This window comes from Pelodiscus sinensis, chromosome 4 (assembly GCF_049634645.1).
Source record: "Pelodiscus sinensis isolate JC-2024 chromosome 4, ASM4963464v1, whole genome shotgun sequence".
NCBI classification, from domain to species: domain Eukaryota; kingdom Metazoa; phylum Chordata; order Testudines; family Trionychidae; genus Pelodiscus; species Pelodiscus sinensis.
The window spans coordinates 27,103,193-27,228,212 of record NC_134714.1 but is presented as its reverse complement, the minus strand read 5'-3'; the positions used below and the strand labels follow the sequence as shown (position 1 = coordinate 27,228,212).

Genomic DNA, 125,020 nt, shown 5'->3' with positions numbered 1-125,020 from the left:
GGCACAGAACTTTGTCGGAGAAAAGCGCCAGTCTAGACGCTGATCTTTCGAAAAATAATGCCTTTTCTGAAAGATCCCTTATCCCTCTTGAAATAAGGGATCTTTCGGAAAAGGCTTTATTTTTTGAAAGATCAGCGTCTAGACTGGCACTTTTCTCCGACAAAGCTCCGTGCCAAAAAAAAGCGGCAGCCATTTTTATGCTAACGAAGTGCAGGAGATTTAAATCCCTGCTTCATTAGCAATTGCGATACATCTAATTTACATCCCTTTTCCGAAAAAGGAATGTAGTCTAGACGTAGCCCAGGGGTTTTGAGCACCCTACATCAGGCATAGGGAGAAAGAGGTAATTCTGACCTAAGCTTCACTTCTCTGCCTTTTACACAAGAGCAGACAGACAGTGAAGCGCACAAAGTGCTGCCATTCTGTACCACTAAAGTTAATGAGTAAATGCCTGGTGGCCTGATCTTGATCTGCCATTATTTTTCTATGTTGTTTTGATATTATCAATATTTGGTTTAATAGTCAAAATGATAGTCAATAGTTGTGTACCACTAAAGTTTATTAAATTGTTTAAGACTGCTATAGAAAAAGTTATTGAGATAGGATTTAAAGAGATCCTGCGTTGATATAGCTGGAAGGCTTTCTTTGGTTATTTTGATTTTTTAATCAATCTAATGTATTTTATCAAAGGCCAAATAAACCATCTGTCTTTAGGTGATGAGGCTTTAATAGTGTTCATCTTCAAATATATTTCATTAAAGAAAATGTAACATAATATCACCCTGTAACAAGGCATACTCACCTCTCACAAATACCCCCTATCTCAGTGCATGTGCCTGCACTCTTTCTCTGCGGTGTCAGTAACTCAGCCCTCCAGCAGAATCATACAGTCTAGCTACAGTGAAAACTAAAGCAAACCTCTTCTGTCCAACAAGAGTCTCTCTGAGTGCCCTCTTTCAAGTTGCCCTGCTCCAGAATAGAGTGGTGCCACAGGGCTCCTTCCCTGGAAGCAATCTCTTCATCCTCTTGGGGGTTATCTGGCCATAGCTCTCTAGCTGGGCCACTACAATTCAGTTCACTTTCTGAGGTACCTCAAAGTCCAGACCTTTCCTCCACAGTGGCTAATGGGGGTGTGACGTAGTGAGGGAACCTGGCTGGTTTCTATGCTGCTGGCTCTGGGGTAACCCCCACTGCTGCCCTGGGTACCATGACCCAGCAAAACAGGATGAGTCACTATGCAAAGGGATCTCTCAACTGGTATGGCCAGACACCCCCCATGGAGAGGAACAAAGGAAGGTGGAATGCTGCCCTGGCTGGGGGGCAGGGCTGGAAGAGTGTTGGTTAGTTGCTGTCTGGGAGCATGGAGGAGACAGCCTAGGGAAAGGGGCTGGAGTTTAGGGGCCCAGTCTCCCCCATCTCAAGGGGGCCTGAGGCATCCTAGCCCAGCTCTGTGACCAGATTACATCTGTGCTGTACTGTATCCTGGAGAGGCAATAAACTTCCTCTATTCCACCGGCTGGTGCAGTCTGTTTGTGCCATTTCGGGGTGCAGGAGATGGGGGACCCCCAACGCGCCATCACAGGGGGGTTGGGGTAGACTCAGGCCCACCCACTACTCTGGGTCCCAACCTTGTAAACAAGAGTGGTCTGTTGAGCTCATTCATTTAAGTCCCACTGCTGCTCCAATTCTCTGGGCCCTTTCCCCACTGCCCTTACCTCAGGGCTTGGCTAAAGCAGAGGGGCTGGAGTACAGTGGGTCAACGGAGAGGCTGGAGTGCCAGAGTGGGCTCCCCTATACTGGGGAAGGGCCATGAGCTTCAGGGGCCAGATCCAGGCAAGCTGGGGGCCACAGCCGGCCCCCAGGCTTAGGTTCCCCACCCCTGGTCTAAAAAGTCCCCAGCAACCAACCCAGGACACCATCTGCTTTCCTGCAGCTCTAACAATGAACTGCTCTTGCTCTTGGCCCTGCAACTCTTTTTATAGTGACCTGCTGGTCCCTGATTCCCACAGAGCCACTATAGGCAGATTGGAGGACTTCTCGACAACCCTTTTCTGGTGTAGGGTGTGTCAGGACTACAAGGCACCTCAGGTTTACTCCATCCTGTCACATATCCCAGAACAGAAAACATGCCTATGGGGGCTGTTTGAAAAGAAAAAAGAGAAACAAACTAGCATTCCTAAGAAGGCTGGTGACCTATTAATACTATATATAATAAATGGCACATATTTCATCTTTAATATAGTACTTCTTTATTAATTCTCTCTGTGTCCCATTCTAACACACAAAACCCTTCTGCATAATATCTTGCATGAGGTATCTTGCCATGTCAGCATCAGAGCCAAGTTTCTAATTAGACATTTTGTGGATCTAATTATCCTATTAATAGCCAATGATCAATCATCTAGGATTCATTTGGAGACAGTTTAAAAAGTATCTTATATTTAATATTAATTCTTGCATTGTTCACACAGTCTCATAGTGTCAGAGCCCTGTCTTTGACAGGGAACTTGATCAATTGTAAATTTTGGTACTAACTTTACTAAGAATTATTTTCTTTCCAGAAGAAACTACTGCACTCCCTAAATAGACTGACATTTGTTTTGGAGGGACAATAATCTGAGGTTTTTTTCCTTATGCTGTCAACATTAGGATTTGTTTGTGAATAAAATCAAACTTCATAACACACAATACATTTCTCATAAATTGTATTAATCTGACTGCTGAGGAAATATTGGAAATTTAGGAGGGAGATTTGTGAAAAAGGAGAGAACTCAATCCTTCAGTTTTCTGAGGTACAAAAACTAACTATATTTTAGGTGGACCTTTCATGTAGCTCCGTATGGCGGGGTGGGTAACCTTTTTTGAGTCGGAGGCCACCCACCCGCAGAAAAATCAGTCGGGGGCCACACACAAGCGAGAAGTAAAAAACCAAAACAAACCCCTCACTGACATGGCCCATGACATCAGAGCCTAGGGCCATGGTCACCAACCTGTCGATCACAATTGACTGGTCGAATGGGAGGACTCGACCAGTTGATCACGAGGCGTTCGGAGCCCACCTCATTTTCCTCCACCCTCAAGAAGCTCCCATTGATGCTACCTCGAGACAATGGAGGTAGCGCTGGCTTTCTGCAGTGTGTGAGGGGCAGTCCTGCAGCTGCGTGCCACTTCTGGGGTTCCAGGAAGTGCGTAGGCTGCTGCTCTCCCCTCTCACAAACATCCAGCGTGGTACCTGAAAGGCTAGGTCTGTGGCACGCTGGAAACTTCCTTCCACCTATTGCCTTCCTGTGTGGGGAAGGGGGAGTGGGGGAGGGGCTCTGGAGGAAGCACATGCCGTGGACTTCCCCGGCTGCATTCCTGCGTGGGGACTCCTTGTCCACTGCCCCAGCACCACCAACACCCCACCCCAGCACCCTGTCCCCTGCCCCCACCAGCACAGTTGGGACCACATTAGTGAGACTTTGAGGATTTGGGAGGGGTTGTTTTTTTTGCATCTCTCTTGTGTGGCCCCAAGTGACTTTTCTGTGGGTCAGTGACCCTTGATTCAAAACAGATTCCCTACCCCTGTCATAAATAAAGACAATGCTGACACTTTTTGTGTTTGACATATTTTATTTAAAAACTAAGCCTGGCCAATAAGCCTCAAATTGGGGCCAAGACCCCATCTGGCCAGAACATCATAACACTCCTGCACACACACCCAGACCTGAAATCTGAGCCTATCATACACTGAAACCCCCTGTCCTGAGCCTCTCACATCCCCAAACTCCTGCACCCCCACATCCTCAGTGTTCTGCCACAACACTTCTCCACCATCCACACACTGCAAATCTGTGTCCTGAGCACATCATACTCCCAACCTCCCTGCCCTGAGCACCTCACATACCTCAGCCCAAACTCCTGTACCCTCAGAGCCACAAGCCTGTGGCTTGTTCAGCACCCCAACGCTCCCCAGCCTGGAGCTCCCTTCCCAAGCCAGCATCCTCTTCTCCACCTCCTCCTGCATCCAAATTCCCTTCCCAAGCTTGCACCTCTCACCCCTTCCCACACCCAAATCCCTCATTCCCATCCCAGAACCCACACATCCTGTCTCAACCCAGTGAGGGTACAGCTAGATTGCAAGAGTTTCTCTTCTGTGTCCAGGGACGTGTTTGTTCTTCCACTTTTTTTAGCGGAAGAGCAAACATGCTCTTTCGGCAGCCCCTGTATTTCTCGTTCCACAAGTAATAAGGGGCCTTCTGAAATAAGGAGTTTTTCCAACATTTGGCCAAGTCTAGACTGGCCAAATGTCAGAAAAACCTCTTCCAACAGGATTAAAAAAAAGCCGCAGTGTAGCCCGTATTCTGAGAGTGTATAAAGGGCTGGGGATAGCAAGTGATGGAGAGGAGGGGAACAGAGAGGGTGGGGCCTCAAGGAAGCAGTGGGGTCTTGGGGAAGGTAGCTCTTGGCTTGTCCTGACATTTAAAAAGTGATCTTGGGTGTAAAAAGGTTGGAGACCACTGTCCTAGGGTGACCCAGCCTAGCAGATTTTGTGTGCTCCAGCCCTGAGATGGCGGAGCAGAGGGGCTGGAGCACCAGTGTGGGCTCCCCAAAGGCTGGGAGGGCATGAGCCTGGGGAGCCGGATCCAGGCAAGCCGGGAGCTGCATTCGGCCCGCCCCGGGGGCCTGAGATCCCCCAGCCCTGCTGTATGGAGTATAAAAAGAGAAGAAGCGAGTAGACTGGGCACAGGCGTGAGATAAAGGATGGAGCCCGGAGTCGTCGCTCTGATTCAGACTTGAGCCCCGCTCTGGAGCTGTGACTTCGCCTTGTTTACCTCTGTGTAAAACGAGACCCGTCGGACCTACTCACGCCGCAGAGGGTGTAAAGTGCGGGACGCACGGAGCGGTGTGCTTTGGAAATCCCGGCCCGCTGTCGGAGCACTAGACCCAGGTGTCGCTGCGTGCAGCGGCTGGCTTTCCCCTGCCCACCCAGAGCCGGCCCGGCTAGCACCCGGGGCGTGGGAGCGCAATGGTGTACGCTTGCCTGCCACGCGCTGCCTGGAAGGCGGGTGCCCACGACCGCGAGCGCTCGCCTACCCCGCGTTGCGGGCGAAGCTATCGATTCGCAGCCCACCCCAGAGCGCACCGGCTACCGTGACTCTAAGAGGCCGGCCGGCCCAGGGCTCTCGTCCCAGGGGAGAGGTCACCTAGCACTGCACCACAACAGCACAGGCTCCACCCTGAGAGGGCTGCCCTGCCTCTGGGAGACACCATCCTCAGAGGGAGCGGGACGTCAGGCTTCCTTTTGTTGTGCGCGTGCGCAACCCTTTCCTGGCAGCCGTTAGAGCTCTGTTTTCAAAACCCACCGCCGCTCTCACTGTGTAGGACTACAAATCCCGTGATGCTGGCCAGAGACGCGGCTCGTGGGCATGCGCAGATGGCTCTGCGTGTCGTGCGTACGCGAGAGGCGTGTCGTTGCGTAGGCTCCCGTTCTAGAACGTCGCTTGTGGTAGCGCCCGGGCGCCATGTTAGGAGGAGGCCAGAGAGGAAGAGGAAGGAAAAGCGGCGGCGGCAGCAGCTAGGCCTAGTGGAACAGCTCTCCTCTCCCTCTAGGGCCCTACTCCGGCCCGTATCATGCTCACGGCTTCCGCTTCCCAGCGGGGCGAGTGACTGGTCCGGAGGCGGCAGCGGGGGAGGAGGAGGGGGACGAAGAAGAGGCGGTGGCGCCGGAGAGACGATGCCGTTGTAAGTTAGAACCCGGCAGGGTGTCTCGAAGGCTTGGGCCTTATTTCTGTCTAGCCTGCTTCCTCACCACGGGTCCCGTCTCCCCTTCCTTCCCCGGGATTTGCCCCCTGCGTAGCGGGACTGCGCTCTCTCGCCCTCCGCAGCCTCCAGTTTCTTCCGGTGCCGTAGCGTGAGGGGCCGCTGCCTTGCTGTCTCCCGGGCTTCGCTCCCCTTAGCCCATTTCTCTGAGGACGCTGTGATAGGATGGGAGGGATGAAGGGGTCATGCGGTACCTCCTTCCTGCCAGACTCGGGAAGACCCCATACGTCGTGCTACCAGGGCTCCCTGTAGTTGGGCGCTTTCCCACTGTGAGGGGCCGCCCGGCGGGAACCGCACGCTTGTCTCCCTCCCCCGCACGAGGGGTTAAGCGCGGCCTTCAAGGGGCCTCTTCCACAGAAACGATGCACGTGGAAGGGCTGCTCTTTTACTTCTAACGTGTAATGTCTTTGGACTGAGCTGGTGTCTTGCAAATGTTTCCCCCAACCGCCTTACTGCGCTGGAAAGCAGTAGCAGCAGTTCTGTTCAGGTTACTCTGTTAAACCATGCCATTAGCGCCCCCTGCCCTATGGAAGCCACAAGCTAGTAGTCCCTGATACTCGTTTCTCCCGGACTTCCCACCACCATTCCAGCTCTGAAAAGTCGGTGGGGTTTGTGCGTCTCTTGTCTGCAGTTCTTTGAAAAACTAGAACTGGAGCTCAGGGTATTTTTCTCTTTGTGGTGGGTTTGGCAGCCTTGCATCATGTAATGATGGGGCAGTGTAAGAGACAATGACTTTTTGCAATTCCTTTGATTCCTTCTAGTGTTGGAAAGCTCTTATTTGGCATAGCCCCATTCCTGTTTAATTCTAATGTTTAACTATTACTTTCATTGTATTAAGAGGATTTTATATTTTGAGAAAATACAATGAAGATTATTTCTTTGAACTTAATGTTCCATTTGTGGGTCCATTCTAAAATTGCACCATTGCATATGTAGGTTTGAGAATAGATGAGTCCTGAACTCTCATGTGTAAGTTGGAGATTTTATACATTATTAGGTTATTTAATTTAAAATACCATGGTTTAATTGATTTATAGGACTTAAATCTGAAATTGTAAAGTCTTTTCAGGATTAAACTTGCCATACACATTTCAATTCTGAGAACTTTTTAAAATAGAGATTGCATTGGTATATGGTTAGACTGCTGGCATATATTTATAACTTAGGAAATAGTTGTAATTTTACAAATAATTTAACTTCTTTAAAAAATGCACTGTTGATCTCTAAATTTTGTTGGGATCTTTTATAAATGTAAAAACATTAGATGCTTCTGCAGTTCAAATAATATAACAAAATGCTGTTCACAAACATAATTCCTCTGGCTTTTCTGAAATGTAGACATTGTGATAGTAGGAACCTGAAATTAACTATAAGCTACAGAAAGTTTAGCGCTGACCTGCATAGAGATATTGCAGTATAAAAATGCTTTTAAATGTATTTAAATTGGTGCAATCTCTGGGTGTAAAGTTGGCCTCATTTTTATTGTCCTTACTAAGATATACAAAGGGTGAATGGATTGTGAATAATGGCTGACACACTGGATTTGTAGAATTCTTTCACTTTTAATAATATAAATTGGCTGATGAATGCATTCAACTGACACTGTAAGTTGTCAAAGATGTTTTTATTTAATAGTTAAAATCACTAGTAGTAGACAAAAGGACAGAAAAATACATTGAGCTCTCTCTCTGGTCACTTTTAGGGTTTGTCTGCACTGGCAAATGTAAAGCGCTTTGTTACAGCGCACGCTGCTCGCAGAGTGCATCAGTGAAAATGAGGGATGTGGTAGTATACACATTTGAATGGTTAGTTGATGAACCCTTATGGTTACACACTATATTCCCCCCCCTCCCCCCACCCCTCTCATGCTGCTACCTCTGTATTACTTGCAAAAGTCCACTGGTGGTACTTGTACAGGAAGCTGGACCTAACCAGTGATAACATTCCTATGCTTATAACTATGTGCTGTAGCTTCCGTAATATTTGTGAAGGGAAGGGTGAAAGGTTTACTCAAGGCTGGATCACTAAGACTCAGTGCTTGGAGGTTGAGTTTGAACAGCCTGAGATCAAGGCTATTAGAGGAGCACAGTGTAGGGCCAGGAGGATCAGGGATGCTTAGAGTCAGCAATTTGATGCTGAAAGCTAGTAATATTTGTTAAGCATGTGAGTGCAGTGACTTGAATACTAGTGGGATATTCTGATGGGTTTCTAAGGGTACATCTATGCTGCAACACTTATTTCAAAATAACTAGCACTATTCCAAAATAACTTAGTCCATATCTACACAGCAAGCAGTTATTTCAAAATAACGTCAAAGTACTGTCAAGCTACTCGACTCCTATAACCCTCATTGCACGAGGATAAGAGAAGTCGGAGGAAGAGTGCTCTGTTTCAAAATAAGTGCTGTGTAGATGCTTCCTATTTTGACATAAGCTATTTCGAAATAAGATACGCAATTGCAGTAGCTCAATTTGCGTAGGTTATTTCAAGTTAAGCCCTGCAGTGTAGATGTACTCTTAAGATGCACTGAGGCACGATAGTGCCTGTTGCTTTGCTGGGGTGTCACTTTTTTTCATTTATTGGAATAAAGAAACCCAAGAATTTCACTTATTAAAAACAAACATAGAACATGCATGCAGCGTGACACATCTGCAGTTTATGGGGAATAAGGAAAGAGGTGGTGAGGCTCTGGCACATTTACAGATTTTGGGATGTCTAGGTATCATGCAGCCAAGCTGTCTAATGTGCTGTGCAATGGGTGCTGCAGTTCAGAGGGGTTAAACTGTGTGGGAATGGAGTGCATTAGGTGCCTGAAGGAGACTGCAGGGTTGGATGGTGAAGGAGCAGATGTGGAATGCAGTGGATGCTTAATGGGGGCAGGATGGTGGCCACAATGTATTGGTGGTGAGAGGGAGGTGGATGAAAAACCGTTTTGGATACCAGCTGCAGTGGATGTGTTCATGAAGCTGCTCTGTCTGCAGTACTACCAGCATCTGGAGTACATCAGCTTGCTGCTTTGTTGTTCTGGTACTCAGCATTCTCCTTTTGCTCCCTCCTCTAGTTGTCCCTTCACTAATTCACTTATTTCTTTTCAGCAGCAGCATGTAGCATAACCTTGCACATCAAGTCATCCTTCCTCAGGATGCTTCCTTGCCCTGCACAGGCTTTCACCATGCAATATGAAGGAGGCCTGGATCTTAAGATTAAATTTGTGAAGCCAAAATGCTACATTTTGAGGAGGGACCACTGTTAACATTAAACAGAACACTGACAGTAGCTACATTAAACACTAGCAGTATTCACATCTATCATTGATTGGCTATCCCAGGGTGAATGAATATAAGACCCTCAAAATGGTGCATTGGGTCAGAGTTGTAGTCTGGGTGGCTGTATCTTGGGGTGCACCAACCCTTCAGGGGGGCCCATTAATCACTCTGGTCCATGCATTTTCTGCTGGTTGTGGTAATCCTGGAAGATATTTCGCTGCTGAGGTGAGAAGGGAAACACAAGAAGGTCTTCTTTGTAAGTGCAGCTTCTGTTTTGGCTTTTATGTAGCTTGCTTGTGTGCAGCAGTGGTCCTCCCAGTGCTTCTGTCAGAGAGGTGTGGGAATGTTACCCTTTATAGTACAGTCAACACTGCAGTTCTGCCACAGAACCTGCGCAGATGAGTAGCCCATCATCTCCATCACACTTTCAGTGAGATCTGTGAGACCAGTTACAGTGAGGTGAGAGTCCATGAATACCCTTTCCCTCATCTGACTAGCCCGATGTTGGTACTAGCATAACACAGATCCAACCCTGCTTACTGTAACCCTCTCAACCTCAACATCTTGCTCCAGTGTGCTTCCAGAAATTCAAAGCCACTTACCTGCCATCTCCTTTTCTGTTTGTGCTTCCCCAACCTCCAAATACTACAGTTTGCTTGTTTTCTGCAGGGCAGAAAATAACTCCTGACTGCATGCATCTGTGGCTGCTGCGCCATCCTCTGGATCAGAGTCCCCATCCCATTTGCCACCCTTGTCCAGGATTTTCTCCTCTTAGCTCAGTGCACTCTGGGATGGGCCCTGAAGTATCCACAGGGGCCTTTGGAGTAGATTTGGGATTTTCCCCAAGTAGTTCTTCCTGCTCTTTGTAGAATCAGTAGTTTTTTGGCGCAGTATGGGTAAAGGATAGTGTCCCTAGCCTCTGTTTGTCAGGGGCTAGAAATGGATGACAGGAGATGGATCAGTTAATGATTTACATGTAATGTTCACTCCCTCTGGAGTATCTGGCATTGGCCATTATTGGAAGACAGGATACTGAACTAGATGGACCTTTGGTCTGACCTAACATGGTATAGTAAACTTCCAATAATCCGGCACCTTTAGGACCCAGGGGATGCTGGATTATCAAATATGCCAGACTATCTGGGGGGGAGGGTGGCTATGAGGAGTGGAGGGTGGGGTGGGGGGATGCCACCTCAAACCCCTCATAGCCCCCCCCTTGCAATATTCTGGCTCTGCCCCAGGTGTCCCCGATTCAGCTGCTGCTGGTCAGTTTCAGCAGCGGCTGAATTGGGGAGGTCTGCGGCAGAGCAGCTGGGGTGCTGCTGGGTTGGTTCGGTAGTGCTGCCCGTCGGCGCTGTGAGACCAACCCAGCAGCACCCCAGCTGCTCTTGGGGATGCCTGGGACAGAGCAACTGGGGTGCTGCTGGGTTGGTCCCGCAGTGCCGAGGGGCAGTGCTACGGGACCAACCCAGCAGCACCCCAGCTGCTCTACCCCCGGCTTCCCCGATTCAGCTGCTGGTCAGTTTCAGCAGCGGCTGAATTGGGGAAGCTGGGCGCAGAGCACCTCCAATTGTCCGGCTGCCCGGAACTCTTCCAGGTTCCCGATGGTGCTGGACCATAAGGAGTGCCAGAGCATTGGATGCCGGACCAATGGAGTTTTACTGTAGTTCTTATTTTCAGTATCAGAGTGGCAGTTTGCCTCCTGTGCCTTGTAGGCTTTTCACAGCTCCTTCATTATGGATCTGCACTGCAGTGTATCCTAGTAATGGCCTCTTTTGGTCATGCATCTCGAGATCTACCCATATGTATCCTAATTCCTATGGCTGGCACGCAGCTGGGACTGGACAGCCTTCTCTCCCCAAACACTGAGATCCAGACACTTTCTGAGGGGATTGTCATTTATCTGAGTACATATGACAGCAGTCTCCAGGGCTTAATAATGGTAATGTTTCAGAAGGAATCCTCAGAGAAAGGATGAAGAGTTGGTAATAGTGTCTGATGTGACTGAGTACAGAGTAGATATGGATAGCTTCTGTTTGCTACTCCTCCCCTAAACTGAAGGTTTGGCTTAGCAAAGAGTAGTATTAGACTTTGTCAGTATTCATGTGTTCTGTTCACAAAATCTCCTGAAGTATATTTGAGAGCGATGGGATGTTGGCATTTTGCAGCATTGCTTAAATGTGACAGAATAGTATTGCAGGGATGCATATACTTTAAGACTATGTTGCTTGCTTTTCAGAGGTTTAAATTTAGCCACTCTTCACTTTCTGAAGGGGCCATTGGTCACCAGTGGAAATCTTAACTGTCTATTAATAAAATTTGGGGGCATTAAAATTCCTTAGTTTAAAAAAAAATCAGCACCCCAATGTCCCAGCTTTCCCTCAATTTCTTCTGATTCTTTGGCAATTATTACTGTGCCAACAAAATGCACTGGCTTCATGTTAGTCTCAAGGTTGCCTCAGCATTTTCTCCTCATCTGGTTCTTTTCCTAGGCCTTTTTCCTCAGAGAGGGTCAGCCACAGGAGGTTGAGCTAGGAAGGGGATGCAAGAACAGTACCAGGCATAGGATGGAGTAAGTGGGAATGTTCTTTGAAGAGTGGGGACTGTCTCTTCAATATCCCCCCACTGCACAATTCTGAACCCCTCTTTCCATTTCATTCTTCCATGCACTGTTTCAAAACTTTCCCCCTGCTCATCATCCTTCTTCCTTCCCTTGACCGTTTCAACTCTTCCAGTATTCCTTTCATCAGGCCCATTGCTCTGACCATACACACCTCTGATTGCCTCAAGCACCTCACTTCACATAGAACACTAGAACTGGAAGGGACCTCATGAGTTTGTGTCCAGTCCCCTGTCCTGATGGCAGGACCTGATGGTCAGAGATCCAGACCATCTCTGAACATAAACACACCAGCTTCATTTTCCTTCTTGCCATACTTTTCCCCTGATTAAACTTGGAAGGCCCATGAGGAGAAAGAAAGTAGCAATGTAAAATCCTATTTAATCAGTTAACCAGTTAAATGGGATGTTGGAAGAAGGGGAGGAGACCACTCTGTCCCAGCAGGAGGCAGCACCAGTCCCATGGTACTGCCACCTGTTGGCCCCTGCCCTGAACAGCCCTCTAAAGGTGTGGGCTGCTCCCAGGCACCCGGTAAGGATGATGCTTTCTTGGTAACTGGGTAACCAGTTACCTGTTCACATCCCTAAAAGGAAGCTGGTGGATCTTTGAAGAGTACAGAGACGGCTGAAGGGGGGGAGGGACAGGAGAATAAGGGAGTGGAGTATTTGCTTCAGGCTTGTACCTAATGTATGGGGAAGAGACTTGACACATCCATTTGCAGTATAAGAGGCTGAGAGAAGTGTAAGTGGCCTAGTCATCTCTGAGGTGTTGTCAGCATAAATACATCCTGACACAGTACTGTAACTATGGGACATGTGAACTCCATTCGTTTCAGTGGATGTTAGCGTGGGAAATGCAGGGAGAAGGGCTGTAACCTTCTAGATCCTAGCAAACATGTGAGGGGTCAGGAACTCCCCAGAGAGGAAAAACCTCTCATGAGAAGGGTCCTTGCTCTCCCACTATGGTCTCATTCTCCTGCCCTGTGTGTGGCCTAAGTGTGTCTCTGACCATTGCCCTGAGGAATGCAGCTGTGAATAGAAGGTATCTTCCCCAGTACCCAGTCAGGAAAATTGGCATGGGACTGACAAAGGGGCATTAACTTCAAATGGGAAGTGAGAATCAGTGCAGAACTGGTAGGCCTGCTGTCCAGTGTTCCCTCTAATTTTTCCATCCATGTATGAGTACATTTTATTATGTCCACCAAGGCATATGCATATGTGCACCAGCAAAAGGAACACATTCTGCTAGCTATTGGCACCTGCAGGCGCATGCTCTGCTAATCAGCTGGGTGGCACCTGAATATTTTCTGGATGGCTGCTCAAACTCAGCTTACAGGGAACACTGCTCCTGTCCCTAATTTTCTCTCCCTCGGCCTGATCTCTCCCCCTTCCCGTCCCACTTTCTCTTCCATACCACCAATCACCCTGTATTTCCCTTTGCACAACCCCAAATCCCTTTTATTTCCTTTCACTTCTTCCCATCTCCATCACTGTTCGAACTGCAGTGTTCCTTAGCTTCCAACCAAAAATAAGAATCTCCTAATGTTATGAGCAGTTCGTGTAAACGGGATTTGTTGATTAGGAACAGTTTGACCAGCTGACTCACCAACATGCTCTTCACCTTTGGTCCCCTTGTTGAAGAAGCATATTATCCTTATTGTTTACAAAGGTCTTTTTTTTTCTTTCCTCTATTCAATGAACACTAATTTCCATGGAAGCACTTAAATAAAATCTGAGTCTGCATGTGGTTTTTAGAACACTGGGAAAATACCTCTTAAACTGGAAATGTTGGTCTTAAGGCAAAACTTCCAAAAGGAGTCCCTGCTGAATGCAGGCAGAGAGCAAGAAATGTGCATAAGATAACATTTTCTGAAATGTGTTAAGGGTAGCTCACAGCACACATGTGCAGCTCAGGTTCAACAATCACACCATATGATGTTGAGCCACTGAATTACTATGGTAGCACATTGTTTGGAACCCTCTTGCTTCAGTAGAGCCAGCCCTAGTCTGTCTTGTACACCTGTATTGTGGTCCTCTGGACATATCTATTTGGCATATTTCAGCCTTGAGTTACAAAACTTTGTTTTTAATTTTAAGTAGTCTTCAAAAGTGCAGCACATGCCATGCTCTAAATCAGTGGTTTCCCAATCTTATTGATACTGGAGACAAGTAAACCCATTCACAAGCTTTTGGAGGACCAGTAACATTTATTTGCATATTCATTAAGCAAATTATGACTCTGCAAATAAATTGTCGCTGGCCCTACCTGTCTGGCGGGTTGTTCCATGTGCCTCCCCCCAGCCACATTATCAGCTGGTGCCAGGTGTTCTTCGTCGATGTGCCCGGCGGCTCCTTCCCCGCCCCGCCCTGCCCCAATCCTGGCCGCTTTATTGGCAGGTGCTGGCTTCCCCAGCTGCATCTGGTGCTGGGCATTCTGCGTTGGTGTGCATGGCTCCGGGCATTTTCCTTGGGTCCTAGCATCTGCTGGATCTAGCCCCTTCGCCTGGGAGCATGTCTAGCAGAGACGCCGCGGCAGCGGGCTCTCTCCCAAGAGGGCCGTGCTGCCACACTTGGCAGTGTGGGGTGCTGCTACCCTGTCACACAAATTAATAGGCTTGTGTGTGATGATTTTTCTAAGGTCTGATATATTTTTTTCTACTACTCTGAAGCATAGCAAATTTCAAGACAATCATAATGTGTGGATGGTAAGGTACCATGAATAATACATCTTTAAAGAGGAAGTGGGACCACAAATAACAAGCAGAGTTGGTGCTTTGCTATAATTTTGGTGATACAGATAAATCCACAGTTAAGTCTGCACAGGATTTTCCTTTTTGTGGAATTTTTTTCTACAGATTTAATTTTTATTAAATATTTTATAAAATTCAAAAATGATTTGTAATTTTAAAGGAAGTGTTTAAGAAATTAGTGTGACTTTTTAAAAAACACTTAAAAAAATTGTGGACTTGGAGTCTCTCTTCCCCCCCCCCCCCCTTCTTTTTTTGAATTGCATTCATGAAAAAATAGTGGACAGAATCCTGAAATTTCTCTCACACAAAAATCACACTTTCTAGTAAACTAGAATATTGAACAAGGTATTAAATACAGATGTTGTGATGTAATGTTACCTAATAATGGCATTTTTATTATGCTTTAACTACAAGAGGGATTTTTATCTGTGTCAGTTAACACAGTGCTCAGCATCAATTTGTGGATTTCTGTATTTCCTATATTGTAATTTTTAATTTGGGTATTAGCTTTTAACTATTTTAACTGCTCTTAAGTGTATCGCAGAATGTTGTATAGGTAGTCCACTGTACTCATAAAAGGAGTACTTTTGTTTATATATCATCATAAATGAAAGGCACTTCAAAAGCATAAAATAAGGGAAGAACCTTATCGTAAAGAGCTTATAAACTTATTGACACATTTTCATTCATTATCTTAACACTTTGCTCCCATCAGGAGTGTACAAGCAGTCCCCGGGTTACGTACAAGATAGGGACTGTAGGTTTGTTCTTAAGTTGAATCTGTATGTAAGTCGGAACTGGCGTCCAGATTCAGCCGCTGCTGAAACTGATCAGTTTCAGCAGCGGCTGAATCTGGACGCCAGTTCTGACTTGCATACAGATTCAACTTAAGAACCCCAGGCATCCCCAAGTCAGCTGCTGCTGAAACTGATCAGCGGCTGATTCCAGGAAGCCCGGGGCAGGAGCTTCCTGTAGTCAGCCACTGGTCAGTTCCAGCAGCGGCTGACTTGGGGACGCCTGGGGCAGAGCAGCTGGGGTGCTGCCAGTTGGTCCCGTAGCGCCGCTCTGGGCGCTACTGGACCAACCGGGCAGCACCCAAGCTGCTCTGCCCCAGGCGTCCTGATTCAGCTGCTGCTGAAACTGACCAGCAGTGGCTGAATCAGGACGCCAGGGGCAGAGCAGCTGGGGTGCTGCCCGGTTGGTCCAGTAGTGCCCAGAGCGGCGCTACGGGACCAATTGGCAGCGCCCCAGCTGCTGTACCACAGGTGTCCGGAGCAAAGCCGCGGAGCATGTGGGCAGCGGGACAGCCCAGATTCACCGTGGCTGTCCTGCTGCCCTCGGGCTCCGTGGCTTTGCTCTGCGTTGCCCCCCCTCCCGTCCCCCTGGTCTGCAGACCAGGGAGACGGGGGGCGGGGGGGCGCAAGCAGAGCCAAGCCGCGGAGCACGCGGCCAGCTGACAGCCCAGACACGTCTGGGCTGTCAGCTGACCGCGTGCTCCGCGGCTTGGCTCTGCTTTGCTCTGCTTTGCGCCCCCCCCCTCCCCCTTCTCCCTGGTCTGCAGACCAGAGGGACGGGGGGGCAAAGCAGAGCCAAGCCGCGGAGCGCATGGGTAGCGGACAGCCCTGTCCGCTGCCCGCGTGTTCCGCCGCTTTGCTTCCTCTCCCTGGTCTGCTGGAGACCAGGGAGAGGAAGGGCCCCGTTCGTAACTGCGGATCCGATGTAAGTCGGAGACTGCCTGTATTTCAATTTGCATTGAACAGACTAAAACAATAAGCAGAGAATGGTATAGCTGAAGAACAGGCTTGCTTTTGTGGTTTAGAAAGTACCACAGAACAGTTTTTAGCCTTCATGTTCTACATGAGAACTATTTGTAACACCAGCAGAAATAACTACCATGTCTTTGACTTTAAGAAGGCATTTGACAGATCATGGCATGAATTTGAGCAACCATGAGGAAAGTGTTTATAAGTTTATTCCTTCCATTAAACAACTGTATGCCAAGGCTAACTGTAGTTCTTATCAATGGTACAATAGGAAAGTCCACTAGGAGTCCTGCAAGGCTCCTTCTTTCACTCACGCTGTTCATCTACTTGTAGCACATAATGATTGAAGCCCTAGGCCAGGGGCAGGGGAACCTTTTTGGGTTGGGGCTGCTGACCCACAGAAAAATCAGCTGAGGGCCACACACAAGTGAGAAGCATAAAACCCCTCAAAACTAGTCCTTACTGACATGGCCCCCGATTGAAAAAGAAAGACTTGCCTCCCATTCCCCTCTCACCAGAGCCTAGGCGGGCCCAGGCTAGTTGATTGTGAGGTCAGGGGTAAATTGGAACACCAGTATGGGGACCCCAATGCTGGGGGGGGGCGGGGAGAAGCCCTGAGCCACAGGGGTTGGATCCAGGCAGCCAGGGGCTGCATCAGGCCCCTGGGCTATAGGTTTTCCACCCCTTCTCTAGAAGATCACATTATGCACAGTCAGCATTGGGGTGCAGAATCTCAAATTTTGAGTTCATTGATGGCCTGGCAGGTAGTGAAGATGAACTTGCAAACCTTGTGAAATCATTGGATGAAATGTCGGCAAAATACAGCATGGAAAAGAGGTGCAGATAAAACCAAGCTGATGACAGACATGATGGAATTAGCTCACATATCACTATCAATGATCAAGAGCTGGAGACAGTGAAACAGGTCAGGTATTTGTGGGCAATCATCACTGAAGGATCAAAGGCAGAAATTCTGGCAAGAACTCTGCAAACAGTTGCAGTGACTAAGCTAAAGCCATTTTGGAAGAACAAGAACAGCTTTCTGGAATCTAAGCTGAAACTTACACACACACTGGTCATGTTCATTTTTCTGTCTGCATGAGAGAGACAGACCCTTACAGCAGAACTTGAATGGACATATAGGTAGTAGAGATGCCCAGGATTTACAGAAATCTCATTTTCTACTTTGACCACATCACTAATAAAGAGGTCCACAACATCACCCAATTTGCTGAGTTATATGACTTGTCTCCTGACAGCCATGAAGAAGTAAAAGCTCAAGTGGTACCAACATGTAATGTAACAAGATCATTTGGCTTATCCAAGATCATTCTCCAAGGGACAAGACAGAAGAAGAGATACGTTGACAATGAGCGGACAGCGATAAACTTCATGGAGACTCAAGCACTAGCGCACATTCATCAAGGGTGGAAACAATTGGTTGGTGGTTGGCACCATCATTGATGAGCAGTGCAGTTATAGGAATGATATATCATTTGGAATAATTTAAACTTGCTGAAATTTAGACTAAATATTTCAGGCTAAAATACTTTAATCTCATTAAGGGGACAGCATTGCTGGTATGATTCATTACTGCCCCACAATTCATCTTTAGCTTTTTGAAATCGCTTGAAATCCTGTGCTTCTGGAAGCTGTGTGGGGAACTGTATCTTAGCCTTAATCACAATTTCTTCCAGATACCTATGTCTAAACTTCCACTTATGTCAGCAAAACTTATGTCACTTAGCTGTGAAATTTCTACCTTCTGAGTGTCACAAGTTACATGAGCATAACTGCTTGTGTGCACAATTGTCAGTGGGAGAGTTCTCTGCATTGGCATAGTGTGGCTATCTGAGAAACTTCATAGTGGTGCAGCTACGTTAGTATCACTTTCTAGTGTATACCTAGCCTGAGGTTGTTTAGAGTAGTGCTACTCTTGATGCAGGATAGACATGCAAAATTTCTTAAAATAATTCAGCATGTTTAGCATGGACACACTGAACTGTTTGGTTACATGAATGCAATAGCGGATCACTTACAAAATGTTAATTTCTCTAGTGAAGGCAAGGCCTTGGGATTTTCTTTAGTGCTTATTAACATAATATTCAAACACAACCTATAAGGTAAGTGGTGAAAAACGTTATTGAACTTGGAGTTTTCTGCTCCTGTTGTACTCCTGAGAGTGTGTGCTTGCATGGTATTAATAATCTTGCCAGTAGAGACGTAAAAGGATAAATGGTTAACCAGTAAGCATCACCCTTAACTGGAACTGTTAAGCATCACCTGTTAACTGGTGGGGGCTGGAGCAGCTCCCCACCTGGCGCAATCGGGGCTGCTCTCCCCCACCGCACGCATGCATGCACATGCTCCCTTTAATTGGTTAATCAGTTAAACATGATGTATAACTAGTTATCCAATTAAGTGGGATTTTACATCCCTACTTGCCAGTTATGGCAGAAACATTTTATTGAAGAGGGGGGCCTTTCAGCATGCGCTGAAATTTATAAACATCTGGATTAATATTATCCCTGAAACTTTACTGTTACTAATAGTATCCCAACTAAGACTAGTCATGATAGTGACAGGCAATTAGGCTAGATCAGTTTCCTGGGAGATATCCCATTAAAAGTTCTCCTGATTAAATTTGTCCCAGATAAACAAGTGTTACAATATATTCTACTTATGCATCAGTTTCTTCTGTGAAGGAAAGCAGCTAATTAGTGCATCACATGTAACACTTGTGAAGAGCTGGAGAATTGTACAGTGTCTCTGGAGCAGGTTTCTGTTCTTACAAATCCATAAGCTCTTCATTGTCCAGAGAGAAAAGACAGTTTCCTTTTTTAAACTGTCTTGTGGGGAAAATAATACAATCTATGAAATAAACATCATGGAACTCTATATAATTTATGTCTCAGGAGTTGCTAGGTTAGTCTGTATCCGCAAAAATAATGCGGAGTCCCGTGACACCTTAAGGGCTAATAAATTTGTTTGGGCATAAGCTTTCGTGACTAAAAACCACTTCGTCAGATGCATTTGATTGAGGGTTTTTTTTACCCATGAAAGCTTATATCCAATTAAATTCCTTAGTCTTTAAGGTGCCACAGGATTCCTTGTTTTTATGTAATTCAAGAATGAAGGCCAGAACTAGCATGGCCTATAAGATATTAACCTCTACTCCAGTTAGCATATGATGCCAAATCTGATGAGCAGATTGTGTCTAATGCAGAGAATGGTTTAGTGATAATCGGGATGGGCAATTCTTTTTGGACTGGGGGCCCATTGACCCACAGAAAAATCAGTGAGGAGGGGCCACACACAAGAGAAACCCAAAAAAGGATGGCGCCTGAAAGTAAGCACTGTGCTGTGATTGCCCCACCTGGGGTTTGGAAGAGGCAAAGGCAGCATGCAGAGACAATTCCTCCTACAGTAGGGAACTGGAGCTTGTGTTCCAGCCACATGGGGAGGAGCGGAAGAGGGGCCAAGCTTGGAGACTCACCATGGGGCTGAAGCACTAGTGTTAGCTTGCTCCACTGTGGAGGAACTGGGAGTGGTGTATGTAAGCCTTGTGCCTTGTGGGCTGGATAAAGACAAGCCGGGGGCCAGATCTGACCTGTGGGCTGTTGGTTCCCCGTTCCTGATTTAAATGCTTCATTACTCTGTAGATCAAATACTAAGCTTGAAAAATGTACCCATGGGCTTACTACCTGAGGCAGTAAATCTAATTACCAGCAAAACTTTGCCAGTCTTCTCAAATCTTATGTCCTTTGCTTGTTGGGTGTATCTCTTGTGGCTAAAAATCCTGGTCTACTCTGAGTTTGATCTTGGCGTGTCTAACGCTACTTTTCCTAATAAACATGAAATAAAACAGTTTATGCTGCACTTTTCAATTATGGCAGTTTCTCATTAATGTTGATGCCACAGTGGGGTTGCATGAGGGCTCCTACGCAGAGAGCTATTTCCTGGCATAGTAGGGGCTAAGGCAGTGGTTCTAGTGGTCTGCAGCTACTTCCCAGGTCTGCGGCTCAAGCTCAGCCTTCTTCTCCTTCCTGATGAGGTCGGGGAGCCTGTTCTGCCTCTTCGCTCCCACCACCACCGCCGCCGCATAGCGAAGTGCCCTCCCCCCCACACACACACACTGGGGGAACAGCAGTGAGGCTTTCCCTGCTTCTGCCATTGGCCAACTGTTGCCATTGGCCCAGAAGCTTCTAGCGCCACTGCAGCCTGGCATCCAGCCCTGCCCGCGAGGAGCCAGCTCCATTAGATAGGAGATTGGCTGCATTGTGGCATCTGCTTGCAGGCCCCACAACTTCCAAGTACTACCCAAGGCAGGTGCTGTGCTGGAGAAGCCCTGGAAGCAGCAGGGCTAGCACCATCGCACTATGGGGCTGAGGAAACATGCAGAGGAGCCTGAGGCCTTTCCCTGCAGGACCTACCCATCCTACCTTCTGCTCAGTGGTATAGGCAGCTGCATTTCCCAGGCGGGGAAGGCTGCTCTGTAGGGCAGCCACACAGCAGAACTCCTGCAGAAGCCAGGGAAGAGAGCTGCCTGTCTCCCCAAGAGGTTGGGAGGGTTTGCAGCCAGAAGGAGTGGGGTAACTAGGGGACTGTCTCCCACATTCACCCATCACCGAAGTGCTGGTGTAATCCAAGAAAAGGTTCTTTATTGCACAAAGCCACAACTAGTGCAGAAGACAGTAGAGGAGCTACACAGTGCTGAAATGGGTAACAGTTCTAACATTTGGTTTTCTATTTAGAAACCATATTCTGTAAGATTGTGCTACTTGTGGTAGCAAAATTATAGTAGCAGTTCCTGCTTCCGATAGCTGCTACCTACAAATCACTCACCAGTAGGAGCCACAGGGGGGCAAAGCCAGACAAGCACCCCCCACACCCAGACCCCAGCACTCCATCTTCCCTCATTCATCCATCTCTCCTCACCAAGACCCTGCATCTCAGGCTTGCTCCTGCACACTCCCTTCTGACCAGACACCCTTCCCTCCTTGCCACACACTGTCCCCGCAGCCTGCTCCTGCACCTTCCCCTTGGCCAGACACCTACCACTACCCTGCACCTGCACCCACCATTGTTCCACCCTCTCTCCTGGCCACGCACTATATCTCGCTTGCTCTTGCTCCCGCCTCCCAGCCAGACACCCTGCTCCCAGCCTGCTTCTGCCTCCCATTCAGACTTTGCACCCTCACTCCCTCCTACACCTCACCTTCTGCCCAGATCCTGCATCCCCATCTCTATCTCACTCACTGGCAGCCCTGCATGCACACTGAACCCCTTGTTTTTATCCCCACCCCAGAGTCCATAAAAGTCACTGGAACCCCAGAAAAGTAAATCTGGCCTGTGGAAAGCCCTGAACCTCAATCCTCCCTGTCACTTCCCCTTGCTCCGTGGGGCTCGAGCGCCAGAGGAATGAGGTGTCTCAGTTGGGGCCACATCAGTGAGGGTTGGGGTTTTTGGAGAAGTTTTTTTTGCTTCACACTTGTGGTCCCCAACTGATTTTTTTTTTTTTCCTGTGGGTCAATGATCTCCGTCCCAAAAGAGGTTCTCTGCCATAAATAAAGAAAACATTGAAACCTTTTGTCTTGGAGATAAATTAATATTTTACTTAGTTTAACATGAGAGTTAAAATGCTTAATCTGTTTAAATTAAACCGTTCTCCCTAGTTGCAGCACTAGAAAAATGGCTCAGGCATAATTATGTAATTAATGGTGAGTTTCCATTGGCAGCGTCCATGGAAAGATTTGCACTGAGACTGGTGGTCCACAGGCCAAAAAGTTCAAGAACTGGGCTAAGGTATCCGATCTCATGGGCTGGTCTCCAGTCTATCTGAAAAGAGGGAGCCAGGGCTGAGAAGTAGGGATGCTGCAGCCAGTCTGAAGACAAACAGCAATGGGTCTCCTGCCTGCATCACTATGAGAATGTAAGAATGATCACAGGTGTCAGACCAGTGGTGCATCTAGCTCCAGGGTGGGCAATAATTTCTACAGGGAGGTCCTGTCACAAATTTTGGTACATGGGCAGAAGGGGTGGGGCTGGAGGCTGACACACAGAGTGTGAGAATGAAAGACACTTTGGCTACGTCTACACTGGCCCCTTTTTCGGAAGGGGCATGCTAATTTTGAAAGTGGGAATAGGGAAATCCGGGGGGGATTTAAATATCCCCCGCGGATTTAAATAAAGATGTCCGCCGCTTTTTTCCCGGCTTGGAGAAAAGCCGGAAAAAAACCATCTAGACTGGCCCGATCCTCCGGAATAAAGCCCTATTCCGGAGGATCTCTTATTCTTTGAGTAAAGAATAAGAGATCCTCCGGAATAGGGCTTTATTCCGGAGGATCGGGCCAGTCTAGATGGTTTTTTTCCGGCTTTTCCCCAAGCCGGGAAAAAAGCGGCGGACATCTTTATTTAAATCCGCGGGGGATATTTAAATCCCCCCGGATTTCCCTATTCCCACTTTCAAAATTAGCATGCCCCTTCCGAAAAAGGGGCCAGTGTGGACATAGCCTTTGTGTGTGACTGACTTCATGACACAGACTGTGTGGCAGTGTGTATGTGATAGTGACACTGTGTTGGCTGCTACTGGGTAAATTTGAGAGAAGTCATGCTCTGTCTCTTTTAGGGGTATCTGTACTGCTCTGAGTCACTTATCATCCACACTTCAGATTGGAGACACACGGCAGAGCTGCTCCCTCTTCCAACCCCCTGCTCCGCAGAGATTGGGTACGGGGACAGTAGGACATGTTCACTTCAGCACTCCTCTCTTGCCCTCACCCACCCCTCTCTGCTCTGCGCAGTTAGCAGGAGAATCCTGGAAGCCACTTGGCTGCAGGATGAAGCAAGGTTGGGTGGAGGGGCAACTGAACAGGCTGTGGGCTGTAAACAATCCCAGATGTTTAATTCTCACAGGGAAGATGTTCTGTACTACTAATTGTTTGGTTGCTCTTCACTGTAGGAATGTGAAATGTTAACTAGGAAACATCACCTTTAATGGGGTGATGCTTACTGGTTTTGGTTACCAAGTGGGGTCTAGAGCAGTTTTCTGCCTGCTATGGATAGGGTACTGCTGGTCACAAGCAGGGGCTGTTCTGGCCAGGTTGGCGCAATCTCTTCCTGTCTCCCATCCCCTGCACCCCCTTTAATCAGTTACCCATAATGTTTAACCAGTTAACCAATTAAATAGGATTTTATATCCCTACTTCACTGTGTTCATCAATTTTAAGATGCATGTTTTTAGATGGATAATGAGGGGGAAATCTCGCTCCCCTGGGGTACAGAACCCCCAGAAGGGTTCGAGGCCGGAGGTCAAATCAGTGAGGCAGGAAAGAAACCTAGAAGAGAAAACTTTATGATGCATGCATGCAGGCTGTCACTTCCAAGAGTGAAGCAGCAGCCCTGACAGACAGATTTAGGTATCCTATATACAGAATGCTTAGACAGTTCAGTTGTGGATTGTTCTTCTTTAACATATCAAAGTCTCAGCAGAAGTACTCTGAGACTTCTGTTCAACCCAGGAGTGCTAGAAGTAAGTTTTTACAGTACACAAAGCCACATGAGAACTTGAGTGGAGGAGTCTACAAGGCAAACTGACAAAGATAAGAGTTTACATGATAATTTGTGACAGACTAGAAGTCTCCATGAATTTGAGATAGTCATTCCTTTGATTAGAGTTAATTTGATTTCACTCTGATACAGGGAGAGAGGCCTGGAAAACTTTTTAAACCTTACAGCAGTTTTCTTTTAGAGAGTTTTGATTTCTGCACAGTCCCCCTTAGACACAATTGGAGTTATTTGATTTTCCCCACAATAATCAGAATTGCACACAGTATTCAAGATGTGGGAATTTCAGAGATGAATATAGTGGCATTATATTTTGTCGTACTTGCTCTTTTCTGATGGTTCCTAACATTCTTAGTTCTTTTGATTTGTTGAACACTAAGTAGCTATTTAGACCGTATCCAAAATGACCCCAATATTTCTTTTTTTTTTGGGGGGGGGGGGGTCTGGCAACAACTAATTTTAGACACTATGATTGTGTTTAGAGTGGATGTAGCTGATATGATTAACCCATAAGCCCAGGCTTACCTGTTGATAGTGTAGTTGACTACACATTGGCATCCCTAGTACATTGCAGAAGGGCATTGCTGGGACACAATGGCATATCATATTAGTAGATGTGCAGGTGAACAAGCCTTTGATGGGATAAGTGATGTTGTTAGGTCCTATGAAGGTGTCACTAGGGTAGATGTGTGGACAGAGTTGGCAATAAGGATTATTACAGGTGGAAAGGAGGGGCTGTAAGGGTAAACATGTTGCAGCTTTAGTACATGCTGTCACAAGCCAGAAGAAGTTAATCATATCTGGAGAAATTTGATGGCTAAACACTTAACAAAAATATTACTGTAGACCTCTTGTAGCCTGTTAGCTTTGTGGCTACTAAATAAGAGTTCCTAGAGTCTGCTGTTGAGCTCCTGTTCGTCTTGTTCATATGTTTCTGAGAATAAACTTAGTCAAAATATCTGTTTACCGTACATTCTGTTTTTTCGAGATGACAGTTTTTGGCTAAATATTAATTTTTGTTCACTGATTTTAATAGCAGTTACTCTTTTTAAGACCATTCATATACATTCAAGAATGGCTAAATATTACAGGGTTTTCTTTATAGGTCAGTTAACAAACAATTTCTGTATTGTGTAATAAAACTTGATCATATTTTAAAATAATGAAAACATTTTACATAATCAGCTGAAATGTAATGAATTGGTTCTTGATTTTTGCATTGTAGAATTCCTTTGAAGCAGTACTTTTTCCCCTCAGTTTCTTAAGTACATAGTTGGCCATATTTGCGTGTCTTAAAACTGTTTATGGAAATAATTTTCTTGCATTTGTAATATTATTGAGGACTCGTGCATGTACACAAATTGCCCCAGTTAATTAAACTTGTTTTAAAATCAGTACAATTATACTTGTCGACATGTACATTGGTTTGCAAGTAGCTTAAAAAAGTACTTTAAATATAAAGCATTTGAAGAGCAGATCTGAGTATGGTGCCATTTTTATAGCAACTTTTCATAGTGACAGTGACCATTTCGTTAAGAGTAGATTAAGGAGAGTTTAGGTAATGATTTTAAAGTGACATCTTAAACTGGTTATGGGGCATAATGGCTGCAAATAAGATTTCTCCTGTTTTTTTATCTGTCTTTGAGCTGGTTATTCAATGATGAAATAAAGTAGCAGAAGTTATCATGTTTTTGACAGTAATTTTATCTATTCTTTTAGTCCTGTTACAAACCAGGGATCACAACAAACACAGCAACTACAGAAGCATTATGGTATTACCTCACCTATCAGTTTGGCTGTCCCCAAGGAGACTGACTGTATGCTTACCCAGAAATTAATTGATACCCTAAAGCCCTTTGGCGTGTTTGAAGAAGAAGAGGAACTGCAGCGCAGGTGAGTGAATGCTGCAGTAGGTGTTTCCTATATTAATTTAAAGGGTATTTCAGTGAAATGAAAAATCATATTCAAATTTGGTTTTCAAAATCAACAGTTAACATTATTTAAAGACTGGGTGCTTCTCAATAACAGGTACTAGGGAGAAATCCCTCAGAATGCAGAGTTCTAATGGTTGTGTCCCTGAATTGAGGCTAGTATTTGCATTTGTGGGTGTTAGTTTATGTATTTCCTCTTCTTCTATTACTTCCTTTGATTTTCTTTTATATATTTATTGCCTGTTAAAACTGTCTGAAACTTGGGTCTTTCTACTATTCATTATTGCAGGAAGCATGTGAACCTGAGGAAATGATAGAAAGGTCACATCTTTGGGATGCACTCACTTAGAAATGCGTGTACAGCTCCTACATAGGTGTATCCCAAAGAGCTCTTATTGTCTGATGTTACTGAAACACTTGTTCAACTAGAGTAACAAATAGAGGAAATATTTTCAGACTGACTTAATTTCTATAGGTGAATGTCTGTCTGCTTTTAGACTTCCAATGTACCCTATTTTTTTTCATGTAATAGTGATCAAAATCTTAGTAAAACTCCGTAGTTTGCCATAATTTCATTATTTCTGAATTCTGATGTTGTATCAACAGGATTCTAATTTTGGGGAAGCTAAATAATCTGGTAAAGGAATGGATACAGGAAATCAGTGAAATCAAGGTATGGTTGTATTTTCCTTGTAGAGTTACTTGGCACTAAAATGTGCTGCATGGAAAAAATTCAAGAGCTGTATTTCACTTTTTTAATGTCAACAAATTAAAATGGATTTCTTTATATTCTTGATTTGACTTTTAGAAAACACTACAGATAGGTATGCAAGACTGAAACGTTTGTTAATGGATTTTGAAAGATTTATGTTTAGCTGCTGCTTAATTTCAAATTTGAGGGAGGAGTTATTTATCTCAAGTATGACAAGAATTTATTAAAATTCAGGTTTTGACAAAGTCATGCTTCAGATTATCAACACTTAATTTCATTTAATCATTTGAATTGGTAGGGAGTAACATTCTTAAGACTAAACAGTGTTTTTGGTGATAGCAAAATGTGACCTCTGTTTACACTGAGCTATTAACTTTTCCTTTGAAGTTTAAATTTTCAGAACTTACTTAGTACTGGCACAATTACTATTTTCATTCTTACTTTCATTTTGCAATAATGGGTTTTTAAACTTTTTTTAAACAAATTCTGAAAATTACCAATCCATACTTTTTAAGCTACTATTTTCTAGTTCTGAGATACACACACTTGAAAATCATATTTCTGTGTGAATTTTTACGTATTTAAGACCAAAGATGACAGGCTATAAAAGCCTCTTTTCAACTTACTTTGTGTGTAATTGATTTTACTGTTTCCTCTGTACAGGCAGTCCCCGGGTTACGTACAACATAGGGACTGTAGGTTTGTTCTTAAGTTGAATTTGTATGTAAGTCGGAACTGGTGTCCAGATTCACCCGCTGCTGAAACTGACCAGCAGCTGACTACATGAAGCCCGAGGCAGAGTGGCTCTGCCCTGGGCTTCCTGGAATCAGCCCCTGATCAGTTTCAACAGCGGCTGAATCTGAACGCCTGGGACAGAGCAGCTGAGGTGCTGTTGGGTAGGTCCTGGCAGCGCTGCACCTCAGCGCTGCGGGGACCAACCCGGCAGCACCCCAGCAGCTCTACCCCAGGTGTCCCCAAGTCAGCCGCTGCTGAAACTGATCAGCGGCTGATTCCAGGAAGCCCGGGGCAGAGCAACTCTGCCCCGGGCTTCCTGTAGTCAGCCGTTGGTCAGTTTCAGCAGCCGCTGACTTGGGGACGTCTGGGGCAGAGCAGCTGGGGTGCTGCTGGGTTGGTCCAGTAGCGCCAAGGAGCGGCGCTGCAGGACCAACCCGGCAGCGCCCCAGCTGCTCTACCCCAGGTGGTCGTTGGAGAAAAGCCTGGTCTGCTGGGGGGGGGGGGGGGGGAAGGGGCGCACAAGCTGCCCCGCTCCCTCTCCCCCCCTTCCCCCCCAAGAGACCAGGGAGACGCGGGTGATGGGACTGCCGAGACACGCCCCGGTCCCGCCCACGTACTCCGTGGCTTTGCTCCGCGTCTCCCTGGTCTGCTGGGGGGTGCTACTCCACAGCATCTTCCGCGGCTTTGCTCCCCGTCTCCCTGGTCTGCTGCGGTGCGTCTGGGCTGTCCCGCTGCCGGCGTCCTCGGCGGCTTTGCTCCCTGTCTCCCTGGTCTGCTCCTTCCCCCACCCCCCTCCAGCAGACCAGGGAGACACGGAGCAGCTTTTCTCGCCCCGGAGGATGCAGGCGGCGGGACCGTGGCGCATCTGGGCATCCCACTGCTCCCGTCCTCCGGGGCAAGAAAAGTCCCGTTCATAACTGCGGATCCGACATAAGTCGGATCCGTGTAACTCGGGGACTGCCTGTATAGTTGATTTTCTTTTTGTCAACGTCTATGCAAACAGAAGAGGAAAACCCATAAGATAAAAGTGCAAATGAATGTAGAAGCAAAATTGGCAAGTGGGGCTTAGGTTGATTGGCTTCAGTAACTTTAAATATTATACTTGCCCACCTGGTTGATTTTTATCTTGGGTAAATTTATCTTTAATAAGTTTCTCAAAAGTAAATCGCTGTTGATGGAAATAAACGATATAATATTGTTAATATAATTAATGGTTTCATGCATCCTAGGTCAGATGCACCAGAGCTTTTATGTAACAGACTGAGTTCCTGTCTCACATGTGCTAAAATACGTTACTACAGTGAGGTTGAGCAGAACACGTGTGTCAACCGTCTTGTGACTGATTCCCAGGGAATAGAATGGTTACAGCTAGTGTCGTCAACTTTAAGTATATGCCTCACATCATATAACATGGTTCCTGAGTATCATATTGCCACCTCTGTCTTCCACCAAATTCATTTATCGTGATCCAGCATTTGATAACTGGATAACTCTTGGCTATTGGTGTATTTATTTAAAATGAGGAGAAATATAACAGGAATAAGCTTCAGTGTATGCATTATTTGTGTTTACATTATATTTTCTTTTGTAACCGTTGTTCATTATCTGAATATACTTTGCTTGAAATAACTAGTTGTATATTTGCTTCATTAGAATCTTCCACAATCTGTAATAGAAAATGTTGGAGGAAAAATTTTTACATTTGGGTCCTACCGACTAGGCGTGCACACAAAAGGTAAAATTTACCTTGCTTATGAACAAAAAAAGTGTATCTGACCTAATGAGGTATATCTAAAATGTATTATACAACACATTTAGAATAGTTACTTTGGTATTGAAGTATGTAGCTATCGTAAGTGTATGTTTTCATTTGATGCCTTGAGAGAGAGTCAGTTCAAAGTTAGATACCTGGAATCCTTTCTGTTCATGGTCTGGGTAATAGAAGGGCTGAAGAAAGAGAGATTAAAAAAAATTAATACTGTCAGAAATGGTTATATCTGGATTCTTTGTGCTTTAATGTAGAGTTATTGGAAAAATATTGCAAACCTCCCTTACCAGAGAGGAGATAGTCTCAATGTGTCCAATAGTTGTAAAGGCACATTAACTTCTACTTCTGGAGCACAGCTTGAAATGTTGTGTTCTTGGATTATAGCTGTATGAAGGATTACTATTATAATTTACTTTGTTACTAGAATGTTATATTGTAGTCTTTTTGCTGGTATTCTTTGTGTAGCTATTTAGAGTGTAGCCTCATGGCATTTATAAACATGTGTTTTAGGAGCTGATATTGATGCATTATGTGTTGCACCAAGGCATGTTGACAGGAGTGACTTTTTCACCTCATTTTATGAAAAACTGAAACTACAAGAAGAAGTAAAAGACTTAAGGGTATGTTGGTCCTCTAACAAAGAGTTTGTTAGGACACAATGTAAAATTAACAAACAGAAAAAATACAGAATAAATAAGTAAAGCTACAGTGGTTTACACCTGTTAAAAGTATTAAAGACTAGTCAGACCCCACAGGATTCACACCCCAGTTTCTGTTGACCTAGACTGACTGTATCTAAATCTTATCTGATAAAACAGCAGCATCTAATAGTGTATTAAGTTTTGTCAGTTACTTCCATTTATTGCAATCACTTTGTGTCTGAAGGATGAGAAGTGACAATATAAGTTCTACTGTCATAGTAACCATTTTGATTTGTTTGTAGATTTTCTTTTCCATGTTGAAAATAAAAACTGGATTTTTTTGTTATATATTTTTTGTAGGCTGTTGAAGAGGCATTTGTCCCTGTTATCAAACTGTGTTTTGATGGGATAGAGGTAAGGTTTAGCCAGCTATCTTTATAGTCAAAACATGACTAATAATCTTAATCAAAACATTAGCTCTTTTGAAATTACCAGTGTTGTATGTGTAATTTGTATTGAAGAGTTGCACATCAAGGGGACTTCCTGTGTGAACTGCCGATCACACAAAGCAGCCTTTGGAATGCTGCAAGTATTACTACTAAGAGTACTTTTTGTCTGCAAGTCAATGAAAAATTGGTGTGATGGTTTCTTAACTAATACTAACAACTGTCCAGTCTTCAAACTCAAAATAACTTAAAAAATTGTGTGTTGCTAAAAGAGAACAAGGTGATTCTTTTGGTCCTAATATTTTCAAACGCCTGGTCAATAATAACATTGACAGCTACTGTCAACACCTTGAGCTTCTGATTCTCCCTTTCTGCTTGTCTACTTCAATGAAACAAGTTTATGAGGGGTACTTGCCTTTTTTTGGGCCTCTTAAGAGACAGGCCTCCCACTCCCACCTTCCATTACCATTTTTGGGGGCAGGGATGATTGGGTTATTTCTCTCTCAAAGTCTTTTATTTATATTTACCTTGGGAAATGCTCAACAACCTGAGTTTGTGTAGAAAGGTGTCCCTACTGACAATTTAGGTTGCCTAAAGAGGTAAAGTCTCCACAGTTTACTCCTCTCCAAGAGTCTCTAGAATTTTGTGGCAGTAGCACGACAAACGATTTTAGTCTTTAAAATTTTTACTGTAGGTGCTTCTCTGATAGTGTTTGGTTTGGCAGTAACACATGTGGTTTGATTACTCTGTTCTATCCTCTGTCACATGTCAATTTCCCATGAATTTGATCTCCCAGTGCCAGTGAGAATTTTGTGACCCTGTGCTAGTCAAAGTGCCGGAAGCACAGGCACCAGTGTCTGAACTTTGTAGCATATATGCTACACGAAGTGTCAATTTCTGCTGGACACAGCTGAGATTTATAACCTGCTTTTAATTGTTTTGTTAATACCCCCCCCCCCCCCCCACAAATTTAACATAGCCTCTAGCTTCTTTGTTACTGTCAAGAGTCATTTTAAACCACGTGTGTACACTTGTAACTGCATTTCAGATTTACAGGCAGTCCCTGGGTTACGTACAAGATAGGGACTGTAGGTTTGTTCTTAAGTTGAATCTGTATGTGAGTCGGAACTGGCATCCAGATTCAGCCGCTGCTGAAACTGACCAGTGGCTGACTACAGGAAGCCTGAGGCAGAGTTGCTCTGCCCCGGGCTTCCTGGAATCAGCCGCTGATCAGTTGCAGCAGCAGCTGACTTGGGGACGCCTGGGGTTCTTAAGTTGAATCTGTATGTAAGTAGGAACTGGCGTCCAGATTCAGCCTGTTGAAACTAATCAGAGGCTGATTCCAGGAAGCCCAGGGCAGAGCAACTCTGCCTCGGGCTTCCAGTAGTCAGCCGCTGGTCAGTTTCAGCAGCGGCTGAATCTGGATGCCAGTTCCTACTTACATACAGATTCAACTTGTACGTAACCCAGGGACTGTCTGTAGTTTATTAACACTGTTAGCACAGTACAAACCTACAGTCCCTATCTTGTACGTAACCCAGGGACTGCCTGTAGTTTATTAACACTGTTAGCACAGTAATGAACACCCTTATTTCATAAAATAGGGAATGTGCGTCCATATTTCCATACCATATACTTACATCATTCCTTCTAGAGCAGTTTTAGGTGTTATCGCGTCGTCTTTCTCATTACCTTCACCATCATCACCAGGGGCCATCATTCTGGCCTTTCCAAGGACTTCACCACTTTTATACTATGTGACGATGACATGTTTGATGCATATTCAGTAGGGGATGTCTCTAATATTGAAGTGTTCTTTTCCTATAGGTCAATGTATCATTCTCTCAAATTCTTATTATGTATGTCAATTTGTTACCATGGGCATTCATGGTCATTTATCATATCCTGTCTCCTGATTACTTCAGCTCAGTCTGACCCTGTTATTTTGGAACTTTTTATATAATAATGCATCTGCTGAGTCTAAGGGAATTTTCCCTGCTGTCCTATGTGGGTGAAAGGTCCCAGACATAAGTTCTCCTTTTCAGTCTAGGGAACTTCTAAATAAGCTATGGCCTGTGTCTGGGTGTGATCAATGTCTCAACTACAGGCAGTCCCCGAGTTACGCGGATCCGACTTATGTCGGATCCGCACTTACGAACAGGGCTTTCTCGCCCCGGAGCTTGCAGGCAGCGGAACCGCCCAGAGCGCAGCGGTCCTGCCACCTCGACCTCTGGGGCGAGAAAAGCTGCTCCGGGTGTCACTGGTCTGCTGGAGACGGTCCCCAGCAGACCAGAGGCACCGGGAGCAAAGCCGCAGCGGCGGCGGGGTCCCGCGCCTCTGAGGCTTTGCTGTGGCAAAGCCGGGGAGGCGCGGGACCCTGCCACCGCTGAGGCTTTGCTCCCGGTGCCTCTGGTCTGCTGGGGACTGTCTGCTGCGTCCCCCCCTCCCCCCCCCAGCAGACCAGGCTTTTGTTGTGGACCCTGGGGTAGAGCAGCTGGGGTGCTGCCGAGTTGGTCCTGCAGGGACCTACCTGGCAGCCCAGCTGTTCTGTCCCAGGCTCGAGATTTAGCCGCTGTTGAAACTGATCAGTGGCTGATTCCAGGAAGCTGGGGGCAGAGCAATTCTGCCTCCAGCTTCCTGTAGTCAGCCCCTGGTCAGTTTCAGCAGCAGCGGCTGAATCTGGAGCCAGTTCTGACTTACGTACAAATTCAACTTAAGAACAAACCTATAGTCCCTATCTTGTACGTAACCTGGGGACTGCCTGTACAGAAATCTGTAACCTTCGCTTCTGCTAATCTTGCAAACGGCCTGTTACAGCCTTTAGCAGATTTCTTGCATTACAACTCTTCCTTATATCTCTATACTAAATCTGCCCGCTAATATATTAATGAATTAATCTAATCAACACAACTATATTACTGTATTAGCATGATAGGCAAGCAACTTGATAGGCTACAGCTATAGTTCAAAGCAGATGTGCCTTTACTGACTAATTGAATAGTTGATTGAAATTCCATTGACTATTCAGTTAGTTGAGTAATCTAATTTTAACATCCCTGGTAGTTTCCCCAGCAAACTCTCCTCTCTTCTCCTCCTCCTTTCTCCTCTCTTCTCCTCCCCCCGCCCCCCGATCACCTAGCTGCATATGCAGGAACCCTGGTACATTGTTAAAACCCGTAACCTTCCTTTTCGTGTTCAATGATTGTAGGACTTGTCTACACTACAGTGCTTTGTCTGTATAACATGTCAGATGGGGATGTGAATTAGCAACCCCCTGAGAAATGTAAGTTACAACAACCTAAGCTCTAGTGTGGACAGCATTGTGTTTCACTGACTTAGCTGCCACATCTCATGTAAGTAATTTTATTATGTGGATGGGAGAACTTTGTCTTGTTAGCAGAGAATGTTTTCACCAGAGATGTCACAAGAGGGCTCTGTTGCACTGGTGATCAGTCCATACAACAGTCCCATAGGCCGGGCTTACATGGAACAATGAATTCACATCAGACAAAATATGCCTTTAACAAACTTTATTGCAAGCAGTTAAGAAGCAGTTCAAAAGCAAGGTTTAAATCTAGTAAGCAATTAGAAAGCAGATCAAAAGCAGTATTTAACTTAAATTAAGTCTAATTCTTAACCCAATTTTGTTACACACTCTCATAAGCACATTCTCTCACACACATCATCAGCCAAACCCCAGATAATGTTGGTTAATTTGGTTTGAGGTGGAAGTCTGTTGTGTATGTCACCCCAATATGCTGAAGCTATGGACTCTGACCTGTATGGCAAATTGGCATGATATATATCCCTTTGGCAAGGGACAGTTCGAGTGGGGATGAGGTCCAATGATGTCACATGCTGTGAATGTGTTCATGACCGATGTCGGAACAGCCTGCTTACAACACCCAATTCTGCTCGCCTAGCCATGAGCGATAAGCAACGGAATGTCCTTGGTCGAGTTCCTCCCTGACACCCTTCGCTGACTCCTCTTATTTGGGAACTTTACCTCCTTTGTACAGTTTTGCTTCTTTCTGTGCACAGTCTTTTCTCAAAGTGAGAAACAAGTCAATAATCCACAGGGGCACTGACTCGGACCCTAGTATGGCCTCTCTTCAGCTCACTTATTTTTAATTCACTCATGCCAACCATTCACACTACTCACATTTCATGACAGAGACGCCATAGTGATACAGCTGTATTGGTGCATTTGTGCCACTGTAGCATTTCTAATGTAGACTAGTCCTTAAAAGTAATTTTGTTACTGTAGTTTTTATAGCACGAATATACTTTTTTGTTTCACCATTCCATTCTCGGCTTTTGTCTGGGTGCAATGTCTGGGTGCTCAGTGTACCTTGGGGAGAATTATTCAGTATACCAATACTACTTGTCATTCACATCCTGGACATGAAAATCTGTGTGTAGTTCAGTCTATTCTTCCTTCTTGAAAGGCTTGGAATCAATGCAAGGCCAAAAAAGATAGATCAGAGAATGCCATTCTTAGACCATCAGATTCCCGATCCATTTCAAGGGCTCCATAATATCCTAGTTCAGCAGTATCTCATGTAATTTCTGGAGAATCAGCACATGTTGCCTTTTGAATCTGCCAGTACCATTCCTCTGGTGTTGCAGATGTTTTTAGTCTGAATTTCACAAAGAAGATTTTGTCTGATGCCAGATCTCCGTCAAATCTGGTGGTACTGTTGTGTCTATAATACCAGTAAGCTTTTGCCTCACTCTCTACTCTGAGGCAGAAGGACAGAAGGAATTGGTGCTCCATGCTGTAGATGCTGAGAGAACCTTCCATTCCAAGGGAAGCAAGAAAATGTAGTCTCGGATATGGTGAAAGTGGGCTTTAGTTCTGTTGTCTCTAGTGCCAGTTTCCTCTTATATCTTGCTTTTCATGTTGAGCTCTTTTCCAATGAAATAAGAGATCTTACTCACTTCTGACTTTCATTCCCAAAGATGAAATCTATAAAATGGTTCTTGTAAAACTACAACTATCCCTATATATCTCAATAAAATGTTCAATCGTAAATCTTTCATGTCTGCTTCCAGTCTGTGTGAAACTGCATTTTGAAATTCTTATAGTTGAAAGCAGACTTCACGGCTTTATAGAAGCTGATTCTTTTAAGAGCTGATAATTTAAAATTATGCTTATTCTTAAGGGGTACTGTGCTAAAAGTATCAACATTGTATATTGAGAATTTATTATTAAAGCATATCCTTCATAATATATAGGAAGTGTCCTTGATCCGCCTGTGCAGGTTAGACTAAAGGTCTTCTTTTATCCTTATTCCTGTTTCATAATGTACATGCTGGGGCTGGAAAGTGTTGTAGATGTTTTGAAGCTACATTTTTTGGGGTGCTCTTTAGATATCACAAGTATTGGCCTTGTATTCTCTCTCTTCTTGGCTCTGAGAGAGACAACTAGTAGGACTTAACCTTTTTACCAGATAGGATAACTTATTGTTGGCCTGGAAGAATTAAAAACATAGTCTGGGCTGGTGAAACCTGATGTCTCAGCAATAAGCTTTTGACCTACATTTAAATTCTTATGTTGACTGGCTCAGTCTGAGGTTGCAAGTGCAAACTTTGCCCCCCCATCAGTAGCCTTGTAATTGTCTGTGAATTATGTATCCTATATAGCACTTCAAGAGACATATGTACATATATTCTGGTTCTGATTACATGTGACTGCAGAGGTCTGCCCTTTTGGGTCCAGTTGCCATTTGTAAGCTACAATTAGTAACAATGCTTGTTATGGCAAATATGTAGAAGTCATTTCTTTAAAAAAAAAAAACACTTTGATGCCCTAATGAATAAGTGTTTATAAAATTGTGTGGAAGTAAAATATTACATTTTACACTAAAAACCATTGAAAATAATGGCAGAGCCCATAGAAAATGTAGAATAGTAATAGAGATGTAGCTGTGTTAGTCTGGTCTAGTTGAAACAAAAGACAGGACTATGCAGCACTTTAAAGACTAACAAGATGCCTAACGTAGTGAATACAAGCAGAGAGAGGGTAAGTTTAGAAGATAGGATACACAAAGAACAAGTTAAAAATCACTTAGGAAAGTTAGATGTCAGCAAGTCACCAGGTCCTGATGAAATGCATCCCAGGATACTCAAGGAGCTGATAGAGGAAGTATCTGAGCCTTTAGCTATGACCTTTGAAAAATCATGGCAGACAGGGGAGATTCCAGAAGACTGGAAAAGGACAAATATTGTGCCCATCTATAAAAAGGGGAATAAGAACAACCCAGGAAACTACAGACCGGTCAGTTTAACGTCTGTCCCAGGGAAGATAATGGAGCAGGTAATTAAGGAAATCATATGCAAACACTTGGAAGGTAATAAAGTGATAGGGAATAGCCAGCATGGGTTTGTGAAGAATAAGTCATGCCAAACTAATCTGATAGCTTTCTTTGATAAGATAACGAGCCTTGTGGATAAGGGAGAAGCGGTGGATGTCATATACCTAGACTTTAGTAAGGCATTTGATACGGTCTTGCATGATATTCTTATTGATAAACTAGGCAAATATAACTTAGATAGGGCCACGATAAGGTGGGTGCATAATTGGCTGGATAACCGTAGTCAGAGAGTTGTTGTTAACGGTTCTAAATCCTGCTGGAAAGGGATAACAAGTGGAGTTCCTCAAGGGTCTGTTTTGGGACCTGTACTGTTCAATATCTTCATCAATGATGTAGATATTGGGATAGAGAGTACACTTATTAAGTTTGCAGATGATACCAAACTGGGTGGGGTTGCAACTTCTTTGGAGGATAGGGACATAATTCAAAATGACCTTAGCAAGTTAGAGAAATGGTCAGAGGTAAACAGGATGAGGTTTAATAAAGAGAAATGCAAAGTGCTCCACTTAGGAAGGAACAATCAGTTCCATACATACAAGATGGGAAGCGACTGTCTAGGAAGGAGCATGGCGGAAAGGGATCTAGGGGTCATAGTGGACCACAAGTTGAATATGAGTCAACAGTGTGATGCTGTTGCAAAAAAAGCAAATATGATTCTAGGTTGTATCAACAGGTGTGTTGTAAGCAAAACTCGTGAAGTCATTCTGCCGCTCTACTCTGCACTAGTTAGGCCTCAGCTGGAGTACTGTGTCCAGTTCTGGGCGCCACATTTCAAGAAAGATGTGGAGAAATTGGAAAGGGTACAGAGAAGAGCGACAAGAATGATTAAAGGTTTAGAGAACATGACCTATGAAGCCAGGCTTCATGAACTGGGCTTGTTTAGTTTGGAAAAAAGAAGATTAAGGGGGGACATGATAGCGGTTTTCAAATATCTAAAAGGGTGTCACAAGGAGGAAGGAGAAAATGTGTTCCTCTTGGTTTCTGAGGACAGGACAAGGAGTAATGGGCTTAAAGTGCAGCAGGGGAGGCTTAGATTGGACATTAGGAAAAAATTCCTAACTGTCAGGGTGGTCAAATATTGGAATAAATTGCCAAGGGAGATGGTGGAATCTCCCTCTCTGGAGATATTTAAGAACAGGTTAGATAGACATCTGTCAGGGATGGTGTAGACGGAGCGTGGTCCTGCCTTGAGGGCGGGGGGCTGGACTCGATGACCTCTCGAGGTCCCTTCCAGTCCTATTATTCTATGATTCTATGAAGATGGTTTATTAGGTAATGAACTTTCATGGGCCAGACCCACTTCCTCAGATCAAATTGTGGAAGAAAATTGGCATGACCATAAGGGATACAAAAAGTGAACACACATAAAATAGACAAATCAGATTTTAGAACAGAGGAGGGATGGGAGTGGTGGTGGTTAATGTCTAGGAGGTAATATTACAGGTGATCATATCTATTATAGTATTAAATATTATCTCTAATATCATTACCTCATAGACATTCACCACCACCACTCCCATCCTCCTCTGTTCTAAAATCTGATGTCTATTTTATGTGTGTTCACTTTTTGTATCCCTTTGGTGTATATATATGGTCATGCCAATTTTCTTCCACAATTTAATCTGAGGAAGCGGGTCTGGCCCACGAAAACTCATCACCTAATAAACCATCTTGTTAGTCTTTAAAGTGCTGCATAGTCCTGTCTTTTGTTTCATAAAAAATGTGTGCTACTATGCCGAAGGCATAGTGCCAAGCTAGTCTTTGCAAACCATGTGGAGCATTTATTCGTTGGACGATTGCCGGGATTTCATACCATGACTGTCTGTTTTTATTAACAACAAAACAAGTTTAAAACTCACAAATCAATAGCCTTAATTAGTAATATGTATGCTTCAAGTTCAGTGCTAGGCAAATTCACTTCTTTTCTGTGCTTCAGTGGTATTTACAAGGAAAATTGACACAGACACAACAGTTTCCGTATTCAGCTTCAGGTTAGATGAATTGCATCATTTTTTTTGCATTCTAGAGTTATCTTAGAGGTAATATCATAGGAAGTCCAGCGGATGCTAAACTTTTAATTTGGAGAGAGAGAAGTTACCCTACAGGGAATAAATGTTTTTTTTGCATGGTAGACAGCGATTTTGGTTAAAATAGTGAACTAAATTATCTTAATGCAGAGGTAAGTCGGTGTATTTAATTGTTTGTTTGTTTTGTTTTAGATTGATATTTTGTTTGCAAGATTAGCACTGCAAACTATTCCTGAGGATTTGGACCTTCGAGATGATAGTCTACTTAAAAATTTAGACATTAGATGTATACGAAGTCTTAACGGTATGTATAAAACTTTGGCTTTTCAAGTATCAGCTTTGCTATTAAGTTAGTTTCTCAGGATGGGGTGTAGATGAATGTGTGTGTAACTGAGTTGCAAAGTTGCAGTGAACTCATGGCAGATCAGCTTGTTTGGATTTAAAGTAACTTGTTCAAGCCAATACTATGTGGCAGCATTTGAAATGCTTGCTGTTTTTTCTGTTCAGATTCTTTATCAAATCTTGTCAAATCACATCTTGAACATCAAAGCCTAGAAACTTTATATTGGGCTGGTCCTGAAGGCTTCATCTAGAGCACTGGCACTTATTAATGAAATAAAGATACATGTATTGCAGTCTTCTCAGTAGCAAATTAGGAATGTCAGAGCGTTACTGATCTGAGGCTTATCTGGTACCGGGATTATAGTTGTTTTGGCTTTTGAGGCATGAAATAAGCATTTTCTGAGAGTCACCAAAATGTAAGTTTAGATGAAAATTGCATTCATAATGTGACTGTTGTAACTCTACTCTGGCTCCTATGTTTTGCCATAAAACCTGAAGTAAGGGCTCTTTGGTCTCTCTTGCAAATTGGAACTGTTGACTGCTTCAAGTACATTGTTTAAAAATAGACATTTTTATTAGGTTAAATATGGAATGAAAATGTAATCAGTACTATATTCTTTGTTCTATTAGTCAGTTCTATTTGGCCTTAACATTTTTTAGCATCAGTCTGTCCTCTTCTTGAGTGAAATTTGGGAAGAGGCCTTGAATAGGCTCCCACCAACTAGCGCTGTCTGAGTTTAACAGCAGTATTTGCCACTATACATTAACTTGGAGTTCTAAGTTGATACTACAATGTGTAAGCTTCATTGTTGGTACTCCATTGAATTAATTATATAGTTCAGATGTCTGAAAACTTTGGTTGTAGGCTGTTCTTTTGGTTAGCCACCACTGCTAGCTTTCATGTTTAGAAGATTTCAGAGTCATGAGGGCTAAAGATTAACTTTTCAAAATGTTTATATTCTGCAATCCAATTTTATGTCAAATTCCTTAGCAAAAGAATTACATAAAAATCTGGTTCTAGTATAAAAGGCTGTGTGCAACAACTCTGCTCTTGATATTTGTTTGTAACCTGCTGTTTGTATGTTATTAATTTTGTATAACTTATATAAAATGTTGCTGTACAACAGAATGAGCCAAGTGTGCTAATCTATGGTAGATTTGAAGGTTGTGTGAGGGCAGAATTTTTTTAATCATTAGAGGTAACAGGTGCTTTCTGTTGGCCAGGTTGCAGGGTAACCGATGAAATTTTACATCTAGTACCAAACATCGACAACTTCAGGTTAACACTGAGAGCTATCAAACTGTGGGCAAAACGTAAGTTTAGTCTCAGAAATGAGGTTCTCAGTACATTCTTATCAGACACAACTGGTGGTGATGATGACTAACTCTCTTCTGTCTTTTTTTCTCCTCTGCATCAACAGGCCACAACATCTATTCCAATATACTAGGTTTCCTTGGTGGTGTTTCCTGGGCTATGTTAGTTGCAAGAACTTGCCAGCTTTATCCAAATGCAATAGCATCAACTCTTGTACATAAATTTTTCTTGGTATTTTCTAAATGGTATGTTTTTATTTTAGATTACACTAAAATAAAATTGTTTGTAGACACTGAATTTTAGTCTTGTTTCTATGGCATTCCTTCAGCTGATATCAGGTTAAGTTAGTAGTTAAAGTGTATTGCTGCCTCAGTGTAGTGAATTGTGTTATGGTGAGCAAGACAACACAGTCTTATTAAAGGTTGAGACACACCACTGTTTAGTGTCTTTAAAAAACTCAAGCACAAAATAAATTTGTCTTGGTTTTTAACTGGAAGTGTTTTAAATTTTTGTGATAATTGAGGACCTCTGTTACTTTTCACATGTGACCCTTGCATAGTCCTAAATCAGAGAGAATCCTTGTATGTTTTCAGACATTAAAAAAGGTGGTAGTATGCAAGGGACGGGGTTTATTCATTAAAAATGCAAAGTAAATTGGGCAAAACATTGTAATTTGCAGAGAAAAATTCCAAGATTTTTTTCTAAAGTATTTGCAGAGAAGTTCCAAGACTTTTTTTCTAAAGGATTGTATCTGAAATCTTGATCTGTCTGTTCTCTCTTTTGAAATGTTCAGAGACTTTCTAAAATTCTTGTAGAAAATGGAAACTAGATACCAAGTTCAACATGCTCACTTGAACTTCCTACCAAGAAGATCATTATTACAGTTTCACTTTTTCTGAAAGCCAAGTGGCTTCATAGCCTCTTTGATTGTCGCATTTTTAGGGGGGTTGACTTCTAAATAGCAAGTTGCTGACTTTATATTGCAAGGTGCTAATTCAGCAAACTGACAAACCCCTGTTCATAGTGTATTGTACACTCAAAGCATTGTTAGTTTTATGTGAGGAGTTTATAAATTGTTGGTCATGTGCATTGCCCAAGAGTACAGTGCACCAATGCTGAGGAAACCCCACTGCAGGTAACTGTTACTTTTATAATACTATTTTAAAAACTATCTAATTGATGGCTATTAGACTATCTTGCATTTCATTTACTCGTAACCCTATAGAGTGCAGCCAATTATGTAATATATTTAATAAAGTGTTTCATGCTGCGTGCTTTTTCTTGAGTAATCTGGATGGAAAAAACTTCAAATTCAGCACATGTAGTTCATAATAACTAATCATACAGCAATGTACCATAGTTCCTGATTGTTTATGGGCAATCTAGAGAACTCAGTTAGCGTGAATACAGAATTAGTATTGTATCTCTGCAGAGGTGATTCCTTCAGCAATTCAGCAAGAGGTTGTGTCTATTTCAGGAGTGGTTGGTTATGCAAGATTCTGTGACCTGCAGTGCACAGGAGAACAGACTAGCTGGACAATGATGGTCCTCTCTGACCTTAGTCTGAGTATTTTTGGAGAGCAATTTAAAGAAGTTTGCTTTACAGCTACTTTTTTTTTCATTCCCTTAATTAAGAGGCACAAATATTTTGTACTGATGTGTTGGAGCAAACTGTTATAAATGCATATGAAGTATTTAGCTCAGCGACTAAAAACCAACTGTAGACTAACTTGACTTCAAGAAAAAAATCATCAGATGCTGTTCGAGGAGGGCAGAGTGAAGAAGGATCACGTTCAAAAGTATTGTATGTTTTGCAAAATAAATCATTATGTCCATTAGTCTTATTCAGTGATACAATCTTTTTAAACAGGGAATGGCCAAATCCAGTGCTATTGAAACAGCCAGAAGAATGCAATCTTAATTTGCCTGTATGGGACCCAAGGGTTAGTGTATTATTTTTTCCCCCCTATAAATTACACTGTACATTAGAGTAAGCAGTTGATTTTAAAGAAACCCCAAGGAAGCTTTATTTTTAGATTATAAATGAATGTAATGTGTGAATATTACATTTTCTTTTTGATAAGTTCATCTATAATTCTTCTGTACTGCACAGAACATGCAGTCTAAACTATATTTAAATTCTAGATTACTTAGTAACTATGCTTGTCCAATTCAGCAGTAAGTAATCTAAATAAATGCTAAATGCTCCATGTACAATTTATGTATTTGATATTAGATGCAAACACTAAAGCAATTTTTAGAGCATTGCACACTTATGACATTTCACTTTCTGGGTGATTGATTTAAGGACACTTATTTTCAAAATTTGTGTTTTAACTGCTGAGGGAGTATTATGAATTGTGCAATAAGGTGTCCTTTGTGGTTTGGACCAAAGGGGGGGACACATTTAAAAGAATCTCACTTTGCCTTTCTTTGTTACAACAAGGTAGAAATGTCAATTATGGTATCTCCATTTATATTTTTCACTTAAAGATGAAAATCATGCAATAAAACTACTGGTGATATGCATAAAACCATTATTAAAGATGTAAATATGAGAATTGTCAAATCGGAAGTGTACTGTTTCACCAATTGTGAAATATTCTTAAGGTTCATTGGAGGAGAGGGACTAGTGTGAGCACAATAGTCTTGAAGGCTGTACAGCATTCCCTGTTTTAAAATATATTTTCCGCTTGCTTTGACAGAAGAATACATTTAAATAACGTGTAGCTTATGATTTAAAGTAAGATTAAAACAATGTTCTTAAGTCACCCTATTGTTTGTGTTGTAGGGGGTTTGAGGTTGCAAGCCATATGTGCTGTAATAGCTAAACAAAGTAGGGTAATTTAAGGGCAGGGTTTCAACCTTAACTTTCAATTTGCAATCTGGCAAACCACAAGTTCTCACTAGCTTAACGTTGTTTAATTTTTTTTGTCTTTGCTGTTTCCTTATTTCATTTCCCCATGTGCTGTTTTTAAATAAAGGATATTTTAATACAAATACTGCTTTCCTCAAGATGCCGAGAGCCTCTCTTCTTAAACTGGCTCTTTATTTTCAGTAGTGTTACAGGAATAAACCATACATCATATTTAAAAGGGTCTCAGCATAGTTGTTTCTCTGAGATTGTCTAATGTGCTCAAGTACTTAGGTACCTGTGTTTTGGTATGATTAGACTAGCTTCCTTTAGACCTTTAATACTAAAATTCACCATTGATCTATTTTATTTCATGTTTTTAGCTATAAAAATTACCTAGTAGTGATGATGAGGCATGCTGATAGTTTGATCTTCCCTGTTCCATTTGAGTTAACTTCCACGATGTAGTCGACTTGCAGGAATATGCAGACAAGATGTTATCCTTGAGTATTTTAAATTTCTGTGCACAATTGTTCAGGCTAATTTGTATACTAAGATCTCATTTGTTACTTTGGAGTTTGATTCATTTTAGCAAGGAGAATTCCAAAAAATTTTTGTTTTGTGTGTGCTTGAAGAAAACTGATTGGCTGTTGTTATATATAGGTAAATCCCAGTGATAGGTACCATCTTATGCCTATAATTACACCAGCATACCCACAGCAGAACTCTACCTACAATGTGTCCGTTTCTACACGGATGGTCATGGTTGAGGAGTTTAAACAAGGTAAGTATTATCTTACGCTCTTATCTATTCCAGAAGACTTAAAATAATTTCATCATGGGGACAATATTGTTTTGGAACAATTAGTTAACAGGCATCCCTTTAAAAGCAACTGAATCAGTCAATCTTCATGGCTTCATGTTTTGTTTGTAACTTTGAAATTAAATGGAATATTTTAAAAAAAATCTATTTTTTCCTTCCTGACATTGATCGTTATTAACTGAAAGTTGCATTCTCGTAAGTGGAAATCATAATCTGATAATTTGTTCTTTCTAGGCTGTTTCAGTGGTCTTACAGTCTTTATTACCATATGGAAAAGTACAGTGCAGTTCTGTCTTCCACTGGCATCTGCCAGCAAGGTGCTAAGGGGGCAGTAAGATTAGCTCTTTAAGAAAATTGGGAGAATGGTTGAGTAAACCTTCTGTCAGTGAAGGGACATTTACTGGTACACATGGGGAAATACAGAGAATACACATCAGGGTATTGTACTCACTCTCCCTTTTTTAACAGTCATCTGTGCCAATATGTGGCCCTCGTTCCAAAGAGGATTTAACCCCTGCAAGGGAAACCTTTTTCTTCTCTTTCCTGGGCTTAGCACATTTCCTCTGTGGCATGTTCAGTCTTAGGCCAAGAGGGTGAACAAGAAACAGCAGAGAATAATATTCTCTAGTGGTATAGTAGAGCTTTGAGAGACAGTAATCTTGTTCAATTAAACTTCTGTTGAAAAATGTTAAAATTATTTCAAACACGTACTCAGTAACTGAGGATCATTCATGTAAAATATCACCAGGAGTAATGTTTGTTGGAAGAGAAGATCATTGGATTGACAAGAACAAATTAGCTGTTAACTTGGAAATAACTTTTCTTTATGGACTGTTTGTGGATACTTGGTGTGGATCAACTGTGTGAAAAAGGTTTAAATGTGTTTTTATAATTCAGGTCTTGCTATCACAGATGAAATATTGCTGAGTAAGGCAGAGTGGTCCAAACTTTTTGAAGCTCCAAACTTCTTTCAAAAGTACAAGTATGTATATTATGGCATGGAAGACATGTTTAAGTATTATCATTTACAAAAAAAAAAACAATACTTTATAGCAAGACACTGCATCAGTATTAAGTATGATTGAACACTTCCATTAGAAACCGTTAAAGTATTACAACTGGTTTATCTTTTTCTTAAAAAAAAAAAAAAAGGATAGTTTTCTACTTCGTAGGGTTTTCCTCTTGGTTAATTTTTAGATCTGTTTTGCCCTTCTTTGTTAGCGAAACCAAAGTAATTTAAATAACATGGTTATACTGCTTTGCTCTTTTTCTATAGTATAATTAATCACCCTGATAGACCACGATCCTATAATGAAGAATGTGACTGGCAAGCTATAGAATTAATATGTTAAAACTAGTATACTTGAATTAGAAGTTGTTTTGACCAATTAATGACGTGTTCTAAGTGATTGTAATGAGCTGTTATTGATGATAGCAGTATTAAAATCAAGCCAAGTAAAATGAAATCGGCCTCCCCACTGACAAATCATTTTGCAGAAATTAGATAATAGGAACCGTTCCACCAGAAACCCCTCTTTACTTTGTCAAAGTAAACAAATTTCAGTAACAGAAGATACCCTGTAGTTTTACCCTGGCAGCTTAGTTGAATATAAAAATTTTTTACTAGTTTTTCCTCATTCAGAAATAGAGTTATTTAAGGATTCAGAATGTATTCATCGCTAACTGCCGTGTCATGCCTTTATATTAGGGAAAAGACTTTCAGAATTTTATCCTTAAATATTTTTAAGAGGAAGTCTAGGAAATGCACTCTTAAATCTTAACAGACATTTTAAGGATTCCTACTGGTTGTATTTGTAGGGGAGAAGCTTGTTTAAATGTATATTGGATTTCCTGAAAAATGTAATTTATAATAAATACAGATTATTGAAATATATATGGACTACCTTTTATTTGCCCTCAGTTTTGTTGGAGACCCACTTTTGGAATTGGGATTAAATATTTTCTACAGTTCTGTTCCTGTTTTAGGTGGTTATGTATTAATCTAAACAAGATTGAAATATATACAGTTTTTCCCCCATTAAAAAAAGATTGATGACCATCATAATGTGTCTGTGTTTTGTTTCTGTATCTTTTGCATGATAAAAACTTTAAAACACCTGAACAGCTTTTATGTTGTATCTTGGAGATTTGATTTGAAAACTTGTGATGGATACTGTAAAGTGATTTTTAATTTTTTTATAAAACGAATTTTGTGTGCACTCCACTGTTAGCGCTAACCTCTAGAAAAGCTTAAAATACATCCCCTTTCAATTTGTCAAATGCTTTTTTTCCTCTCTGATTTTGAAACTAATAGATGCTAACATGGCTGAGTTTGTTTGAAATAAGACCTATTAAATAGTGTTTTATCCTGACACATGCCCCAGTATCAGTAATTACAGCAGCATAGCAATGGATATAGTCACTACAAGCAGAGAGTGCACATGCTTTGTAGGTTCTACTTAAAATACTGATTTTTGTAATTCCTTGACTAGGGAGGTAGAACACGGAAGCTTAATTTTCTGAATTGGGAGAACTTTGAAATTTATTAAAGTATAGAAGAGAAATATTTGTATTAAGTTTCATTAGTCACTTTTAATAACTCTAAATATAAATGTATCATCACTAATAAACTTTGTCCAAAACTTTTGATCTGGAAACAATATATTTTTATCCTTGTACAGTTCAAACCTCTTATTGCTAAAATTTAAATGTTCAGTACTGTACAAGACACAAGGTAACATGGTCTTTGCCTTAAAGTTGTGTTTAAATAATTTATCAAACCTGTTTGACTCTTGTCTTATAAGTGCATAGATTTAAATATGAGTATTAATGAGAATTACTTTGGGAAATAACATGTCAATGACAGAATAGAGTTAACTACTCTCATTTGCAATTCTCTTCAATGAAAAATTCATTTATTTTAGAGAGCTTTAGAGGTTACTATATATCATGTATTGCAGGGGATTAGAAATGGAAAGATGTAGTCTAATCTGTCTAAATACTTGCCATTATTTGCTTCAAATTTGAGATGCCAGAGCTCAGGCTGTTCGCACATTACTGTTTTCATTTCTAGACGAGACAATTGTTAAGGAGGCAACAAAAATCACATCTGGACTGTGTACTTGTACAAAAATTAACAATTACCAGCACACGTAAATGTAGTTAGGCGACAAATTGAAAAGATTGGGACTATTTCCATGTTAGAACTTAAGAACAAAAAGTGTATCGTAATAAGAAAATATTCTCCATATACAACGAGAACACATTGTACAAAAATTGAGACTATCACTTGCAGTAAATAAAAAAACTACAGAAAACATTAAAGGGGTACTTGACTTATTAATGTATCTTGTGCACATAACAGAATTTACATCTATTAACCATAACAAAACCTTACTCAGAGAAACTTTATTTAAAATACATTAGTTAGGATGTGTACCATCAATTGTTCATTGCAATATTTTTTCTAAAACGTTCTGAATAAGAGGCACAATAGGATGGATGGCTTTTTGCTAAGTGGTTATGGATATTAAAAATGGAGTGCAGTTAACTAAATCTTCATTGAGTAGTATGATTTTTTTTTTTTAAATTGCTCAGGATGAGGTATAATGGAGGAAAACTCAAATGTTTTTGAACGGAATATACTATAGTTCCTAATAGGGATGCTGCTGCTAAAATAAAGTATTATAAGAGGATTATTTGCTTCTAACCTCATGGTAAAGCAATAAAGATATTGTAAAGTTAAAAGAACACGCAAGAAAATGAGAGCCTGAAAATTACAAATTGTTACTTCCTATTAGTTATAGGACCCAAGACAATTTTAAAGTCTGTTTTGTGAAGAGTGGCTAAAAACTAATACTCACTCATTGGAAAGCTGCAAATACTGGATATCCTGTGCTGAAATTATTTCTTACCCTGCTATGTAACACAAGCTTCTACCTTAAATTACAAAATTCTAATTATCTTGAATTCCTTTTCCCCGTTTCAATTCCAAATTGCATTCACTAAGTGTCGAAACAAGGATAGTTAATAGATATTTACTTTAACATTTAGATATCAGTAACTATATCTCTCAAACAATTAATCCGTAATCACAATATGAAGCATCTTTCACTAACCAGTTTTAGATTTATCAAGATTTCATAGTTATTTTTGGAAGTTGCTCTTCACAGACAGGCCTTACAAACCACTAGAAAATAAATGTTTGTAAATACCTGGGAATATCCTCTTGAATATAAAATTTTTACTAGTAAGGTTCATTTCCCATTGTGAGAGATCCTGTTAGTATTTCAACTAGAACAATTTAAAAATATCCAGTGTTCATAAATGAATTATTTAAAATTATAAAACACTATAAAGTCTGAATGTAGTGATGCTTAAGTGAACCTCATTTTCTGCTTTGGGTGCATGAATTTTTGTGCAATAACATTGCTGAATTCATGGAACAACACTCCCCAAAGAATCAGTTGTATCTGTAACTGTGACACTGCACGTTTCTAAGTACAGGCTGTCCTTGCTATAAGTCCAAGATATGTTCCAAAAAACTTGGAGTTACAGAGGAACAACTTAAAGCGGGAATTTTTTTTTTCTTGGAGCTGACTTCCATTTACACTTTTTGGGTGTGCAACTTAAGAGTAGGGAATGGGGAGACTTACAATGCATCAGTTCCTACACATGTCAACAACTTTACACCCATTTCGCACTATACTGGCGCCACTTACAGCGGGGCTACCCTGTAGTGTTAGTTTTGTGGAATAACTGGCCTGTTGGTTTCTCACGTGTTTTACTAAGACAGAAGAGTTTAGTATTCTCATGAAGCACTTGATGCTAACAAAACCAAACAAATATTACAGTAGAATTTCATAAGAAAATAAATGTCTTCCTTCCCCCTCATTTCTTAAAATACAAGTCTTTGAATTATTAGTCCAGAATACTTTTAGCCCATTTTACCCTTTATACTTAACAAGATATTTGTGTGCGTAACAGTTGATCTATTGGTTTTGAATTACCTTCATAGTGATTTCCAGATAAGCAAGTTTTCCTAGGATTCTGTAGAATTGTATCACAATGTTTCCCTGTTACTGACCTCACAGTTTTCTGGACAGAAGGTTTATTTGTGTTGTCAGTGTGTAACCATGAAATTCACGTTGACATTGACCCTGATCTTATCAGCCTTACAAATTGGGCCCCGATTCTGCAAAGATTTAGGTAAACATTAATTTTACACAGTCTGAGTAATCCTATTTAGTGCCTAAATCTTTGCATGTTCCTGTTTTAAGGCATGTTGGGTGGAGCTTTTCAGATCATTTTACAAAATCTTCTTGATTATTCCACTAATCTTTTAAAAAAAAAAAAAAAAATCTAAAAATTCAGCCCTTGTGTTTAAATGAGATTCCCTTGCCCATCTACTTCCTTTGGGCTAAACTGTTCTAGTTTTTCCTTCATGAAATATTTGGGGATTTTATGCGTTTAGAGATTTTTTTTGACCCAATATATTGAAAATCTGTTCAATCAGTAGACTGTTCCAGAGTAAATCCTGAAGCCCTAAGGTTAATGGGGAGAAGAGCGTTTTGTTAGAAAGCGTCCAAAAAAAAAAAGTTGACACTATTTGTGTTACATTTCACGTCTCTTTATCTTCTTGATAAAATGGTCGAACCAGCATATATCTGGTCATATAGCTATGTCTTGAGAAATAAAGTAATTGTGGCTAAAATACCAGACTTCCTTGTGGCTGCACTTGGTGCAAGAAATTAAAAAGAATATTCAAATTATGTAGTCTTCTGCAATTGGCAATTTAAGTCATACGCTCATTTAGTTGAAATTCCAGCTTAAGTGGCATTTCTATTATTTGTTTGTGCAGCTGTGGGTATCAACGTGAGTCGAAATGTTTTGGAAAATAATCTGTTAATACCAGACTCTGCAATAATTAAATAGCCTCTTGTAGCTTGTATAAACTTTTTTTATTGTAAGGTGTATATCTTTAACTGTTGATTTTATTCTTCTGTCTGGGTTTGTAGCTTAAATACATGAGGATGTTAATAACTGTGAATATCCAGTGTCTGACATAAATAGAATAGCCTGTTGTCTTTATCTCCAAAGGCATTACATTGTACTTCTCGCAAGTGCACCCACAGAAAAACAGCGACTAGAATGGTGAGTATTATGCATACTACTTTTTTTAAATTCCCCAAATGTCAAAATACTTGGTCAGCCTACCTGGATATAAATAAACAAGTAACACATAGGGGAGGGGAGTAAAGATTGTGTTCTAGAATTAAACACATGAAGACAATTTTATTTCTCATCTTTCATTAATATGGAAATTCATTAATGAAGGAAAATATCATTGCATGAGATGCTCTGTTTAACAGGACTTGAAAAGATATTTTGATGTGCCCTTACCTTCAGTCTTATGATGTATGGAGAAGGTCTTAATAGCTAGCTCTTACTCTTCCTCATTTTTTTATTTAGGGTTCTCGGATGTTTGCTTTCTCTCACCGTACTTGAAGCAGCAGTGGTGTTAAATCTTCACATACTTGTTCTGTAGGCATTGAGTAGCTGATCAAAGTACAAGTCCTAATCTGAATATAAATAAATGCATTCCCCTCTCAATTTTCTGCGCTTTTCCTGGTTTGGGTATTAGATGGCTGAAGAATTACTAATGCATAGCATCTTAATTACTACACCCAGCAAAATCTTTGATTGTTAGTGTCATTTTGGGCACAAGCAGTTTGGACAAGGTATAGCTTCAAGGCAAGATGATGTGGAATTCACTGACCAAAAAGCTTTGTTGAAAAGTAATTGGTCTGGAGTGAACTTCTCTGACAGTGTTTAGTTACTTGCTGTTTCCAGGTATTGGTTTAACCAGAAAATTTTGCCTTTTTTCCCTCCCAGAAGTGTATTATTGTATTTCAGGTATTTATAAATTGCTGCTTATTTTTGTAATTGATTCAGGGTGGGCTTGGTGGAGTCAAAAATCCGTATTCTAGTTGGAAGCTTGGAAAAGAATGAGTTCATTACACTGGCTCACGTGAATCCTCAATCATTCCCAGCACCCAAGGAGAATCCTGATAAGTAAGCCATTGTTGCTAATTACTGCAATAATTGAAGGACGTTTTATGTAGATAACTGTAAATTTACAATGTATATGATTAACTTTTCATTACGTGTTCATTTATTTCAATTTTTAATGACTTGTCAGCGATTATTGGTGTAAAACCCTGATATCCTCCTATGTAAAATCACTCAGCTTACGTATAGATACTTTTATAGCCATAGGAATACCTTGAGTGATTCAACTTCGATAATTAGAGTTGCCATAAAACTATCCTTAGTATTCACAATTTGTTACAGTTGTCTGAGCCACTATTACCAAAGTCTGTTATGCTTTTATTAGTAGCCCTGAGAGTCAAGCAGGTGTCTCAGTCTTTTAATGATTTCATCAGCTTAGTTAGATTTGTAGTTTTGAAACACATGTACAGTACTTGTGCTTGAACTTGTAATGATTAATATTTTAGGAAATATTCATCTGGTACGTGTAGGAAGAAAGCAGAACTTATGTTAAGACATTTGGCAAGTTCTGGTTCTTCTATTTTGCTTTCCATACTGTTAGGACTTGTTTCGTTTTTTTTTTCCTTTGCCAGAAAGCTGCACTTAAGACTTGGCATTTTCTGTGTATCAGATGTTATAGACCAGTGGTTTCCAAACTTTTTGGCATCGCACCCCCTTTTTTATTTTTGAGAAACCCTCATGCCTAAGGCGGACTTCCGTTGACTCAAGTTATGTCTGCATATATCACTTGAGCACATGCATACTTGGTTTGTTGTGTTTGGAGTGCATGTGCTTGTCAGGAGTGTTTGTATTGATGGAGCGTGATGCATCATGGGTAGGTATCCAGTTCACTGTCTTTGGAACACTTGATGTATGTTGGCCACAGCAAATTCTGCAAAGGGTTACTAGGCGCAAGAGGTCAACTTTGCAGTTTGCTGCTGTCTCCATCCCATCATGTTATTTGTATCTCATAGTGTTTTGTACCTTTATTTTTTTTAAAAACTAACAAACCTGCGTGATCGTCCTCATTGTCCACTATCTCTGACAAAAACACAGCCTGCCTAACTTGGCATTATCATCACAAATGTGCAAGCACAGATTGCATGATCCTGTAATATTTGCAGAATTTCAGGGAAAAACTCAATCAGCAAGACTCATGACATTTTTTTTGCTATGCAATATAATGACTATCAATTCAAGATTGTTGGTGGAGTTCAGAGCTGCTGCAGTTGGTGTAGCACCATTTCTGGGCGTGAGAAACAAGCACTGGAGAGATCACATGATGATGCATGTTAGAGATGAAAAGCTGTGGTTGCCAAACTTTTGGATGCACAAGACTATATTCCTACATCTGTGCTGAGCACTTCTTAGCCCCTCAGTACAGGGACATGAAACGAGCTGTGTGTAGAGCTCACAACTTACATGGACAAGTGAGTTGTGATTGCACTGTGGAAATGTGCAATGTCAGTTGACTATTGGTCAGTCAGGAATCAATTTGGAGTTGGAAAATGCATTGCAGAGGCCCTTTCAGAACTGTACCCTGAGCATTAGGCAAGTCATAAGTAGGAGGATTTTCAGCAGTGGTGTTCCCGAACTGCAGTGGCGTAATAGATTGCATACATCCTTATATGGCACCAGAGCACTTGTCTTGATGTTCTTAGTGGCCAAAGTGCTTCTTTTGTATGGTTATGCAAGCAGTGGTCAATCAGTGGAAATGCCTTACTGACGCCCATGTGGATTAGTCAGGCAAGATTCATGGTGTGCTTTCACCTTCAAGAATATGAAATTGTGCAAAAAGCTACAAGTGAAAACTTTGTTCCTCAGCTGCTGGCTTGCCATTGGGAATGTTGAAATGCTGTAATAATCCTGGAGGCACAGCTTACCCTTCCACTCAAGCTCATGAAGCCATATGGAAGGGTATAGCTTGCTCAGGAAGAATAGACGGGGAAAAAGGGGAGGAGATGTTGCCTTATACATTAAAAATGAACACACTGAACAGATGGACATAGGAGATGGAAGTGTTGAGAGTCTCTGGGTTACGCTAAAAGGGATTAAAAACAAAGGTGATGTTACGCTAGGAGTCTACTACAGGCCACCGATCCAGGTGGAAGAAGTGGATGAGGCTTTTTTAAACAACTAACAAAATCATCCAAAGCCCAAGATTTGGTGGTGATGTGGGACTTCAACTATCCTGATACATGTTGGGAAAATAACACTGTGGGGCACATACTATCCAATAAGTTCTTGGACTGCATTGCAGACAACTTTTTATTTCAGAAGGTTGAAAAAGCTACCGAGGGGAAGCTGTTCTAGATTTGATCCTAACAAATAGGGAGGAACTGGTTGAGAATTTGAAAGTGGAAGGCAGTTTGGGTGAAAGTGATCATGAAATCATAGAGTTAACAATTCTAAGAAAGGGTAGAAGGGAGAACAGCAAAATAGAGACAATGGATTTCAGGAAGGCAGATTTTGGTAAGCTCAGAGAGCTGAGAGGTAAGTTCCCATGGGAATCAAGACTGAGAGGGAAAAACAACTGAGGAGAGTTGGCGGTTTTTCAAAGGGACATTAAGGACCCAAAAGCAAGCTATTCCGATGTGTCAGAAAGATAGAAAATACGGCAAAAGACAGCCTTGGCTTAACCATGAGATCTTGCATGATCTAAAAATAAAAAAGGAGTCCTATAAAAAATGGCAAGTAGGACAAATTACAAAGGCTGATAATAGGCAAACAGCACAGGAATACAGGGGCAAGATTAGAAAGGCAAAGGCACAGAATGAGCTCAAACTAGTTATGGGAATAAAGGGAAACAAGAGTTTTTATAAATACAATAGAAGCAAGTGGAAGACCAAGGAGAGGATAGGCCCACTAGTCAGTGAGGAGGGAGAAACAGTAACAGGAAACTTGGAAATGGCAGAGATGCTCGATGACTTCTTTGTTTTGGTCTTCATCGAGAATTCTGTAGGAAAGCCTAACATAGTGAATGCTAGTGGGAAGGGGGTAGTTTTAGAAGGTAAAATAAAAAAAGAACAAGTCAAAAATCACCTAGAATATTAGATGCCTGCAAGTGTCCAGGGCCTGATGGAAATGCATCCTAGAATACTCAGGGAGCTGATAGAGGAGGTATCTGAGCCTCTAGCTATCATCTTTGAAAAATCGTGGGAGACAGGAGAGATTCCAGAGGACTGGAAAGGGGAAAATATAGTGCCCATCTATAAAAAGGGAAATAAGAACAACCCAGGAAACTACAGACCAGTTAGTTTAACTTCTGTGCCAGGGAAGATAATGAAGCAAGTAATTAAGGAAATCATCTGTAATCACTTGGAAAGTGGCAAGGTGATAGGGAACAGCCAGCATGGATTTGTAAAGAACAAATCATGTCAAACCAATCTGATAGCTTTCTTGAATAGGATAACAAGTCTTGTGAATAAGGGAGAAGCGATGGATGTGGTATACCTAGACTTTAGTAAGGCGTTTGATATGGTCTCGCATGATATTCTTATCAATAACTAGGTAAATACAACTTAGATGGGGCTACTATAAGGTGGGTGCATAGCTGGCTGGATAACCTTATTCAGAGAGTAGTTAATGGTTCACAATCCTGCTGGAAAGGCGTAAGTGGAGTTCTGCAGCGGTCTGTTTTGGGACCGGCTCTGTTCAGTATCTTCATCAACGATTTAGATATTGGTATAGAAAGTATGCTTATTAAGTTTGCAGATGCAACCCCTCCCAGCTTGGTATTGACTAATCTGGAGGATAGAGTAATAATTCAAAATGACCTGGACAAATTGGAGAAATGGTCTGAGGCAAATAGGATGAAGTTTAATAAATACAAATGCAAAGTGCTCCACTTAGGAAGGAACAATCAGTTTCATACATACAGAATGGGAAGCGACTGTCTGGGAAGGAGTATGGCAGAAGGGGATCTAGGGATTATAGTGGACCACAACTTGAATATGAGTCAGCAGTGTGATGCTGTTGCAAAAAAAGCAAACATGATTCTGGGATGCATTAACAGGTGTGTTGTGAGCAAGACACAGAAATCATTCTTCCGCTGTACTCTGCGCTGGTTAGGCCTCAGTTGGAGTATTTTGTCCAGTTCTGGGCACCGCATTTCAAGAAAGATGTGGAGAAATTGGAAAGGGTCCAGAGAAGAGCAAAGAGAATAATTAAAGGTCTAGAGAACATGACCTATGAGGGAAGATTGAAGCAATTGTGTTTTAGTTCAGAAAAGTGAAGATTGAGGGGGGACATGATAGCAGTTTTCAGATATCTAAAATGTCAGAAGGAGGAGGGAGAACTTGTTCATCTTGGCCTCTGAGGATAGAACAAGAAGCAATGGGCTTAAACTGCAGCAGGGGAGGTTTAGGTTGGACATTAGGAAAAAGTTCCTAACTGTCAGGGTAGTCAGACACTGGAATAAATTGCCCAGGGAGGTGGTGAAATCTCCATTTCTGGAGATAGTTAAGAGTAGGTTGAGCTAACAGGAGAGTTTGGAGAGGGAGTTCTCCAGGTAAAAGAGGAGTAAAAACAGGACCCTTGAGGTAAGTGGCTGTCTGGAGTGTGTTTGTGTCTGGGGGAGTTATTTGCAGTGTGTGAGCTTGTTTGTCTGTTTGGTTGGTTTTTGTTTGGTTTGTTTGTTTGAAGGAGCTTCTAAAAGGCTTGAAATCTAGAAGCCTCTATTAATTGGCTGAGCCTCAGTCAGGGGGAGGGGCTACCAGAGCTATATAAGCCTGTGACTCAGCGATCAGGGAGAGCGTGACCAGGAACAGCTAACAGGAGATTTTGGAGAGGGAGTTGAGAGGGCACTAGTGACTTCTGTCCTTCTTTAAAACATAACTCTTAGAATAATCTATACTCCAGAAGTTTAAAAAGAATCCCAGTTTATACTTCAACTTATCCATTACAAACATGGAGACAGGAGCCCAGCAGCAGAGTGGGGGCTATCCTGTTTATTGTCGAGTGTAACATGTATGATTACCTGCCCTGTGGGCGGGTGGCGTATGTGTGCACCCGTTGCAAGGAGCTCCTGACCCTCAGAGACCGAGTTCGGGCTTTGGAGGACAGGGTAGCTGAACTGGAGGAGCTAAGGGAGGTAGAGAGCTATGCTGATGAGACTTTCCGGGACACTGTATTACTGTCCCACCTCCAGTCTGAGAGCCCCAGTGCTCTCAAGGAGGATGAAAGTCTCAAGGGAACAGAGCATTTAATGGGAGCAGAGGGAAACCATCCCATAGTTGGGACCCTCCTCCCAGAGGATGTTGCGGTATCCTCTCGCACTGAGGATACCTGTGATGGGGAGGGAATGCCAGTTAGGAAGAGGCAGGTGTTAGTAGTGGGTGATTCGATTGTTAGAAACATAGATAGTTGGGTTTGTGATGACCGGGAGAACCGTATGGTCACTTGCCTGCCTGGTGTGAAGGTTGCGGATCTCTCGGGGCATCTAGATAGACTTATGTGTAGTGCTGGGAAGGAGCCGGTGGTCGTGGTACATGTAGGTACCGATGACATAGGGAAGGGTAGGAGAGATGTCCTGGAGGCCAAAGTTAGGCTGCTAGGAAAGAGACTGAAATCCAGGACCTCTATGGTGGCATTCTCGGAAATGCTTCCAGTTCCACGCGCAGGGCCAGGTAGGCAGGCGGAGCTTCAGAGTCTCAATGCGTGGATTAGACGATGGTGTAGGGAAGAAGGGTTTAGATTTATTAGGAACTGGGGACACTTTTGGAAGAGGGGGAGCCTATACAGGAAGGATGGGCTCCACCTAAACCAGGGTGGAACCAGACTGCTGGCACTAAACATTAAAAAGGCTGTAGAGCAGTTTTTAAACTAAGAGATGGGGGAAAGCCGATTGGTGCGGAGATGCACGTAAATCGGAGATAGACTTCTCTTAGAGGAGAATCCGTTGATAGAGATTCTCTAAGCTGTAGTCGGAAAGAGAGGAGGGGAGAGGGCGAACCATGGGCCAGAGCTGACAAACAACCGCATACAAAGGAATCCAATGCATCAGGGAAGGGCAGACAAATAAGCAGTGGCAAATTTTTAAAGTGCTTGTACACAAATGCTAGGAGTCGGACTAATAAGATGGGTGAACTAGAGTACCTCGTACTAAATGAGGAGAGAGACATAATAGGCATCACTGAAACCTGGTGGAATGAGGAAAATCTGTGGGACACAATCATACCGGGTTATAAAATATATAGAAAGGATAGAGCAGGCCGGGTGGGTGGTGGAGTGGCACTGTATGTGAAAGATAATGTAGAATCAAATGAAATAAAAATATTAAGTGAATCAATATGTTCCGTAGAATCGCTATGGATAGAAATTCCATGCTCCAATAATAAGAAATTAGCAGTAGGGATATATTTCCGACCACCTGACCAGGACAGAGATACTGACATAGAAATGCAGAGGGAGATTAGAGAGGCTACCAAAATAAAGAACTCTATAATAATGGGGGATTTTAATTACCCCCATATTGACTGGATACATATCACCTCAGGAAGAGAAGCGGAGATAAAATTTCTCAATGGCTTAAATGACTGCTTCTTGGAGCAGCTAGTGCAGGAACCCACAAGGGGAGAGGCAATTCTCGATTTAGTCCTGAGTGGAGTGCAGGATCAGGTCCAGGATATAACCGTTACAGGACCGCTTGGGAATAGTGACCATAATATAATAACATTCAACATTCCTGTGGTGGGAAGAACACCTCAGCAGTCCAGCACCCTGGCATTTAATTTCAAAAAGGGGAATTACACAAAAATGAGGTTAAACAGAAATTAAAAGGCACGGTGACTAGAGCCAAATCCCTGAAAGCTGCATGGAAACTTTTTAAAGACACCATAATAGAGGCCCAACTTAAATGTATACCCCAAATTAAAAAACATAGCAAGAGACCTAAAAAAGAGTCACCGTGGCTTAACCACCATGTAAAAGAAGCAGTGAGGGACAAAAAGGTATCTTTAAGAAGTGGAAGTCCAATCCTAGTGAGATAAATAGAAAGGAACATAAACACTGTCAAATCAAGTGTAAACATGTAATAAGAAAAGCAAAAAAAAGATTTTGAGGAACAGCTAGCCAAAAACTCAAAGAAATAACCATGTTTTTTAAGTACATTAGAAGCATTAAGTACATTTAGCCTGCTAAAAAACCTGTGGGTCCCCTAGATGATCGAGCTATAAAAGGAGCAATCAAGGACGATAAAGCCATTGCGGAGAAACTAAATGATTTCTTTGCTTCAGTCTTCATGGCTGAGGACGTTGGGGAGATTCCTGAATCTGCACCGTCCTTTGTGGGTGACGAATCTGAGGAACTGTCCCGGATTGAAGTGTCATTAGAGGAGGTTTTGGAACAAATAGAAAAACTTAATGTTAACAAATCTCCGGGACCGGATGGCATTCATGCAAGGGTTCTAAAAACTTAAATGGGAAATTGCTGAGCTATTATCTGTGTTTTGTAACCTATCCTTTAAATCGGCTTCCGTACCTAATGACTGGAAGGTAGCCAACATGACACCAATATTTAAAGGGCTCTAGAGGCGATCCTGGCAATTACAGACTGGTAAGTCTAACTTCAGTACCGGGCAAATTAGTTGAAACAATAGTAAAGAATAAAATTGTGAGGAATGTAGAAGAACATAATTTGTTGGACAAAAGTCAACATGGTTCCTGTAAAGGGAAATCCTGTTTTACTAATCTGTTAGAGTTCTTTGAAGGGGTTAACAAACATGCAGACAAGGGGGATCCAGTAGATACAGTATACTTGGATTTTCAGAAAGCCTTTGACAAGGTCCCTCACCAGAGGCTCTTGTGTAAATTACATGGCCATGGGATAAGAGGGAAGGTCCTTTCTTGGATTGAGATCTGGTTAAAAGACAGGAAACAAAGGGTAGGAATAAATGGTAAATTTTCAGATTGGAGAGGGGTAACTAGTGGTGTACCCCAGGGGTCAGTCCTGGGACCAATCCTTTTCAACTTATTCATAAATGATCTGGAGAAAGGGGTAAGCAGTGAGGTAGTAAAGTTTGCAGATGATATCAAACTGTTTAGGATAGTCAAAACAGAAGCAGACTGTGAGGGACTCCAAGAAGATCTCACCAAACTGAGTGATTGGGTGACAAAATGGCAAATGAAATTTAATGTGGGTAAGTGTAAAGTAATGCACATTGGGAAAAATAACCCCAACTATACGTACAGTATGATGGGGGCTAATTTGGCTACAACAAATCAGGAAAGATATCTTGGAGTTATCGTGGATAGTTCTCTGAAAACTTCCACGCAGTGTGTAGCCGTGGTCAAAAAGGCAAATAGGATGCTAGGAATTATTAGGAAAGGGATAGAAAATAAGACCCAGAATATCTTACTGCCCCTGTATAAAACTATGGTACGCCCACATCTTGAATACTGTGTACAGATATGGTCTCCTCACCTCAAAAAAGACATTTTGGCCTTGGAAAGGGTTTAGAAAAGGGGCAACTAAAATGATTAGGGGTTTGGAACGGGACCCATATGAGGAGGGGTTAAAGCTACTGGGACTTTTCAGTTTAGAAAAGAGGAGACTGAGGGGGGATACGATAGAGGTCTATAAAATCATGAGTGGTGTGGAGAGGGCTGATAAAGAAAAGTTCTTCATTAGTTCCCATAATAGAAGAACTAGAGGACACCAAATGAAATTAATGGGTAGCAGGTTTAAAACTAATAAAAGAAAGTTCGTCTTCACACAGCGTGTAGTCAACCTGTGGAACTCCTTGCCAGAGGAGGCTGTGAATGCTAGGACTATAATAGAGTTTAAAGAGAAGCTGGATAAATTCATGGAGGTTAGGTCCATAAAAGGCTATTAGCCAGGGGATAAAATGGTGTCCTTGGCCTCTCTGTCAGAGGCTGGAGAGGGATGACAGGAGACAAATTGCTTGATCATTGTCTTCGGTCCACCTTCTCTGGGGTACCTGGTGCTGGCCACTGTCGGTAGACAGGATACTGGGCTAGATAGACCTTTGGTCTGACCCAGTATGGCCGTTCTTATGTTCTTAGGTTAGATAAATGTCTATCAGGGATTGTCTAGTCCAGTGGTCCTCAGTGCAGTGCCCGCAGATGCCATGGTGTCTGCCGGGCCGTTCCTGTGCCCCCACCGAGTGATCGGGGCTGGCCCCGGGCGTGTGGCACATGAGCAGTGCCGGCCCTTGGGCACACAGCATATGGGCGGCCTCGATCCTGGGTGCACGGCGCAAAGGCTATGCCGGCCCTATGGCGCTTGGCGCAGGGGCGGCCCCAGGCATGCAGCACATGGGTTGTTCTGGCCCCCGGCGTATAGGCGGCCCTGCTCCTGGGGATGTGGCACAGGAGCGGCGCCGGCCTCTGCATTGCGGCGTGTGTGCGGCCCCGGCTCCAGGTGCCCTGCATTTGAGTGGCCCCACCGCTGAGCACCCAGCAGCCCCAAAAGGTTGGGGACCACTGGTCTAGACAGTATTTGGTCCTGCCATGAGGGCGGGGGACTGGACTTGATGACCTCTCGAGGTCTCTTCCAGTCCTACTATTCTATGATTCTATGATATCCTGGCCACTTCACTAGCACCAAGGAATGGTTCAACTGTCAGTTCAGCAGGTGGAGAATGACAGTTCAATGTGATTTTTGGTCATTTTTAAGGGTTGCTGGCATTGTTTACTCACAAGATTGAATATCAGTGAGGAAAAATATTCCAATGATTGAAGCTGTCTAGTTACTATGAGGATGGAGGACAGATTGGGAGAGACTGCCTGCTGAGTTTGAACAGCCCTATATGAGAAGTACTAGAAGAGCTCTCTGTGGCCCTATATAGCTCATGGAGGCTTAGACCATTTTGACAGATTTTAACTGTGATGGTTTTACCTGGTCCCTGACGTTTTTTGTGGCCTGTTAGGAATTTTGTGGTGGTTGCTATACATGTACGAATGTAACTTTGTCAGTGCACTTATTTTTTGTGTGAATGATTCTCTGAGTTATGACAATGTGCAGCAATGGGTAACTGATTTCTTTCATAGTTTGTGTGCTCTCAGCAGTGTAAGTTGTAAACTAATAAAATTATATTCTTATTACTATAATTTTATTTTGTAACTGTCAAAAAGCCCCATAGAGTTTAAAAACAGACACGTTAAAACATGAATGAAGAGAACCAAATGTCTTCCATTTATGGTTCCAATATGTATTCCAAACATGGGTGCACTTGCACCATTGCCAGGTTTTTCCTATTAGTGTCAGCTGAGCCACACTTCATATTAATCCCTTCAAATTCACAGCTGATGGCATAATAGGTCATGCAAGTGGATACCTCTCCAGCTCCTGCTTACTGCTGAATGGCCTGAGTCAGAGCCCCCGTTCTTTTGTGCTCTTAGTTTTTACTGAGAGTGACATCTTCTGTTGTATGTAGTTCATAGTTTATGGTGATTACTAGTTTTAGCATTAGTAGTAGTTCAGGGATCAGCAGCCTTTTAAAACCAAAGAGCCAAACTACATCAAAATTCAGAATAAGTAGTCAACAAATAGCCAGTATAAGAATGCCCATTTGCATCACTGAAAATAAACAACTTTATAAATTAAACATTGTACTCAAGGACTTTAATGGAACTCCTGCTGCTGCATCTTTTCGTACATTTCTTTGAAGTTTATATCATAACTGGTCAAATTCAGCTTTATGCACGCATTCAGGCCATCTTCTATCAATCTTGAGCACAAATTACCTTTTATGTGATTCAAATGAGTGTGTGCTCACACTTATAGGTGGAACCAAATATTGAAAGTAAGGCCAAGTTGACATTCTGCGTGGTGTGGTATGTGACAGGAAGTTCTTTCCAAGGTTGTAGAATCAGATTATCATCGTGCTCCAAATTCATGTCAGCCCATTTGTGCAGTTTTGCCAATTCTGCATGTTGTCAAACAAGGCATTCTAAATCAGAATTCAGCTTGAGGAATTTTTCCATCCAGATATCAGGCTCCTTGGAATCTGCTGTTTCCGTTTCCAAATCGCTGACTTATATGATTGCAATGACTGTTAAATCCAGTTCAACAGATGTTTTGTGTGGATGAATCATAAACTTGAACAAAGCACTGTTTGCAAAAGTCATCAAAATGAGACTTAAATGCTATCAGGAGCACAAACAAACCTGGCAAGCTGCTGGAAATCAAGGATGTTGTTTTGGATTCTATCTCAGATATGAATCATGAAACATTCATAATCTTTCAAAATGTGCCATTCTGCCTCTATCAACGTCTTTGAACACAGTCAGTTTGGACTCAAATCTGCCTGCTGCAAAGTCAGGATTGTATTTTCTTGCCCTGGTAGCTTACGGTTCAACTCATTCAAATGACCAGTAATGTTGATGAGATTAGTAAAACTTGAGCAACCAGTCAGTCTGAAAGCTCAGTGTGCTTTCATATCCAAAAATGACTTAATCTCATTAATGCAGGTGGCAAAATGAGACAAAACTTTGTTGTGAGATAACCAGCAAATATTGTGCATTAGTAGATCGGGGTGTTCGGAATCTACCAGTGATTAAGGACTTGGGAAAGAATCCAATTCACAGTATGAATGACCAGTTACATTACATTTCTGAGTTCTATTCCACAATATTGCACACACAGTGTCTGCTGATGCACAATGCAATGAAAGGTCAGAAAAGCTGAACTGCCAGCTTTTGAAAAGAGTAAGCAATCCCCTTTATTTGCCGATCATGCCAAGTGCACCATGCGCGCGCGCACACACACACACAAGATTATCCAACAGTACTTTTCTCATTTACAAAGTTCATCACAGTTTGAAGAATCTTTCCCTTGTTTTATTTTTCAGTGGTAATATTTCAATCATTTCTTCGTGAACAGCATTTCCACTAATATGTTATCCCAGAATACACAACTGATTATTGTCACATCAGTTACCTTTCATTTGCTTTGAACAAGACAAGAAGCTGTACTCAAAATTTTACATTGTTCCTTGTTGATTTGATGGGCCATTTACACAACTAAGTGTTTTTGCCAAAAATGGCGTGTCTTGAATTTTCTCTAAGACTTTTCGTCCTTGTTGTGAAACCTAGTCTAGTCTACTAGTTCATGACCAATTTTTAGCGTGCATCTCTTCACGTAATCCCCTCTCCAGTAATGCTGTATAAGCCTGCAAAACTTGCAGAGTTTAAGCTCCCACTTTTTTTGACCATGGCTATTTTGTCCAGTGTTAATTTTCCACTGCAGCTTCTTGCAGGCTCTTCTTTTGTGTGTCACCTGTAGTTCAAGGATGGCTGGTTGGGATTTACTGCCAAGGTGTCCTCACAGGTCTCTGGTTCCGTTGAAGGCTGCTTGTGTGTGTGCTTAGTGATGTGTGCTGTGTTGACTTGTGCACTTAGTTTCCACAGCAGACTCCAAGAGAGCCCCAGAAGACCACAAACCAGATACGGATGGAACGTGCCAGGCCAGGTTTATTGTAAAGCAAAATACAGTAATAGTTGTCAGTAGACTCTCCTGAACCACTGCGCCTATGTACAATGGAATGACTCAGTAAGTGGGAAATTTCCACTGCCCTCTAGGTTATCCAAAGACTGTCTTCCTCCTCTTCCCCCCCCCTCCCCCCAAGACATCACCTTATATGCAGGTGCAACAAATCAGACCTCACTGCTGACGTTGTCAGGTTGCCACCTGTCACCCTGCAACTCCTGGTTTGATTAGATCCCCTCTATCCATCATGCTGTCATTTTAGATCTTTTCCTGAGTCTATATCTGTGGGGAGTTTGTTTTAATGAGCTAGTGCTACCGCATGATTTCATCTTCTGATTAGTACCAGTTGTTATTCTACAGTCAGTTCCTAGCACCAGTTAGTGTTTTGCACTCAGCTCTGTTCGTACCAAGTTCTGTGGACTGGGACCTGCCTCTTGCTCACAGCTTAGCTTTGAATTGTTTGCCATGTTTTGTCTATTGTTAGGTAGGCCTGAGACCAGGCCTGTGCTGCATGGGCTTATGTTTTAGGCCTTCATCTTACTACATCGCCGTCAGGGTATTTTGTAGCAAATGCTGCATGTTTTGTCATGAAATTCAGGTTATTTTTGTTTGAGAACAGTCTCACTCCAAATGAGACAGTGTGACGATTCAGACCTATCCACAAATGCATACAAGTCTATCCATTCCTTTTTTAAAAATTTTGCTACTTGTCATCTCTTTCCCCCCCCCCCCCCCCCATTTTTACTGTCAGGGAGTTAGAGTTCACCATGTATGATGGACAGATTCCTTGACCAATCAAATTAAAAGAAAATATGCATGACCCCCATTGAGTGGAGAGTATGGATGGTTGTTAAAGTGAACAGTTAAAGGTGAAATTAAAAAAATATTGGATTTTTTATTTTAATTTAAGAAGTTGTATGTATTTTGGGAATGACAAAAAAGCCATATTTGGCTCTAGAGCCATAGGTTGCAGACCCCTGTAGTTAGTGGTAAATTAGCTAGTCATCCCTATTCAAGGACAGCCCATCCTTCAGGGATTATACCCATTTCCTGTGGTACTGGAACCCTGTATTCTTCCTGCCCTCCTCTGTGTACAAGCATCAAACAGGTGTTTGCCTTGGTGAGGCTCATCTCATGGCACAGTGTTTTATGTGCAAATTGTTTTTGCTTTGGACCAGAGATGCTAGAGATCTCCACTGAACATATGAAGGTGGAGGGAAGTGGGAGGGGGGGTAGAGGTAGGAGGAAATCATGTCCACCACAGCTTGCTCGATATATAGCTTGTTAGACCAAGCGTGCGCGTGCGCACGCTCTCTTTAATATTTATAATCATCAACCAAGGCTTTCACGTGTCTGTATATATGAAGTTTGTGGTTGTCTTTAATGTCTGTGGAGTGGTAGGAGTAATGCTGCAAACCATGATGCCACATGTCAGGGTGGGAAATTATCTGATGAGCTTCAACAAGGGCAAGTGCAGAGTCCTGCCTTGGGACAGAAAAATCCCAAGCATTGCTACAGGCTGGGGACCTACTGGCTAAGCAACAATTCAGCTGAAAAAGGCCTGGGGATTACAGCGGATAAGAAGCTGGATATGCGTCAACAGTGTACCCTTGTAGCCAAGAAGGCTGACAGCATATTAGGGTGCATTAGGAGGAGCAATGCCAGCAGATGTAGAGAAGTGATTATTCCCTTTTATTTGGCACTGGTAAGGCCATCTGGAGTATTGTGTCCAGTTCTGGGCCCCCTATTACAGAAAGAAGGTGGATGTATTGGAGAATGTCCAGCGGAGGGCAACAAAAGTGATTATGGGGCTGGAGTGCATGACTTAGAAGGAGAGGCTAAGGATTTGGGTTTACTTAGTCTACAGAAGAGAAGAGTGTAGGGGGATTTGATAACTACCTGAAGGGGAGTTCCAAAGAGCGTGGAAGGATGGAGCGAGGCTGTTCTCAGTAGTGATGGATGGCAGAAAATGGAGCACCTTAAGTTACAGTGGGGTGGGGGGGGGGGGAGATCTAGGTTGGATATTAGGAAAAACTATTTTACTAGGAGGATGGTGAAGCACTAGAATGGATTGCCATGGGGAAGTGATGGAATTTCCATCCCTAAAGGTTTTTAAGTCCTGGCTTGACAAAGCCCTGGCTGGGATGATTTAGTTAGGTTTGGTCCTGCTTTGGCAGGGTGTCGGATTCGATGACCTACAGAGGTCTCTTCCAACCCTTTGATTCTCTGATTATTGGGATTTCTTGATATGAAGTTCTCAGTGGGTTATAGGAGAGGAGGCAAGCCCAGGGCTCTTGAATCTGCAGATTGACCAGTGTCTACAGCATTTGTTGGCTGCTTGAGAAGCCCCTTTATGTCGTCGTCCTGCTGCAACTTGTGGACCTTTTTTCTCTTCACTTGTTCATTCTCCAGATCCTGTATTCATTGGCTTTCAGGATTTCCTTTCATCTTGACTCCCTTTCTTTTTCCTCATTTTGTTCGGGTATTCCACACATATGGAGGAAGAGAGCCTGATGGCTACAATGGCCGCAGCAAAAGATAAAACTCAGAGGTGACATTGTCAGTGTATTCACTACAGAAAACAAAAACTTAAGATTCTGAACTCTCACCTCTTGCTCTCCCATTTCATTTTCACTTCTAGTTGGTGTTGCGGGTGCACTGCACCAGTTACTGCATTAGCTGTCATGAGTCTGGCTGACAAGTTGGGAGAACGGAGAAATTGCTTGCTTGCAGTATTCTAACAACAATGTAACAGTGCTGGATATTGATACGATTTTCTACAGCAGCTTTTACCTGATATCACTCCTGAAGCTGACACAGGCAGAGACAGCACAGCTGCTGCTGGCATCCCAAAGCTGCCCAGGCCTATATGTTGCTAGCCAGTTTACTACAGGGGTGTCTGCTGAAGTTGTCACTGAGGCCCAACTCTACAAGGGAAGTATAAGGAAGCTAATAAATAGTTGAAATACGGTGTCCTGCTTTAGGGGTACCATCCATGTAATTGGAAATTTTATCAACATATTTTTACCTAAATTTTCTTCTCCTGCATTGGGCTTACCTGTGTTCGACAGACCTATGGTAGAATCAAAAACAGATCCTGGCTTACTGCACAGTTGGAGTCCCTCATCACCTGTTTCCCATATACCTCTTCTTTGTCCATCACCATATCCTCCTTGTGATGGACAAAGAAGATGGACTTGTGACTTGAGCTTCTTGGAGGTATCCATAGTGCTGTTGCGGGATAAGGGTGGTGGAGGTCTGGGGAATGTCTCTGCCAAGTATGGCATGCAGCTCTTAATAAAACTGGCAGATCTGCAGCTCAGCACCAGCTGGATTGTTAACCTTTATGCAGCACTGCTGCTAGGCCGTATTGTACTCCTTCTGATACTTCAAGTGCTTGCTCATGAGCATTCGAATTAGATACATGTGTGCTGTGTGCCCAGATTCTGGAGACTTTCCCCTGTGGTATTGGTCATGCCAGCAGGGAGCCCCCAGAGTGGCACCAACATAATGGCGAACCCCTGCTGGCTCTCCCCTCCCTCAGTTCCTTCTTACCGCCCATGATGGTAGCTTGGAGCGTTTCGTGTCTGTGTGCATCCAGTGTGATCATAGTTGTCTTTGTAGTTAGTTGCTTGAAGTGTAAATAGTTAGCAATTAATTAGGTCAATTTCTTATTATTCGTATTTATTGCTAACTCTCCCCTTCAAGAGAAGTGGATGCCAGGTCCACAAGGATTCAAGCCTTGCACGACATGTGCAAAACCTATGCCTTCTGGGGAACCCCATGACTTCTGTTTAAAGTGTCTGGAGGAGGGCCACCTTGATCTGCAGAGGTTTTAAGCCCTCCTCGAAAGGGGAATTGGATTCACATCTCAAGCTGCTCTTTATGGAGTCCATGCTACAGCCAATGTTGGAATGAGCACCAGCGATCAGGAGCGCACTGACATCGGTGCACGAGTTATCTGCACGAGTTATTGTGCACCGGCGCAAGCTTTGGCACTGCAAAAGTTGGCACCTTCTAGGCACCATTCACAATCCCCGGTCCCTAAAAAGAGATGGCAACACAGAGAAAGATCTCCAGGGAAGCAGGAGCATGGGGGATACCACGGAGAAGACTCACCCCTCTTGACATCTGGACAGTCCTGGCCCCTTTAGGCACCGGTTGAGCTCGTCACAGCCAAGAAGTCCGATCCAAGAGAGAGTCCTTCATGTAGTCAGGCTGTCAACCCCTAAGACTTTTGATGCTGCAAGGGAGCTGATCAAGCTCACCTTCTCGCCCTTCTCTTCCCCAGCACCGGAGTCGGCGCCAAGACAGGGCAGACACTCAGCGCAGATGAGCATTCTGCCCTCAGCTTCGGTGACACGTCAGGCACCGGGTACATACTTGACAACGGTGACCTCATTGGCACTGGTAGCACCATCTTTGGCACCGAGCAAATCGATACCGGGAGATGGTATAGACTGGCACATAATGGAAACAAGGCATCAGGGTGTGTCTGGGGCTTTCACACCCGCTGTAATGAGGCTCCCTGCTCCAGTGCATCGAGGCAAACAATCGGTCACTCGGCACCGGCCTTGCAACCTCTCTCAGGCTCCCTCAATGGCACTGCCGTGGTTGGCATCGGACTATTCATTGGAGTCTGACACAGAATCAGTACAATCCGGTGTATCCTCACGTAGGTCCTCTCCTCTGCACCACTCCCAGAACTAGGGATACCAGCCCCATCAAACATGGTCACCTCCAATCCAATTGCAATGGCCATTCCGAACGCTGTGGGACTACCACCAAATGCAAGGCCCGGTGCCATCTACTCTGGGTTCTGTTCGGTCTTGATCCAGGGGTACACCATCAGTGACCCCCTTGTCCAGAGCCCCAGCCTCGGAATATATAGGTAGCCTGCAGAGAGACCTGCACGTTCCCAGGCAGAGGGTGAAGGTCAGGGAGTGCAGGACCAACCACAATCCTTGGCAACCTCCCAAATGGCAGACCAAATTCAAGGCCAGCCAGTGATGAAGGGAGTCGTCGTCATCCTCTCCAGACGAGGCCCTGGCTGACCCAGCTCTCTCTATGCCATTTATGGATTCCAGAGCCCAGCAAAAGCTGCTGTGTCATCTAGCAGCCGATTTGGGGGTGCAGGAAGAAGTTGTCAGTGAGGACTCAGACTCCATGATGGACATTTTATTGGCAGATGCACCACCGAGACTGGCACTCAAGAAGAGAGTTTCTAAGATGACCACCAATTTGTGGCAGATGCTGGCATCCGTTCTGCCTACTCAGAAAGGAGTAGAGGTGCTATTTTGTCCCCAGACAGGACATGAACATTTATACTCTCATCCGGCCCCAGACTCGCTTGTGGTCCCGGCGGCAGGGCAAAAAGAGACTGGGTCAGCCAGGACCTACCCCCAAAAGCCGGGAGCCGAAAAAACTGGATCTGCTGGTTAGGAAGGCATATGCCACCAGAGGCTTTCAACTGCGCATTGCCAGCCAACAGGCAATTTTAAGCAGGAATATATAAAATACCTGGATGGCGCGGATACATTTAAAGAACACCTGCCACAAGACTCTCTCACCAGGAGTTGGTAGCACTGACAGAGAAGGGTAGGATTATATCCCCCGCAACGTTGCTGGATGCAACAGTCTCGGCGGCACAAACGATGGCCACGGGTGGTGATGTGCCATGGGGCCTGGTTGCAAGTTTCTGGCATATCTCTGAGGTGAAGAACACACTGCAGGACTTGGGGGGAAGGGACTTTTCTCCGTACAGACGGATGCCAGGCTGCATAGACTAAAGGACTCCAGGGCTACATGTATGTCTCTGGGAATCCACACAATGGCTAGGTAGAGGTAGTTGTTCAACCCTAGACCACAGGGTAGGCCTCCCTCTCAAGGTTATAGGCTTGATCAAGTGCACAGGCCTCGAAATGCGGGCAACAATAATTCCAATGGACTCAAGAGGAGGTGTAGGTCTCATTTGGGCTCAGAAAGGAGAGGAGGGCTACCCTTTCCTCAGCAGCCCAGGTCCTTGTTTTGAAGGTATGCCCGAGGACAGAGTGCCAGTTCCTGTGTGAGGACCCCCCCCACATTTGAGGACAGGCTCTCCCATTTTTACCAGGTCTGGGCCCAGATTGCAACTGACTGATGGGTCCTCTGCTTTGAACAGAAGGGGATATTCTGGTGGCAGTGGGATATTCTAGGGGGGGGCCACAGACCTACTTTGGACCTTTTGAGGGTCTCAACGCCCTCATACCAAAAGCAAAGTTAAAGATGGTCACATTGGTGTGTCTTATTCCCTCCCTGGAAATGGAGGACTGGTATGCTGCTGTCAACTTGAAAGATGCGTATTTTCACGTTTCCAAAAGGCCTGCCTACAGGAGGTTTCTCAGGTTTACTGTGGGGCAGGAACACTTCCAGTTTTCAGTCCTCCCTTTCAGGTTGTCTATGGCACCAAGGGTGTTCACAAAGTGCACGGCCACAGTAGCTGCTTTCCTGAGGAGGCGCAGAGTCTGGGCGTTCCCTTACCTAGATGATTGGCTCATCAGGGGCCGCTCCAAGGAGCAGGTGTTACATTGCATAGACCTTATTAGAGATCTGTCCAGCAGGATGGGTCTCCTAATAAATTAGGAGAAATCCACCTTACTACCCACTCAAGTTATAGAATTTGTGGGAGCCTGCTTGGACTTGACTACGGCCAGGGGAAAGGGAGGGGGGATCCATGTTCTCAAGCTCCATGGTCAAGAGATTGCTTAGGGAGTGGACAGGCTGTTCCCTTATGTCAAGCAACTGGTGCAGTTGTGGGACCTCAACCTCGTGCTCACCAGAATTATGTGCCCTACATTTGAGCTGTTGGCCACGTGCTTCCTTAAACACCTATTGTTTAAGGTAATCTTTATAGTGGCGATCACATCGGCTAGTTTCAAAGCTGAGAGCATTACCAGTTGATTCTCCATATATGTTTTTTCAGCAGACAGAGTGCGTCTGTCCCTCCACCTGGCCTTCCTCCCTTTACATTCCATATGTTGCAGGACATTTACCTGCCGATATTCTTCCCAAAAACCTCATGCAACCCCAAGGGAGTGGGCTCTATACTCCCTAGATTCGAAGTGGGCTCTGGCTTTTTACATAGACCGGACAAGGGAGTCTCCACAGCTCTTTATTTCATTGGCAGAAAGGATGAAAGGTATGCCAGTCTCAGCCCAGCGCTTGTCATCCTGGATTTCATCATGTATCAGAGTGTTATGATCTGGCAGGTAGGGTACTGCCATGCATCACAGCTCACTCTGCTCGGGCACATGCTTCCTCAACAGCCTCCCTGGTGCAGGTCGCTATATTGGATATTTGTAGGGCAGCAAAGTTATGCGATCACCCAGCAAGCGAGGGACGATGCAGCTTTGATATTGCAGTCAGCCTTGGTTTAACCTGTATTCTTCTCTGACTCTGCCTCCATTAGTTTTGCTTTGGGAGTCACCTAATTTGAATGCACAGTAGCAAGCACTCGAAGGAAAAATGTTTACTTACTTGTGACTGTCCTTCTTCGAGATGTGTTGCTCATGTCATTTTGACACCCCCCCCCCCCCCCCACCTCACCTTCATCAGAGTTTTCCGGCAAGAAGTAACTGAGGGAAGAGAGGGCCAGCAGGGTACTTATTCGACATTATGTTGGCGCCACTCTAGAGGACCCCCTGCTGGCTCGACAGATACCGCTGGGGAAAAAAGGCTCCAGAATCCATGCACACGACACACAGACGCTTAATGCGAATGGACATGAGCAACACATCTCGAAGAACAACAGTTACAGGTCAAATAAAAGGAAAAACTGTTTAGCACTTTGAAGACTAACAAAATGGATTAATAGGTGATGAGCTTTAGTGGGCCAGACCCACTTCCTCAGATCGTATTCTGGAAGAGAATTGGTGTGACCATATATACCAAAGGAATACAATGGAAAAAAATGAACACATTATTAAACTGACATATCAGATTTAATACAGAAAGTGGGGAGAGGGAGAGCGAGTAAGGGAATAGCTATTTGAGTAAATGAATGGCTAATCAGGGGTGATAAGTGGGAAAGCTATCTTTGTCATGTGTAAGGTAATTAGCATCTTTGTTAAGGTCCATTCGTAAAGTGTCAAATTTAAGCATGAATGAAAGTTCTGAAGTTTCCCTCTGTAATCTGATGTTAAAGTCTCTTTGAAGTAAGATGCGTGTAGTAAGGTCATTAAGACTACGTCCGGGTAGGTTGAAATGAAAACCAACTGGTTTTTCCTTATGAAGATGTCTGATTTGTGGACATTAATTCTTTGGCAAAATGGCTGAGAAGTCTGTCCAATATACATAGCAGAAGGACACTGTTGGCCCATGATGGCATAAATTATATTTCTGGATGAACAGAAATGTGTTTCCTTGATGATATAACTGACATGGTTAGGTCCAGTAATAGTGTCACCAGAGTAAATATGTGAACAAAGTTGGCAACGGGGTTTGTTGCAAGGGAAAGCTCCCGGATTGGTCCAGGCTGAGATTGATGGTGGGGTGTAGGTTGTTAAAGTCTCTGTGGAATGCGTCCAGTGTTTCTTGGCCCTGGGTCCAGATCATAAAGATGTCATTGATGTAGTGTAAGTAAAGGAGGGGCAAAAGGGGACGGGATCTGAGGAAATGTTGTTCTAAGTCAGCCATAAAGATGTTAGCGAACTATGGGGCCATATGGGTACCCATGGCTGTGCTACTGATCTGGAGGTATAAGTTGTCTCCAAATTGAAAATAATTGTGGGTGACGACAAAGTTGCATAGGCCTGCTGCCAGATTGGCTGTGGTATCCTCTGGGATAGTGTTTCTAATCGCTTGCAATCCATTTTCATGTGGAATATTGATGTAGAGAGCTTCTACATCCATGGTGGCAAGGAGGTTATCAGGGAGGTTATCAATGTTTTGTAGTTTTCTCAGGAAGTCAGTGGTATCTTGGAGGTAGCTGGGAGTGTTGGTTACATAGGGTTTGAGGAGAGAGTCTACATAGCTGGATAATCCGATAGTGTGTGCGCCAATACCTGAAATGATGGAACGTCAAGGGTGTCCAGGTTTATGGATTTTTGGGAAGCAAATAGAACAATTGTGGTCAGGGTTCAGAAGATGTTTGTGTGAATTTGGTCCCCAGTATAGGCAGGGAGTTCCTTAAGGAGATAGTGTAGTTTCTTTTGTTGTTCTGAAGTGGGATCAGAGCAGAGAGGTCTGTAAAATGTGACGTTGGAGAGTTGTCTAGTTGCGTCCTGGTCATAGTCTGACTTCTTTATAATGACCACAGCTCCCCCTTTGTCATCTAGTTTGATTATAATGTCAGGGTTATTTTTGAGACTCTGGATAGCATAGTGTTCAGTGCGACTGAGATTGTATGTCAGTTGGTGGTGGTGGTGCATAATGTCAGTCTGTGCATTGTTGCGGAAGCATTGTATATAGAAATCCAGATTGTAAATACGACCGTCAGGAGTGCAGATAGAATTTTTTTTTCGTTTGGTGTTGATGGGGGGGGGGATCTGCTTGGTCAGACTCTAATCATTGTAGTTTGGAAATATTCTCGTAGATACTGACATTTCTTTGGCCGTGTTGGAGCATGCTTGCACAGTCTCTTCTTTCTTCAAGCTCAGGAAATCAGAATCTCCTGTCCTTCTCCAAGCAGGAGCACGTCCTGGTGCCTACACCTGACATGGTAATTTTGGCAGTTGCACCCAATATTGGAGAGCTACTTGATTAATTAGGAAAAGGAATTTCAGAAATGTGCAGGACTTTATTGTGGAGAATGCTTCTGGTCTCTGATCCCTGAGCAGTTAGTGTGGTCATTGTGGGGACTGTTTGGTGTGACATAACTAGTGATGTGAGGTGAGAATATTATCTGAGAACGAGAATATTCTGAGCATATTCTCCAAAAGATTATTTCCCTAGAATTTTTGAGAATTTTCTTATTTTTCGTTTTCTCTTGAAATAATATATATGTTAAAGAGGTTTCTTGATCATTCAGGATAGTTTGAGAACATTATAGAATGTTCCAGAGTGTTATGGAACTTTCTAGAACATTCACGAGTCAGAAATTCTGATTATGGAACGTTCTAGAAGCATCACAAAAAGTATATAAAGAGGCAATAACACATTTATTCTCTTTTGTGAAAGGTGTAATTGTGTAATTGTTTTCATCAGTATGAAAAGAACTAAGCCTAAAAGTGATGTGGGATTATTTCCTTCATAAAACATTTAGACAAAGTGTTATATGAATGTAAGTACTGCAAGGCTGAATACATCAGAAATGCAACAAGGCTGAGAGATCATATTTCCAATTGTTTGAAGACTCCTGCTTACATCAAGGAAAAGGCAGTAAAATTCTGAGTCCAGAAGCAGATCACCTCAACCATCAACTACATCAGCATCTATAGAACACTGTTAGAGTGCTAGTGAACTTACATCACCACCTTCTACATCTAGGTCACCCAAGGCATCTCACTCTGTAAGTCGCTACTTTGATTCTATGAATGAAACTAAAGTTTTGGATGAATTTTTTGCATGAGCTATATTCTTATCGGGGTCACCTCTTTCACTGGTTGAAAACAAAGATTGGATTACTTTCATGTAAAAATTAAGACCATCTTACAAGATGCCATCCAAGTGCACACTTTCTAGCAAACTTTTGGAAGCTGAATATCAACGTGTTGATGCTCTTATAAACAAAAATTGCTGAAGCCTCTTCTCTTGCACTGCAATGTGATGCTTGGAGCAACTGAAGAAATGAATGTTATAAATTGTATTATATCAACACCCCAACCAGTGTTTTACAAGACAGTGGCAACTGATGTTGAATGCCATACTGCTGAGTATATGGCATTCCGTATGGAAGAAATAATGACAGAAATAGGCACTGAAAAATTTGGTGCCATTGTCACTGATAATGCTGCAGCAATGGTGAAATCCTTATCAATGCTTAACAAAAAATACAATCACATTGCTATGTACACTTGTGCTGCTTATAAACTAAATTGTTAATTGGTGACATCAGTAACTTAAAATCTGTTGAAGAAACTGAAGCTACCTGTAAAACTACTGTGAAGGAAATTAACACATTGCAAGTTTTACAAGCTCATTTTACTGCATTTAAAAAAAGAGAAAAACTTGTGCACTTAAATCTAGGTGGGGTTCCATTTTATATTGTTTGAAAAGCTTATTGAAATAAAAAAATGTCTTAAAATGCCTTGCTGTCCATGAAGATTTACAGACTAAACTGAGCAAAAGTACCAGGAATTCAATCCTGGATTAAGATGTATTTTGGGTATGGGTTCAAAAACAGTATGCACTGATAAGTCCTGTTGTTAAATGGATTATGCTGCTTGAATCTGACCAGCCAAAAATGAGCAAAGTTCCTGAATGTTTCAGGGAATTAAGCGATTACTTTGATAGGCTACTTCTCGAAAGTCCACTTATGAGCAAGGAAAAACAGGATGTGATGAAAAGTTTTGGAAAAAGAAAAGATATGTCTCAAAGACATTCACTATGCTGCAAATATTCTAGATCCAAAATTCAATGGTGAGTGCCTTACTAGAAATGAACAAATACAAGGAACTGAATCCATCGATAAATTAGTCAGAAGAACGTATGGCCCTGATCATTCTCAGCAAAAGTCATTGCAGAGCTTGCAGAGTATCGTGCTAAAGAAGGTATGTGTGTATGTGGGGCTTTTTTGGTAAATCATATGTAACAAAATCAGCTGGCTCAATAGATGCAGTACCATGGTGGAAAGGTATTTGCTATGGATCAAAATTAGGGAAAGTAGCGATCAACATATTGAATATGCCACCAACAACGGCAGCAACTGAAAGAAGTTTCAGTACTTACAGTATCATTCATAATGCAAAAAAAAAAAAAGTTAACACAAGAAATGGCAGGCAAGCTGACATTCATAGCCCATAATATAAAGCTTCTTAAAAACCCAAATGATACTCTATTGAAATTCCGAAGAGAAAAAAGGAAACAGAACCAGAGAAATGAGGAAGAAGAAATTGATGATGCTGAAGACAAAGAAGAGGAGGAGGATATGTATGAGGAAAAAGGAGAGAGAAAAAAATCAGTCAGATTCAGAAAGTGCAGATTCTGATTAGACTTGTATTCAATCCAGAAAGATAAAAGTATTTGTAATAAGTTCTAGTAATTTAAACCTGTCTTTTTTCTTTACTTTCCTGAATTTTCATTTTAACAATTGGAAACTTTCATGATTCTTGAAGTTTTATTAAAGAAAGACATCATTATAAATAGTAAAATTCTTTAAAAACTATTTAACACGTATTTAAGAGGAAATTCTCAAAAATTCTTGCATTGGAGAATATTCTCCGAAAGTTTAGTCCTGAGAATTTAACATTACTAGACATAACAATTGCTATGTCTACACTTAAGCGGTGTTGATCTAAATACATCAACTACATGCCATTCCAGGAGGTAGTGATGCCGTGTTGGTGTAACAAGGTGCTTTCAGCGGTCAGAGAGCAATTTGAGTGCACACACATGCACAACTAGGTTGATGTAAGCTATATTGCATCAGCCTATGGTTTGTGGACCAGGCCTAATAGTTAAACCATGTGGGGACTGGTTTGGGGGGAGTTACTGTTAACACACTTTTTCATCATTTATCCAGTGTAAACAAGGTTTATGCATATGAGCAATAACTTACAAACCTGGATTCCTAAAATGTTGCTCTTAAATGCCTTGGAAATCAATTGAATCTGGGCTTACACTAAACTAGTTTCTCAGTCTGCTAGTCTCTCTTCCTAGATTTCATATTTTACGAAGAAAAGAGCCTTCTTGAAGTGGTTGGGGTGGGGTTTCCCAGACTAGTTCAGTTTACAAGACTTCAGGCTACCCAAATGGATTACCCCTTGTAGTCAACTTTCAGGGATATTTCAGTACCTTAAATCAAAAAATATAATTTTAAAATAATTCTGTACCACATACTCATTTGCATGTGGAAAAGCCATTGAAAATGTGACAAATCATAGATTGCTCAAAGCATGTCTGCACTTAAAGCACTGCTGTACTTATTAGTAAAGAGGCTCCATTCCAATAGGAAAGCTGTCCCATCAGCTTAAACACCCCTGTGAGTTGCAGAAGTTTACGTAGGCATTATCACATGCTTATATGTCTTGGACGGGAGTGTGTGCGTGCGTGTGTGCGTGCGCATGCGTGTGGAATAGTCACTCCCCAAATGACACAAGTTTTTGCGAACCTAAGTGGTAATGTAAATGTAAGCCTTACTTGTAACTCTATTTCTTTCAGTGTTGTTTCTGTGGGTGCTTTGCTTTAGGTGTTTATGCACCTCTGCGCTTGTAGCTGGAGATTTAAAGTAGCAGTGCCAAGTTAAGCCGCACATGCGTAAACACTGTCTCTTGCTGGTCAGGCTGCTAACTGCCACTGTGCAGCCATTCCCCCTCTTTCTTTTCTACTGCCATTGGCTAGAGTTGGAATATTCAGTACCACTTCACAGCTATTACTATTCTCTACTTTCTTGCTTTAACCTGTAGTTAGTATTTCACTGAGGACTGCTATCTCCTTTTTCCTCTTTCTCTGTCCCCCAAAAAGAGAGATTCATCATAGGACTGTTTCATTTATCTTGTGACTGCAGCAGCTTTATAGTCAGGTGTATCTTTCTCCATACAGCTCTCAGACTTCACTCATTCTGGGGCATGAGTGCCCCCACGCTTTTAAACGCTGCATTACCTGATGACTGTCAGTATCCCTTTCAGATGGACATTTACAGTGCATCTGATGTCTCTGAGATGCATAGAACAAAAGTGCTTACACTGCCACAATCTCAAAGCATGCACAAGAAAGACAAGAGATTTATAGCTGAAGCATCTCAGCATGGAGAAATCTCTTTACCCAGTGTCTGAGCTGGAGGTATGAACCCCTCCTGCCCAGAAATCCCCTACAGCCTCTTCCAGGGCAGAATAGCCCAATGAAAGCAGCAAAGACGGGAGACTGTCCCCATCCTCAGCCTAAGGCAGTGGTCTCCAACCTTTTAAAGTATGAGATCAATTTTTTAATTTAAGTTCAATCTAGATCTGTTTCAAAATATAAATACCCTTGCCCCGGCTCCACCCTGCCCCTGTTGACTGAATCCTCCCTCTTGCCCATCCTCACTCTCATCAGGCTGGGGAAGAAGGTTGGGGTGCAGGCTCTGGTCTTAGATTATGGATGTGGTGTGTGAGGGGCTCTTCAGGCAGGCAGTTGGGAAGTAGGAGGGGGATCTAGGTGCAAGCTCTGGGACAGCGTTTGGATGCAGGAATGCTCGGGGCTAGGGGTGCAGAAGGAGGTAGGGTTTCAGAATGTGGGCTCCAGCTGGGCCCTGCTTACCTCAGGTGACTCCTGGGTGGTGGGTCAGTGGGACTAAGGCAGGCTCACCCCTGCCCTGGACCACTCCCTAAAACAGCCAGCAAACTCCATCCCAAGTCCTGTTATGCTACCTCTCTGCTCTGTGGAGAAAGAATGCAGAGTGAGAAAGGGGGTTCTTGGACATCAGCTCCTCTCCCCTGCCTGCACAGCAAGCTGGAGGCTCACTGGAGGGGGTGGGGAAGGGAAGGCAGCTCCAAGACAAATGGGAGGAGGTAAGCAGCAGTGGGGGAAGGAGCAGATGAAGTGCTGGCGCTTGATAGCCTCTTGGCCAGACCAGTCAGGATCACCTGTCAAAGGCTCCAAGATTTACCAGTAGACCCCGATCTACTGGTTGGTGCCCACTGGCACCAAGAAAAGGTACTCTGAGATCAGCCAAACACTTTTGGTACCGATAGCAATGGCTATAACTACAGTTGAACTGGGTCCCTCCAGTACCTAGCATGTCAAAAAACAAAGCAAGCTCTTCCACAGAGCTAAGGGGAAAGTGAAACCCCATGCCTGAGCATCTACAGCAGCCAGTAAAAACCTTGACACAGACCATTTTTACACTCATGATGCCACCTACTATTGTCATGATGAATCTCAGCCAGATGCTTTGAATACAATGCAGCATATTGTACTGTGCCCCCTATCACACTAGTATCAACCCTGGTCCCTTCACAGCAACTCTGACAGCACAGAGACTTACCTTTTGGGTAGCTCAGTTCCTACTCCTTAGTAAGGATGTTAAATTGCAATTACCTGGCTAGCTGTATAATGGATACAGTTTGTATCAACTACAAAATTAGTCAATAAGGATGCCCTCCAGAGCCACAGCAGGAGCTGGCTGGAGCCAGGACTGAGCAGTCCTGGGTTGTGACGACTCAGTTTTGTATTTGCTTTATATCTTTTGCAGTAAGGTTAATGACATTTATTAGTTGGTAGCATGAAACTGACTTTTTGTTTACTGTTATGGTTTTGTACAAATTCTGACATTTGGACCTCTGGGTACTTCCATGCCAGGCTAGGAAAGATGTAACTACACAGTCAAATTTTCTGCTCGTTTTACTAAACAAGTCATCTAACGAGTAGGTTAAGTAGGTTACTTTTTAGGTTAAGTAACTTAAATCTATTTTTTCCAATGTTACATGATTGTATATAATTTTTCAGGGAAGAATTTCGTACGATGTGGGTGATTGGGTTAGTATTTAAGAAGACAGAAAATTCTGAAAATCTGAGTGTTGATCTGACATATGACATCCAGTCTTTCACTGATACAGGTAAGGCTTTTTCTAAAAACCTTGAAATTAATTCATTTGTGCTCTGTGTGATTATGGCCTTTGTTTGAATATATTCCACTATGGCTGTAGATCAGGGCGGGCAATAGGTTATCAGCGGGCTGGATCCAGCTTACAGCTGCCTTGCTAGGACCCTCAGGCTGAGAACAGCTCATGCTTTAAACAGCTGGCTCCTCTCCACTCTTGACAGCTGTGATGGGAGGTTTTGCACGGTGCCCCATCCCCAGTGAAATTTCAGCTCCCAATTTGCCAGTTTCCAGCCAGTAGGAGTTGAATTTTTGTTAGGGCAGGGGCAGTGTGTGAAGCCTCCTTCCACCCCCCAACCCCTCAAACTCCATGCCTGGAGGAGACCCCTGTGGAGCAGCCAGCTGACTGAGACTTCAGCAGAAAGGCAGAGAGCATGCCTCAGGTTCCTACAGAGCTGTTGCTTGGGAACTGCTAAGGTAAGCACCTCCAAGCTACAGCCTGCCTCAGGCACCCCAATCCTTTCTGCACTCCAACTCCATGCCCCAGGTCACCACCCAAAGTTTCTACCCCTCTTTCCTCCTTCTCCCAGATCACAACTCCCTCTGACCCTGCACCTCCTTCTAGAGTTCCTCCCCAAGGCCAGAATCCTCTCCTGCACTCTTATCCCCTCAGATCCTGCACCCAAGCCCCTGCCCCAGATCACAACCCGATTCTTTACCCAAACTCCCTCTCAGACCCCACACTTTCTTCTGCACCCCAGTCACCTACCCCAGGCTCCTTTCTGCACCCAGCCTCTATCCTAGACCCCCTATCCTCTCCATAGAAGTATGACCTTTGACCACTTGCCAACATTTTGTAATGACCCCTATTAAAAATTACTACCCATCCCTGCTGTAGATGGGTATAATATGGGTGGTTCTGTTGCTTATTAGATGTACAGCAAGTTTAATGGCAAAACTTGTTTCAGTGATTTCAGTATGTTAATTCTGCAGACGCTTGCAGGATAGTCAGCAAGGCATTTTACACATGGGACATAACTGAACAATTTGGTCATAGAATTTAATTTTTTGAGAAACTCACATATAAGGCCTAACTTGCAAAATACTTTTCACCGAAAGGTAACACTTTATTAAATTATATATACAAGTTATTAAATGTTTCTTCAACTTCATAAATTACTTGGCCTTAAGTGATAGTATAAACATTTTATATTTAACTAACAAACGTGACCTAAGTATGTTATTATCTAATGGAAAATGTATGTTTCAGTCTAAATCTTTTCCCATATTATCTGTTCCTGAAAACAGATTCTTAGTAGAACTTAAGCAATGCACCATGTGCATTGCTGCCGTTAATCCAAAAATTAGAGCTCATACTAACTAGTACATGAGATTCAAGCCTAATGTTGTACTGTCTATGTAAAGAGAGAGATGGTATGCATACATGCATGCAAAAATGAACAAGTCATGCTAACTCACAATCTGTTAAATGATTTTGGCAAACCAAAAAGGACAACATTGGTAGAAATTGGTAAGATATCATCTGGAGAGTAAAATTAAGAACATGGCAGTGTTGTATGGAAGCAGCGTTACTTTGAAGCATTATGAAAGACTTCAGTATAGTTTCACAACTTTATAGTATGTGCAGGCAAGCATTATTTAACAAACCTCTATCTAGGGCTTCCCAATTGAGGGTGATTTAGTGAATACTGTGAACGTGACAAACAGTAATATATTCAGAGTACTAAATTGTAATGTGAGAGAGTATCTTAAACTGACCTCAAGTAATATACTGACTTTGCCTTAAAGTGGGGAGGAAGAGAAACCTGCACACACGAAATGCAAGACTGTAGCATTTGTAAATCAACTTGTTTCCCCCAAACCAACATAAAAATATCTTCAGTTTAGACATTAAATTGGTTTCTCTTCTGATCCATGAGTAATGAGTAGCATTCCTTCATCCCTTAATTACTTCTTCCTTTCATTCCCTGTCCTTCTACCTTTTACAAAAAAAATCCATTTTAAATCTTTTTTTTTTTAAAGGGAGTTGTTTGAAAATGCTTGGTGTCACTGTGCAGGAATATCTATTCTCAATGAAGAAGAAATTTATTTCCCTTTCCCAAAGGGTGAATATAACTTTTTTTAAAGATAGCGATACACTTTTTTTGATTTGACTAGAAAAAAATGGACAGACGAACTAGAACTCTTTCTACTTCATGTGTTTAATTTTCTTGTTTTACTACTAACCTAAAGGTCTGTCCTCAGCTGGAGTAGCAAATATACTCTTTGCAAATAGATCCTAAATTCTTATCGCTATGAAAATCACATTCAAGACTTAAGTTTCTGAATATTTCAGTTGTCAACTACATGGATTTTACAGAGTCCCCATATCAACACAAGCGCAGCTGCAGTGCAGAAGTGAGGGTGATACACCATCTCTTCTGTGATGCCCTTGGAGGTGGGGCTGATCTCCTGCTCACAACAGATGAGCAAGGGAATCACAAGTCCTGTCCCTCTTCAGCCCAGCCGATTTTGAGGAGTTCAGATTTCGTAAGTCAGGGCCAATTTCATGGTCTGACATGTTTTTCATGGCTGTGAAACTGATAGGGGCCTACCCATTATCAAACGAATGATACTAAGTCAGATCAAAGGTCCATGTAGCCCAGTACCTGTCATCCGACAGTGGCCAATACCAGGTGCTCCCAAGGGAATGAACAGAACATGTAATCTAGTGATTCCTCCACTGTTACCCATTCCCAACTTCTGACAAAAGGAGTCTAGGAACACCATTCCTACCCATCCTGGACATTGATGGGCCTGTGCTCCATGCATTTTAGTTGTTTTGAACCCTGAAGTCCTGGTCTTCACAACATCCTCTGGCAAAGAGTTCCATAGGTTGACTGCGTTGCATGAAGAAATACTTCCTTGTATGTGTGTTAAAACCTGCTACCTATTAATTTCATTTGGTGACCCTCCCCCCTAGTTCTGTGTTATGGGAACACACAAATAATTTTTCCTTATTTACTTTCTCCATGCCACTCATGGTTTTATAGACCTCTATCACCCTTTAGTCTCCTCCTCTTTTCAAAGCTGACAAGTCCGTCTTTTTAATTGCCCTCCATATGGCAGCTGTTCCCAACCCCTGACCATTTTAGTTGCCCTTTTCTTAACTTTTTTCCAATGCCAAGATATCTTTTTTGAGATAAGGTGACCACATCTGCACACAGTATTCAAGACGCGCAAGTACTATGGATTTATATAGAGGCAGTAGGCGATTCCATCTTATTTTATATTCCTTTTTAAATTATTCCTAACACTATATTTGTTTTGTCTGCTGCTGTACATTGAGTGGATGTTTTCAGAGAACTATCCACAAAGACTCCAAGATTTCTCTCGAGTGGTAATAGCCAATCATTTTGTACATCCCCATCATTTTGTACATATAGTTGGGATTGTTTCTATATGCATTACTTTGCATTTAGCAACATTAAAATTATTTTGTCATTTTGTTGCCCAGTCACCTAGTTTTGTGAGATCCTTTTGAAGCTCTTCCGTCTGCTTTAGACTTCACTATCCTGAGCAGTTTGGTATCATCTGCAAATTTTGTCACTTCCCTGTTTTACCCTTTTCTCCAGATCATTTATGAATATGTTGAATAGGATTGGGCTCCATACAGACCCTTGCAGGACACCGTTAGTTATCTCTCTCCGTTCTAAAAACTGACCATTTATTCCTATTCTGTTTCCTATCTTTTAACTACTAGCAACAGTGTTTCCTGTCTTAACATACTAGCAACAATGTCTCCATGCTTTCCTATGCCATGAACTCAAGACTCTTGACATTTTTTTTTTCTCCTGGTTTCCTACCAGTGCTCCCATTCATTAGTCTCTCTCCTTTGCCAGTATTCACTTGTTGCATGCCCCCAACCCTCTGCCTCACACCAACTGCTTGGAGCTACTATTTTTAATAAATATTGCTGTTTGCAGATATTTATACAGTGCAATGTTTGCAAATATACTTTTAAAATCTGCCGTTAGCTGTCATCCCCTTCATCTCCCGTCTTCCCCTGGAAAAAAATTAAATGGCATTCAACAAAGCTAATAAATCTGAAGTAAAAACATTTTGGAGATATGTGCACCCACAAAAAGGAACATTTTAAAAGTGGACAATTTTGAAGCACCATGTCACCTGACAGCAATCATCTTTCACAAATCAGTTGCTTTATCTGATCTCTCAGGCCTCCTCTCAAAGGAAACTTGCACAACGCCTTCAAAAGATTAAATTTGTAACTTTGCTAACTATTAATAATCATGCTCTGAATAAGGACACGGTATTAATGGCTTATTATAACAGTACTTAGCCAATTAAATTTTTTTGTGCTTTGACTATAGAGGTGTAAACTGCCACTTCACCTTGAATGGTCTGTTACAATATGTGTAAACGAGTTCTATTCCACCTATTATCTGTGACACACAGAGTACCTTTCCCCAAACATGAAGTGCTGAACTTGTCTTTCCCCAATAAGTTTTTTTTGGGGGGAAGGGGCACATGGGGGGGGGTATACTTCATCCACCTTGTCTTTCTAATATCCTGTGACGAATGTGGATTGAGCAAAATTGCAAACAGTAACGGATATTTATATTGCCATCTGAAATGTCAACTCCACAACATGAGGAAAAAATTAACAGCAATATCTTCTGAGCAAATGCAAGTAATAAAACCATATCTCTGGGACACTCACCACCTATAACTTTCTGACTACTTTATAAAACTCCAGCTGTGAAGGACAATTTCAGAAGGACTGATGAACTATTTTCTGTACTTCTTGTCTGCTGTGCTCTCCTTCTGGAGAGTATGAAGTCATCACATAGGCCCACTCCATAGAAGAAAAAACCTCCAGGAAACCTACCTGGAGATCACACAGGAAACTCAACATCTGTTAAAAAACAACCCTGTGGTAACAGCTATCCAGCCAGCACCAAAACATTGGAACCAACTGCCACAACCATGACTACAGGACAAAATCACAGTCACTACACGCAGCAGCAGTTTGTCAAGATTACTCTGAGCTGTATTCTCCCACGGGCTGAACTGTTGCACAAAACCTAATACCATAGTAACATGGAGAATTAGAATTCTTTTACTAATTCAGGTTTGAAGAATTGTTTCACAACACTGAATGTCACTCACAACTACTACATCCCCACTGATAATCATAAGAGAATAATCTTACTGGATATCCCTTAGTGGAAGAAGTCACACATTTGATCTTCACATTGATTGCTTTAGAAAGAAAATCAACAGTGAAATCCTTAACAAATGTTGCATCCACCACAATCTCGCCATTGCTGAGAAGAGTCCCTTAAATCAGCCACCGGCTAGTGATCTAAACAGCAGACAATGGGGGGGGGGGGGCACCATCATAGATCTCAACTCACGAGGTTTATGATAATGAGGTCAAACAGCTCTTCTTCAGTACCACCTGCTATAAACTACTTAAACACTACTTCTTAGATTCATGGGTGAATTGTGGATATCAAATCCTTCTCTGGACACGATCATCTCATCCTTATTGAGCCTAATGTTAAGATTGTATGACCTGTTGATTTGTAAACCACTATTTTAGTTGCTTATGACTTTGCCACTCAACCATTTTTGTGGGTGGTCTCTATGCATGTCCTCTGCCTCAGTTTTTTCATGTATAACCAAAGAGCTCAACTATTTTCAGGAATGAGGTTAGAGAGAAATACATATGTTTTGCAATGTTATATAATTTGAAGAGCTCACAGTTTGAAATTGAAACTCAAAATTTGTCAAGGACATATCTGTGGTCTCAAGGAAAGTCTTTTTTGTTTTTTCTATGAAAATACTCTTATATGTGACCAAGTTATAATTCACTAAACTTGCAATTTGCTTATGCTCAGAGCAGAAGCCACTAAACATTCCCTCTACACTGAGCATGCTCTGCCCCAGTGAATTTTAGTGTCAGCTTGATTATGCATGGTCCTAGGCACAGCTATATATCCTTCTGAGTGAAATAATATAACAGCAACTGCTGCAATCACACCTTTACGTAGGCAAAAGAATAGCCTAACAGAAGTAATATATTCAAGAGGAGCTTGGCTCCCCCCTTCCTCTACTAAAAGCAGAGAGAACTCCTCATCTTTTCCTAGGATTGGGAGAGCAGTACACCAGATAGCACCCTCTCCTTAACTGCTGTGGTAAGAGATGCCACTCTTACTGATCTGTTAGTGCTTCGGTAAATGTGTCTCACTTGTTATGCAAGATGTAATACCCTTAACCTACAAGTACTTAGCAATGGTACACAAACCCTACCAGAAGGCCTTGTTTTTTCTGTATGTTCTTATTCCACAAGAGGAATAGCTTCTAGCTATTAATAGTTAATATAACATAACATTGGTTAGAGTATGCAAACAAACCTTTGTGAAAGCTGACATACTCAGCAGTTCTATGGAACCTTTTGAGACTAACAAAATGTAGTTAGTCTCTAAGGTGTCACAGGACTGCTGCTTATTTTTACAGTTACAGACTAACATGGCTACCCCTCAGACTGAGATATTCAATGCACTGAAAAACAGCTTTTCCAATACCAGAGTGTTTTGATGACAAGTTCTCCTTCCATTATAGAGTAGATGTGCAGAGGCAATGAATAACTATATTAATATACTAGGCTTTTTGATTAAATACATTTCACCCCTAAATAAAACACTTCATTGGAAATCAAATCAATTTAATCTGATTTCAGTAATTTACATCAACAGTGCTAACATTACAAATAAAGCGTTCTATATTCATTGTCCAACATTAAAACAGTGATACAAAAGTTTGGGGATGTTTTATTGAGGGGAAAGTTCTTACAGAGGCCACTGTACACAATTTCTTGGTAAATACCAAAAACATTCATTCTAAAGCTGAAAATTTATTGATCAAACACAAGAACAAGAAATCAAACTGAACATTTATATTGAAATTGAGTAATAAGCCACTCTGCACTGGACAGAGAAAGATGGAAGGAAATAGTGAGGGAAGCATCGGACACCAACAGGTGTTGAGCCCGTGGTGGTTGATGATGATGATTGATGATGAATTACACAAACTTAATCAAACCTATTAAAGTTTCTCCCTTTGGAGTCAAATATCAGTGTCTTAATTTCACCCAACAGCATTCTTTTATGAAAAGAAGTGTTAATTTTGTTATGTTCTAATTTTAATGGACACAAGATGGAGAAGAAACAGATAGAAAAGGTGTGGAAAATATGGCTGTGATCAGTGTATTCTCTAACCTGTAGGGCAGCACTGCTTCACAGATGAGATTAATCAGCCCCACCCAGTCAGAGGCTCCTGGCTCCATGCCTGGAGCTGGCTGATTGGGCGGGGCTGATTAATCACCTGTGAAGCTGTGGTGCTGTACAGTTTAGCAGGATCACTGGTTGTGATGGTTATTGGAATGGTGGACAGCTAGTCATTTATGAACAGCTGCTTTGGCTGGAAGTCTGGCCACTCTATGTATTTGGAACTTTGTTCTTCTTCTGTTCGGGGCATCATCACGAATTTTTCCTCAGACAGCACAGGGTTGTGGTCATCTCAGTTTCTCTGTGCTGTTGTATAGTAGCTGATATCAGGATTTGAGAAGCTGAAAGAGTTGTACTTACAATTAGGGTAAATTTTTAGATTCAGTAATTACAGCAGAGCCTTAGGGCCCGGCAGCATCAGGCACTGGTACACAGTAACAAAAATATTCCTGTTAAGTTAAATGTCTTAACTTCAGTTTCTGTCAAGTTAGATGAGAAACCTCTTGACTCTACTTGGTTCCATCTTTAAATGTATTCTTCCATAAAATACAACAAAGGGCTCTAATACTTACTCAGTCCCATATTTGAGAGAGGTTACATTTTTAATGTGTTTTCCTTTCTTAAAAAATAACCAAACTCAAATACTCTCATCAAATGTGATACAATTGTCAGTTCAGGAGAAAGGGCTGTTTCTATTTTCATAGGCCTGAGGAAATATTGGCCGCCTTGAGTGATTTGAACCCCTTTCTTCCAAGGAAATTAACTGTATTTTCCTCAATGTTTCAATATGTTTTATTTTTCTTCTAATTGTGTAGTTTATAGGCAAGCAATAAACAGCAAGATGTTTGAGATGGATATGAAAATTGCTGCAATGCATGTAAAACGAAAGCAACTTCACCAACTGCTACCTAATCATGTGCTTCAGAAAAAAAAAAAGGTAAACCTACAAATTACTGAAACATAACTAATGTTATAGTATAATTCATTACATTATAATTTGGTATGCTAACGAAACTGCTAAAACCCACTTTAAAAGGGCAGTTTTATCTGTAATATTCACACATTTTTTAACCTCTTCAGTAGAGTGGTACAGATAACCTAATATGCAAAATTTGTTGTCCTAACATTGATAACTCCCTATTTCATCAATATCAATGAGTTAATACAGTATTATTTGTATACTGTATACATTTCATGCATGCCTTTCTTCCTTCATGGAAGTGTCCGCTTCTGATTTCATCTCTTCTCCTTAAAATCATGCAGGTATGACATGATGATTTCTATTAGAAATACTAAAGAGATTAAGTCTGATCTAGAGAATTGAGTGCTTCTTGCTAGTATAACTTGGAAGCCAAATTACAGAAATATTTACAGCAGAGCACTTCCATGAATAACAGAGCTTATCTGGTGCACGCACACTTAAGAATTTGGTTTGTTTCGTAACATCTCCCTGTCAACTAATAGTTTTTGAAATTGTGTGTAGACCATAAAAATACTAAAGAAATAGTATGACCTCTCATGATTGAGTAGAATATTGGACGCTTTGATGCTGCCATTTATAGCGAACATGGATATTTATAACTGAAGCTGTGGGTTAGAATGCTTTCAAAAGTTAATGTGACTATGTTCTGGCCTAAAACTTGAAAAGGTCTCCATTCAAAAGTTTTCTGTCTTGGGTACAACCTTTTAATCCTGAACAGGAATTGTTTAAATAACAGTTAAGACTTGACATTTGGCTACTATACTTACACAGGAAATTTTTTGAAAGGGGTTATTTTCTGTCTAAATTTATTTTCCCTTTAATGTATGGCAGGCTTATATTACCATATGCAAGAGGCAGCTTGCAAAACAGCATTTCGTTAGGGGCAGCAGCAATTTAAGATCAAGCTGTTTTAGTTTGATCATGATTAATTGCTTTTAAAAGTTATACAAAACAGAGATGTTCAGAATTGTCAGATTTTTCTGAATATAAAGGTTCCACTGACCCGCAATTGGGACAGTTTTGTCTTATCTTTGAACTTATAAATTAAGAGTTTGAATGATGCATTATTTGTGCCTAAATAATGTAACATGCAAGACCAATTTATGTACTACTTTGTGTGTCTTTAATTCCAGCTTCATCTCAAATGTATTTGGTTTTGTAGAATGACAGATATATATGGCTCGTTTTCAATCAATACAAGTGTACAATATCAAGAATTTAAAAGAAATTAGGAAATGTACCTTGTGATCTTCCAGACTGTAAGAGTTCATGTATATCTGTCATCAAGATTATCAGTCTTCATGCTATTCACCAAGTTTCCACTCATGTTTCAAAACTGACTAATTAGACACAACATGTGAGGTCTAGGTTAGGAATGTGAATGGGGATTAATCAGTTAGCCCCCATCCGCGGCAAGCCCAGCTGGAGCAGCTCAAGCCCTCCATTTAAGTGGCTAACGTGACATTTAGCTGGTTAATGGATTAAATGGGATTTTATATTCCTAGTTGATATTTTCTTCTGAAGCACCCAGCATTGGCTAATGTCTGAGGTAAGATGACAGTCAGCTTGATGCATTCTGAATTTTTGTCTACCATGTGCAAACTTTTCTACACAATTTAGAGAGATTTTAAAATGGTGACAATGGCTAAAAGCTACTAACGTTGTAGTGAGCTGTTTAGATGAATGCTGACAAGCGAACAGCAGTACAGCCGGTCCCCGAGTTGCGAACGGTCAATTTATGACCATTCGCAGTTTAGACCAAAAGTGTCGCAAATGGCGGACCCCGAGTTACAAACGCTATCCACGCAGCGCGATCGCGTGTAACTCAATGGGGTCCAACTTAAGAACAAACCGAGTTACAACCAATTGCTTGGTCCGTACCCGGTTCATAAGTCGGGGAGAGGCTGTATATAACCATGACATGCAGGTTCCCAAAAAGATGTATAAAAATAAGTCCACTTTAATATATGATTGTTCTTAAACCACATTCAAAGATTGGGTCATGAACTTTTTGCATTAGTTATTTTTAAAATATAAACCTCACATAGTTGATCTAATTAGGCAGTTCTGGAGCATGAACAGAAACTTGCTGATCAGCATGAGCTCTGTCAAATTATTCCTAATACAAGTTTGCTAGTAATCAACCCTCACCAGTTTAAATGTTTTATTTTCACAAAGTTATCGGTATAGTTGAAATATTGCATCATTGACTTTCAACTGATTCTCAGTCCTGAAAGGGATAAATAACACCCATGATTTATTGTCTAATTGGTTGTAGCATTCAACAGAAGGGGTCAGACTGACAGTCCTGAATGACAGCAGCTTAGACTTATCTATGGACAGTGATAACAGCACGTCTGTGCCTTCTCCTACTAGTGCTATGAAGACAAGTCCATTGAACAGTTCTGGAAGCTCTCAGGGGTAATAGTTGTAATCTAAACCTTCAATACTAGTTTATAATCCTCTAATGTAGTTATAGTGTATATTGCAAAAGGGCATATCGTGTGTTTTAGACTTAATGCAATGATTTTTTTCCTCATCAGATAAGTTGTGAACAGCAAACAATGTTTTTTCATTTGGTCTGTTAGATTCCATTTCTAATCATACACTCTTTCAATCTGTAGCTTTCTTTAAGATTGGCAATATGGTTATTTTAATATCTGTATGTTAATATGCAAAGTGTCTGATGTGGACTCTACACAAATTGAATTATAAAGCATGGAGTATAATGTAAGAAAAAAGGAAGTAGCTTATCTTGGTGCCTTGACACCGTTCTTTAACTATTCTCGTTTGTTAAACTATTCTCAGTTTTTGTTACTGAGCACTCTTCTTTAAGAAGGGGAGACAGGGTGGAACATATATAATTAAGCATGGTTCTCAGCCCTAAAATCTACCATAGCCAAAATTTTGGGTTTAACACTTCACTTTAAGACCCATCCCTTTTGATACAGCAAAATCTAGTATAATACCAAAACCAATGCTCTACTCATGTTAAGAAATTGGGATTTAGGTAAACAATCCATGCACTGTCTGTAGTGATGTATATAGTATTAACACATGCTGCTTATGCCAGCCATCTCCACTTGGTTTTCTCTGTTCCAAAGGTAAAAGGTCTGACTTCCTTAAAAAAAAAAAAAAAAAAAAAAAAAATTGGAGGACATTAATATTTTGTTTGCTTTCAAATAGCTTTAACAACTTGATTGAAACATGGATTATTTAATATGAAATTATTGACCTCATATAGTATTTCACAAAGTGTAGTCTTATAACTAATGTTTCTAACATAGTTTTGTTATGTTCACACTGTCATAATTGCAATTTGGCCCTTTTTTAACTCTGTAGTGTTGATGTTATTGGCTAAATCATGTCAATGCAGGTCTCTGGCTATTTAAACGGAAACAGTATAATATGAAAAGCAAACAGTATATCATATACATATTTTAATAGTCATTGTTATCCATTTTGCCTTTTCCATGTTTTAGCAGAAGCAGTCCTGCTCCAGCTGTAACAGCAGCATCTGTGACCAACATACAGGCTTCTGAAGTCACTGTGCCACAAACCAATTCCAATGAAAGCTCAGGGGGTAGGGAAAATTATATACAGTACTACATTAATATCAATTTCTGGAGTGCATTTTAATGAGGCTGTATTATCGTAATTTGAAAAATTTAAATTTTGCCACATGTAGCCTTCTCTCTAATTTACGTACTATCTGAGACTTTTAGGATTGAGGTTATTTTGCTATAATTATCAAAATAGTGATGATCTACTAAAATTTCAGTAATCTACATGTAAGTTGCAAATCCTCTAAAAATGGATATTCACGTATGTTGTTCACCATAGGGATACAATATTGCTCAGGTCAGGCCCACTATAGATGATGGCTGTGTTCCCAATTGAGCCAATGAAGGAGAGAATGGGTAGGTACTTGCTAAAGCCCTTACATTGCCACTGCCATGGATACATCTGCTTCCTAGTACAATTAAAATTTGAATGAGGATAGGAGATGGTGCAGGACCAGGATCTTGCTGCTCCTGCTTTGCTGGAATCTTTGTAGGAATGAAATGGGGCAATGTGGGGACAATAGCCAAACTGTTCAGTGATATTTCCTCAGACTCTGTACTTCCCTATACTTAGCCCAGCTATGGAGCAAGTAAAGTTGGTTCCATGTTGCTGAGGTGAATCTTTCTTCTCATTTGAAAAAAAAACAAAACATACTCATGATAAAAATCATCTCAGGAAAATGGAGCAACAATCATCATTTCTGTGAGGCTTGGAGCTACAAAGAAGGAACAAATCAGAATTCTTGTAAGGGAGACTAGTTCAATTTTTTAAAGACTTCTACTTCTGCTGGGTTCCTCTCTAGTCCAACAGCAGCCTTACCAGAGCAGCGACATTGGGCCAACCTGACTTAACCTCTTTGTCCTGTGTTGTAAATCAGTTGCCTCCCATATAAGTAACCTTGTCTTTAGCTACTGCTAAAGGTGGTTGGGGTAGCATACTGCTCTGGATTTTGTAAAATGGTCTAAACAAAAGTGGTCCTGATTTTGCTAATTCACACGCCTCAGTCAGCTACATAGTGTTACTCGTTTATGCAGATGAGCAATCGCAATCACTACTGTAATTTTACATGTGTTGCTTATTCCAAATATGTCCAGAGAGCTATACCAACTGCATGTGTAATAATCTTTGGTTATCAGCTAATTAGTTCACTGGATATGATACAAAACAGAGAGAAAGGGGCATTTTTTCCTCATTAATCCCTATTCTTTAATGGTCTTATAAAACAGAGAACTTCCAGTCTCCTTTATTGATTTTTCTCAAAAAGACCTTAGTTTTAATTCTTCTTTGATTTAAACAGGTGGTTTCAGATATAGGTTTGACCTCTGGATCAGGAAGTTCTAGCTTGGAGCCCAGCAGGGCTGATGACAGCAGGGCTGGGACCTGGGCCAAAACCCCAGTAGTGGAGCTGGGGCCACGGCAGCCTTTGTAGCGTAGCCAGGGCTGTGGTAGCCTCAGTTTCTGGGGCTGCAGCAGCAGCCTAGCAAGAGAGCTGGGCCGCAGCAGCCCAATGGTGGGGGGGGGGGGGGGGGGGAGAGGCTGGCTGGGATCAGCAGCAGAGCTAGCAGTGAAGAAGGGGCAGTGGACTGTGGGGCTGTGGGCGGAGACCTCCCCTGGTCTGGCAAATTCCCTTATTCGGGACTGGTCAGCCCTGAGGGTGCCAGGCCAGATAGGACCAACCTGTAATTTGTGTCCAAGTTTGATGTTTAGACGCCAAACTTTGTTCCACTCAGTGCCAGTGGGTTCAGATAAAAAAATAAACTATTTTAAAACGTATTCTATTAATTTCATAGGTTCTTCAAGTGAAAGCATTCCTCAAACTGCCACACAGCCAGCCATTTCTCCTCCACCAAAGCCTACCATCTCTAGAGTTGTTTCCTCAACACGTCTGGTAAACCAAACACCAAGACCGTCAGGGAACACAGCAACAAAAATACCTAGCCCTGTCGTAGGGGTGAAGAGGACGTCTTCCCCTCATAAAGAAGAGTCTCCTAAGAAAATAAAAACAGAAGAGGTATTTATCCTTGATCATAATTATGTTCGTGCATAAGAAATATTAGTACTTTTATTGCCAGCTTGGAGAGTTTATACATGTGGTACTGCAGTGAGGAATTCTGTTGAGTTTTATGCATCTTTCTGCTCTGGTTGGATAACACTTAAATACCTGTAAAATAAATGAGTTCTGTTTTGTGTCAATAGGTCATTTTTAAGGTAGTGTTAAATGAACTTTAAGAAGTTGTTTCACACATACTTTGCTTATATATTCCAAGGCACTTTACAATAAAAACAGAACCAAGGATAAAGAATAGAAGGTTGTCAGGTTTAATTGGTTGAATCCGGCCTTTCATTTTGCAATTTTATCAACACTGAGTTGCAGATTTGAATTATGTAATAACTTTAAAAGCATGTGCAGAGCCTGGAATTAATTTTTTAAATGCCCATTACACAGGCTTAATTGATCGGTCAAAATGTATTTAGCTTATTTCTGGCATTTGATTCAACAGAAAATGGTTCAACAAAATCTTTATTTAAAAGATGAGCAACATTAACAAGAAAGGAATTGCCTAAAGTAATTTTATTCCTTTGTTTAAAGTTAAATAATAAACTGAATTTTGCAATGCAACTATTACTTTTACTGGCCATTACTCTTAATAAGTTAGTAGGCTAAAATTGTACTTATGAATGCATGAAGAAACACTTTTCTTAGTTCTAAAGAAAGACACACACTTTCTAAATGTGTAGAAATACAGTAATAGATTTACCATCCTGTTTACTACCTATTTTAATAATTAAGGTAGAGATTTTCAAAATATCCCAAGGGAATTAGGGAGAGGCTCTTCATTTTAGTGGCATTTGAGTGCCTGTACCAGTTACGCTCTTTGGAAAATCTAATCATAAAGTATAAACATGTAAGGATAGAGGAAATGTAAATGGGATAATTTTGTGTAGTAACTCATTCATTTTAAAACTTTTCTTTTTAAAACTTCAACACTATGGCAAAGGACACCAAATATAATGCAATAATTTATTTTGTCAGTTCAATACGTTTGTATGCTAAAGATGTTTTCTGCCTAAGCCTAGTATTCTTATTACTTGCAAGTGGCAAATCTGAGTGAAGTCATCCCATCCGATTGCTAATAAATCTGTTATACCATACCCTTCACACACATGCTATATATATGGCATTGTATAGAAAATATTTTTGAAAATTTTTTATTTGTTAGACAAAGAAATACCAACTGCAGTTTGTATGTCTCTCTACTTGTTAACTAGACTGCCTTATTTACCACGATTTTAATTACACAGAACTTTAGGAAAGAACTTGAGATTTCAAGATGATGGCTTGACTTTCCAGGCCTTAGAGTAAGCTCTGTACCCCCATTTAAAGTGGAGAATTATACCATTCCTTTGGGGTATGATGTTTGTTAGCTTTGAATCTTAAACCTCTCACTGGGACTGTGTGTATTGTCTGTACTAGACCTTCAGTAACTTACTTTTTTAGGGGAGATTACAATGGAGACAAGAAGGGAACACTCGAGGCATTACAGACCAGCTATCTTATCTTCTACATCCAGAAAGATGATGGAACAAATGATTAAATCAATTTCTATTGCCCTCTAAGTGATAGGCTGATAAGTAATCACAGCATGCCTTTGTCAAGAGCAAATCTTGCCAAAGCAGCCTAATTTTTTTTCTAGGATTACTGGCCTAATAGATGGCAGGGGAAGTTATAAATGTGATAAATCTTGATAAAGCTGTTGATACAGTCCCACACGACATTCTCAGAGGCAAACTAGGGAAATGTCCAGGTCCAGGGTTCTCAGTTTTCTTCTTTCTTTCTCCCTCCTCCCACCAACATTCTGGAAAAACTCCATGGCCGCCTTATGCCACAAAAAACTGTTTTCTGCCATATAAAAGGCAGGGGCGACATTAGGGTGAACACGACAGTTGTTTGGGACGCCATGCAACAGGGCCCCCATGAAACTAAGGTTCTCGGGCTTTGGCTTCAGCCCTGTGTGGCAGGACTCGGAGTCTTTCAGCCCCATGCAGGATGGCTTTGGCGTTCTGCCCTAAGCCTCAACAAGTCTAACACTGACTCTGCTTGGAGGACCCCCTGAAACCAGTTCTCAGGCCCCAACAGGGGACCAGGACTGTTGGTTGAGAACCACTGATCCAAATGAAAGTTCTATAAAGTGGGTATACAAGTGGAAAAACTATATTCAAAGGAGTTATCAATGGTTTTCTGTTAAACGGGGAATTCATTTCAGGAGATCTCTTGCAGCAGTCATTTCCTATACTCTATAAACATATCCCACACCATGCCCTTAGAACAAAAACAGACCAGTTTTATCACTGGTGCATCAATTCTGCTTGTGAAACAGGCTTATCTTGAATTTCTTCAAGTTTTCTTCTTGTCACTCTATTTTTCTGCCTATTCAGTGTACTTCACTAAAATGTTTTGTTTCACCAGGATGAAATAAGTGAAGATGCTAATTGTCTTGATATGAGTGATGATAAAATGGAAACTAAGGTATATTATTCTTACATTTTTAAACCAAATAGAATATAATATGTTGGATATGAATGTTAGAATTATGCTATTGCTTTTAGTGTTGGCAAGCATTGTACTAGGGATGTAAAATCTCATTTAACCGACCCACTACATGTGGAGGGCCAAGGGAGCAGCCAGTGATGTGAAGTGGTACGCCTGGCCATGATGGAGCAGCCGGCCAAGTGCCAGTTAACTGGTTATACATTTACATCCCTTCATTAGACAGACAGTAATTCCTCATTTATCACGTGCCCACTTAACACGTTTTCACGATAGCATGATTCTTTTAGGTAACTTTTTTGAATTATACAACTGTCCCTGGAATAACACGATTTCCCCACCCAGCCCGTTGCCGGCGGCTGTGCAGGGCTTCTCCCGCCTCCCTGCAAAGTGGCAGAGGGTTTGCAGCTTGCTGTGCCTTTCCCTGGCGACAGCTCCTCCCCCCCTCGCCAGACGCATTGTGGGTCCCGGCAGACCTGCCACAGGGGCATACTCCCAACCCAATTCTCCTCCCCTCTCCTCTCCTCTCCTCTCCTCTCCTCTCCTTCCCCAGAGCCAAACACCTCCCCTCCCTGCTATAACCCAGTCCCCTTTCTTCCCCAACCTTATGTTCCGGTCCCAACAGACGCCACTGCTTGAAACGCAACCCCCACCTTTTCCATTATTTTCAATGGGAAAATTGACCCCGCATAACACATTTTCACTTAACACGATCATTTTCTGAAACATCTATAGTGTTAAATGAGGGAATTACTGTACTTCCATTATAAGGCAGTGTTCATTTAAAAGCTTCTGGGCTGCTAATAGTAAACTAATGTTCAGTTGCATCATATTTAATAGTGCACTGCAGTATGTTAAATAGTAAAGAATAAAATTGTGTACACAATAGTAAAGAATAAAATTGTGTACACAATAGTAAAGAATAAAATTGTGAAGCATGTAGAAGAACATAATTTGTTGGATAAAAGTCAACATGGTTTCTGTAAAGGGAAATCCTGTCTTACTAATCTGTTAGAGTTCTTTGAAGGGGTTAACAAACATGCGGACAGGGGGGATCCAGTAGATATAGTATACTTGGATTTCCAGAAAGCCTTTGACAAGGTCCCTCACCAAAAGCTCTTGTGTAAATTACATGGCTATGGGATAAGAGGGAAGGTCCTTTCTTGGATTGAGAACTGGTTAAAAGACAGGAAACAAAGGATAGGAATAAATGGTAAATTTTCAGATTGGAGAGGGGTCACTAGTGGTGTACCCCAAGGGTCAGTCCTGGGACCAATCCTTTTCAACTTACTCATAAATAATCTGGAGAAAGGGGTAAGCAGTGAGGTAGTAAAGTTTGCAAATAATACAAAACTGTTTAGGATAGTCGAGAGACGCAAACTGTGAGGGACTCCAAGATGATCTCACCAAACTGAGTGATTGGGTGACAAAATGGCAAATGAAATTTAATGTGGGTAAGTGTAAAGTAATGCACATTGGGAAAAATAACCGCAACTATACGTACAGTATAATGGGGGCTAATTTGGTTACGACAAATCAGGAAAGAGATCTTGGAGTTATCGTGGATAGTTCTCTGAAAACTTCCACGCAGTGTGTAGCCGTGGTCAAAAAGGCAAATAGGATGCTAGGAATTATTGGGAAAGGGATAGAAAATAAGACCCAGAATATCTTACTGCCCCTGTATAAAACTATGGTATGCCCACATGTTGAATACTGTGTACAGATGTGGTCTCCTCACCTCAAAAAAGATATTTTGGCCTTGGAAAGGGTTCAGAAAAGGGCAACTAAAATGATTAGGGGTTTGGAACGGGTCCCATATGAGGAGAGGTTAAAGCAACTGGGACTTTTCAGTTTAGAAAAGAGGAGACTGAGGGGGGATATGATAGAGGTCTATAAAATCATGAGTGGTGTGGAGAGGGCCGATAAGGAAAAGTTATTTATTAGTTCCCTAAATAGAAGAACTAGAGGACACCAAATGAAATTAATGGGTAGCAGGTTTAAAACTAATAAAAGAAAGTTCTTCACACAGCGTGTAGTCAACCTGTGGAACTCCTTGCCAGAGGAGGCTGTGAAGGCTAGGACTATAATAGAGTTTAAAGAGAAGCTAGATAATTTCATGGAGGTTAGGTCCATAAAAGGCTATTAGCCAGGGGATAAAATGGTGTCCTTGGCCTCTGTTTGTCAGAGGCTGGAGAGGGATGGCAGGAGACAAATTGCTTGATCATTGTCTTTGGTCCACCTTCTCTGGGGTACCTGGTGCTGGCCACTGTCAGTAGACAGGATACTGGGCTAGATGGACCTTTGGTCTGACCCAGTACGGCCGTTCTTATGTTCTTATGTATGTTCTTTCGGTTATTACTGAAGAAACTCTGCTACTGCAATCAAATAATAACTTACTGCACTGTGTTTTGATCCATTTAATTTTGACATGGCAGTACTTGTTTCTTTTAGAGAAGTGTTCTCTAATTTAAAGGTATTAAAACTAGCAGGTTCCATGGTTCTGTGATGACAACTGTCTGTACACAGTATAATTTGCAACTTTTAAGTTGTAATTTTTTAAATGTTTTACACCTTCAGTGTCAGTAGTATAAATGTCAGTCAGTATAGGTGGCATGTGTACTTGACTTGATGTATAATCCAGGTGCACATGTAGTCCACAGTAAAGTAGGTCTAACCTGCTTGGTCTCTGTATTCCATGTCAGTCTTCTATGTCAGATAGGAGATTCTTCAGATGTTTCATTTCAAGTGAAAAATTGAGGTATTCAGTGAATTAAATAGTTGGTACAGAAGACTCAGTTTTAGATAGCAAATTGAAATCATTTTATGCTGTCCTCAAATTATCTCAACATGCTGAAGATTTTTATTGACTCTGCATAATTGTACCGTAAAATACCAGGGTGGATAGGGAATTATTAGGACTTTGCCCAGTAGTTTAGGATAGAGGTGAAAGAATATTAACAGATATTACTGCTAAAATGGAAACTACAGGCTGTCCCCGGGTTACATGGATCCGACTTACATCGGATCCCTACTTACAAACGGGGTGAGGCAACCCTGCACTAGCTGCGCCCTCCCCCAGCAGACCAGGGAGACGCGAAGCTAGTGTGCCCTCTCCCCCCCCCCCCCCCCCCAGCAGACCAGGGAGATGCGAAGCGGTTTTTCTCAGCAGACACCTCATCTTGAGAATAAAGGACTAAGGGAAGTGAGGTGTGGGAGAACACAACTGAGCTCTGGAGAAATGTTTGGCTAGAGTTTCCCCTACAATATGTACCAGTTCCGACTTACATACAAATTCAACTTAAGAACAAACCTACAGTCCCTATCTTGTACGTAACCCGGGAACTGCCTGTAATACTTTCAGTTTTTCAGTTATCCCAATGAGATTAATAGGACATTTCACCATAGAGCTATTTCAGCCTCTTTACAGACTTTGGAAGATAACATTGCACTGTCTTCATTTGGTTCATGTTTTTAAACTTTTCTCCTTAACAGAATGGGCTGAACAAACAATGAAATTTGCTGCAAATTCCAGACTTTACACATTCCTGTTTATGGTGTACTTTTTACAGATCAAGGAGCTTAAACAGAATTTGAGAAGAAATCCTTAACACCTTGTTTTGAATTGGATCAAAAATGCTGAGATTTTTTTTTATAAAGGTTTCCACCTACAGGGATCCAAATGTGAAAGATTCCTAAAAAAGTGACAAATTAAGAATCATGTAGATTAGGCAAATTATAGGACACTGTAATAGCTAACCAATGATTTTTTTATTGTGCAAAAATGCTTAGTGATTCATTGGATAGCGTTATCTGCCTCTGTTTAATGTGTGTTTTTGCCTGCATTGTGATATACACTGTGCAGAGCCACTCTAGTATTGGTGAAAGATCTCCCTGTGTGCATTTCTTCTTGAGTTATTGGGCTACATTCAGAATGTTTGTATAACTTCTAAAAAATTGATACAAGCAATTCAGTCTTCTTTTTTTTTTTTTTTTTTTTAAGGAACAACTTGATGCAGAAACAGATAACTCTTCTCAAACAGAAACTGTTCAGGCAGTGGCACCTCTGCAAGCTCCTCAGGTACTGATGTTAAAGAAGTGTCACTTTGTGAATATTCAAATCACGATGACTTAATACAGAGAATAAGGTTCATCCAAATATTTAAAATGGCAGCAAAGAAATATATAGTGTAACATTTTCATAAAGATATGTGTGGCAGATTGCTTGTGCTTGCTTCACAGTATTCACATTTTACATATGTATTTTAATTCTTAGTATCTGTTACTTGTTAGAAAAGCTGGATTGACTTATCTGTTCACAGTTGTGCTCTTAATATTTACCTAAATGTCAAAGCAACACTTTGCACACTTTTCCCTTCATTATACCCTTTATGATGTAATCTTGCAGGGGGGAAGCTTCCATTTTAAAGCTAAACCAGTCAGTTAAATAATTGCTATTCCAAGACAGCTGCTTAAAGTTGTTAAATATATGTGAAAAGGTAACTTCTCATACTCTGCTTACCCACATGTTGCTTCTCAGTAGATACCTTGAAAATGAGTCATCAGCCACACAGCTGTCTAGCCTTATAATAAAGTTTTTCCTTTGTTTACTAATATGGAATTCTGGTTCTAAAAGGAGGTTTCATCTCCCCTGGGGTTTTAATGCACTATTGTTAGTTCATTGATGTAGCTGAACCATTGCAAACCTCTTGTAGACATGCACTTGTTTAAATAGCTCCACTGTTGCATAGGTCACTTAGCTTGATTTGAAATATGAATAAATTTCACTTGTGTTGACCAGGGTGGTGATAGCCTAAAAAACAATCTGATAGCTATGTAAGTGAATAACGCAAATAAACAAATTATTCACTCAGGTGCCAAGATTGTTTGTGACAAACTGTGTTGTTGTTTGTATTATAGATGCTTAGCAAAACAAGACGAAATAGCTTGCATCACAGAAACCAGCTTATTTATAGGTCACTTAGTGGTAAATATTGAAATAAACAAAAGTTTTCAGTTGCTCAAGAGCTATATTGTTTAGTTTCTGAAGTTCTAACACCTCATATGTAAATGATTTGTTGCAATTATGGCAGAGATGCAGTTTGGCTGTTGCAAAATTCTGGTGGGCTGTTCTGGGTTTTGCTGCATTTGTCACCACATTTCCTATTGGCAGAGGAGAGGGGGGACAATTTGAAGTGTGTAAAGATAGGACCACTATTCTGCATTGTCGCAGTTCTGCCTCTGTTACACTCACTGCCATATTTATCACTATTACCTCCGTTCATTTATAGAAGGTCAGTAAACACAGTTGTCATTGTAATGTGTACTGTTTTTCCTTGTGCACAGAAAAAATTATGTGAATTTTGACCATCCTTACATATAAGAAATTAACTTGCCTAATAAATTGTGGAAAGCTGTACACATCATGGTGGTAGAATGTTTTGTAAAGTGATATGGCTAGAAAAGGGCAGCTGAAAATTACTTAAAATAAAAATGTTGACAGTTATGTGTAGGAAGCGTAGGTTTTAAGTGTATATATCCATTTTGTTCATGGTTAATCTCTGAATTTCCACGTTCTCTTGTTTTGTTTTATATTGAGTCATGCTGTATTCATTTTAAATTTCTTTAATATTTTTAATTTTTTCCACAAATGAGTAAAAGTGCTGTTGGCTCATCTCTCCCCTTTTCCCCCCTCCCCCCAAATATAAAATATTTAAACCTAGACTCAATTCTTATTGCCAGGAAACCGTATAATACGCTGTGTAATTCTTTAAATATGGGAAGTGTAGTTGAGGTGTTCGGCAATGGTGGGCAGCACAAACTTTCTGGCAAATCTTTTAGATATATACATAAGAATTAGAATTTTTAGGTGTAAGCAATTTAAAAATTATTTAGCAATATGTGCATTGATTCTCTTCACCCTAACACACACACACACCCACCCAATTCTGTCAGTTTGATTTCATGAACATAGTTATAGGATTTTGTAGCTTTATCAGTTCCAGCACTGCAGTATAAATTCCTATTTCTGTAATAGGAAATCATAGTAAATAGTTTCCAGTTGTACTTCATTATGCCTCTACGAGGGAGGCCTCAAATATCACACAGTTTAAAGGCATCTTTAAAAAAAGGAAAATTCAGATAGCATTTGAATTGTGCAATAAATCTGTGTGGGAGTTTTTCAAGTGTTACTACTGAGCTCTATTTTTCCCATTTTATTAACTTGTAGAAAACTAAACGTGTCCTATGATGAAGACTGTTACAAACATTCTCTTCTTAATTATCAATTTTTCTGTTGACTGATCAGTTGTAATTCTCACTATTTTTGGTGTTTAAGGTGTTTGGAAATAATCAAAATAGATTACAACATAAAGCTTTAAAATTTGCAGATTGGACAGTTAAAATACATTTAACCTATTTCCTTTTTACTCTTTCCTTGGTAGAAAACATCCAGTACAGATCTTTCAGATATCCCTGCTCTCCCTGCAAATCCTATTCCTGTTATCAAGAATTCAATAAAACTGAGATTGAATCGGTAAAAACAACCTCAGGGGTCCATAAACAATATCTGCCAACTCAACCTGTTGTCTTCTAATGCTAAAAAAGGAAAATTGAGGGTGCAAGACTAAAACATGACTGCAAATGGATTTAGCTATATTTTGTGCACTTCCCTGACTGGGCTATAATCACCACCTCTTTGGAAGTCCAGGTTAGTATGTGAAGCCAGGAGTACTTTTAATGTGTTAGCAACAGTTGCATTAAATATTTCGAAGGATTACTGCCTTTAAAAACAAACATTAACACTATTTGTAGCCATAATTAACATTCTGATTGGATTTATGTTTGATGCATTGTTGAAAATTTTTGAGCTAAAACTGGCATAAGAATCCCTTAATGCACTTTTATGTACCTTTTTATTGGAGTATGACTAATTTTAGATCTTGAACTGATAATTTTCATTTTTATTGAAGAGATTCTTCAGTACTAGTAATCTGCAAATGAATAACTTTCTATGATATACTGTGCATTGAAGACCAAATGTACACTGTATCTAGTTAAATTACCATCAAGCAGCAGTAAACCTTTAAAATAAAATGTCAAATCTTGAGGTTATATGACATACGTTGAGAAAATAATTGGGAAGCATTTGGTATTTGATGGGACATGATTAAGATGTGATCTATTTTTATTTATAGGATTATTTTATGGTGCATACAGATCAGCGATCAAACAGCAAATACACTTTCCATTGACCTAATACAAGTACTTACTCCCTTGCTGGTCCCTTTGCCATATTCTTGGAAAAGCTTTTGTGTTTAATGTTTTTTTTGCAGCTTGTATGCACAAAATAGGACAAATGTCAAAAACAAATGCTTTTTTAACCTAATCTCATGATGTTAGATAACTTTGGGGCTCCAAGGCACAAACCAAATTTTGTCCCATAGTGAAAATTTCAGAGTGAATAACTGTGTACTGTGCCTGTGAAGCATAACACCTATATTGATGGCCTTTTCATCACTAAATATAAGATAATTTTTGTACACTCCATAAAAGTCCCGTCTGCATTAAAACATTTCAAATTTTAAATAGAGGTCAAACAAAATTTCCCAACGATTTTAATCTTTTTTTTATTTCTAGATGGCTTATCAAAATAGTTTTACATACTGAACAACTTTGAATTTTAGCAATCCTATTTCTAGAAAGCACTTGACATCTAGCAAGCTCTCTTTACTTCTATTTTTTGTTCTGTAGTCCTAGCAAAAAGATTAGCAACAAATGTTTTCTTTAAAATAACTGATTCTTTCATCATTAAGCAGCAGAACATCGGTGTTTAGGAAACATGAGGAATGTTGGTGATGATACCAGATGTAGATAACAAACTTGGTTATTACTTAGTCTGAAATAACTGGAATGGTAAAAATCATTCTTCCCATACTTTCTGATTAGCATGTTTTATGAATTTCCTCTTCCCATTGTGCTCCATCCTATTACATGTGCTTATTTCCTGTTAAAATTAAATGACTTACACTCTTCTCCCTCCCCCACCCCCATATCCTTCTAAATTAATTTTCCCAAGTCAGAGTGTAGCTTTCTTTTTTCCTTAGGCTGTGCAATAACTAAGGGTTTTTTTTGCCATTGGTCTAAAATGTCCAGCATTTCTTTCCCTTCCCCTGTACAGCCTGCTGTCACCCACCTCCAAAAAAGGTTATACTAACAATTGAAGTGTACAAGGTGTCTGTGTATTTTGTGTAGTTATGGAGTTTAGATCGAAATTGCCAGGCACAAATTTAGTTTTGTCACTTTGTTTACACATTGGGAAATCTTTTTTTTTTTTCCTCCATTTTATTAAACATTTCATGTAACTGCTCCCAAGTTTTGCCAAGCTGGAAACTTGGATTCTATCTGTATAGTGACTTTTTAATTCTAGTTTTTCATAACCTGGAGATCAGACTGTTGCTTTCGCATGATGTACGTAGTGTCTCATGACTGGAGTTTGCTTTGTTTTATAGTATCTGTACTCCTTGTATTTTTCAAGAGCTATTTTGTAAACAGATGATGTATTTCTCCATTGAAAACACAATAAAAAACAGCACAATCCCACACTTGCCTGATTTTCTTCTAATGTTCAAAATGGTTTTTCAGATCTTTTTTTTTTTTTTTCAGACTTGCCAGTTAAATTACTTAATTGTTTCTGTTGCTATATAGAATGTAATGCTGCCTGAAAGGAACAATGCAAAGACTACTCTGTTCTTTAAATGGAGCCTAGATATGAAAAGTGGCATTTAATGGCATGCTGCATTTTACTCTGATTTTAGAAAAGTGTAAATTGCTATTTTCTATCATAGTTTATTTTTAAAAAGAACAAATCCATTTGAATAGCACCCTATCCTTGTTCTCTCATTTGAGTGCCTGCTTCAAAATCTTAAAGGCTGGGGTAGGCAAAACTGGAAAATAGCAGATATAATCAGTTTACATAGACGGGGAGGGGGGAGGGGGGGCGTGGATCAACTAAAATACACCATGCTTGCTGTTTTGAAAGCAATTCATTATATAAATTATCAGCAGATGGCACTGTTCTCTTGTTTTTCTTCTGCAGACTCCAACATGCACTGTAACTACACATTCAGAAGGTGCCAGTAGCTGTGCATCATTTTGATTGAGCTTATTAGCTTGCACACAGAATCCTGCAGATGTTTAGAAATGACTGACTTAAATTTGTATTTAGTACTGTATGTTTAATAAAAATAGTTCCTAATTTCCACAATTAGATGGCTTTGGGTATGTGAATTAGGCTTCACCGACACTAGTAGTGATTTTAGCTAAAATTTTGCTCTTATATTTTAGATCAGTGAATGTTCTAGACTTTTTACACTATTATTGCATCTTTTGTTCCTCCAAGAGCCACATAGCATTGCCTCTGGTGGTAAGTGAGCAGTAACTTTTAATAGTGTTGGAATATAAAAAGAAAATCGCTAAATGTACCTTGAGAAGTCTCAAATAAAAGACAAAACCAGAGAGGGTACATTGGACTTGACTTTGCTTTAAGCGAAAAGCTACACTTGGCCATATTCAAATTCCAACTAAACTTAATAGTGAAAGGGAAATCGCTTTTTAGTGTGTAAATGTTACTTTTGTGTATTTTCTTTCATTTACAGTTTTGGAAAACCATTGACTACTTATAAAAGAACTCTCACCTGTTTTCAAATGGTCATTATAGCTTATTTTAATTCCTTGGAGTTGTCCATCTGAAAAGCTGCTGGAATGTTTTACGTCTTGTGACCATTACTATAGTTGAACAGATTATTTATTCAGTGTAAGTCACATAAGTAAACAAATCTCTCCTTCTACATCCTTCCAAAAAAGTATGACTAGCAGGTGCATATTTTCAAAGATGCAAATGTTCATGCTATCCAACATAACAGCAATAACCATTTTTATTTAGTTTACAAAGCACAGATTTGTTGAGACAACTTGAGATGTTTACAAAGTTCAGGCTAATTTTTGAAATCTTCAAACACCAAACATCTGCCATTGTCATCACCAAAAAGCTAACTTAGATATCAAACTTCAGAGTATATACATTATTTTAAATATCCCAAAAAGAGATGGGACACATTTTTAAATAATGTACAGTCATATTAACGGTTTTACTATACTCTCTAGTGGTTTTTGGGGAGTGGTTTTCACACCTAAAGAATTAGGTCAAGTCACTCACAAAATAATTCTGCATGTCTGTGTATACATAAATCCAGTGCTGTAGTGGAATGTTTCTAATTCATCTAATGCAAGTAAGAAGCTCTTACATGTGTTTTAATAAAAATCTAACAGAATAAGCTTCAAAGATACTGAATGAGAAAACTAATTTGAATAAAACCACCTCTTTTGATGGATGGAAAAACTGTGCTTAATGGTATATGCAGATATTCTCAAAATCAGTGTTCCAGTAAATTACGGTTTTAAAGAAGAATTTGTACCAAGATGAGAGTTTCAGCTTTAATGGAAAAGAATAATAAAGCAAAATGTTACTCATGTATTCTGGTAAAAATTCAGACTTAGTTGCCTAAGTAAGCTCGATCTTTTTTAACACAGAAAAATAGCCAGTACACTTACATAAGCAGCTCCATAATTAGTGACCCACACAGATTCACAAGTAGCATATATTATTTGTCTCTTGTTTCTAATTTGTATGCTTTATTTAAAAGCTAGCAATTCTCATTTTGAGTACATTTTACTTGTATCCTTTTTTACAAATAAATGTTCCTGATAAGGCTATATACTGGGTCACATTTTATATAGTTCAAAAAATCTTCAGTTTTAATTGATACATAGATTTATTAGAGTTCACTGAAAACAATTATCTTCATATTGTGGTATAAGCTTGCTTCTGTAGTAATAATATGCAGTTCTAAGGCATTTAAAACATAAAATACTTTTCTTTGCATGAATGGTGAATTATTAAAGTTGAAAGGTATATTAGATCATGTAGCCCTGACTAATATGACAGTTCAATTTGAGCTGCAAAATGAAATCAATTAAGGGAAGTTTCTGGAATTTGAAGTTGAGGAATATTCTTTAATTGATTTTTTTTAAAATCAGTCAATTTTATATTGCTCCTAAATGGGAACCTTTGGCATAAAAAGTATATTTTTAATACATTTAAACAAAGCATTTTTGTATGGATTCAGTCATATACCCTCTTTACAAACTTGTATGGTGCCTGGTACTCTTTACCTTTCAGAAATGACATGAAGCATTGGTCCTTGTTTACAATATGAGGCTACGGTGGAGCTGTTAACAAAAAGATTGATGGTTAAGTTATTGAAGAGAGACATTTGGATGGGACTGCTCCTCATGAGTGACAGAGGGCATGCCCGGCTTTCACAGCCAAGAATGCTGCCCCCAACAGAGAGCCAGCCATGCCTGGACACTGTGCCAAGACTTAGTATATGAGAACAGAAGAATCTTCCACTATACTACAAGATTTCTATTACGCTTTCAACTTTCAGGCATCCTTTTAATTTAGGTTATTTTTCACACATTGTCTTTTATTAGTTTCATGACATGAGAAGAATTTCAGTTTCAAATATGGAATGTGCCATTCTAAATGTACAGTGCTGAAATATTTTTGAGGGTGCTCTTAGGGCTTTCAGAATTTTCCATTTTGGTCCTGTTTAGTGAAGTAAAACTCGCTTCTTTTGTTAAGGCTAAAGTTAACTTTTTTGGGGCTTTTATGGAAAAATGCATTATTCATGTGTTTTCTAGATATTAGCTTCCTTCAGAATCTCCCTGCCGAGATATGTCATAAGCTTGATTCAGCTTGATGACATGATTGGAATAAAAGTAGTCTAGAATGATGGATGGATGTGCTCAGTGTCTTAGCCACAGTTTATTGTGAATAATTTTCACCCATCACAATATGAGAATGGCAAGACTGATAGAACATTTGGTAATTTGTCCATGTTTGTGCAGCCTTATGTATGTGTACTAATGATATTTCTGGATGTTCTTAATCTTTACTCTGAAGAAGGTGCATGGTTTGTATTTATTCTTGATCAAGTTATTTTGACTACTAGAAGCAGTGTGCCTGCTAGGAATATTTTTGAAAGTATATATTCGATGTAACTGTCTCAGGAAAAATTTGCTTTTTTATTTTCAGGAATAACTAGTTATGGGTTTAGACCCACTTCCTGTCTCATTTAGTGTTTGTCTTTTTTGTTTGTTTGCAAGAGGGAGAGTCTTTATATTCTTCTGGGTTTTGTGCAGTGGGAGCTCATTTTCTGACAGAATGGCACAAATAGCATAAGACAAAAGTATTCTAATATGATCCTAACATGAGAACCTAGCTCTGACTTGGAAAATATGCATCATGAAGGAGGCATGGTGGTAGTCTTTAAAAAAAATTGTAGATTGCTAGTAAGCATGTTTATAAGTGATTTTTTTTTCAGTTACACTTTTGTAAACGTCATCCTTACTTGCTAACAGATATAATTCCTACAAAAGGGCAATGTGCATGTAAAGTTTAAAGGCTTTTTTTTCTACTTTTTTGGTTTATAGGCTGTGAAAGAAATTTTACACTTTTCTCTTTAGTCAACAGAACAATCCTAGGGCTGCACAGATATGGATAATTCTTTTTTTTCCAATAGCTCTGTATTGCTGAAATGATTTTTCTCTTTAGTTTCCATATTTTACATTTTTGCTGCGATTGATTGTGGAGTCTTATCTCCAAGAACTTTTCCAAAAGCTTTGAGCATGTGAAAACAACTTTCAGCCCTAAGAATCTCAGCTTTATTTACCGAGTCTACAGTACCAGTCAACTGCTGTAAGACTAAAGCAAACCATGGAATTTTTTTTCCTGTTGACTGTATAATTGTAATTTCTGCACTTGCTTTGGAGATCTGGTATCTGCATTGTGTTCTCCATTGATCTTGTCCTGTCTAGCTAAAAGTAGCCCAGATGTTCTCACTCACTTTTTTTTTTCAAATAAAGTATAAACAACAACCTTGGGCTCCTCATTGTTGGTTTCTTTTTGAGCAGTGAAAATACTTTGTGAGGTTTATTTTAAAAAAAGATGCATGATATTCACAGTTTGAGGCGTCACCTCAACAGCACAGAAATCGTTTTCCTGTCTGGCTCAGCAGTCATTAAAAAAATTAACATAATTGAAGATTTTTTCTCAAATGTTCCCAGTTTTGAGTTTAACTGGGCAATTTATTTACTTATTTGTTTATACCTATTTGTGTATGTGTGTTAAATTAGATTGTCATGCTATTTAGTTTACTTGGTAACACACATAGTAGGTGCAAAAACTTCCATTTTGGACTCAAACCTCTTAATAGCCAAATATTGGCAACTTCTGTAATTTACTGAGAGAGATAAAATTTAACATTTAAAAAGTATCGGGAATTTGACTAATTGTCTTTTAACAAAACGTATACATTTCTCAACTGGGTTAACTTTGCAAACTAGGGCCTTTTCTCATCTGTAATATGTTATATAGAAATGTGTGTAGTCTCTTCAGAAGTGCTTGATTACTCAAATTCCCTGTGAATAAAAGTGACACTTTTGTTTCAAGGTTCAAAATACTTTGGATGTCATTAATTACAGCCTAGGGGTAAATGACTTAAAATATATATGTACTATCAAAATTTAAACATTTATTTGGCTTGTCTACTCTCATTGGGAAGCAGCATTTTCTGATGGGCAACTCACAAAACTGAGTTCGGGAGATAGGGGTTCTACTCTGAAGATGGGGATGATCGTATAAGCATAGCTGAGTCACTTGATTCTTTTTGCCTCTGTTTATCCATCTGTAAAATGAGAATACTTTCAGCCTTCTTTGCTGGTATGGTACATGTAATATTTTTGGAAGCAATTTGAGAATCTTCATTGTTATAACATTGAATCTTTCTGTACTTTTATAGGAGCTATAGTGTTATATCTACCTGGTTTTTATATCTGCAGCCTTCCAGTGAAGATAAATATTAAGATTGGCCAATTCAACACAGGTTTACCTTGGTGTTTGTTAAATCACAGCTCATCCATATCTCATGGCTGTTTTCTCCTTTTCATTTGAGGTTGTGAAGTTAAGCTATAATTCTTTAAAAATTGGTGCTGTCTATACAGTAATCACTATAACCAGTTACCACCTGAATTTTTAGTCTGATGTATTCATTCCTTTTTGTGTATCTAATGTTCATTTCAGTCTAACTTGGGTGAGAGTGCTACTCTAACATATGACACAAATCTTATCAAGAGTTAACTAGCTGGCTTCCATGTTTAATCACATTTTTATATTGTGAAACAATATTCAAGAGCATGTCTTTCCTCATGTTTTCCACAGTGTATAAAGAATGTGGAAGGTTTGCATGGTACAAAACACAGGAATTGTTCTGAGAATTAATTTGAAGTATACCAGCATTTATCTTCTACAGCACTTTGTTTTGTTAGACTTTATACATTGTGGGAAATAGTTTTGGAGTACTGGAGGGAAGGGCTTTCTCCTCTGGATTTACTACTTTTGGATACTCTTCCAGCTCAATGAACACTCAGATGGATCTATAACTTCCTTTTAGTGATGCTATGTTAAGTTTTGGGTCTGACCTGGTAGAGATGGTATGGGAATTTATGCCATACTTCATTAGGACAAGTTTCTGTTTTGCAAGGGGTATGCTGTAGATTGAAAGGGAGCGGATTAGAGTAGTGGGATGTCCTCTTGGTTGTCAAGTAAATGTAGCCTTCCTAACAAAAAAAATTGACATTTGGGCTGTGTCTAGTAAGTAACTGCAGTGAGAATGACTTCCCAGAGACAGCTTCCCATTAGTCCAAAACGTTTGCTTGGTGTCAGGTCGCTCTAGGCCAGGGCTACTCAAACGTTGGAAGCCACGGGGGCCACAATGATACACTCAGTACATGCCAAGGGCTGCAACTTAAGTGTGGTTGTATATACATGCAAATAACTTTCACACTGGGCATGAATACAAAGGTAAAGGTTAAGCCTTAAGCCACAACACTGGACCCACAAGGCTAAGCAGCCAGCCCTTCCCACAGTGCCCCAGTGCTCCTGGCACCTTCTCGGGGGTGAGAAATCTTGACATCCTGTACCCATCTATTCCAGCCAGCTTATTTGCTTGCGTCTTTCAGTGTTCCTTCTTCCTGGGAGACGCCTTGCTGTTGCGGAGCGTGTTCCCAGTGGAGGCCATATTCAAAGGATCCCACCTGCAGGCCATGTGTTGTCTCACATAAACCCAAACTGCTCTGCAGGCTGCAAACAAAAGGGCCATGGGCCATGTGTTGAATAGCCCCGATCTAGGCTCTCGGGGAATCTCCTTACACAGTAGGGACACGAACTGGTAACCGGTTACCCAGTAAGCATCACCTTTACTGAGTGATGCTTCTGTGGGTAATGATTAACCAGTTACTTGGGAGCAGCCCCCTACCCGTGGCCTGCTGCAAGCAGAGGGCTGCGCCATTGCTGCCAGGCCCCTATGTAGGGCTAGAGCTGGGAGCGGAAGTCCCGCAAGCTCGGGGAGCAGTTCCTTGTATATTATAGAAGTTAAGACATAATATTCTCCTGTTGTGTTCTATTCTGGATTACAATACTAGCTGGGTTTTGAATGCTGTTTAATTGGCTTATTATCTTTCACCAAATTAGGGGAAAAGCATAGGAGATGGTCTTCCATTAATCGGTGATTCACCCAGCCAATTAAAGCACTAAAAGGAGTTCCCCTCCAGTGCTTTGGCAAAAGATTAATGCTTGTAGTCTCCAAACTAAGATATGGGTATCTTCAGAAGTAAGATTCTTATTTATTTAGGCATTGGTAATGTGCCTAGCAGATACTAAATTTAAGTTCTTGCCCATAAAACAGTTAAGGGAAAGCAATTCCAGGGCCAGCTGATCAAATATTATAGTATATAAAAATATCCATTTAACCCCTACATAGAGCTGCCCTTGGAAATTTTCCCCTTAGGCTTCGTCTAGATTGCAAGCCTCTTTAGAAAAAGAGCATCTAGACTACAACCAGTACTTTCGAAAAAGCAGAGTTTACATTACATAGCGCCTTTTTTCGAAAGTGCACTTTCGAAAAAAGGCGTTCTCGTAAAACGAGGGTTTTCTGCAGTCAAAAAAACTGCCACGTTCTTTCGATTTACTTTTGAAAACGCGGCAGCAGTCTAGACGCAGAGGAAGTTTTGTCGAAAAAAGGCTACTTTAAAAAAAAAAAAAACCCTAGACACAGCCTTAGTGTGCGCAAACATTGTAAGACAGACTATTTATGGCTAGGATTCCAAGTGCAATATATGTGTTGCCAACAGTTCTTTTGAAGCTTTCTTATGGTTTTCAGACTATAAACTCTGGTGAGTGGGTCTGTACACAGTTGAATATGTATGAGTTCTTATTTAAACAGCCATGTATATTTCCACTGATAAACTAGAAACTGAAATATGGACAATGCTGATATGAGAAGCCGTTTGTCCAATTGACGGCCTTGGCATTGATCCATTTTTCTCATTGTCTTTATAATAATTTGGACTTGATATAAGCACCTTTCATCTGATCTCAAAGCTGTGAGCAGACATTAATTGAGCCTTATGACACCCCATGAGCTAAATAAATATAGTAGTAGATGAGTAAATAGAACTAGAACTTACATCTTGCCCAAGGTCACCCACTGATGCAGGAGTAGAACTGAAACTATAAGTAGTCCCATTTCTAACTACTAGATCTTTTATATCCCCTGGACTGTTGCAGCCAGTGACCAGTTTTTTCACATTGGGAAAAGTTTCATCAGTAAATAATTTGTTGTCCCAATACTGTCTATGAATGAAGCACTTTGTCATGTAAAGCTCTGTGAACCCTTGTTGCTCTGTTAAAATGACTACCCCACATGTTTTACCCAGTTTATATACCAACTATAATGGAAGAATTATATGGCTGGATTATGGATCATATTTATATATCCCTCGTTGTAGGCTTTGACCCTGATTGTTCTTACCAGTAAAAGAGGTAATCATCACAGTCTTATTGATCAACATAAAATCCACATTCTCTGTATCTGTCAAAAGACCTTCATTAGATTATAGCTAATTGTTAATAAAAAGGGAGAAAGAAAATGTTTAAAGCAGACTTTTGTAAGTGTTATATAATTAAATGCACTTTTTATACTCAATCTTTTAATCTAATAACTTCAGGCACCTTATAATATTAAACTCCATGGGGTGGGTGGGTGTGTGTGTGTGTGTGTGTGTGTGTGTGTGTGTGTGTGTGTGTGTGTGTGTGTGTGTGTGTGTGTGTGTGTGTGTGTGTGTGTGAGAGAGAGAGATGGGGGGGGTGTTGTGTGAGGTTTTTTGTTTTCTTTTTTGTTTTTTAACCCACTGATCCATGCAGGGAAGTATAACCTGGAGACTGACTAACATCTGGCTGTTAGGCCCCAACAAAGCATTTTGGCAACAAGAAAAGCGTGTTCACTGGCTACTAGTAAGAGAAGCTACTGTGTTACTGCATGCAGGCAAACCTGCCCGCTTTGCAGAGTCCTACCTCTTCTCCCCTATACTGTTCCTTCCTTGGTCCAGGAAGCAGGACATGGCTTGGGGGCAGGGTCTTCGTCCCAGAGCTGCCCTGAGGTTCCTTATTTTATTAAATGAGTGTGTCAGTTATAGTATGATCACACCAAGATTCCTTTAATGAACATTAGGTAACGCTGCACAAGCAGTTGCTGCCTTACGGCAGGATTGTGCACTAACTATCCTCTCCATTTTTAGAGGATGACAGACTTCTTTTGTTTTGATACTTGACAATATATAATGTATGCACATATATATCATTAGTGCAATACAGCTATTTCGGGAATGGCAGCCAAATAGCGCACACAGCGCTGCAGAACAGTGAGAGAAAATTGCCATGGATGGGGTCATTAATGTCCTGACCAAATCTCATCTAGGAGTTAACATAAGATCATACCTGACCTTGTGATACCCTACCTAGTGTGTAAGAATGGTGGTCTGTTGATCCAGCAGGGAGCTGAGCTTGTAACGTCCTTCGTTAGTAGAAAAAAAATTAAAGGCCAACCTTAGACATTTAGATGAAGACAGAAAAGACATTGTATGGCATAATTTTGTACTGCAGCCTCCACATAGCCTATTTGGTCTTTTCCATCTTCGATTTCCATGATTTGATATTTTCAGTATTCTGAATAAAAGCAAAGGGGGGAGAGGCTATGGTAGCAATTAATGATCTGATGGCAAACTTCAGGGAAGAACAAAGGCTAGCAGGGAGTTGTGTTGAGATACCAGTTTTTCAAAGCTTGCTTTTTCTGTGCAGTTGCTGTGCATTTCTCTTGTATGTATATATTTCCCGGCAGAGCTCTTGCTGTTGATGACTTTTATCTCTAAGTGATTTACCAATGTGGAGTACTTGTTCAGATGTGACAAAAGATGGGACAGTGGTGCTGCACAATTTTGCTGCTCATAATAAGGGCACCTCAAATACCATCAGGCATTGAAAATGGTTAACTACAATTCCAATATAATTATAGATTTCAAAAGAAATACTTTGTCACGAAGAATAGAACTGTCTTCCTAAACCTTGTGAACAAAATCAAATGAACGATCAAGGCACTGCACTTTTGAGAGAGACTGGCTGATACACTAACTGATATAATGTTAGGGGCTTTTAAAATGAATATGTTTGTGGTTATGAAGTGCTTGTTTAAATTTTGAACAGTGTTGAAAACCAAATGTTAAATATTCTCATTGCAAAGACTAGGCTGTTCAATCTATCTGTTAAAGAAAACCCTTGGTCAGATTATTTGATATACTGCAACCTACCTTCTCAGTCAAAATCCTGGAAAATTGGTGAGCCTTGTATCGGATAAAGATGAAGGAAAAAAAAATCCAGGCCCTGTCAAACGGTGAGAATTTCCCATGATGAGGACCAGTCATGCCAAATCACTTGGGACCAGTTCCTTTTCTTTGAAATTATTTGGATGAAACGCTTCAATATTTGACTCATAAGATAGTAAATCTCACCATCTAGCAATTTTCCCAGTTAGTCGTGGTAACTTCACCTAGCTACCAAAAAAGTAGGCTAACATCGAAAACCATCAAGTGCAGATATTTTGCTATATCTGTTGATCTGCTTACATTGAATATTTGTTTATATGCTTAATGTGATTGAACCAAGTCTATCATTTCACACAGCTGATCAGATTGTGTATGAGTTTGTATAGAGGTCTCAGTAACTGTTCCATTTGTGATCAAGTTTGACAAACATTCCCGTTCCAATACTCTACTCCTAATTAATAAGTCTCTTTTCTACAAATTGTATGAAATTCCTTTTGACTAGGAGATAGTGCTTGCTTCAAATATTCTTTCAGACCAAGTTGGCATATATCTTCTTAGGCTATGGTCAGAACCGGAAATTGGCCATTAATACATGCTTTTTATTTTCAATGATATAGGCTTAAAAGATGACAGGTGCCCTACTGGCATTTTATAAAGAGTCACTTATGAATTCAAGATGTGCATTGGTGCATATTGGTGTGAGTGCCAATATAAACCCAGCTGTGTACAACATAAAGTAAAATGTGTATTTCAAAAACTAGGCCACAGCTTTTCTATAGTGTAATCTAAAAGTATTTCAATCCACTTTGCATATGCATAAGCCTTTTCTTTTTAAATGTTTTTTCTTGTATCTTGTTTTAATATTTACCTCAGGTGATAGGACATTAACAAGGTCTAGAACTGAGCACCATGTGGGTAGGAGTTTCATGATACTCTTAAACAAGACCCCCACTCACCTGCAATTACCTCTTCTTGTCCCAACATAGGGACCTTACTCTTGTGCTGAGATGTGGTCATCTTCACAATTCTCTTGTTACATGCACAGTTGTCTCTGGGGAAGCCATCAGCTAATTTCACTTTGGAATCAGATCAGCTTCGAATCCAAATAAGAAAGTTGTTAGTGTTGCTACTTCACTACCCACATGTTAAACTGGATTTGGATCCTAGGTCAGAAATGACCACTGGGGGGTAGGAAAATGTGCCATTGATACTGGGGAGCAGATTGTATCAGGAGCCAGGAATGCTATGAAAGCCTCATGTTTAGTAGGGGTTGGATGCAATCCAAACAATGGGGTCCATTAACTTCAATCTATCATTGTGAGGGCTCTGTATATTCTTACTACTCATATGATTGGAAAAGTCAGTGCCAGTCTCTAAAGAAGATGACACAGGAGGTAATGGAAGTTAAAGATAAGACCTCAGTGTTCATTTTCTGAGATGCATGCAAGGAGGTGGAGGTGTTGAGTAGATGCTTCTCTCCTTGCATTGGATCTCAGGGCTCTTTGCAAAGATTTAGGAATCCAACCTCACAATACTGTAGAGCTGATTACTCCTTCCTGCAAAAAAAAAAAAAAAAAAAAAAAACTGGAAGTAAGCTGGAATGTTGGCATATAGCACTTGACTACTGCTCATGTGGGGACTCTTAAGGTCAGTGATGTCCTGTCATCCTTAGTGCCATGGCTTTACTGGAAACATGCTAATAGGACTTCACTAGTTGGCAGATACCCCTAGAGGTCTTATGTGAAGGGCCATTTCTAATCGCAATATTATAATATTCTAAGGTTCATTATCTTTCTGAGGGAATCTCTGCAGTCCCACTGAGAAATGACAGATATTCTCCGGCACTGTCCTTGGCCAGCTCATTCCTCTGCAAGGTACAGGAAAAGGAGGGAAGATTGTTAGTTTTCTGAGAGATCCATGTGCACAGATCTTGGAGGTACAGCTATGAGATGAATATATTCCCATTTGGAAAAAAGTAAACGGAGGGGCAGATATTGAATGACTTTCCCTAAATCAAAAAAGTTACTCACAGCTGGAATAATCAGAGTTGTTCTTGCTATTTTTGCACTCTAACCAGTAGATGGCACTTCCTTTCATTGTACATTTCTCTTAAATCCTGTATTAGACCCATCTGCATCACACAAAGCTAGGAAGGCCCATCTGAAAACAATACCTCTTTTTTGGCAATGAATTGTGACTGCCACACTGTGGCACTTGCAAACCCAAAAGAGTTTGACTGGAACTGCTTATATGCTTTTCTTTTGCTAGTTAAATGGGGTGCAAAGGACAATAGAAATGAATCTGTGGGCTTGTATCTGATTTGTTTTGATTTGTGGTCATCATTGCTTTGGTTAATTTTTTATTAATATGCATAGGTGATTGCCTTTAACAATATCTTATCACTTTTCAGTTCTGGTAGATTTAATAGCCTAGTGGCTAAATTGAGTTTATATAGCTTGCCCTGTATATATTTAGAGATAAGAAGTTCATTTAGGGATTAGGGAATGCTTCTTGTATATGCATCATTAAGCATAGCACATCTGCTACTGAACTAGCAATCAGCAGAACATTGAGAAAAGTTATAAAGAAATCTTTTTGTTCCTTCTCTCACACATAAAACCACAAACTTGCAGACATTTACATGCAGGAAGAAATGGATACATGAGCTATAAAGCAAATCCATAAGGAAAACATCACATTCATTCATACTGTGTTTGCAGGTGAGGGAAATATTGAACTTTGTTAATCTTTCTGTTGCAGTGAAAGTGGGTCAATAAGATTGATGGTAAAAACAGAATATGCCTATTCTGTAGCAAAGTGGTGGCTTTGCCTTCACTTGCAATGTCTGCTTCTAAGGCATTCAGAGAGGTGCTTGTTCTCTATCACAGGCTTTGTGATGAAGCAGAATAATAATAAATAACAGGAAAAGAGGAAAACAAATAATAGATCAAGGTTTACCTTCTATTTATTCATATGTGAATTCAGGCCCCTTTAGCAGTAGTCTTTAAAACCACAATGAAAAATAAGAGCTTTAATAGGATTTTTTCCTTTTAGCTTTTTTGTACACTTTGAACAATAGGTGAAAAAGAATGAACAGGTGAAAATCCCCTGTCCTTGGAGCATCTGGGAAAGATAAGGGCAGTAGACACAAGAGGCCACACTTACTGATTTGTGGCCTTCTGTCACCAAAAATAAGAGGGAGGGGTAAGTGCAGGAGAATCATCATCTCAAGATCTCAGTTCTTTTTCAGACCAAACACAATTTTATATTGCACAACCCACAAATCATTAAATATCTGGTTTGTATAGGCAGGGAATTCAGATGGAGAATACAACTGACTGTTTCTTAAACAAGTGTTTCTTCGGCAAGAATTTGTTGGTATTTATGGGCATGGATTGCTATCCTCCTCCTGAGCAGCCCAGGGAAGGTTTTTTGTCTAATGTATTTATATACATTCATGGAAGGCTGTTTGCCTTACAGGAAAAAAGCTGAATCATGCTGGTCGGTGCTGATAGTGCTGTCAATTGAGAGAGGCAAATTTTAGGTACATCAGTGTAATTAAGCAGGAGATGTGTACACCTGGAACAGTTTGATTCAAAATATGTCTGTTTAATTCTAAAATGTTTGTATGTCAGTGTGTTCGGCTCAACTGCAGGTGTCACTATTAGATCTGAAATGAAGGTTTGCTCTTTATTTCTGTCAGAATGGAATCTTTCTCCTACCAAAGTCATACTTGTGATAGCAATGCAAAGTCTACGAAATGTACAGAAAAATATAATTAGACCCCTCATTTATCTATAGATGAATGGAGGTATGTATTGCAGATATGAGTAGATAGAAACACATTCAAGGCTATAACTTCGTATTTTTATAAGTAAAGTCATATGTCTCTCCAGGAAAAAAAAATGCAGTTAGACTTACTAGTGTTAGACTGAAAATGTTTCAAAATCCTCCCCGATTTGGGATTGGTATTTCACTTCTGCTGACCCTTAGCAAAGTGCAATCTGTAGTAGGATGTTAGAATGTGTAAACATTAGGATAGTGATTTGGCATTGAACATCTGAAATTGTTTATAGTAATTTACAATAGCCCAGTCATGCAGTTGTAAACATATAGATATATAGATTCTTCAGTGTTTGGCTCATACTTATATATACAATATGAGCTCTTACAGAAGAATCAGACCTATCAGATGATAGGTAGCATGTTTCTCTTATAAAACATGGAAAAAGGGAGGGGGACAGGGATGAGAAACAATTAAAAAACATGTCTTAAATCTATTCCTAGAGCTTAAAATAATTAAGCTTTTTTGCTCCATCCCCTTATTGAACTACCATGTATGGTCTTGAAAGTGCATAAACCAAAATAATGCCTTCATGGGTATATTTCATAATGACACACTGAAAGCTTTTTATGCAAGAAATTTATAATAGAAATACGATATCTTCAGTCAGTGCCAATCTTCATTCTGCTATTCCCCTACCTAGACACCATATCTTCAAAGCTGGTAGCCTGGTATATTACATTCTGGCACACTAGGTTAACATTTATGATGCTCTGTGGATTTGTCTTTGGATGTTACTGTTCTCAGTGTAAATTTAAATTTAAATTTAAAAAGTATACCCTGAGTCTAGATTGATTTATATAATTTTCTTAAGTTAATTTTTGGCTTTTGGGGGTAAATTGTGTTTTATGTGCCCATGTAGCTTTTTACCTAAGCCCTTTACAAAGATTTCTGTAAGGTTTGTGAAGTAGACAAACATTCTCATTTCAAAGCTAAGAGAAAATGGACTGTGTATGCCACTTGCATATATAAATATATACATTCCTGAATAAGTGCTCATTAATTGAATATTGACTGTTCAGGTGGTTTTATCCCTCCACTTAATTTTGCTCAGAATAAAATCTAGAAATGAGAAAATAGTTTGCAGTGGCAAAGAGAGGGAGTTGAGAATGGAAAAATAAGGCAAATAAATTTTTGAATAAGAATGACCCATGTACTGTGACCAGAGGGCAAATGCAAATGCCTGTTTTCAAACACAGACTCGTGAATTCTTATTAGGGGTTCGTGACTGTGCCTCCAAGCACATCATTACATATTCATAAGTGTGAGGGAAACAGACTCCTTCCACATTCAGGTGTGTTCAACTAAACGCTGCCCCTTTAATCTTAAAGAACAGCTCATTTGGTCTGTTTTCTTCAGTTCACAAAGTGTTAAGGGAATATGAGATAAAAGATGCACACACAAAAAGAAAAAGAAGCAGCAATACTCCACAAAGATCTTTTTAGTGTCAACTTAAATGCACACAAATAGCAGATGATGATCTCTTTTATTGGACTAACATTTATCCAGTAATATCCACACACTTTTAAAACCATTGAGACCTCCTCTTCAGGTGTTCATTTGAATAGAAATAGCTGAATGAGTGTTTTTATAATTGATCCCCTGAGTACTGAATGTCTAGTGCTGCATAACCAACATTTTCCCATTGCTGATTTTTTTTCCAAATTGCTACTCTGCAAAATTAGGATTTTGTAGAGTTTTGATAAGAAAATTAACCTTCCACATGCCAGATCCCCTTAATGTTAGTTACTAAACAGTATTAGGCTATAAATGAAACTCTCAAATGGATTCTTGCATTTAGAAAGAAGTTTCTTATATGTATTCAGAAACAAGGGTCAAAAACAAAAGTTAAAAGGCATTTATTTGTATGGTTCAAGTATTCCTAGTCCCTCTTATAAAGGAAACACATGCTTTAGGAATTGGCCTTGCTTAGAACAATACAAATGTGGCATCTCTTGGTACAATTATTTCATTTTTACGTTAGATTAAAATTTTTGTTTTCAACTATAAAGACACCTTTGAAAGACTCTCATGATGTATGTCACAAGATCTGAATTTTCTGATAAAAGCTCATACTGCGAGCATTTCCTCTCAAGCTGTTCACAGTTTATTAAAGGGATATGTGGCTATTTCTTGCTTGCAATTTTTAACATCTGGTTTTAAAAAAATTATCTTCAAGTGTTGTGAACACTGGAACAACTCATGTTTAACAGCATAGATAACGGAGAGCTATCCTTCCACATGCACCCTACCCTCTGTAATGTAGATGGAATCTTGAGCTGATAGCAGAATCATCTTGCAGTAGCAACACCTGAATACTAGAAGGGAGATACGACTCTGATATAACCAGTTAACATTTGTGTGTCATAGCAAACACTCAGGAGTATAAAGAAGATACTAGCTAACCACTAGAGATGTCCACTTATGTTCATGATACAAGCACTACAAACTCTAGTTCTATCAACTATCATCAAGCACAAGATCCATCTTTAATTAAATTAATCCTGTAGAGCTGAGCCTTATTTTGTTTGTGATGATGCAGGGAGAGATTATACTTCTTCATACTTGCCTTGAACCTCCACCTTACCCTTCTGTGTCAGTGGTATTGAAATAACACAAAAGCACATGCTCAGGTCTCAATCTTTTTTTAAAAGATTACTCCAATCAAGTTACACATGGTTCATCTATACAGTTCCCTCATCGAAAGCACAGAAAATGCATTTTTCTCCTCAAGGAGAAGATATGATTTTTTTCTGTAGTGAAGCAGTTTATTAAATCGATAAGCCTTTCCCATAATGTGTAAGACAAGACATCTCAATTATGTAATAAGGTAATGCAGGCTTTCTTACGTATCTGAACTATCCAGAGGTCTAAACTTTGCCATAATGAGGGCAATGCCTTATCTGTATAAAACAGGCTAGTTTGTTTGCCTTCAATTTTCATGTAGGTGTGATTTGGAGAACGCTACACACCTCAGCATACAGTGTCTTATTTGAGAGCATCTATCCAGCATAGCTATCTTACTTTTTGATAAAGTAACATGGTTCAGAGTTTCTAGCGCCCAGCATGCAACGAATCATCATGGTTAGATAGGGCAGAGTACTGCGGTCTCATGGAGCTGCAGCTATTCGTCAAGTTTAGAGACGGTAACAAATTGCACCACAGAACTCTTAGGCTATGTCTACACTCACGGCTTCTTGCATAAGTACGGCCGTTCTTGCGCAAGAATCTGCAGAGCGTCCACACTGCCCGCCCGCTCTTGTGCAAGTAAATTTACAGTACGGCGTGGTAAGAGAGGGCTCCTTGTGCAAGAGCTACGCTCTTTTTTAACAGGTGTAAGCCCTCTTGTGCAGGAGTTCTTGTGCAAGAGGGCAGTGTGGACGCTTGGCAGAGATTTCTTGCACAAGAAAGCCCTATGGCTAAAATGGCCATCAGAGCTTTCTTGCGCAAGAGAGCATCCACAGTGCCATGGGCGCTCTTGCACAAAAGCATAGCTCACATATGGCAGTGTGGACGTTTTCTTGCGCAAGAACACGTGCGCAAGATGTTCTTGTGCAAGAAGCTGCCAGTGTAGACATAACCTTACTGAATTAAACCCTCCTCTTCCCAATTTAGTACCTGCTGTATGGATATACAATAGTGCTTTCCAAATACTACAGAACACAAGCAGAGGCATCATACAGCCCAGAGGTAACAGCAGGGGACAAGCTGCATGCTTTTTATGCACCTTTTAAATCTATGTAATTGCTGTGACAATCCCTTGTGTGCTATTTGCTGATAATGGACAGACTTGGTGTGAAATTTATAATGTAGTTGAAGGGGACACTTGCAGCAGCAAGTTTGCAGCAACTTTGGTACCTCCATAAAGGTCACTCCAGTGAGAAAAGCACATACTTTGAAAACATCCTATGCTGCTGGTGAGTTCTGTGGAATGACTCATTTTGTGTTGCAAAAGCAGAGGCTATTCTGAAGCCCTACAGCGCCTGTGCCTCAGTTCTTCTCAGATTTGGGGGGAGTCTAGACATAGAAAGGAGATGCTCATTTTTTCATTTAAAATCCATATGTTTCTCACCTTTTTCCTTGTGAATGAGCCTGGAAAACCTAAATTAGTATAAGAGCTCATGTCAGGATTAACATGTACAAAGCTCCCGCTCCACAGCAACAGGCTGAGGAGAACATACAAAGAGTTGTTATCTATGTTTGGGATGCAAAATAGATCCATTAGACCAGCTTGCTAACCTTCCCCAAAATTGTTAGGTATTATGCCTAGAGGGTTGGGGAGAGAGGCGGGAAATGGCTAAGTTTGTGAAGGGAATGGCGATGATGATAACTTGTTTTGTGAGTCAAACCAAAAAAGCCATCTCTCTAAGAAATGCTTCATAACTGAACCTCTACACTCCAACAGAGAACCTAGAACTCGACTTAGGGTCTAAATGGGTGACAGTTTTATCACAAATTCTAAGCCCAAGATGGTAAAGAATTTACAGCCTTCAAGGCTGCCACTACCCATAAATATTTCCCCGGAGTTCTGCCACTGGACTTTCTTACCATAATCTGCCTGGCTTTCTTTTGGAAGATAAAACTAAAGATGATGTTATAATGCTGTTATTCTGTAATGTAGGCTGGGCTCAGACAAATTACTTTTCAGAGGCCCCAATCACATGATCATCTTAAATTTCCTTTTACCTTGCAGCTAAATGAATCTCAGCATAATTTTATTTTCTAATATTTAATACTTTGCAGTTGTATAGTGCTTTTCACAACCATGAGTTTACTCCATTTTACAGATAGAGAAATGGAAAGATTACTTAGTTACCATCTCTGAAATACCCAATAATTTTAAGATTCTGGATTTTTGACTTTCCAACTTGAAACTGCTGAGATGAAATTTTCAGCAGAGCTGGATCCTTCAAAGGTAACAGTTAGTAGTTCAGTCATATTAGCTGATTCACTCAAGTTCAAGGGGCTCATGTGACATGACCCAGTCACTATTAATATATATGATTGAAAAAGTTTCATCCTTATGTTTCAAATTTTTATTGGGAGCTCCTCAGATTAAGTGTTGGCCCGCATCGCCCTGGTACGAGACCTTTCCTGGGAACTTGAGGCTTCTTCTGAATGGTGCCAAGTCTACCCTGCTTCCCACCCAGGTTATAGAGTTCGTGGGCTCCCGCCTGGACTCCACTTCAGCCATAGCCTCCCTTCTCAGGTCCCGATTTCTGGTGATCAAAGAGGCCATCATGGATGTGCAGGCATTCCCAGTGACCACAGCCAGAACCTGCATGCATCTCCCGGGGCTTAGGGCAGCCTACACATACATGATTCAGCATGCCAGGCTTCACATGCGGCCACTGCAGTTGTGTCTGGTGCACGTTCATATCCTGGCCTTCCACTCTTGGGACAGGCTAGTGTTGATTCCCTCTGATGTTCTCCACTCCTTAGATTGGGGGACCCAGGAGGAGGTGGTGTGTACTGGAGTCCCATTCTCCAAGCCTCTGCTGCCCCTTCAGTTGGTGGTGGATGTGTCTGACACTGATGGGGGAGTTCATGTCAGCAACATGCAAACCCAAGGTACGTGGCTGTGGGAGGAACTCTTCCTGCATATCGTCGTCAGGGAGATGCGGGCAGCCCACCTCGCCTGAAAGGTCTTTCTCCCCGGCTCAAGGGCAGAACAGTTCTTATTCTGTATAACACCACTTCAGCGGTTTCCTACATAATAGGGTGAGGCCTGTTCCCCTCCCCAGTGTCAGGAAGCCCTACAGCTTTGCAAGCTCTGTATGAGGGCAGTTATTCTGATTGTCTCCTACCTTCTGGGGTCCCAGAACACTCTGGCGGACCAGTTGAAGAGGTCCTTTTCCAGCCACATCCCCACAAGTCATCTCTTGGGGGATGTGGCTCTCCAAATCTTCTGCAAGTAGTGGTTCCCCTCCTGGACCTGTTTGCAACCTGACAGAATGGGAAGTGCCCCAGGTTCTACTCCCTTATGGGCTGAGTTGGGGTTTCCTGGGAGATGAACTCATCACTCCCTGGCCTGAGGGTTTGCTATATGCATTTCTGCCCTTCCTGCTGGTTCACAAGGTACTCCTGTGGGTTCAGGGTGTCCCTAATTATTGCACTGGTATGGCCCAGGCAGCACTGGTACACTTCCCTCCTGAGCCTTTCCTGTGAGAGGCTGATCAGTGTCCCTCTGGACCCAGATATGATGATGCATGACTTGGGCTGCGCTTCGTTCACCTAATGGCATGACACTGGTGAAGCTGCAGTGCTCAGAGCATATGCAGGAGGTCTTTCTAGGGAGCAGAAAGCCATCTCCTAGGGCCACCTACCTGGCTAAGTGAAAGTGCTTCTCTATCGAGGCTATCCGAAAAGGAGTGTCACCTACAGATGCCCAGGTCCTGCTGGTCCTGGATTACCTACTAGATCTCAGGGTCCAAGGCCTATTCTTGTCTTCAGTTAGGGCAAACCTAGCAGCTATCTCCACTTTACATCTGGGCTCACAGGGCAAGACACTCTTTGCAGACCTCATGGGACCTTGGTTTCTGAAAGGGCTGGACAGGCTTTATCCGCATGTTTGTTAGCCTGTCCCTCAGTGGGACTTCAACCTAGTCTTGAGCAAGCTCACAGGGCCTCCTTTTGCGCCTCTGGTGACATGTTTGATACTACACCTTTCCTGGAAGACTTCTTTCCTGCTGGCTATCACATCTGCCAGATGTATCTGAACTGAGGGCTCTCACCTCAGACTCCACTTATACAGTGTTCTTTAAGGATAAGGTTAGGTTACGCCCCCACCTCGCCTTCCTTCTGAGGGTGGGTCTCAGTTCCATATCTCCTAGGACATTTTTCTCAGTTTATCCCAAACTCTGTCACTCAGGTAAGGAACAGGCTTTCCATATTCCAGAAGTTAGAAGAGCGTTAGTATTTTATTTTGATAGGACAAAGCCCTTTTGTAAGACCCCACAGCTGTTTGTGGTGATTGCAGAATGGCTGAGGGGGAAGCCAGTCTCCGTGCAGAGGATCTTTTCCTGGATCACTTCACGTATTA

The 125,020-nt window shown here is 41.1% G+C and overlaps 1 protein-coding gene across 5 annotated transcripts; it reads left to right on the top strand.

Moving 5' to 3' along the window:
- The first annotated feature begins 5,464 nt into the window (after positions 1-5,464).
- Positions 5,465-103,898, top strand: PAPOLA (poly(A) polymerase alpha). Of its 5 annotated transcripts, XM_075926615.1 has the most exons (23): positions 5,465-5,724; positions 7,505-7,607; positions 25,486-25,659; positions 26,304-26,370; positions 28,798-28,879; positions 29,423-29,532; positions 29,914-29,967; positions 38,596-38,707; positions 39,970-40,059; positions 40,167-40,305; positions 41,931-42,003; positions 43,578-43,698; positions 44,635-44,719; positions 49,837-49,890; positions 50,692-50,811; positions 78,799-78,908; positions 87,021-87,142; positions 89,466-89,608; positions 90,670-90,770; positions 92,542-92,762; positions 95,220-95,279; positions 99,301-99,378; positions 101,741-103,898. In XM_075926615.1, exons 2-23 carry the CDS (start codon positions 7,576-7,578, stop codon positions 101,834-101,836), a joined length of 2,244 nt encoding a protein of 747 aa, XP_075782730.1. In that variant the 5' UTR covers positions 5,465-5,724; positions 7,505-7,575; the 3' UTR covers positions 101,837-103,898. The 5 variants fall into 5 exon arrangements, 3 of the variants coding, with proteins under 3 accessions (XP_075782730.1, XP_006133776.1, XP_006133775.1); XM_006133714.4 differs by lacking the exon at positions 7,505-7,607 and having other exon boundaries at positions 90,673-90,770; XM_006133713.4 differs by lacking the exon at positions 7,505-7,607 and having other exon boundaries at positions 5,467-5,724.
- Positions 103,899-125,020: the final 21,122 nt, after the last annotated feature.

Coding starts and splice junctions, on each gene's coding strand:
- PAPOLA (XM_075926615.1), top strand. CDS start 7,576: ATGAGGGATGTGGTAGTATACACATTTGAATG. Junction 40,060..40,166: donor TATCAAACTGTGGGCAAAAC/GTAAGTTTAGTC, acceptor CTGCATCAACAG/GCCACAACATCTATTCCAAT. Junction 40,306..41,930: donor TTCTTGGTATTTTCTAAATG/GTATGTTTTTAT, acceptor CTTTTTAAACAG/GGAATGGCCAAATCCAGTGC.